A 133,747-nucleotide genomic window follows, 5' to 3' on the forward strand; every position below is an offset into this window, starting at 1 on the left:
TATTATGGACAATTTCATATATACATAAAAGTAGAGAATAGACTGATGAAACCTCAGGTACCCACACATCAATACTCCAGCTTCCATAATTATCAGCACAGGGCCAATCTTGTTTCTCTATCCTCCCCACCCCCCAGGTTAGACTGCCTCTTGAGGTTTGGGTGGCCATCTGTCCTACCTCTGTGATCTTAATTTGCTCATTCTTTGATTCAGCATGTCTTTATTAAACACTGCCTGAGTCAGGCATTAGTAAATTTACTGAGGACCTTGAATATATCAAGTGTTTCACATACCTAATTTTATTTTATCCTAACCTTCCTGTTATTATCTGTTTTACAGATGATAGAATTGAGCCTGAGAGATTATTGACTTGCACAAGCACTGTGTTTTTTCCTACTATCCCATGCTCTTGTCCTTGAGTTACTATATTTTACAATGCCTACCCAGACACAGAGGCCTTCATTCACTTGCATGTTACTGAACCTCTAGTGGGTGCCAGGCCCTGTGTTGAACAAGGCTGACATAATTCTTGCCTTTAAGGAGATTCAACATTTACAATTCAAAGTGTTAAATGTTACCATGAGTTTAAGCCAGGTAGCTAAAACAGGAGAGCCAAACTCAGTCTCAGGGGGTCAAGGAAGTCTTCATGGAGGAGGTGATTTAGACATGAAGGACAAAGCAAAAGTCAGTGAGAATGGGCATGGTCAGAATATTCTGGGGGAGAAGAAATGGTTGAGGAGGGTCTTTTGAGTTCTGGGAACTGCGTGTAGAGGATTTCCATATGGCTAGAACATGTGAGGTTGAATGGTGGAGTACTGAAAAACAGGGCAGGAGAAGCAGGCAGAATCTTGAAGGGTCATGGTTGCCACACTTGAGGCTCCAAAGACAGTGGGGAGCTAGTGAAGGATCTTAAACAGAAGATTGACATCAGATTTGAGATTTAGAAAAATCATGCACTCTGAGCATAGAGAATTGACCTAAGGCAGTCAGTCAAGAAGACCAAGTAGGAGGCTAATAAGAGTATTGGAGGTAGGTGATGATTATGGCTTGGACAAGGACAACAGCAAGGTAAACTGGGCATGACGGGGGAGGGGTGCGGGGAGAGGAGCAAGACTGGATATGCATCGGAATGTGCAAGAAGAAGGGTCCAGAAAGGAGGATGTCTGCCTCTTTCCAAGGACTTTTCATTCAAACTCTTCTAAGTGATGTTTACATTAAGGCTGACAGTGGGGTCTTTTGGAGATACCATCATTGCTGGAAGTGATCTCAAAGATCAAACGGCCTTCTCTTTCTTTCAAATTCACAATGAAAGAAAGGCCCAGAGAAGCAAAGCAACTTGTTCAAGGTCACACAGCATGTCAGTGGCAGAACATGACCCCTTGTTCTTTATATAGCATTACCCAGCCTCCAGTGAGGCTAATGGCTGGGGGTGCTATGCCAACATGACTAGACCTTAGGTGACCCAAGCAAGATTTGAAGGGGCTAGACATAGATCCCTCCTCCTCCCTTCCACCTCCCCTTGCCACCCCTCCCCCTCGCACAGCTCCAGGGATCAGTCAATGAATAATTGTTGAAACAGTTCCTATGTACAGAACTAGAGGTGCAGAGACAAAGGTCTGCGGTAGGATTCCCTATCCTGAGATCTGAGATCCCCTTCTCAACCCTCCCCGCTGCAGCCGGGGAAGGGGGTCAGGGGCATTCCTGAGGCAGCCAGCGCTCTTCTCCACTCCCCATCCCCCAGGTGGTTTCTCCAGCCAAGTTCTCACGAAGAGGCCCCTCCCTCAGCGGCTCCACTGTTGCCATGGCAATTAGGTGGGTGGACAGCCCATCCTATCTAGAGGCCACCCAGCCCTCGCGTGGGGAGTTACCATAACAACTCCCCTAGTAATAGAGGGTGTTGGGTCCCGCCCCCCTCCCCCCGCAAATAGAGAGGTGGGTGGCTTGATTGGCAGCTGGGCACACGAAAGAGGAGGGAAAGGGAAGGAAAGGCGTCGTCAAAGGAGAGCTCAGAAGGAAACGGGGGAGAGAAAGGGCAAAAAATACGGGGAGAGAAGGAAACGCGTGTGCGCACGCGCACCAGCTGGTGGGCGCGCTCCCCGGCAGCCCCGGCCACCGCCCACTTCTTTCACGCCAGGCTCGCGCGGTCGCTCAGTCCTCGCGCGCGCCTTTCGCTCTCTCTCCTGCGCCTGCGCGCAGGTGTCGGCGCCGAGGGGGAGGGGGAACCCGGCGCGCTCGCGTCACGTTCCCTCTTCCACCCTCCCCGGTGCTCGGCCATTCTGCGCCTGCGCGGGAGAGTCGGGAGGCTCGGGTTGCGGGCTCTGGGGCGATATCGCCTGTCAGTCGGTGGGTCGGTCTTCCCGCCGGCCTTCCCCCTCCCGGTTCTCCGCGGGAGGCGCGGTGGAGTCCGCCCCCGGGATCCCCCGATGGGGGAGAAGCGGCGACGGCGGCAGCGGAATAACCGAGCCGGAGCGTGAGCGGCCCCGGGGCCCCGTTCCCGGCGGAGGCCATGGGCGACCCAGCCCCCGCCCGCAGCCTGGACGACATCGACCTGTCCGCCCTGCGGGTGAGCGCGCTGCCCCCCAGCCTAGCCCCGCGGCGACCCCCGCCCCCTTCCGGGCGCCCGCTGCTGCCAGGCCTCCGCCCTCCGCTCCCCTCCGCTCTCCACGCGCTGCAGATTCTGGGAGCCAGTTTGGTCCCCGCCCTGGGGTGCCCCGCCCCCATTCTTCCCTCCTCCTCTACCTTTACTCAGGTTCCGTATCCCCTTCCTCCCAGGTGTTTGAGGGTCACCCTCTGGTTCTGAGCCTGCAGAATCTTTACCGTGATGCCCCTCCCTGGCCCCTGACATGCTTTGAGGCCTCTTTCCCCCCTTGCTCTTACTTAGATCTTCTTCCTCCCCCTCCTCTTTTTCGGCTCCTCGAATTTTGACTTTGCCCCTGCCTTGCCAGCCTCCCCCTCATCACCCTTTCTCCTCCTCGCCCAGCCCTGAATTGCATCTCTTCCCGGTCGGCAGGCACTTCAGCCTCCCCTCTCCGCCGCACACCTCCTACCGCCGCCCTCATCCCCTGCTCAGCTCTCCCCGTGCCTTGGCGTTTCAAGTGCAGCAGTCCAGAACCAGGCATTTCCGGTCTCAGGGTCCCCGCATATTACATTACCAACTCTGCAGCAGCGTGGGGCTGGGAGGAAAGACAAGTGCACTGGGGGAGGAGGGGACGCGTTTCTTGTCTTCAGAAACTCTGGCCTGGGCTGGGAAGAGGTTGTTTATATGTCTGTACACACACAAACACATGCAGCATGTGGTTTGGAAAAGCCTGGGTATTCATGGTTTCGCTGGAGGGAGGGGGAGGCGATGGAGATTTCTCCAGGGAGGGGTTCATTCGAAAAGGGATCAGAGGAAACAACTGCAGCAGGAATTTCTTCGAAATATTCGTTTTCCCTCCTGGGGCTCTTGCATGCCCTCATTTGGGGGCTTTCAGCAGCATTTATGTGTTTTTCTTCAGCAGGGAGCCCTGGCTTAAGGGGCAACTGAGTGATTTCAAGGTGAAGACTCCCGCCTGTCCCCCAGGGGGTGTTTTTGTCCTGTGTCCTTCCGGCTTTCTCAACAGGTCAGGGTGTTGGGGTGAGCAAGATTTCCCATCTCTGGGTTAGCTGCTCTGGAGGCCCCTGCTGAAATCGTCTTCTGGCTTTTGAGTTAGCCAGGGAACATGGCCAGTAGTGGGAAAAGGCGGTCAGCCACACAGGTGCCCCGGATATGACTGGAAGGGAGAGGGGAATTAAGAGAGCAGAGTCATGTCGTTAATTGGGTTTCTCTGGGTGACACAGTTTTTCTTGCCATTCAGGTCATAATTTGTTTGGTGCAGTGTTGGGCTAGGAGACCTGACTTGCTGGAGATAAGGTGATAAGTTGCTGAGGAGGGAGACGGAGCACTGATTTCTCTCTCTCTCTCTCACAGTGTTTGTGTGTGTGTGGGGGGTGGCAAGAGGGTCTGAAGGCTTTAGGAGGGAGATTCGCGGGCTTTCTCTAGTTGCGGCGAGCAGGGGCTACTCTTCGTTTTGGTGCGCGGGCTTCTCATTGTGGTCTTCTCATTCTCTTGTTGTGGAACACGGGCTCTAGGCGTGTGGGCTTCAGTAGTTGTGGCACGCGGGCTCAGTAGTTGTGGCTCACGGGCTCTAGAGCGCAGGCTCAGTAGTTGTGGTGCATGGGCTTAGTTGCTCTGCGGCATGTGGGATCTTCCTGGACCAGGGCTCGAACCCGTGTCCTCTGCATTGTCAGGTGGATTCTTAACCACTGCGTCACCAGGGAAGCCCAGGAGGGAGATTGTTAAGATTAGTTTAAACTGTGATTCTCAAGTTAAGCCAGCTGGGATACAAGATGGAAATCCAGGCTCCCCTTAATGAGCTTGTCTTTAGGATGAGCCCCCATCTTCCCTTCCCACCTTGGTTGTTGATTAACTCTGGCTACAGGTTCCTGTGCTGTGGTGACTTAAATATAATAAAAAAGAAGGTGGGTCCAAACCATGACCTTTGGTTTAAACCTTGTGGGACTCTCCTTGGGCTTCTCTTTCCCTTTAGCCTCTTCTGGTAGTTTGGCCTGGACCCTCAACCTGGGATTTCCAGCAATTCTGCAAACACCATCTGACCTTGGATTTGGTATTTCCCTTCTGGAATTCTCTACTTGAGGCAATGTTAGCCTCTTTCCTCAATCGCCTCCTGTTTTATTCTCCTCTCCCTTCATCAAGAGAGCCTGTGACCTGCGCCCAGTGCGTGTGTCTTTCCTGCCCCATGATGCTTAAGAAAGCATTGCCCTTCCCCCACTACCACCCCAGTACTCCAGGGCTGGAGGGAGTGCTTTCTTTGAAATGGGGCTGCAGAAGCCCTGCTTTCTCCTTGCTGCCGGCCTTTGCTCAGAGCCTGTCCCCTCCACCCCACCTCGGAGAGCCCCTGTGGCACTGTTGAGAAGCTCTCTCAGTCATCTGTTCTGTTTCTGTCTGTTTTCCAGTGAGAAATGGCAACCTGGAGAATTAGCAGAAAAGCGTGTTTCCCTGTACCTACATCGTCTCGTGTTGGGGGCCTGGGGAGGGGATGGGAGAGGAACATATTCAGCATTTATTAGGTGGCGTCAAAGAGCCCAAGTTGTCTTTCTCCTCTTATTTCAAGATAGGGCTTGTCTTCCAGCTGGTGATGAGAGTAATAGTCTGATATTAGGGAAGATTGAATTGCATTATCTCTTAGCCATGTGTGGAGGGGCAGGTGGACCTACCACACTGTGACCACAGGCACGCTTGACCTCTCTGAGGCTCTGTTTGTCCGCCAGCCCAGTAGCATGGGGTTGTGTTCCTGAGTTCAAGTCCCTGCTTTCTCACTTACTGTGTAACCTTGGCCTTTCTCCCCCTTCTTCCCTAGTTTGCTGCAGAGTCTGCAAAGAGCCTTACCTCTCTAAGGCTCCGTTTGCCCGTCTGTATATAGTGGTGACGGTACTGAACTCAGAGTTGCTGAGGATTAAGTGAAATACTGCATATTAAGTACTTAGTTCAGTTCCTGGCACGTCGTGACTGTATGATCACCCTTATTGTTTTTGTTGTTGTTGTTCTGTTTCTTTGGTTTTTTGGCTGCATGGGGTCTTTGTTGCTGCGCGCAGGCTTTCTCTAGTTGTGAGGAGCGGGGGCTGCTCTTTGCAGTGCGCGGGCTTCTCATTGTGGTGGCTTCTCTTTGTCGCGGAGCACAGGCTCTAGGCACATGGGCTTCAGTAGTTGTGGCACGCAGGCTCAGTGGTTGTGGCGCACGGGCTTAGTGGCTCCGCGGCATGTGGGATCTTCCCGGACCAGGGCTCGAACCCGTGTCCCCTGCATTGGCAGGCGGATTCTTAACCACTGCGCCACCAGGGAAGCCCTCCTCCTTACTGTTAATTGTTATCAGATGACAATCAGAGAAGGCTTCCAGCGCAAGTGTATCTAAAATAGCACTTCCTCCCCTGCTTCGTTTTCATATAAATTTTTATATAGCATCCCTTAGCCTGCTTTGTTTTATTTCATAGTATTTATTGCCAGCTGACATATGTTTATATACATCAACCCCGACTAAAATATAAGTTCAGGGCTTCCCTGGTGGAGCAGTGGTTGAGAGTCCGCCTGCCGATGCAGGGGACACGGGTTCGTGCCCCGGTCCGGGAGGATCCCACATGTCGCGGAGCGGCATGTGAGCCATGGCCGCTGAGCCTGCGTGTACGGAGCCTGTGCTCCGCAATGGGAGAGGCCACAACAGTGAGAGGCCCACATACCGCCAAAAAAAAAAAATCTATCTATCTATATATATAGATATAGATATAGATATACATATACATATAAGTTCAGTGTGAGTTAGGATTTTGACTGTTCTGTTCATTTTTGCATCCCCAGTACCTGTAACAGTGTTTTGAACATAGTGGGGGCTCAACTGTTTGTTGAATAAACGCGTATCATAACAAGTGAAAGCTCTTAGCACAGTCTTGCTTAGAGAAAGCATTCAGTAAGTGTCATGCTTGTTAGGCTTTCTCTTGCCGTCTGTATACACACAATTAAGAATATATCTTTTCTGGGTTGTTTTTGGAATCAGACCTTGTGGTAAACAAGAGTTCTGGAAGCCGCCTTCGGAGCAACGTCCTTGAAGTAAAGTTAGGACCTTCCAAGAGGAAAAGCGGGCCTCTTTTGTCAAACCTTCTGTGTGTCCAGGCTTGGTTATATTCCAGGAGAATCTTCTGACTTGGAACTCTTGGCTTCTCACAAAGGATAAGTATCAGTGGAAGAGGACGGGACAAGGAGGGACCAGACCCCGGGCTGACCTCTCTCCTTTTGCATTGCTCTTTTTGGTTGACCCACTTCATAAACCAAGCAGCCTCTCTTTACTGTCCAGCCAGCTGGAGGTTTTAGACTGCAGTGTCCTTGGAACCGTGGAGCTGTGCGCAGTGTGGCTGTATTGAAATAATACCATGACGTGCAGTCAGGAGGGACTTGTTGCCGGGTAGTAGTGCTGACAGAGATGTTCTTTCTCAAATGATCTTATGTTGTTGTGTCTGTTCTTTGGAGGAGTCGCTTCCCCTTCCTTTTTTCTTCACGAGGCTGTGGAGCCAGCACCACTCAGAAAGCTGGCAGTTCTGGGCATGTACTTCTAGGCTGCTGAGCAACTGCTGCACTCTGATGTGCTCGCTGTCCAAATGTTGGCGACAGATGCCTCAGGCAGGGGACGGGGAGACTGACCTCCTGCAGCAGAAGCAATGGCATTGACTGGGGACTTTTTTCCTAGAGAACCGCAGATGGGAGTGGGGCTGTTTGGGGAGCTAGGGGCACTTGGAGTGAAGTGAAAAGCTCCTTTGGCAAGAGGATGGAAGGAAGGTTGCGGAGAACTTTGCTGGAACTAGGTGTTCAGCCATCCCCCAAATGAGGGAAGAGGCGTCGCCACCCTTTATGCTGCGGGATAGGCCAGAGCCATGGCCCTTCATAACACACGGAGGGGAGGGTCTTTGAAGAAGTGAGGTTTTCACAGTAAAGAGAACAGTAAGAAGGTCAGCAAGAGAGCAGGCTGGCCTACCCCCTCACGCTTATCCCAGGAGCTCACTTAAGACTCTGCTGTGTAGAATCCTGATTTCAGATATGGCCTCCATTCCTTTCAACTCCAAACTGTGTGCCTAAAAGGGGGTAACTCACACAGTTTGGGTATGTTGAGTGTCCTTGCTTGTCATCCTGGGGACAAGATAGCAGGAAGTGTGCAACCACTCTTTACAAGCTTGTACTTTGGCATTGGTCTATGAATAAGGAATGCAGTGACCTCTCAATCCAGGAACATAAAACAGTTCTGGGGCTGCAGAGCATCTCCAGAAGCCATCTGAGAGTCTGCCAGACTAATCTTTCTGTCTCCAAAGTTGTACCAGAGAAAGTTATGACTAATATTCTTTCCTGCATCAGTCAGTCACCAAGCATTGCTGGTCTGTTTTATTGAGAATCAGGTTCTAGATACTACGGGAAGTATGTAATAGTGTGCTCATACTATTCTGAGCTTTTTAATCAGACCTCTGGAAGCATCCCTCTAAGCAATCCCTTTGCAAGCTGAGGCTCTCCCCCCACCCCCCCTTTTTTTTAACCTGTTATTGCCTTCCTCATTATCTTAGAACCCTCAGGGTCAGGAAGTTTTTGTTAAATCTGGTTGCTGTGAATTATACTCATTTTCTGTTGTCCCGTGGTCAGTCATCTTGAAATCTGATATGCAGTCTTTTCCCCTCCCCCAGCACTCACTTTGCACCCACAGCTCCCTCAGTTTTTTCTTTAGTAGGTTGAAGAAATTGAACAAAAAGTTATCAGGTTAACAAGTGAACTCTCAAAGCATTTCTTGAATGCCCACAGAATATAGGAAGATACAAGAACATGACGTGGTAGAAGCCCATATTCATTCTCTCCTCTCTCCTGTTCTTCCTGCTCTTCTCCTAACCAACCAGTTCTTGACTTGAGTCTGGGATTCTTCCATCTACGCGAAACTCCTCTAGAGGGTAGTTGAAAAGGTGTTTGAGGCTTTTTGTTCTTAATAAGGGTAGGGAATGGCAGAGGGAGGAGAGAAGAAAGGGATGGAATTGTGGTGATCCAAGGAGCCCCTAGAGATATTGCCCAGTGGCCAGACAGCCAGCCGAGGATGTACCTGCTAATGGTGGGTAGGATTTCCTGTTCTGCTTGAGGAAAGAGCTAGAACTAGGCACAGAGGATACAATGACACACAAGATAGACATGGTTTTCCTACAGTCTAGTAGTGGGGAGAGACATTAATAAAATAATTATATATGTATAATTACATATACATAAAATTGCAAGTCATGATAAGGACTGTAGCAGAAAACTTTGCCATGCCATGAGAGCCCATAAAAGAATTGTTTTTACTTTTCGCAAGACAAATATTTGGTTGGTAGATTGAGAGAGAAACAAATCACATGTTGAAAAACCAAGCTAGCGTTGCCACAGAAAGAGTAGTTAGAGGTGAACCAGCAGGTAGAGGCGATGGCCAGAATTGGGAGACCTTGGATCAGGGCCATTCTTAGGGTGGAGCATGTGGTCAGCAACCAAGGGCCAGGGGTCTGAGGATGCAGTAGAAACTCCAGGCTTAATTTCCAAAAGGATTTCTTCTGAACCTTCCTATGGGAGGGGGAAAAAAAAAAAGTTTGTTTCAAAGGGTAAGGGTATTATATGGAAAGGGCATATAACTGTCTTTTTTTTTTTTTTTTTTTTTTTGTGGTACGCGGGCCTCTCGCTGTCACGGCCTCTCCCGTTGCGGAGCACAGGCTCCGGAGGCGCAGGCTCAGCGGCCATGGCCCACGGGCCCAGCCGCTCTGCGGCATGTGGGATCTTCTCGGACCTGGGCACGAACCCGTGTCCCCTGCATCGGCAGGTGGACTCTCAACCACTGTGCCACCAGGGAAGCCCTGTCATTTTTATTTATTGGGAGGAGCGTCTCTGAGTACTGGGTCTGTGCGGACTCGCATGTCGCTCTGCAGAGGGTGCGTGAGTGTGACGATTGGCCAAAGCGGGTGTATAAGGGAGAAAGATATACCGCTAGATGTTTTATACTGTATTTTTAATAAAAATTGTGTGTATTTAAGGTGTACCACATGTTTTCATAGACACAGAGATAGTGAAATAACTACCATCAAGCTACTTAACATTTTCATCTCCTCACGTGTGTGTGTGTATGTGTGTTTGAATCGATGGTACTAGCCCAAGTGTCCAGGGTTGGAATGTCGGTAAGTCTCACAGGAATAATCACAAGTAGGCCCATTCTTGGCTTAGCTTTTGTGGTTGTGGGATGTGGGATTCTTCGTAACATTAGGTAGATACTGTATACACACACACACACACACACACACACACACACGTGTGTGTGTGTGTGTATGCAACTCTCAGTTTAACATTGTTGTACAAGTCAAGAATGAGTGAGCTGTGTAGGGGGAGTGTTGCTGATTTTGCACGTTTGAAATGAAACAGGGCTGGAGAACCACAGTCTTGGGCTTCTTGGAGGAGCCAGCCTCCAGGAGCAGCTGAAATGTCAGGAGGGCGGGGTGGGCTGTGGGAAGCGTTCGGTGGCACACCCCGTGGAGAGAGGGATGAGCGGAGGACATGGAGACTCTTTGTCTGAGAGGAAAGTTGAAGGTTGGTAAGGGAGCAGGCAAGAAGTCCTTGGATCGAGGAGGGAAGTGCGTGTCCCGGGGGCAGGAGAGTCTTACCGCTGCCGCAGGTGATAAGTGAAGCATCCCAACCACTCAGAGTCTGTTGACTCAGTCAGTGCATGTGGCAGTGAATGCACCTCTGCTCTGCCTTTAGGATGAGAAGGGCCTCCTGAAAGCAGGCCTGACAGTAGCGGGTCTTCTGAGAGAGAAGGGGAAACTTCTCACACCCTCTTCCACCAGAAATCATCCGAGGACAGGATCTGAAGGGCTGGGCTTGCTGAACCACAGGCTTGGAGGGGTTTTCTATGAACAGCGGTCCTTGCAGGGACAGATTGAGGATCAGCAGGGCTGTGTGAAAAAAATTCCACCTCCTTCAAGCCACCTCAACTTCCACTTCTCCCACGAAGCCTCCCCTGACCGAGCCAGCCCTCACTGGTCACCTTCTCCACCTTTTCATAGACCTTGTAATTTAGCATTTGAGCATATGTTACCCATATTGAATGTTTCATGGTCATGTTTTCCCTGTCACTTCCTTACGTATAGGAACCCTGATCCATCCTTCCTGTTGATGCTCACAGTGCCCACAAAAATGCTGAGCGCACAGTAGGGGTTCAGTAATTACTCGCTTGGTAGAGATAAGGAATTAAGTTTTTTTGTGTTTTTTTTTTTTCTTTTAATTTTTTGGCCACACTGTGTAGCATGCGGGATCTTAGTTCCCTGACCAGGGATCAAACCCTTCCCTGACCAGGGTTAAGATTCCTGCAGTGGAAGCATGGAGTCTTAACCACTGGACCTCCAGGGAAGTCCCTGGAGCTAAGTATTCTTGTGACTTTCCCACTGGAGTGCCTTGTCTGTGCTGGGCACCGTGTGACACAAAACAGTACAGGTCCTTACTCAGTGCTTCTCAGCTAGGGTGGCACTGCCCTCCGGGGGGTGTTTGGATACGTTAGGGAGGGAAGTTTCATTGTCACGGAAGCACTAACAGCATCTGGTATGTGGGGATCAGGGATGGTAACCACCCTGCCATGACTGAACAGCACAGTGAAGAATTGTTTTTCCACCCAAATTGCCAATATGCCTCTTGTGAACTTGTGTGGACGTGGGAAAGGTCAGGTGAAGGACTAGACATGTTTTCTTTCATGAAGTCGGAAGTAGGTCCTAAGTCCCCTCCTTTCCTTCTTGCTGGGTGGAGAGAGGAATGTAGGCTGTAAATTACTTGTGTGCATGGCACATGGCTCTTCTCACAGCTTTTATTTGCCCGAACACCTCTGGAGGTAAACTGGGCGGGCTCCAGAGCCAGACTGCAAGGAAGAAGATTTTCATGTTCTCTCTTCACCACCTACCCACTCTCTCTTTCAAGGCACATTTGTCAGAAAGTGGTTGAAAGCATGTCGTACTTGGTCTTCAGTTCTGCATGTTCACGGAAGAGTCTTCAAGAAAAGATTCAGACAGATTCAATATCTTGTAATAACCCATAACAGAAAATAATCTGAAAAATATATATGTATATAATTGAATCACTCTACCGAACACCAGAAATTGATAGAATGTTGTAAATCAACTGTACTTCAATTAAAACAAAACAAAACAATTGGGCAGGGGCACCCAAAAGCCTGAGCAGCGGGAGGGGAGGCGGAGGTAGGTGTGTGGTCACAGCGTGAGAGAGGAGGCTGGCGTATGTATCTCTTCTCTCGTGTCTTTGCATCCTACGGTTGGCCCCTTGAAGACAGGGGTGTGCTGAGTGAGTGTCGTTGCTCAAATTGCAGGGAATAACTAGAGGGAAGACCACTTGCCTAGTATCCTTTGGAGAAGAGCAGAGCTTTGGGGGTGGGTGAGTGGCTGGCGGGGATGCACCGATGCAGCCGTGCAGCAGAGCCACCATCGTTTCGCACGCTCTGAATCCAACTTAGGAGGGCACGACTGGAGGGGCTCTTGGTCTAGTCTAGCTAAGGTTTGGTGAAGTTGGAGAAGGTCCCTCTAACCTTCACAAGGTCCTTCTTCACTGTGGAAACTACCTTCAACCCCACAAAGCAGGGTTGGGGGGGCCAGGCAGCCTGTGGTTCAGAAGTTTGCCAGTTCCTTTATCCCTCCAGACCTCTAGGAAGCCCTCTTTTTCTCTCTTTCTTCAGTTCAGAACAAAAATTGCTCTGTAACAAGTCATTTGTATTTTAATGGGGATTCATTTCAGAAGGGGTTCTGGGGTGGAATAGGAATAATAATGAATACTTACTATGCAGTATGTTCTCTCCTTATATAATCTCATTATCCCTCACAATAACCCTTTGAAGTGGGATATTTTATTCATTTTCAAGATGACGAGACCAAGGCTTTCAGAACTTGGAAGTTAAATAACGTGCCTAAGGTTGGACAGCCAGTAAGCGGCAGATTTCAGATTCAGACTCGGGTTCAGGGACTTCCCTGGTGGTCCAGTGTTTAAGACTCCACGCTTCCAATGCAGGGGCATGGGTTCGATCCCTGGTCGGGGAACTAAGATCCCACATACAGAGTGGCATGCCCAAAAAAAGTAAAAAAAAAAAAAAGACTCGGGTTCAGACTCAACCCAGAACCTGAGCCTGTGCGCCCCTGTGCTGGTGGAGGCCTGCGCCCAGGTGGCAGGTGTCTTTGTCTGTGGGTGTGTGTTGAGGGGAGGGCACCCTGCAGCTGACATTCTGGACTATGTACCTGGAGCAGCATTGTTTTCAACTGGCTTTAATCATGAATGTGTGGCCTGTGGGAAACAGGCTTTGTGGGCTCACTTGGGATAATGTAACACTGTCCGTAAAGTTTCTATGGTGAAGTATCAGGAGACTTAGGAACATGGCCTGTTTCATGGATTGGAGGCCGCCTGTATGAGAAGTGGTCACCACCTGCAAGAGCACACGGTCTAGATCTGCGTCTTGGTAGAGGACAGGTTTTAATCACATGGGTGCATTTTTTGAGAAGAGGGAGTGACTTGATTGATGGATTAAGTGACTTTAAAAAAAAATTTTTTTTTTCTAAGTAAATGACTTTAGCCTGAGCCTTTGTGAACTGCTGGTGGGTTGGCGTTGGTGGGCACCTGCTGGGAACACAAAGCTCCATGGGGCCTGTGCCCAGAACTGGTAGAGATTTCTAGATGTCAGGCTGCCGGGCACAGTACTCTGATGATAGGAGGGGAAAGCGTGCACAAGAATTCAGATTTATTCTGGAGGAAAGAGTTAATGATTCCGAAGGCCTGTTCTTCAGAGAGAGGAGAGGAAGACTATCTCATCCCTCCCACCTTAAAAAAATTTTTTTAAATTGTAGTTAAATGTACATAACATAAAATTTAGCATTTTAGCCTTTTTTTTTGGGCTGCGTTGGGTCTTTGTTGCTGTGGGCGGGCTTTCTCTAGTTGCGGCGAGCAGGGGCTACTCTGTTGCGGTGCGCAGTCTTCTCATTGTGGTGGCTTCCCTTGTTGCGGAGCACGGGCTCTAGGCATGCGAGCTTCAGTAGTTGTGGCACCACGGGCTCAGTAGTTGTGGCGCATGGGCTTAGTTGCTCCGCGGTACGTAGGATCTTCCTGGACCAGGGCTCGAACTTGTGTCCCCTGCATTGGCAGGCGGATTCTTAACCACTGCGCCACCAGGGAAGCCCCCGTTTTAGCCATTTTTAAGTGTACAGTTGGGTGGCATTAAGCACATTCGCATTGTTGTGCAACCATCACCGCCATCCCTCGCCAGAACTTTTTCATCTTCCCCAACTGAAACTCTGTCCCCATTAAACATGGACTCCCCATTCCCCTCCCCCAGCCCCTGGCAACCACCATTCTGTGTCTCCTCCCTTTCTGTGTGTGCAGAGCTGAGCAGAGGGCTGACATAGCAGATGTTTACTGTTTGTTGAGTCAGGTGAGGTGGCCTGTTTCAGAAGTCCATGTGTCATCAGCCAACTCAGGACACCCCCCCCCTCCTGGCTCTAGTGCAAGACGGTCACCTCCGAGAGGGATTGTAAATGAAATGGCTACATGGAATCACAAAAGGATCAGGCAGCAGAAAGAGAAGTTGAGGGTTTCTCTTCCATATTCAGCTCCTTTTGCCATCTCCCAGCTATCATTTGCTTTCTGGTTCTCTTGTACTTATATTCATCATCTTGCTTGTTCTCAGCTCTTACTTCTCATGCTGGGGGTCTGGTGGGTAGCTGCTCTAGGAAGGTGGAAAGAAGATCATGTAGGGCATGAAGATAATAAAAGGTAACGACATTTATGTGTTTGTGTGTGAGGGGTTCATGTGTTAACTGGGCGTCTCCCTGGAAGTAGAAGAAAACCATCCTTAGATGAGTACCTTGGACCCAGTAGAGTATCTCTGTCCTTCCTGTGTTCCACCTTTCCCGAGGGGTGGCCAGTGGTGCAACTTTGGCTGGAAGCTTTATTCAACATCACGTATTCATGTATCATTAGGAACTGAAAGCTCATACGTGGGTGACATCAAGTAAAGGGAGGGTAGGTTTTTAATATCAGGCAGTATGAACTCAGGAGCTTCTTTCCCGTGGAATGATGGGCCACAGAAAAGGCCCTGATTCTTACAGGGGGAAGGGGTGGTTAGCTGCTAAAGATGTCTTGGGGAAATCATGGGCAGCCTTTGAGGCCCCTTTGATGTCACCCTCCTGGGCCTCCAGGCCTGCACAGTTTGGAGCTGGGTCAGGCTGTATCCCTCTGTGGTGTCCGCACCCCTGGACAGACCCAAAGCATGACCTAGAATTGAGTTGGATTTCTTAGAATAGAGGTGACCAATTCAGTGGCCTGCCCGGCCTCCTCACTTTGTCCACACGATTTATAGTTTCTCATCAAACTTCATGGGGAAAGAAGGGAAAAGGAAGGAGAGACACGCTTGGCCCTCAAGTCACCCAGGAAGAGAGGAGGGCAGGAGAGCCTTGTGTCATAGAGAGGCCTAACAGGTTAAGATCCAGGCCACAGGGGCCTCTAGCCAGTAGGTGGGGGGTGGCAACTTAGGGTCCCCTGTTCAGGGCTGTTTCCCTAGATCACCTGTCCTTGAGTCGGATCCCAGGTTCTGAGGACTCATAGTCTTTTCTCTGTTTTCTGTGTACAAGCTTACAGGAAGCTACATGTATTCAGCATCACCTTCCAGGGTCTGCCCAGTGGCCCTTCTCACCTCAGTCCCTCTCACTACAATCTAAAGCCTATTCCTTTCTTAGATTGAGCCAGGTATGAATTAGGGTTGATTGTTTTTCTTGGGCTGAGCCTGGTCCACCCACCCCTGGTACTCAAAGTGTGAATGGAGGAACGTTGCACTCCCTGACTCACGGCCTCCCTAGTTGTTACCCCGCAGCCTGGCATTGTGCCTGCCTCGATATGGTTATCTTCACCATCATAAATAAAAGCAAAAAGTGGTTTAAGTGCCTGTGTTTAAAGCAGAGCATCCATAGACCATCTTACATTTCTAAAGCTGCCAGCAGCAGGCCAGGGTCCCAGAGCTAGTTAGATCTGACTCCCGATACTCGTACTGCTCTGCGGCAGTGTCCAGGCCCCACCAGAAACGAAGGGCTTGTGTGTGTTTGGTCAGCCTGGAGTCCAAGGTGCATTCTGTGCAGAGGAGGTGTGTTTCACAAGTCAATGATTAATGCCCCTGCTGCTGCCCACATCCCCCGCCCTGGCCTTGTAACCTGCTCAGATAGGGTGATACTGATGTCTCCAGAGAGCTCCCTGACGGAGGCCTGCTGACACAGGGGCTGCTGGAGTTGAGGCAACGTGATGCATAGAGCCAGTGTGGAATTAGGAGCTGGGACACATGGTTCCCGTTTCAGTTCCCTCTAGTTTACAGGATGCGTGTCATCTCTCTGGGACTTGGTTTCCTTACTTGCAAAACAAGGGGATGAGAACAGTGGCTCTTAATCAGAGGCTCAGTCAGAATCACCTGGATAGCTTTTTTTTTAACCTACATGTCACCCGGGCCCTGCCTTCCGGAGGTGATTTAGTCCATCCAGGGTGGGGCCCTGGTATGTGTGTTTTCCCAGGTGATCTGATGCAGATTGCCTTTGAGAACTACTGGACCAGATAATCCTTAAGCTCCCCCAGGTCCAAGAGCCCCTTCCTCCTTTCTTTCCTCTCTTCCTTCCTAAATATCTTTGCGTGCCTACTGTGTGGGGTGGTCTGTTTGTTCTCAACACTGACTTAAACACATGAATGGATCAGATGTGTGCTTTGCAGTGTAGTATATGTAAGGAAAGGTGCACTTATGTGTGTGAAGTTGGGCAAAGGGGGAGTTGAGAGAAACGATACTGGGGGAGGGGTCGGTCAGGGTGGGATAACTGAGCGTGGTGTCTCCCAGCTGGTCTGGGAAACACAAGCAGCTACTGTGGAGAGAGTTTAGGGTGGGGTGAAGTTGGGGTGTGGACGTGGGGCTGGGCATCCGGGAAGAACACAAAATAAAGGGAAGGTTCAGAAAAAGGTCTGAAGGACCATTTGAAGTATGAACTTCAGTATATGTGCGTGCACTCCTTAGACTTTCCTGAGTCTGTTAGTGCCGAGGGAGGAGCAGGCAGACCAAGTGAGGACTGACCTGGGAAGAGGGCATTTTTACTTGGTCTTTGAAGATAGAGAGGGACCTGGTATAGTGAGGCCTTCCCCATCATCACTCACCCCCAAAAGCATAGACACTGGAGACAGATGTGAATCCTAATCCCAGATCTGTCACCTACTGTGTGACCCCTGGCAAGGTCATAACTACCCCCATGCCTCATTTTCGCCATTCGTCAAATGAGGGTAACAGGACCCACCTAACAGGGCTGTTTCAGGGTTAAATAAAAGTGTAAGTAAAGTGCTTAGCTTGGTAACTGCTCATTAGATAGGTGGTAGCCACATGATTTCTCTTGTGAAAGTGCCCAGAAAGGGTGTCTCTTATGAAAGTTACCAGAAAGGTTCTGGTAACATTCCTCTCCTCCTTCACATTTTATTTGGGAAAGAGAAAACCACCCAGTGTATTGAGTGCAATCTTAAAGGCTGTGGGTGGGTGAGTCACTAAGTCCCCAGGTGTGGGCCTGGCTTCCCCTTCCCTACCCTAGAGTTTTCTACCATCTTCCGGCTTCATTGGAAGAAAGAGCAACTTCAAAATCTAATATCTGAACTTGAAACTCCTGTTTGTCCTGCCCCCTGAGTCAGGAATTCCAGCAGTGGCTGAGCAGTGCCTCTGGCCCTGCATGCCCTTTTGTGTAAAAGCTCTGGGCCCACCCAGAGGAAGCAGTCAGCCAGAGTGGGGAAACCTGCACCCCACCCTTTGGGACATTCTGATGGGGATACATGGCTTTGTTCAGATGTGAGAGACAGGACTTTCGCACAAAAATGTGTAAAGTGCTTTATGGAAAGGCACAGATTCAGGCAGGGCGCCTAGCCACTAGGATCCTCACTGGCCTTGCCTGGAGACTAAAGGTTCTTTCTGCTTCAGGGCCTTGGGCCTTCCCCACCCCTGACCTTTGCTCAGTTAACTCCGACTTGTCTTTTTGGTCTCAGAATAACTATCACTTCCCCAGCAGCCCTTTACTGCCCGCCCCCTGCCCTAACCCCTATCATGACCTCCCTTTAATCTTTCTAATAGTGCCGTGTACTTTTTCTTATAGCCTATCACAGTTGAGTTTATGTAGTTGTGTAATTGCATCTTTAATGTCTGCTTCCTGTAAGCTCCACGAAGGAGGGGTCCATTTCTGTTTTGTTCATTGCCACATTCTAGTATCTGTCAGGCACTTGATGTTTGTTGAATGAATGCATGAACTGGTCACAGGGCCCTAAAGTTGGCATGAATGCATCCAGGGAAGGTTTCTTAGAAAAAAAGAGGCAGGAAATTCCTCCTTCTTTCTCACCTATATCCTTTGGGCTGTAATTTATTCTGAGTTGGTCCTTGGTGGGGCCGGAGAGTATCTGGCCTCCACCCTTTGGAGAATAACCGTTTCTAAGTCTGTGATGCGGGTGACTAGTCCTTCCTCCCCCGCCCCCTGGGCCCCACCCTGCACCTGCTCTTCTCCCCACTGACTCAGCTTTGCTCCCTCCACCCTTCCTTCCAAGGTGTCTTTTCATTGTCCCCTGTCAGAGCCTTCCTTCCTAAGTCCTCTCTCATGGGATCTGGTTGGTCTCCCATCTGGAATTAGATAGAAGCCACACAGGGGTTAGACAAGTCACAGGCTTTCTTGGTCATGAAGCCTCTCCAGCCTCTTGTCTCGCATTTGGGGACACCTGACTCCCACAGGAGGCTGTTGGCAATGAGGTATAATGGTTTGTTTGTGCTGCAGTGGAAAACCAGCAGTGAGAAGCCTTATTATTATCCAGCCCCTGATTATTGTTGTGTGAGCTTGGTGTCTGCCAGCCTGAATGGGCTTGACATCTCCCCCTTCCAGCCTCCTCCTGCTTCCGTGCTCTGCCCTTTCTCTCCCGAGCATCTGCTTCCCAGGGACCACCCCTCCCCCCACCCCTTTCAGCCCTACCTCCAAGGCCATCGGTCTTTTCTTTCTCCCTTCTCTCTCACCTGCCCTCCTCACAATTCTACCTTTTTATCTTGTTTCTTTTCTCCCGAGCTGCCACTTTTCACTCTAAATCCCAGTAACACCAACAGTCTTGGTAAATCACCTTTTGACGGTGTTTTTCTTGCTCTATGGGAGGCAAGTCTCTTCATAATGACTGTGCAAATTTGTAGCACTTTGTGGATATCAAAATGTTTTTACATCCATGAACTCTTGTGGGATGGGGTTGGGTAGGTAAGGAAAAGAGGCTCTGGGAGCTTAAGTGATTTGCTGATTTGCCTCCATTACATGGAAGAATCAGAACCAGCGCCCAGGCCTTCTGATTCTTAGTGAGGTATAAACACTAACCATTCCCTGTCATTCTATGTTACTAGACTCCTGGCTGCCTTTCTGCTTCATCTAAGAAAATATTTCCCCAAGTTATCCTCTTATACTTTGGAACCTTCTTTTAAGTTGTCTAAGATGCGTCTTTCTTCCGCCCTTCACCTAACCCAGCCTCTGCCCACTGCTTTCTCCTTTCCAAAATGCTTCCCCTTTACCTCTTCTTGTCCTGTTGCCTCCTGCGGTCGTTGGGTCCTTATTAATGTTTTCATTTGGGTTTAGCCAGCTATCTAGGAGTTTGTGCCTTAAGAAAGTCCACTTTCTAGTAATACATGTTTACCAAGCATATAAATTAGGGGCGCTGACTCACCTAACAAAAGAGGATTCACTTTTAGTAGCTGCCCTAGTACATTGCTTTTAAGTGAATATTTATGGATTATTTTGGAAAAATGGAGATAAACTCAAAACCTAGCGTTAGAAACCATTGCAGGAGGGAAAGGGGATGGTTCTTCTGGATAACACCAACTTGCTTTTGTTTCTATATTTATTCATTCAACAGAAGGGTATTGAATGTGGCCTTGACCTCTAAGGCTTAGTCTTGCAGAAGACGGACAATTAAAGAATCAATCACAAAAATGTAATTGGTGCCGTGAAAGGGGCCGTACAGAGTACTGTGGGAGCAGGATGGTCAGGGAAACTTCCTGGAGGAGGTGATGTCTGTGTTGAGGTCTGGAAGGATGGGCATGGAGCATGCAGGTAAAGGGGAGGGGAGAGATGCCCTTGGAAGGGTGGACAGCATGTGCAAAGACCCAGAGGTGAGAAGGGGCAAGGGGTATTAGAAGAACCGAGAGAAATCCAGTAGAGTGCATTCCTGCTTCTCTGCCTCCTCCCCACACCAGCAAGAAACAAATAACCTCAGGATGGGAACGGGCAGGGCTCCAGATTAACCATCCCTGGGATCATCAGCTGTAAGGCAGTCAGATCTGAGCTTAAGGAAGAACCTCTTTGGCCCACAGAAGGCAAATGGAATCCAGTGGACAAAGCACTGGGGTGTGTGTGCCATGCCTCCTTGGATTTGCCATCAGAAGACTCACCAGGTTCCACTTTGAAAACACTTAATGTCTTGGAGCCTTGGTTTTCTCATCTGTGAAATGGGGTAATAATTCCTGCCTGGCTTCCCTACAGGTCAGAGCCACAAATGAGATAATGACTGTGAAAGCACCTGTATATTGTGGAGAGCTAGGTGACTGGCTGATGGCAGCAGTGGCAGCAGCTGGGAGGCGGTGAACTTGATTCTCCTGGTTACAGAGGCTGATTCTTGTGGCAGAGCCAAGGTCCAACTCTGATAGCTTGTAGCATTTTAAACGCAAAGGCCTTAAAAAGTTGAGACTTGAGAAGTGAGTGTTAGAGAGGTAAAGGGAGGATGCCACCTCAGCTGCCTAGAAGACTTTGCAAGATCTTCCAGCTCTGGGCAGGGGGATGGCTAGAATGACCTCCAGCAGTCTTCAGACCTGAGGCTGGGGGTTGTCCCCCGCAGGCCTGCAGTTCTCTGTTTTCCCTTAGGTTCTGGAGGCAGGCGAAACCTCAGAAGCAGGCTGTTTATCTTTTAGGTTTTTTGGTTTATTTTTAAATTTCTGACTGCAATGGTAATTTTTTCCCTTTCCCTTTCCCCACTTCTCCAGCTCAGCATCAGAAAGAGACCATCTGTCCCCTGCCTTGCTTGCGGCCATTTTAGAACCAGCACAAGGCTGCTTGAATTCTGGGCCCCTCTCCTCCTCCCCTCTCTCCCCGACTGCCTGACTTTCCCTCCTGTGCTCCTTCATCCAGCTCCCTGCTACCCGCCTCCTGTGGGCCTCTCCATCCATGAAGACCTCTGGTCTGGATAAAGCCCCCAGCCCAGGGCCTGTGTCTGGGGCAGCCATGTCTGTGGGGAACCTAGGCATTGAGGTGTGGAGGGGAACTGCTCCCAGCCCGGCTCAGGCAGGCTCCTGTCTGCTCTGACTGGTTTCTGATCAGCATGGTATTTGTGTCTATGTGTGTGTCGGGTCTGGACTTGCTTCTGCCTTTGCGTGTATCTGTGTGTGTGTGCGTGTGTGCGCATGCACGTGTGTGTGTGTGTGTGTGTGCGCGCGTTCATGTTCGTGTGTATGTCCTTCTGGCGTAGAGGCCCAGGAGGAGTGACTTAACAACTACCCTTCTGCCAGCACATAAATCTCTCTCCTGGTTTCTTTCCCGCCCGTCTACTCCCAGGGCATACTTGATTTCCTCCCCTCCTGCACTCCTTTCCCGTAAAAATACTTCAAATCTGCCGATAAACAGAGGACTAGTACTTCACAGTGTGGAACCAGAATAAAAGGATGCAATTCAGTTCCGCAGTGTGAGGGGTAGGCTTATCCAGAGCAGAGTGGAGCGTCAGTTTTAGAGAGTGATGAAAGCTGGAAAAGGAGTTTTTTGAAGGCCGTCCAGTTTATTACTGGACGTTGCGGACAATGGGGAATTGAGGAGGTTTTTAACCTTCCTTTCGAGCTCTCTTCCGCCCAGTTTGTTGGCCCAGTGAGGAGGTGCCATGACGATCCTGCTGCCGACTTCCTTTTTCCCACGGGAGTATTTGTCCTTATGCTTTGGCCTTGGGCCCGCTTTCCATACTGAGCCCTTGGGGTAGGAATGGGGGTAACACGACACGCTCCCTGGGTTGGCAGAGGGTAGATGGAGGCTGACTCAGGCCTCGGAGGGCCACCTTCTGTTGACAGAGGCAGGCGTCTGGACCCCTTGGGTCCTTGGGGCTGTGTCTGCTTTCTCTGCTTGGGGATGAAGGAAGAGGTGACCTGATGAAACTTTTCCTGCCACTCCCCTACCCCCAGCCCACACATTCATTCCCATTTGCCTCCTCTTAACCCACGTTCTCTCTCCCAAACACACACCCTCCCATATTTCTTCTCCTGTGCATACATATACGCACATCCTCTATATAGCTGCTCACAGCTAACTGAAGGACATCCAGTGTCCACCCTCCACCAGAACACCTGCCCCCTGCCCCCCCCACCTCTGCCAGCACTGAGTGCGCTTGCATCTCTGGGATTCGAGCTGCTGGGGAAACCTGTCTGCCTCTTTCTGGTGGCGGCTCCGATAGAAGGGGTTTAGGGTTAGTGATCTGGTTGGTAGTGGGACTAAGGGATGGGGTTTAAAGCTGCATTTGTACGGCAGTCAGTGTTTTAGTGCTTAGATGGTTGGTGTTTGGGGGTCGGGTGGTTTTGAGGCCGCTGATGAGCTTCTAGCAGATTGAAGGGCCCCTCCCCCAGGCTGTGCCTTGGTACCAGCCCTGCCTTTGCCCCCCTCTTCCTCTTTGTGTGGGCCTGCTGGGTCACAGGAAGAGCTCAGGAAAACAGGCCTATTGTTTTCCTCAGGGAGGGAGTGCGGGAGGGCCTCTCCACCCAGCCTAGTCTCAGTACTAGATAAATAGAGGCTCCACAGGCTCTGGCAGCCCCGTTCTTCCAGGCAAGAGGGTGGTTTGGCTCCGGACTCCATCCTGCCGGCTTTCGTCGGTTCCCTCTGTGGACCGCAAGTTCCCATTCTCTTTCCCTAGTGGCCCCGCGGTTCTTTTTCCCGTCCCCCATCTGTATCACAGGTTTCTCTGAGTCTGTGGTCCTCTGTGGAGTCCTGGTGTGCTTGGTAATAGGAGGGGGTGGGGCTGTGGGCCCCCCCCAGCACTTGTCCTCCTGTCCCCCCCCGACCCTGGCACCGGCACCCGCCTCCTGGCAGTGCTCCCCCATTTGGGGTGGATGGCACCTGGCCCGGGTTAGGGAACCACGCTGGTTTCAGCAGAAGGACCTGCCAGGGCATATCCCAGTGAATAATCACCGCCGGGCCTGAAGCACAGGAGAGACCAGACCTTCCCTTGTCTCTTTCCCAAGGATTCACAGCCCTTCCCAAGCTTTAGAGTTCTAGGTCTTTCTAGTTCTTTCTACCATTCCAGCAGCCTCCTAGAATCTCCTGGGATTCTCAATGGATGGGCCCTTCCAGCTCAGAAATCCTGTAACTTTAAGACTCATGGGTCAGCAAAAAAAGTGGGGGACAGATTTTCCTATCCGGCCTGCTTCTCCTGCAGTTGCCTCACAAGCAGTCTTACCCCTGATGTTTTAGCATATGTAACTCTTCTCCACATGTTAATTCTCTGTGTTAGTGTCTGATTTATAAGCTCCTAGAAGGTAAACCCAAGGTTTAAGAAGGCAGTCTTTGGCAGGCAGTTTAAAAAGATGCTGCAGGGGCTTCTCTGGTGGCGCAGTGGTTGAGAGTCCGCCTGCCGATGCAGGGGACAAGGGTTCGTGCCCCGGTCCGGGAAGATCCCACGTGCCGCGGAGCGGCTGGGCCCGTGAGCCACAGCTGCTGAGCCTGCGCGTCCGGAGCCTGTGCTCCACAACGGGAGAGGCCACAACAGTGAGAGGCCCGCGTACCGCAAAAAAAAAAAAAAAAAAGATGCTGCAAATGTTGATAATAACAGTTTGCATTGTTAAATACTTCAAAAACCCCTGTACCCCTCAGGGTATTTCATCTATGTGCAGAGCAGACACAGCACACACGTCCCTCCCCACTTGGAGGTGGACGATCTGAAGCAGCACAGGTGGACGCATGTGTTAGAAGAGGTGTTATCGGTGGAACAGCCCTGGAGCTGAGGGTCTGATCTGCCAGCTCTGGGCCACTTCAAGAAATGTGACCCTGGGACTTCCCTGGTGGTGCAGTGGTTAAGAATCCATCTGCCAATGCAGGGGACACGGGTTCAAACCCTGGTCCGGGAAGATCCCACACGCCGTGGAGCAACTAAGCCCGTGCACCACAACTACTGAGCCTGCACTCTAGAGTCCGCGAGCCACAACTACTGAGCCTTCATGCCACAACTGCTGAGCCCACGCACCGTAACTACTGAAGCCCACGCACCTAGAGCCCGCATGCCTAGAGCCCGTGCTCCGCAGCAGGAGAAGCCACCGCAATGAGAAGCCCGCGCACTGCAACGAAGAGTAGCCCCTGCTCGCCGCAACTAGAGAAAGCCCGCACCCAGCAACGAAGACCCAATGAAGCCATAAATAAATAAATAGATAGATAGATAGATAGATAGATAGATAGAAATGTGACCCCAAACGAAGGCCCAATGCAGCCATAAATGAATGAATGAATGAATGAAAGAAATGACCCCAAACCTCAGGGGCTGGCCTCCTTTTGCCCCTTCTGTCACCCACCCCTTCATCCTGATTCCACTGTGACCCCAGGCTGCTCCTGTACATTTCTAGGTATCCACACACTAATTGTGAGGGAGCAGTTGGGGTTTCTTCCTTCTCTCCTTCCCGTGTCCTGCAGCCGTGGCTCATGGCTCCCCGTCCTTCAGCTTCAGCTATTATTATCCCCACTGCCACCCCATCCCAGCTAGTCCTCAAACATCGATGCATAAACTTTTTCACGTTTTTCTCTTGGGAAATAGTCACAGCGTTCATTTTTCACCTAATCTCAGTCAGTCCTACTCCTGCATTAAAATGATTCCTTGGTTTCCAGAGAAGGAAAAGGAGAATGCCAGTTGGTACTGGCCGGGGTCAGAGTAACTGCCTTGTTGTCTGTCAGAGCTCTGTTCGCCATTTTCCCCTCTCCAGATACGAGCTGGAGGGGGATCCAGGGAGCCCCTTGAGGGTCCACAGAGCAAGGAAGAAAGAGCCCAAGGCCAGTTTGTGCCCAGTTCTCTCCTGGCTCGTCCTGGTGAGCAGAGCCCACGACGAAGATGCAGGTCGGCGCCTTGGAAGGGATCAAGGCTCCGTGCCCAGTCCTCTTGTTTAGCTGGCTTTTATCAAGCACATAGCATGTCAGATGCTGGGGAGGTTCTGAAGCGCAAGGCAGTGCCTTTCAGGAAGTCTTCGGGCTACAGCTGGGGAGACTTAACTCACTCGAGATCATTAAAGGGGGACTTGGAGGAGAAGAGTCTGAAGGGACAACCCATTCCGTCTGCCCCCTTGCCCCGCCTCCCACTGCGTGTCTCCTCTTTACCCACCCAGCTCGGCACCTCTTCTCTCCCTCCAGCCCCTCCAGCTCTTTTCTTTATCCTCCACTTCTTGCAGAACGCTTTCCCTGACCAAACCCACCTCTACCTTGCTCTGCTGGCATTTAAAGGTTAAATCAACAAGCATCTGAGCACCTCACGGGTACTTAGAAATGCACCTGGTGCTGTAAGGAAACTAGGAATAGGCGCCAGGCGATTCGAGAGTCGTGTGAGGGCAGCATCCTGTATGAGCTGCATGTCACTGCATGTGTGCGCGTGCGTGTCGGGATGAAATGCGCGTGCAGAATGCGGTCCTTTGTATTGCACCTGGAGGCACATCTACCCGGAGAGTTATTGCAGGTTACATCACTGCTGTCTCTTCATACCTGAACACGTACAATTATAAATCGTAAATGACATCATATGACCTAAAGCCCGGTGCCATGTAACATCTCTCTGGCAGTTTTTGACCTGGATGAGGAGTCTGTCAGGTGGCTCAGAGCCCCACTCTTCAGTAATGGATTCCAACACTTTTATGCTGCCTTTCTCAACCTCTCCACCAACTGAAGGCTTTATAGAGTTCTAATGTATAAAATTTATGGAGGATAAGAAATGCTTAGTAACATAAACCCTAGTGAGTGAAAGAAAGTAGCCACAGACTGTCACTCCACATGCTCACAATGCAACAAAAGTGATTTTGCATATGATACAGATTCCAAGCTGCCCAGGTAATATACTAAAACATTTGGGCACCCATATAAGCGCAAGTCTGCAGAGCTCTCATACCAGATGGTACCCAGGTATCACCTGAGCATGGTTCCTGCCCTGAAAGAGCTTCTCTTCTACTTGGGGAGATGAGACATAATCATGAGAAAAGTTAAATGGTGATGTTGCGATCTGGCTTGTTCGGTTGCAGGGAACCTGCTCGAGTGAGGTTGAATAAAGGGATAGTTAGAGCAGAGACTCTGGAGCCAGGCTACACGCATTCAAATCCTGGCTCTGCCACTTAATTAGCTGTTGGGCACGTTACTTACGTTCACTGAGCCTCAGTTCACTCGTGTAAAATGAGAATCATAATAGTATCAATGTTGTGGAGTTTTGTGGGGTTAAATTCAGTGGTATGTGTAAAGCTCTTAGAACAACAGCACTGGCTGTCACTGCTGATTTTTATTTACTTCAAGGTCCAGAATCTCACTGCAGTCCGAGCACATGAACTGCATGCAGCATACATAGCCAGTTCCTTGGAGATGGAAATGTAGGGTGGAGCTGGGTCATGGTAGCACCAGGGCACAGGGAGAACCAGTCAGTCTCCCCGCCACTTCCCTCTCCCTCCATTCTGCTCACAAACAGCCTCTGCTTTCCTTTACTGAGATAAGAATGGCCTCTGCAGCCCTGGCTCTCCAGGTACCTATCTGGCATCTTCCCTCTGAGTTTCAGTTGGAATGGCTGAGAGGGAAATTTGCCCTCGTTCGTCTCTTCTCTTGGTCTTGGACTGGCTACCTTTGGACCAGGAGCCCATCTCTTGGACTCATGAGCTATGTCTAGGGCAAGAAAGGGATCAAATGATTGAAAACATGGTGCCTTAGGCAACAGGAGCTTTGATCAGGGCAAAGCAGGCCTGGGAGTCAAATTTTGAGGTCAGACCTTGGCTCCATCACTTCCTGGCTGTGTGTAATCCTGGACACGTCATTTAATTGCTCTAAACTTCCTTCCCTGTGAAATAAATATGCCAATAACACCTACCTTAGAGTTTGCTATGAGATTATACTTCTAAAGTGCTCAGCAGTACCAGGACCAAAGAAAATGCTCAAAAACTGTTAGCTGTTTAATTATTAGAGGGATATGGGGAGGGTGGGCAATGAAAGAGATCTGTGAGACAGACAATGTGGGAGATCTCATGAGGTATTCAAGATAGGGGCCACAGGGATAGGACAGATAATAGCATTCATTGCTCAGAGGGTCCTGGGAAGGCTTTTAGACCCCAGCTTAAATATGTTGTCCTTAGTAGAGCCTTTCCCTGATTCCCCAGACTTGGTCAGGTTTGTTCTCTTAGCACCCTGTGCTTCTCCGTGGCACATGAGCGGTACCACAGTTACAATTAAAGAATTGTAGAGTTGTTTAGTGTCTGCCTCCCCCATCAGAGCGGAAACACCCTTACGGCAGGGACTGCCCCATTTCACTCATTGCTATATTCCAGAGCCTAACACAACTCCTGGCACACAGTAAGGAAGTAATACATAGTCATCTGGTTGGCAGCTTCGTGGAGTGTGGACTTGAGCATTTAGAATCATAGAGTTAGAACTGGAAAGTTTTCTTGTTGAAAGGGAACCCAGAGAGGTTAAGTGACTTGCCCCCAGACACACAGCCTGGTAGCAGCAGAGCCAAGAATAGAAACTAGGTTGCCTAATTCTATATCATATACATGGTTATATTTTATCATTGTCTGTGTTTGTCTCAGGACTATTTCACATGTGTTATTAGACCAGAAGCACTCTGGGGGGCTCCCTTTCATGTTAGTAGGGTAGCTTTCTTAGAATGGAAATTGTCACTAATCAACAATAATTTATGGAGCATTATGATAGGGGCTTTGGGATTATTATTTTTAACACCAGCTCTATTGATATATAATTCACATAGCACAAAATTCACCCTTTTAAAGTATTTTAAAGTGGTTTTTAGTGTATTCACAGACTTGCTATCTCCACTATCTAATTTCAGAATATTTTCATTTCATTTCAGCCCCAAATAAAACCCAGTACCCATTAGCAGTCACTACAATTCCTCCCTCCTCCCAGCCCCTGGAAACCACTAATCAATCTACTTTCTGTCTCTATGGATTTGCCTGTTATAGACATTTCACATAAATGGAGCCTTACAATATGTGGGTTTTTTTTTTTTAACTGTCATCTTTCATTTAGCATAATGTTTTCAAGGTTCATCCATGCCATAGCATGTATCATTATTTCATACCTTTTTATTGCCTAATAATACTCCATTATTGGAATATCATATTACTGGAATATCCATAAATGGATATATCACATCCATTCATCAGTTGATGGACATTGGATTGTTTCTACTTTGGGGCTGTTATGAATAAAGCTGCTGTGAACATATTATGTGCAGATTTTTGTGTGTTCATATGTTTTCAATTATCTTGGGTATCTACCTAGGAGTAGAATTGCTGGGTCATGTGATAATGCTCTGTTTTACATCTTGAGGAACTGCTAAACTGTTTTACAAAGTAACTACACAATTTTACCTTCCCACCAGCAATGTACGAGGCTTCCAAGTTCTCCAGATCCTCGTCAGTGCTTGTTATTATCCGTCATTTTGATTATAGCTACTTTCGTGGGTGTGAAGTGGTGTCTTGTTGTGGTTTTGGTTCGCATTTCCTTAGTGACTCGTGTAGAATATCTTTTCGTGTGCTTATTGGCCACTGTATATCTTCTTTGGAGAAATGTCTATTCAGACCCTTTGCCCATTTTTAAGTTGGGTTATTTCCCTTTTTTATTGTTGAGTTATTTTATCCTTGAGTTTCTTTTAGTATTCTGGATACAAGTCCCTTATCAGATATGTCTTTTATCTAGACATAAGTCCCTTATCACTGATATATAATTTGCAAACGTTTTCTCCTATTCTGTGGGTTGTCTGTGTCTGAAACACACAGGTTTCAGATTTTAAGTCCAATTCACCTTTTTTGTTGTTACTTGTGCTTTCGGTGTCATTTGTAAGAAGCCATTCCCTGATCCAAGATTACGAAGATTTACTCCTGTGTTTTCTTTTGATTTTTCTTATTGTTTTAGCTCTTACCTTTTTAGGTGATCCCTTTGGGGTTAATTTTCTGTGTATGGTATGAGATACGGGTCCAAATTCATTCTTTTAAATATGGATATCCAGTTGTCCCAGCACCATTTGTTGAAAAGACTACTGAATGGTCTTGGTACTCTTTTTTTAAAAAATAAATTTATTTATTTTATTTTATTTATTTTTGGCTGCATTGGGTCTTCATTGCTGTGTGCGGGCTTTCTCTAGTTGCGGCAGGCATGGGCTACTCTTTGTTGCAGTGCAAAGGCTTCTCCTTGCGGTGGCTTCTCTTGTTGTGGAGCACGGGCTCTAGGCGCGCGGGCTTCAGTAGTTGTGGCACGCAGGCTCAGTAGTTGAGGCTCGCGGGCTCTAGAGCGCAGGCTCAGTAGTTGTGGCGCACGGGCTTAGCTGCTTTGCGGCATGTGGGATCTTCCTGGACCAGGGCTCGAACCTGTGTCCCCTGTACTGGCAGGTGGATTCTTAACCACTGCGCCACTAGGGAAGTCCTGGTCTTGGTACTCTTGTTGAAAGTCAATTGACCACAAATTTAAGAGTTTATTTTTGGATTCTCAATTCCAGTCCATTGATCTATATGTCTATCATTATGCCAATATCACGGTCTCTTTTTTTTTTTTCCACGCTGTCTTGATTTCTGTAGCTTTATAGGAAGTTTTTAAGTTGAGAAGTGTGAGTCCTTTAACTTCATTCTTCCTTTTCAAGATTTCTTGTCTCTTTTGGATCCCTTGCATTTCCATATGATTTTTAGGATAAGCTTGTCAATTTCTGGAAAAAAGAAAAAACAGCTGGGATTTTGATAGAAGTGCACTGAATGTGTAGGTCTTAACAATACTAAGTCTTCTGATCCATAAATACAGGCTAGCTTTCCATTTACTTAGGGCTTCTTTAATTTCTTTGAACAGTGTTTTATAGTTTTCAGTGTACATGTTTCATACTTCTTTGGTTCGATTTATTCTTTTTGATGCTATTGTAAATAAATGGAATTGTTTTCTTTTTTTTTTTTGGTACGCAGGCCTCTCACTGTTGTAGCCTCTCCCGTTGCGGAGCACAGGCTCCGGATGCGCAGCCCCAGCGGCCATGGCTCACGGGCCCAGCCGCTCCACGGCATGTGGGATCTTCCCGGACCGGGGCACGAACCCGTGTCCCCTGCATCGGCAGGCGAACTCTCAACCACTGCGCCACCAGGGAAGCCCTGGAATTGTTTTCTTAATTTCGTTTTTGGATCATTCATTGTAGTGTATAGAAATAGAGTTGGTTTTCATATATTGATCTCGCATCCTGCAACCTTGCTGAACTCGTTGATCAGTCTAATGGATGAGATTAATATGTGAAATTGAGGTTGAAATTCATGGGTTGGATAGCTTGTGGTGGGCTAGAGTGGCTAGAGAAGATTTCTTGAAAAAACTAACAAACAAAAACCTTGGGATTTGGCTTGGCTGACAAGAGAGGTCATTTTTAGGGAGGGTTGGCCACATGAACACAGAAAAAAAGGGGCATGAGTTGAGTCAGTGCAGACGGAGCTGCTGCAGAGCTGTTGTAGGAGAGAGCAGTAGCACTCCACCGCTGTGACTCCACTCAGATCTCTGCTGCTCACCGACAGTCCTGTACCTTCCATTCACCTGTTAGTAACTCCCTAAAGCAGCTCAGTCTCTCCGAATGGGTCCATTGACCCTCTGCATTGGAATCACCCAGGGGATCTGTTAAACATTTAAATTCCTGCTTCTCACCCCAGACCTATGGTGCTGAATCAGAATCTCTGGAGTAGGATCCTAGGATTCTTACATATCCTAAAGCACCCTGTGTAGCATCTGTTCCAAGCTTTTCCACCTCATTCCTCAAGCCCCACACTCCTACTTAGCAGATGATCTTCCCTCCGACATAATCATTTAAGTCAAGGTCATTGGGTATTCATGGAGCTCCCCCATCGTCCTTCCTCTTTAACCTCAATAGACCAGTGTCTCTTCACGTCTCATCTCTTCCTGTCCTTCTCTCTCCCTCCTTCATTAGTTACCCACACCCTTGTCCCCATCCCTTTCCACCTCCCAGCAGCTGGCTGGACAAGAACCAGGCTGCTGAGAACAAAGAGTCTGAGCACCAAGGGAAAGAGCTGGAGAAGGCCTACGGTAGCATCGCTACAGAGCTGTGCCTGTGTGCAGAGGCGACCAGGACCGCCCGGTGGCTTCCCAGGAGCAGAGCGTCTCCCTCTGGGAGCGCCTCTTCCAGATCATCATCGACGAGGGTGGCCAGGCACAGGGACAGGCAGATATTTGAAGGGCCCACGTTTAAAGCCAGATCAATGGCATGAATCGTGTTTGAACTGTGGTATTACTCATTTCTGGGCATTCTGAATCCTTGGGTATGTGTGTCAGGGAGAAATAGGCACTGTTGTCTTTCATCATTGCTGTAATGCAGTGGAAGATACAGTTTACATACTAATACATACATACATACGTATGCACACATGTATACCATTTAAAGAATCAATTGGTCAGGCATCATCAGCCTCCTCTCTCTTTGTCTTCTTCCCTTCCATAAGCATGAGAGAGCTTCCCTAGTTTGCAAACCCTTGTGTCTGACCCTGCTGCCTGCTCTGCTTTTCCCCCTTCCTCTCAGAGTCAGACTTCTCGAGAGAGGGTGCTGCACCCACAGCCTTCACTTCCTCATCACCCTGCCTCCCCCAGCCCCCGCTGTCTGCCTTCTGCTCTCACAGCTGCAGTTTCCACAGGGATGCCCAGTGGTTCCCCCAGTGCTAAGGCCAGTGGCATTTCTTTCAGTCCTCTTTGACCTCCTCCCCTCTGGTGTCTGTTCTGTTCGCCGGTGTGCAGCACGTGGCCCTTCCTCAGAGGCTGGCCTTGGCCCTTCTAGTCCTCTTTCCCTGTGCACTCACTCATCCTGGACACCGTGTCTCACACTCACAAACGTCCTCTAAATCTTTATCTCCAGGCCCTTGTTTCTAGCTGCCTGTTAGACATTTACTTCTGTGCATCCCCTAACATCTCACACTCAACATCCAAACCCAAACTACTGTCCCTCAGCAGGGCCTGGCCTTCCCCACTCTTCAGTTCTTGTCACCACTCAGATACCACCTCTTCCAGGGAGCCTGCCTGAGATTCCCACTCTGAATTTAATTCTGTCCCCTGAAACTGCAGAGCAGACTTTTTACCCAGTCCAGCTTCCTCTCAGTTGTGTGAGGAAGATGAGGCCCCAGACAGTTAAATACTTGCTCAGAGACACACAGCTCCGTTCCCTCTGGAAGGTCACTCTCCAGCGCTCCTGCCTCTACTCCAGACTTGAGTGCCTCCGATCGCTCTCATGGCGTGGAATCATAAACCGCCACGTGTCCACGTTGGGGTGCTTGGCCTGTCTGTAAAATCATAAGGCCCTTGAGGGACCGTCCATGGTTCTCATATGCCATTGAGATGTGCCTAATGGGGACTTGTGATGCAGTCAGTGCGCAAGAAATATTTAATGGGTTAATGAAAAAAGGTAAAGTCGCCTGACAGGTCTCCCCTGATTAGGGCCCAGCCTAGTGCAGGGCCGATGTAGACACTCATTCAGGCAATATTTATCAGTTGGTTAATGATAGGGCAACTTCAAATATCCGGCTTAGGTGCTGGGACTCCCTTCCGTGAGCAGCAGGGGGCCCTGCCCGTCCTGGGCAGAGTAAGATCAGGAAAGTGCTGTTTCTGGCAGCAGCAGCAGAAGGCAGGATGGCGAGGCAGGAGCTCTGGGAAGGAGGAGTGAAGGGATGGGTCTGGGGTGGCACCTTCAGGAATGGAGAGGAGGAGACAAATGGGCATCTTGAAGGGAGAAAGGACAGGGTGAGTGTGAGGTGGAGAAGGAAGGGAGGGAGAAGATGCTGCAGAGGTGGACTTCGGTGAAGATGGTGCTGCTATTAAGAAGCAGAGGGCTTCCCTGGTGGCGCAGTGGTTAAGAATCCGCCTGCCAATGCAGGGGACACGGGTTCGAGTCCTGGTCCGGGAAGATCCCACATGCCACGGAGCAACTAAGCCCGTGTGCCACATCTACTGAGCCTGCGCTCTAGAGCCCGCAAGCCACAACTACTGAGCCCGGGCGCCTAGAGCCCGTGCTCCGCAACAAGAGAAGCCACGACAATGAGAAGCCCGCGCACTGCAAGGAAGAGTAGCCCCTGCTCACCGCACTAGAGAAAGCCCGCGTGCAGCAAGGAAGACCCAATGCAGCCAAAACTAACTAACTAAATAATAAAAACTAAAATGAAATAACTTGTGCCAGGCACTGTCTTAAGCATTTTATGGGCATCGCCTTGTTTGAAGTTGACCCCAGCCCAAAGGGGTCAACTCAGGTATCCCCATGGTGCAGACAAGGCCACAGGCTCTCAGTTTGTCACCGAGTTTGGAAGCAGCAGCATGTCTGAATAGCCAGAGGGGCTCTGACTTCCGTTTTCTCTCCCCTCCTTCTGACTTTTCCCCTAGAACATGAACTCTGGCCCAGTCCAGGAAGAGGGCACCTGGCCGCCAGGCCCCCCTGCAGCCCCACGTAGTCGTGTTCACCCTCGTCTCCTGGTTGAATAGCTCTTCCGTGTTTCTCGCTACATGGCCCTGTTCTGAGGTGCTGGCGCCTTACTCTTCCTCCCTCCCCCCCCAGGACCCTGCTGGAATCTTTGAGCTGGTGGAGGTGGTCGGCAATGGAACCTACGGGCAGGTGTACAAGGTGAGGCTCTGTGTGCAGCAGCGGGGCCCACCCCCATGGGCCTCCTCGGGAGTGGGCCCCAGCCTGGAGATTTGAGGGGGGCGGGGGGCCCTGGCAAAGGGTGGGGGAGGGCCAGGGAGGGAGGGAGAGGAGAGGGATAAAAGTCATGAGGGAAGGAAGCAGCAAGAAGTGGGGTGTTTTGGCTGGCTTCTGCCTCTGAGTTTAGAACTAGCTCTGGGTGTGGCAGGAACAGTCTGGAGCTGGGTGAGGTATGGGACAGGGACACGGAGCAGGGGGAGGGGTCTGGGGACGTGTGTGTCAGAGCTCAGAGGTGCAGTTTTGGCTTCTCCTGAGACCACAGGACTCAGGGTTGGTGGGACCTAGTGGGTGACCTTCTGCAGAGGGGAAACAGCTTTCTGGAGCTCCCCTGAGTGGCCTGCTGCAGGGCTGGAGCCCGAGCTCAGGCCCTCTGCTTCTGAGGCCTCCTCTCCCCACACAGAAGTGGCATTTCCTTGACCACTAATTGTGGCTTTTAGCCTGGCCAGCCCAGCCCTTTCACGTGGTCTGACCACTGGTCACACTTGACTCGGGGTAGGCAGCTGCAGCAGAGAGATGTTCAAGGCAGGTGCTGCCCCAGAGCACATACCTGGCTGCTTTGTCTCCAGGTACGATGCTCGGTCTTGTCACGAGTCCCCTCTGTATCTCAGGGGCCTGCGTTTCCTGGGTCACTGGGACCACCTGCCTGTCTCGTACCCTTCTTCCCTGTGAGCTTTGGGAAGCAGGTGCCCCCCCCATCCCCCCATCTCTTGCCTAGTTGTTGCCATGGAAATAGCAGCTCTGTGTTCTACTGCTTCTCTGGGCTTGGGGTCGTGAAAGACTGCTGAGGATAAAAATAATCCATGGCTGGCAATACCCCCACCCCACTCTTTCCCAGGAAGCCTTGGACTTTCATACCCAAGCCTCAGATGGCTCCTGCTAGGAATTTCGGAAGGATGGGGTGTGGGGGGGGATGGCAGGGACACACTCTAGAAGAAGTCTCTTCCCATTAGCACTGGTGATGGCATTGACATGTCAGTCAGCCCTTCTGTGTTTCTCCGAGTTCCCTAAAATCTCAGCTCTATCTTTATTCTTTCCCGTGGACAATAATAAAAAGCTTTGGTGGGGGGGTGATTCTGGGAAAGGCCTCCTCACCGGAGGGGATGGATCAGGAAAGCACCCAGGCAGTTTGTCTTGCATAGAAGATGCTGGAGAGGCAAAGCCCCGCCAGCCTCGTCCCCCAGCTCCCTCCAGCTCTGTCTGAGGATGGAGAGGTATCTTTTACTCCCCATTCTAACGTTCAAACGGGGACGTCTAAGCCAGAGAGCCTGACGCAGAGCACGAGGGTCTCTCACTCACCCTCTTGAGCATTTCAGGGGAGGGGACCCTTCATCGTTATCCAGCGTAGCACTTGGGATCCAGCCTCGGTGGTTTTCCTGTAGCCCTCTGTCTATGACCAACCCATAAACTGAGGTGTCTAGCCACCATGAGGGGCACTTTGTAAGACAGAAAACAGCCAAAAGTTGTGGCCTCTCCCAAACTAAGCCCTTCCTGTTGCCTCCATGCCTGGCTCTCTGTCCTGCAGGGTCGGCATGTCAAGACCGGGCAGCTGGCTGCCATCAAGGTCATGGATGTCACGGAGGTAGGGAGCTGTGTGGGGCAGAGGGAGGGTCAGAGCGTTGAGAAGGGGGCTGGGGGGGACTCTCAGGGCTCACCTCCCCGGATTCACCTAGGATGAGGAGGAAGAGATCAAACAGGAGATCAACATGTTGAAAAAATACTCTCACCACCGCAACATCGCCACCTACTATGGGGCCTTCATCAAGAAGAGCCCCCCTGGGAACGACGACCAGCTCTGGGTGAGAAGCGCCCCTGGCCTGCCCACCTGCCCCTCCCCCAGTTAGTCCATCCATTCTCCCGCCTTTGTGCACAGCTCCTGGGAAAGCAACACATCAAAATATTTGTGGGTGTTGGCAAGACCCGAACCCCTCCCGGCAGCGCACAAGACTTTGTGGACGATTACTCAGCCACAGCTTGCTGTAGCTCTTTCGGGCCTCCCCCAAATTCCCTCCTGGCCAAGAACATTCCTAAGAGTCATTGCCCTCCCTAGCCTGGGCACTGGTGCCAGCTGATTCCCCAGCCTCACCCTTTCTGGTGCTCAACCCAGCACAGAGGAGAGGGCAGAAGGGAGCACAGCCATGGCTGGGGAGCTGGAGCACATGCCAGGTCCCCGCTCCCAGCAGTTGCCAGACAAGTACTTACTGAGCACCCTCTACGTACCCTGCACAGATAGTCATGAGTTGTGGTCCCTGCCTCCAAGGCACTTAGTCTTTTTTGGGGAGAGAGAGAGAGAGAGAGAGAGAGAGAGAGAGAGACACACACACACACACACACACACACACACGAGTAACACGTCAGGTAGTGTGTAGTGGGTGATCACTGAGGGCTAGAAGCTGAGCGCTAGTGACCAGGTGCCCCGCTGTGGACCTGATGGACACCATCCTCCCCTCCTCCCCCTGTGCTCTGCTGTGGGAGTTGGAGGCCCCAGATGCGGACCGTATGCAAATTACCTCTAGTGTGCACACGAATGTATGTATCCCAGCCAACGTTTTTTTTTTTGCGTTAGATGCGGCTTTTAGAAAATGTACAGTGAAAACATTTGGATAGGCATACTGATCCCCTGGCACTTTTTTGGCCGCTGCCTCTGGGTCCCTAGAGGAGACCAGCCGGGAGCTCTTCTCATCTCCCTGTTTCAGCCCTGCCTGTTTGCGGAGTTTCTGCCGAAGTCTCACAGGTTCCCTCCTGCGGTTCTTTGGTAGCCCCATGCACTGTTTTGTCTCCAGCAGACCTGGGGACTTCTGACTCTTAGCCCCTTTCTTCTCTCTCGGTCAGGGATTGGCCAACTTTTTCTGTGAAGGGCCAGCTAGTAAATATCTGGGGCTCTGTGGGTCACAAAGTTTCCAACAACTACTCAACTCAGCCATAGATAATGCACACATGGGACTAGGAGTGTCACTGGATTCCCAAAGATCTTTACGCAAGACAAGAAGGTTTGAATTTCATCTGATTCTTCCTTTGATTTTTCTAAAAATTCAAAAAAATTTTTTGGCCGTGGCATGTGGGATCTTAGTTCCCTGACCAGGGATCAAACTCGCGTCCCCTGCAGTAGAAGCACGGAGTGTTAACCACTGGACCACCAGGGAAGTCCCCTTTCTTTGATTTTTATTCCAACCATTTAAACATGTAAAAACCATGCTTAGCTTCCTGGCCATAGACTGCTGACCTCTGCCCCAGAGGAGTGGTTCTTAACCGTTTGGGGTTTATGGATCCCAGTGAGGATCTGATGAAAGCTTTGGACCCTTCCCCAAGGAAAGTGCACAAATCCACATCATGTTGTCTATAATTTTAGGGATTCCTTGGGCTCCTACTCAGGACCCAGACCACCTCCCTCAGCCCACCTGCCTTGTCTTTCCCAGCTGTGTCCCCTTCCTTCCCTAATCTCAGCAAGTTCTGTAGCCTTTATGAGAGGTCTCACGGCCCCTGCTCTCCAGCTCATACCAGTTCTGGCCCCAAGGACTCCAGTCCTCCTCCAGGGGCCCGGCAGGGGAAGGGGGCCTTGCCTGACAGATGCTTTTCCTTCCGGTGCCTCCCTGGGACCATAGCTGGTGATGGAGTTCTGTGGTGCTGGTTCTGTGACAGACCTGGTGAAGAACACGAAAGGGAACGCCCTGAAGGAGGACTGTATCGCCTACATCTGCAGGGAGATTCTCCGGGTGAGTGCCAGGGCCCTCCCCGCCGCCTCCTCCTGGGCCAGCCCCTGTGGAGCGTCTCCCTGGACGTGGGCCCTCCCCGCACACACGGGGAAGGAGATGGAACTGTGCCCTCTTGAAGGAGTAGAGAGGGCCTGATGCCGGTGGGGGTGGAGGCTGAGTGCCAACCTTGGAGAACACTCGGGAAATGGGCGCCTCTGTTCCCCGGCACTGCCCCTTCTCCACCTGCAACCCGGCAGCTGGATTCTCCAGAGCCACCACTCTGGGGAAGCTCCCCCCACAGTTCAGCCTGTACTTGGGCCCCTGGGTGGAGAGGGGCAGCTCCCTCAGCCCAGCCCAGCCCAGACTGATGCCTCCCCCTCCCCTCGGCTCACATCCTTGTCCTCTAACACAAAGGCTACCTCCCCCTCTCCTGCCCCAGGGTCTGGCCCACCTCCATGCCCACAAGGTGATCCACCGAGACATCAAGGGGCAGAATGTGCTGCTGACGGAGAATGCCGAGGTCAAGCTAGGTACGCCGACGCCTTCTGATCTCCAGCACAGGATGAGCCCCTTTATTCATTCCCTCCAGTGGCTCAAGTCCAACGACCCATGGGCTGGGAGGTTTGCTCCTCTCCTGCTGAAAGTCACCCGAGAACTTGTCTTGCCTGCTCCCTGTTAGGTCCCAGGTGCCGTGCAGGCCCCTCTGGGGAGATGGGATTGTTTGGTTCCTTCCGCCTGGAATGCTGTCCCTTGGTCCTTTCACCTTGGTTTTTCCCCCAGACGCAGGAAGACTAAGTCAGGGTCTTTGGGATGTTGATGGGGTGAAGAGATGGCCGGGAGTGGCCAGGTAGGACTCGTGGACGCCAGCACAGACGAGGGAGCAGACGTGGTGCTCCATCACAGCCTCTCCCTCTGTCCTCCCAGTGGATTTCGGGGTGAGCGCGCAGCTGGACCGCACCGTGGGCAGGCGGAACACTTTCATCGGGACCCCCTACTGGATGGCCCCCGAGGTCATCGCTTGCGATGAGAACCCTGATGCCACCTACGATTACAGGGTATGGAGCAGAGAGTAGGCGCGTGGAGGCAGCCAAGGGCAGGAAGGAGGTGGGGGTGGTGGGTGGATTGAAAATAGGGGGGGCTTGAGCAGGTTGGGGAGCAAAATGATGACCTAGGGTCGTGTTAGCAGTGAGAAGTTGAGGGACGTTTTGTGGTCAGGAAAGTACGGACGGGAAGGGTGGGAGAGTTGGAAGACAGCGCAGGTTGGAGCACAGGGGCCTCAGGAAGGGCGTGGACCAGGAAGAGTGGCCGGGAACGTTCACCTGTCCCTCTTCTCTTGCCTCCACAGAGTGACATTTGGTCTTTAGGAATCACAGCCATCGAGATGGCAGAGGGAGCCCCCCGTAAGTGCAGAGGCTGGGAGAGAAGGGAGGGCCCAGAAAGAGCTATAGGGAGGAGGTGGGTCGTGGGAGGCCTGTGGCGAGAAGGACTCCAGGCTCTTGGCCGGGCGGGAGGGGCTGATTGCGTCTCTTCCGTGCGCCAGCTCTGTGTGACATGCACCCCATGCGAGCCCTCTTCCTCATCCCCCGGAACCCGCCACCCAGGCTCAAGTCCAAGAAATGGTAGGTCTCTGGGGGGTTGGCGTCTAGGAAGGAGGCCCTCGGACAAGGCCTCCACTTCACCCCCTGCACCCAGGCTTGGGTGTGCACCAGAGAAGAGGGGGCGGGCGAGGGCAGCACTGCAGCTGGGGAGCCAGGAGCCTGGTGTTGGGATACGGGGGAGACAGGAGGGAAGTCAGGGTGGATCCCCCTTCCTCCTGGAATCACCCCCCTTCCGAGGGGGCCCTCCCAGTGTGAGCCACCATCATTTCCAGGTCTAAGAAGTTCATCGACTTCATTGACACGTGTCTCATCAAGACTTACCTGAGCCGCCCACCAACGGAGCAGCTGCTCAAGTTCCCCTTCATCCGCGACCAGCCCACCGAGCGGCAGGTCCGCATCCAGCTCAAGGACCACATTGACCGATCCCGGAAGAAACGAGGGGAGAAAGGTCAGTGGGCAGAGGGAGGTGGCGGGTCTGGGACACACACAGCCCCTGCTCCTCTTCACCAGCCCTGGCTCCTCCTGGCTCCCCTTCAGCCCCCCTTTCAGCCCCAGCTCTCCCTGTCCAAGGAGATCTCCTTTCCCAAACTTCCAACCCCAGAGGGGTTTTTCCTCTGTCACCACCTGATTTAAGTCCGCCTTCCACATGAGGGCTCATGCTGAGCATGTGCATGTGTGAGTGCATGTACACCTCCCACCACATCCCGCCCACGGTGGGGTCTAATTCCGCATCTGCGTCCAGGCCCAAACCTGCGACCCACCATCACCCCGTTGCTCCAAGGAGGCGGGTGGGGACCCAGGAGCATGGCCATCCAGACAGACCTTATTGGTTATCCCCATCTAAGGTTTCCCTAGCCCAGGGTGGGGTCTGGGGCACTGGGTGAAGAAACAGCAGTGATCTCCCCCCCTGCAGAGGAGACAGAATATGAGTACAGTGGCAGCGAAGAGGAAGACGACAGCCATGGAGAGGAAGGAGAGCCAAGGTGGGCTTGGCAGGTGGAGGTTGGGGACCATCGCTTACCGTCTGTGGGGACAACAGTGGTCCTTGGCTTGGGGACTCAGTCTGGGGGTGGTGGGCACAGACAGGTAGACCCATAAGACGGAATCCCTGGGTGCTGAGATGGAACGGAACGAACGAATGAGCAAGAGGTGTGCGAGGGGGATTCAGGGCTGCAGGCTGGGATGTTAGAGGAATCGGGGCCTGAAAGGGGGCAGAGGGAGGGCAGGTCTCCGGTCACCCGGGAGTGACCAGAGGCAGACCGTCTGGTCTGGTCGGGTGAAGCGCCCATTTAGGGCTCCCAGGGATGAGGGGGGCTTCTGACCCCGATCCTCCGTGTGCGGCCCTGACCCAGCTCCATCATGAATGTGCCGGGGGAGTCGACCCTCCGCAGGGAATTCCTCCGGCTCCAGCAGGAGAACAAGAGCAACTCGGAGGCTTTAAAGCAGCAGCAGCAGCTGCAGCAGCAGCAACAGCGAGACCCAGAGGCGCACATCAAGCACCTGCTGCACCAGCGGCAGCGGCGCATAGAGGAGCAGAAGGAAGAGCGGCGGCGGGTTGAGGAGGTGTGTGTGCTGGGGGGTGGGGGCGTTGAGGGGGCGGGGCACGGAGGGGGCGGAGGGCGTTGAGGGGGCGGGGTCCTCCCGGAAGGGCCTCCTGACCAGGTTACTGGTCCTACCCCTGGTCCCCCTAGGGCAGCAGGGAAAAGAGGGAGTGCGTGGGGCCTTCCCAGCCTCTTGCTCTCAGATTTGTATAGGAGGGCTCTGTCCTCTGTTAGGCGTACCCGCCAGCCCTATGTGGGTGGTTGTGCCATCAGCGTCCCTTCAGAGCAGAGATTTTTCTGAAAAGCCACACTGTCCCCCCTCCTTGTTTCTGCACGTAAACCTCCACTCCGGGTTTGTCTGCTCCTTTACCTTCAGTCCCGGGGAGCTGGGGGTCTGTGTACTAACACTTCGGTGCTCTGGGCATCGGTCTCTCCAGCAGCTGCTCCCTTTGAACATGAAGAAGATCCTTCTAAAGACCCTCCTTTTACTTTTGTTGTTTGGGCTTAGATTTGCTTTGTACAGGCTTGTCAATCGCACTAATTGGAGGTGGGTGGGAGAAATTCATTTTAATTTATAGAGAATCTTATTTATTTTTGAGAATCTCATTTTTAAATAGGGGCAGTTTTTTATTTTTTATTTTTCATAAATTTATTTATTTTATTTTATTTATTTTATTTTTGGCTGCGTTGGGTCTTCATTGCTGCACGTGGGCTTTTCTCTAGTTGCGGCGAGCGGGGGCTACTCTTCGTTGCGTTGCACGGACTCTAGGCACGTGGGCTTCAGTAGTTGTGGCACTCGGGCTCTAGAGCGCAGGCTCAGTAGTGACGCATGGGCTTAGTTGCTCCGCGGCAGGTGGGATCTTTCTGGACCAGGGATCGAACCCGTGTCCCCTGCATTGGCAGGCGGATTCTTAACCACTGCGCCACCAGGGAAGCCCAGGGGCAGTTTTTTAAATCACCAACTTAAGAAATACTTTGTATCTGTATGCATATACATTTAAATGTATTTATTTTGGAGGGTTCATGGTGGGGAAGAAGAGGTGTATAGATTGGTTAAAATTTTGCCTTAAATGATGGGTTTTTTGTTGAAACAATTACATGATTCCAAAGTTCATGGAGAGCTGAACTTAATTTAAAAGTTATCTAAGCAGTAGGAGATAGATGGAAGCATCCACACTGCCCATGTACTACTACTCCCCAAAGTAGACCCCTATCTTTGTTGAACAAAAGAATGATTTGCAGGAAAACCTAGTAAAAATTCTTCTTAATAAATACTGTATTCAGGTAGCAGAGTAACCAAAAATTGTGTCTACCAAGGTGTTTCCTGAAGCAGGCCTGCTGGATCCTTAGGGCTTGTGCTCTTTCTTTCTTTCTTTCCTTTCTTTCTTTCTTTCCCTTCCTTTCCCTTTCTTTCTTTCTTTTTTTTTTTTTTAAGCAGAAAGATTGTGAAAGTTATTAAGTGAATGTGACCTGGGCTAGTAGTGATGCAGCGCAGGTCACATTCACTTAAGGATGCCGGCCAGGTCCCGAAGTTGCTTCTCTGTGCATGGGCCCCTGGTGCCCTCTGGTGGCTGAGGGCTAGCACTACGGCCCACTCCCTTTGGGCTTTTGGGCCGAGATTCGAGAGGCCAGGAGTGGGGCTGGGGGGCAGGGAGGTTGTTGTTGACTTTAGGTTCTGTTTGTTTGGTGGAGGAGTGGATAGGAGACAGTTTTATGCAGTTCGGCCCGCCCAAGGGCAGAAGTCAACCTCTCAGAAACTGTAGGCTGAAGCCCACAGCCACCTTAGACAGAAGTTTCTCGCAAGCCAAGGCCCCCCCGCCCCCCGTGGGCTCTTACGTGAGGGTAGGTAGGTTTGTAGAAACAAGTTGAAGCCACCCTCTCTCACCTCCATCCCCAGTGAGATGGAGACCAGCCCGCACTGTCCAGTAGGGATCTGCTTTCCAGAAGTGGGCTGGGGTGGGTCCACCTTCTGGGGCTGTGCTGTCCCCGTGTCTGGTGCAGCCCTTAAGGCCACACGTCTCTACCCCCACAGCAACAGCGGCGGGAGCGGGAGCAGCGGAAGCTGCAGGAGAAGGAGCAGCAGCGGCGGCTGGAGGACATGCAGGCCCTGCGGCGGGAGGAGGAGAGGCGGCAGGCGGAGCGGGAGCAGGTACAGCGCCCCCAGCGCACACCGGACACACCCCCACCCCCGCCCCCGCCGGGCTGCCCCCCGCTCCCGCTGCCTGCCTCCCCTGCTCCCCAGCCCCCTTCCCCTTCTTCCCCTACCCCGAGATTCCTCCTATCTTTTCCAGCTTCACTCTTTCTCTCTGTTTTCTCCCACCCTTCAACCCCCCACCCTGGCTCCCTGCCCTCCTCCTGTCTCTGTGCCTTCATTCCCATCTCTTTGCCCCACCCCTGCCCCCTGCCCCCTGCACCTTCCCTCGTGGGGCCTGCACCCCGGCTTCCTCCTCATTCCCTGCCCTCTGCGGGGCTCATCCCACCCCCGCCCCGCCTCTCTATTACTCTACCGCCTCCTCATCCTCACCCCACTGACCCTGTCCGCCCACTCCTCCGCCGCCGCCGCCGCCCCCCTCTGCCTCTCCCTCTTTCCCTGCCCTTTGCCCCCCACCCCACCCCCCCAGGAGTATATCCGTCACAGGCTAGAGGAGGAGCAGCGACAGCTCGAGATCCTTCAGCAACAGCTGCTCCAGGAACAGGCCCTACTGCTGGTAACGGGGTCCCCAGCTTCCTCTGGGAAGATGCGTATTCAGAGTGTCTCTGCTGGAATGGGATGGGAACCCTTCAGGGGAAGGGATTCACCCCAGCATCGAGGGAAGACATCGCCTCTCTAGGCAGTTGGAGAAGAGGAAGGGCATGCGTGCTCTAGCTTCCAGGGCCACACCCTGCTGAGCCCTCTCTCCCTACCCTTGGGCCCAGGAATACAAGAGGAAGCAGCTGGAGGAGCAGCGGCAGTCGGAGCGCCTGCAGAGGCAGCTGCAGCAGGAGCACGCCTACCTCAAGTCCCTGCAGCAGCAGCAGCAGCAGATCCTGCCCGGGGACAGGAAGCCCCTGTATCATTACGGTCGGGGCATTAACCCTGCCGACAAACCGGCCTGGGCCCGAGAGGTACTCACTGCCTCCTTTGCCGCCTGAGACTCCATCCGCCTGGGGCCTGATAGCTGCAAGCATGGTCCTTCCGCACAGGCGGGCGCTGGGAAGGGGAAAGGGGCACGCGGTGCAAGCGGAGGGCTGGAGGGGTCTGGACCTCGATTCTGAGAACAGGACAAAAGTTGTCCTGTTTGGCATCCTCTTGCATCACAGGTAGAAGAGAGAACGAGGATGAACAAGCAGCAGAACTCTCCCTTGGCCAAGACCAAGCCAGGCAGCACAGGGCCTGAGCCCCCCGTCCCCCAGGCCTCCCCTGGGCCCCCAGGACCCCTTTCCCAAACTCCTCCTATGCAGAGGCCGGTGGAGCCCCAGGAGGGACCACACAAGGTGAGTCTCTCCCTGTTCCTGTCTTAACACGCAGACGCAGGGGGCCTCACGCAGCACAGCTACATCTCGAGTACATACATGCACACGCCCTTAGCCAGGGATCACAGACCTCAGGATACGTGGGCAGAGACAGGCGGCTGCACACATCTGTTTCTGTGTCTTACCTGTTCTTGGGCTCTAGGAGCCCCTTTCAATGGATAATTGGAAGCCAGAGGCTTGACTTGCCCCTTCCTCCCAGCCCAAGCCCCAGCTCCCAGGTGGGGACGTGCCACAGAGCAGGCAGCCCACCCTCCCTGGTCTCTCCCCGCAGAGCCTGGTGGCACACCGGGTCCCACTGAAGCCATATGCAGCGCCTGTACCCCGATCCCAGTCCCTGCAGGACCAGCCCACCCGAAACCTGGCTGCCTTCCCAGCCTCACACGACCCCGACCCCGCCGTGCCCGCACCCACTGCCACGCCTAGTGCCCGAGGAGCCGTCATCCGCCAGAACTCAGACCCCACTTCCGAAGGGCCTGGCCCCAGCCCGAACCCCCCAGCCTGGGTCCGGCCTGATAATGAGGCCCCTCCCAAGGTAAGGACAGCCCTGCTGAGCCGGAAAAGGGCAGAGAAATAGTAAGGGAGGGGAATGGAGGTCGAGTGGGCAGCAGGCGAGGTGGACATGGGTTCGGGGTTGGAAGGGAACAGAAGGGCGAGGCGTCTAGCACGGCGCGTCCCACAGGTGTTACCCTAATGTCGGGTGGGCGGGCCGCCACCCGAGTGTGTCCCGGTGATTCCATGGCGCATATGGGAGTGGAAGAGTGCCCAGGGTGTTTGGGGAGCACCAGGGGCCAGACTTTCTGGGTCAGATCCCAGCTCTGCTGTTTCCCAGCTTCGTGACCTTAGACAAATTCATTAGCTTCCCCGACCTCAGTCTGCTTCTCCATAAAGGTGGGGAGAGCCCCCTTCCAGCATCTCCATGAGGACAAGTGTCCGCCAGGCGCCCAGCACAGAGCACTGACTCCTTTCTCCTCTCCTCAGGTGCCTCAGAGGACCTCATCTATCGCCACTGCCCTTAACACCAGTGGGGCTGGAGGGTCCCGGCCAGCCCAGGCTGTCCGTGCCAGGTAACCCCTGGGTGCGGGCGGGCGGCAGCCCAGGGAGCGGCGTGGGGGGCAGAGGGGAGTTTGCCAGGTTACCCGCCTAGGGGTGGGCAAGCCCCGACCCAGTCACCTCAGCCCCCTCCCTGCCCCCGCCCCCGGCACCCCTGTGCTCCCTCCACAGACCTCGCAGCAACTCCGCCTGGCAAATCTATCTGCAAAGGCGGGCAGAGCGGGGCAACCCCAAGCCTCCAGGGCCCCCTGCTCAGCCCCCTGGCCCGCCCAACGCTTGTAGGTAATGGAGTTGTCCCCACACTACTCACTCCCACCCTCACTTCTGCCACCTGCTTCCCCCTGGTGATGGCTCCCTCTGCGGTGCAGCTCAGCCTCCCCAGGCCGAGACACCCCGTGTCCCTGACCCTGCCTCTGCCCCTCCCACAGCAACCCTGACCTCAGGAGGAGCGACCCTGGCTGGGAGCGCTCGGACAGCGCCCTCCCCGCCTCTCACGGGCACCTCCCCCAGGCTGGCTCACTGGAGCGGAACCGGGTGGGAGGTACGTGAGCCCGGCCTCACGGGCAGCCTCCATCAGGGTGGACCCTGCCTTTGGCTGCTCTCTACTGGGTGGGGGCAGGGTGGGGAGCGGGCTGGGCTTGAGGCCACCCCCTGTGCAGGTGTCAGTGACCTCCCTTACCCCACCCCGCCACCTCTAGCCTCCAAACTGGACAGCTCCCCCGTGCTCTCCCCTGGGAACAAAGCCAAGCCCGATGACCACCGCTCGCGGCCAGGCCGGCCCGCAGTAAGTCATCGGGTGGCACCTCCGGCCCTGCCTTCTCCCGGTTTGGGGCTTTGGGGCTGATGTGGAGCCTCTTGAGCCCCAGGGAGCTGGGTTCCAGGGTCAGGGGCTTCATTAATCTGTGACTGGAGGGTCTGTGGGCTAACAGGGGGGCGCTTCTCAGTTACTAACCTTTCTTAACCTCTCTCCTGCCTCTTCCTGGCTGCGCTCCTTCCCCCACGGCCCCTCCCAGAGCTATAAGCGAGCCATTGGTGAGGTTAGTGAGCAGGGCCTGCTGGCGGAGCCCCTCCTCTGGCCTCCTTCGTACCACCGCCTCTCCCCTCACGCAGCTCCTCCCCTGCAGGATTTTGTGTTGCTGAAAGAGCGGACCCTGGACGAGGCCCCCCGGCCTCCCAAGAAGGCCATGGACTACTCGTCATCCAGCGAGGAGGTGGAGAGCAGCGAGGACGAGGAGGAGGAGAGCAACGGCGAGCCGTCAGAGGGCAGCAGAGATACCCCCGGGGGCCGGTACGGGGCGTCCTGGGGGCGGGGGAGCTGCAGCCAGCTTGAGGGAAAGTGGTTCCCTTTTCCCAGAGGAGGGCCCCCGGCTATCACTGCTGGTCAGTTCTTCCTCCCCTTCCCTGGAGAATGGGGTACGGGGCTGGGGGCTGGTGTCTCCAGCTCTCTCTCACTGTCCTGTCAGTTGGGGGGGCCTCTTCAGGTGCCTCTGTGCGGCCAGCCCTCCCCGCGTGCTGGGCAGGGGGCAGGGGCTGCCGGGTGAGGGCTGAGTGCGTCGTGTTCCAACAGGCACTGAAGGCGCCAGTCCTCCGGCTCTTGTCTGCTCCCTGTGGCACTCGGGTGGCACTTGGGTGGCAGGCAGGGCCTGGAGGGCCTCCTGACCTTCCTCTCTCCCATAGCAGCGATGGAGACACAGACAGCGTCAGCACCATGGTGGTCCATGACGTGGAGGAGATAGCCGGGACCCAGACCCCCTATGGGGGTGGCACCATGGTGGTCCAGCGCGTGAGTGGGCCCCCCCGTTCTTCCCCAGCCTGCCGTGCACCTCCTTGGCCCCAGCACTGGCCCCCTTCTCTCTGTTCCTTTAGACCCCTGAAGAGGAGCGAAGCCTGCTGCATGCTGATAGCAACGGTTACACGAACCTGCCAGATGTGGTCCAGCCCAGCCACTCGCCCACCGAGAGCAGCAAAGGTCAAAGCCCCCCCTTGAAGGATGGAGGCAGTGATGTAAGTCAGTGAAGGTGGCTCCACAGGGCGAGAAGAGATCACTGGCCGTGGGCAGGAGGCCCAGGGGTGCCGGGGGCGCTGTGGTCAGCAGGGTGGAGCCCCGGGGAGCTGGTTGGCCAGGGTACAACAGGAGCGGGGAGGGCAAGGGCTGGGGTCTGGTGTGTCTGCCTCACTGCCGCCCCCACCCCACAGTACCAGTCTCGTGGGCTGGTAAAGGCCCCTGGCAAGAGCTCGTTCACGATGTTTGTGGACCTGGGGATCTACCAGCCTGGAGGCAGTGGGGACACCATCCCCATCACAGGTGAGACGAGAGATCTGGAGATGGGCACGGGTGGGCCTCTGATGACTGGGCTTCACAAAGCAGTCATGGCCTCCCCTGTGGCCTGAACCTGCCCTGGCACCAAGGGGCCCCCTTGACCCAAGAGAAAAAATGCTCAGTGGTGGCCCAGGGACTCGCATGACAGAACGAGGACTTTGCCAGTCCTTCTGGCCCTGTTTAAACTCCTCCAGGTGCCTCCTCCGTTCTCCAGTCTTTCCCTTTCGTTCGGAGTATCCTGGGGTGTGGAGTAAAGAGAGACGGGGTGAGAGGGCTGCAGCCCACTGCCCGTTCCTCTCATCCTTCTGGCAGCCCTGGTGGGTGGAGAGGGCAGTCGGCTCGATCAGCTGCAGTATGACGTGAGGAAAGGCTCTGTGGTCAACGTGAACCCCACCAACACCCGGGCCCACAGCGAAACCCCCGAGATTCGGAAGTACAAGAAGCGGTTCAATTCTGAGATCCTCTGTGCGGCCCTTTGGGGTAAGCCAGGACCGGGAAGGAAAGGTGGGGCCTGGTGTGCCCCTGTGCTCCTGGTCAGGCGAGGGCCTGGCTCTGCCTCTGATCTGCCCAAGGGCTCCTATTGCAGGGGTCAACCTGCTGGTGGGCACGGAGAACGGGCTGATGTTGCTGGACCGAAGTGGGCAGGGCAAGGTGTATGGACTCATCGGGCGGCGACGCTTCCAGCAGATGGATGTGCTGGAGGGACTCAACTTGCTCATCACCATCTCAGGTGTGTGTGGAGCGCAGGGCAGGGCCGGGAAGGGGGCTCAGCCCCTGGGCCCTCCGTCACCACCTTCAGTCTGGGAGGAGGGCAGCCTTGGTCCAGGAGCTGGAAGGTGGGGCTGCACTTTCTCACCCCTCGTGGTTTGCACACGAAGGACGGTGGGGAGGCAGAAGCTGGACCTCCGATGAGGGGTGTGTGTGTGTCTGTCCCTCAGGGAAAAGGAACAAACTGCGGGTATATTATTTGTCCTGGCTCCGGAACAAGATCCTGCACAATGACCCAGAAGTGGAGAAGAAGCAGGGCTGGACCACTGTGGGGGACATGGAGGGCTGCGGGCACTACCGTGTTGGTGAGGAGGTCACGACACAGTGGCCGGGGCACATTTGTTTATGAGAAGAGAAAGAAACGGGCCTGGGCTAAGAAAGCCTTGTAGCCAGAGATGGGGGGCACACAGCTGGGGGTACAGACAGACCTGTGGGAGGGGCTGCAGCCCAAGAAGGGAAGTTCCTGCATCCCTCTTCTTTCCTGCCCCCAGTGAAATATGAACGCATCAAATTCCTGGTCATTGCCCTGAAGAACTCTGTGGAGGTGTATGCTTGGGCCCCCAAACCTTACCACAAATTCATGGCTTTCAAGGTAACCCCAGCCTCAGCCCCCAACACTGTTCCGAGGTCTGGCTCCTCCACCCACGTCCCCTGAGCTCTTCTGTCCTCCATAGTCCTTTGCTGACCTCCCACACCGCCCTCTGCTGGTGGACCTGACGGTCGAGGAGGGACAGAGGCTCAAGGTCATCTATGGCTCCAGCGCCGGCTTCCATGCTGTGGATGTCGACTCGGGGAACAGCTATGACATCTACATCCCTGTGCACGTAAGCTTGGCAGGGCTGCAGACAGACTGGGGCCACCAGTCTGTGCCCCAGACTTGGGGCCTCCAGCCCACCTTCTCCTCCCAGATCCAGAGCCAGATCACGCCCCACGCCATCATCTTCCTCCCCAACACGGATGGCATGGAGATGCTGCTGTGCTACGAGGATGAGGGCGTCTATGTCAACACGTATGGGCGGATCATTAAGGACGTGGTGCTGCAGTGGGGAGAGATGCCCACCTCTGTGGGTGAGTGAGGTGCCCGCCCTCCAAGCCTGCGTCCCCGACCGACCTGGGCTGCAGCCCACTCACTGCCCCTCCACTCCCTTCCCCCCCAGCCTATATCTGCTCCAACCAGATCATGGGCTGGGGTGAGAAAGCCATTGAGATCCGCTCCGTGGAGACGGGCCACCTAGACGGGGTCTTCATGCACAAACGAGCCCAGAGGCTCAAGTTCCTGTGTGAGCGCAACGACAAGGTGGGAATGACAAGGGGCCCGGGCTCCTGCACTGGGTGGGCCCCCAGGACCTGGGCCCCTGGGCAGAGCTGGGGGAGGGGTGGTTCTGGCTCTTCCTGGAAGGAGGTCTCCAGGGAGCGCACTGTGTGGTCACAGCTTGCCCTTCCCTCGTCTTCCCTCTCTGAGAACTCTCCAGATTCCTTCACTCGGGAGGTCGGCCTGCTGCCCACTTGCCCAAGTGTCCCCACCTTTCGGAGGGGCTGGGGGGCACTCTGAGGGACTCCGCTTTGCAGTCTCTCTCTCTCCCCTTCTCCCACTTAACTGAGACGCACCCCCCCTCCACACACACATCCCTGGTGACTTCTGCTCCTACTCTACCCAGGTGTTTTTTGCCTCAGTCCGCTCCGGGGGCAGCAGCCAAGTTTACTTCATGACCCTGAACCGTAACTGCATCATGAACTGGTGACGGGGCCCTGGACGGGGCTGTCCCACGTGGACCAGCTCTCCCCCCAACACCCAGACTTCCCAGGCCGCCCTTCTTTTCCCTTCCTGGGCTTTGCTTTTACTGGTTTGATTCACTGGAGCCTGCTGGGAACGTGACCTCTGACCCCTGATGCTTTTGTGATCACGTGACCATCCTCTTCCCCAACATGTTCTCTCCCCAAAACTGTGCCTGTCCCAACTTCTGGAGAGAGGCACAGCTTCCCCTTACCAGGAATTGAGTGGGCCTAGCCCCACCCCCCCTTCTCCACTTAAGAGGAGAGTGCTTGGGGCTTGGACCCCATACCCCACTGCTGCTGACTCGGCAGGGCCCTGGGCCCCTTTATTTGCACGTCAGGGGAGCCGGCTCCCCCCTTGAATGTACCAGACCCTGGGGGGGGCCACTGGGCCCTAGGTTTTAGGGGGGTCACCAGCCACTCCAGGGGCAGGGACCATTTCCTCATTTTCTGAAAGCACTTTAATGATTCCCCTCCCCCCAAACCCCAGGGAATGGAGGGGGGACCCCGCCAGCCAAAACATTTACCCCTTTCCAACCCCTGTCTCTTCTAGCCTCTGCCCTTCCCTGGTGGAGGGAGGGAGCAGGGAGCTCTCACCCTCCATACCCCCTTTGCTTGCATCTGTATATAGTGTGAGCAGCAAGTAGCCCCGGCCCCTCCCTGCCCCCACCACTTCTCAATGTAGTGGCCTTGGAGATCTCCGTTTGTTAATAAAGACCATTCAACCAGCTCCCACCATTTCAGGACTTATGTCATTCTGTTTTCTCTCAGCATCCCAGGTACTAGCCAGGGCCCGCCAGCACTGCTGGGATGAACCTGGGCAGGGTGGTGTGGAATCTGCAGTGAGTGAGCCTTGGTGGAGAGGGGGTGGATGGGTACTGCTGGGCCAAGAAAACCTAGAGGAAGCAACTGAGGGAGGGCGAGGGCATCCTCAGCCTTAAACCTGTGGGGCCCTGTACAGGGGCCATTTGGTTTCCACCCACTCCAGCCTGGCCAGGCCACAAAGGTGCCTGGCTCGAACCTCTCTATATTCAAGTCCTGCATGGGGCGGGGGAGGGGGGGGTCTCTCCTGTTTGGCAACAACTGGATAAAGATCTCTTAGAGGGTCACATGGAGCTGGGACCCAAGAAAAACGGGGAGGTCAGGAAGAATGAATTGAGGACGGTTCTTGCCTTCTGGAGGGTTGACATGCAAGAGCCTGCCTGAACCATCTGCTGTCTCCTTCTGATGTCTGCCCGGTGGACACACGTGTGCACATACGACTCTTGCGAAGCTGAATACAGATTTATCATTGGCAGTACGAAAGGATCGTAATAAAGCAATGGGAGCAACTTGTTTTTCATATTTCCTCCTGGAGATGGGTGGGAACGTTTGTCACCGTGGCCGCAGGCTCAGGCCTACATACAGGGCGGGTAGGGCAGTTCAGGCACTTGGTTGAAGTAGGCCCCGAGGAAGATGAGGCTGGAGCCGACAAGGAAGAGCACCAGAGCGGCCCAGAAGCAGATGTTGTCAAGAGCCTTCCCCATGCGCACCCAGTCGGACACCTCCTGGGGAAGGGGCGGGCAAAGCTGAGTCCCTAAAAGCTGCAGGAGCCTGGTGCACGAGTCAGGGAGAGCGGAGGCCCCCAGCAGCTCCCCACCCAGCCTCTCCGGCTCCTGCCCCACCTCGCCGGTGGCCTCCTGGTCTCGTGTGCTCTCGGCCACGAAGTTCACGGCATCCACACAGCAGCGGATCTCGGGGGCGGCGGCACCCAGGCTCTGGCAGAGGGTAGCTGGTGGGAGCGACCCCGGGGGGTGGGGGGTGATTAGGAGCCTCTCCCGCTGCAGGTGCCCCCGTTGGCCCGCTCGGGCCACTGCTCACCAGTCCAGGTCCCGTGCCGGTGCCTCTGCCCCTCAAACATTAGCTCGCTCCGCGGCTTTTTCAGTATCAGCTCCTCCGCGCGGAGCAGTAGGCCTAAGGACGATGCCCGCCTTGGGGTCGAGGCGGCCCTGGGTACCTCGAGGGGTGCGCCCGAGCCAAAGAGTTGGGGCAGCAGCTCCAGTAAGACCTGGGGGTGGGTGGGTGGGTGGGCGGCCGGGAGGTTAGCTCGAAGCCCTGCCTCCCGCCCGGAGCCCCCCCCAACCCTGTGCTTACGTGGCGCAGCCGCGGGGACATGGCGTGAGTGGTGGGCGTCCGACAAGACACGTTGAGCACGATGACGCAATTCATGACAATGAGCGTGGCAACCACCATGACGAAAATGAGGTACCTGAGGAGCCCGGAGTTGGTGACGTCGCAGCCTCCCCACTTCCCCTGAGCCACAGAGGGGGCCACTGGTCCTCTGCCCTCACAAACGCACCTCTCCGCAAGGGGTGGAGTTATGCCCCTTAGCTGCTGCTCCTCTGCGGGGCCAGACGCGTCCCCCCCCGCCCTTCTCCCCCATCGCACGGCCGGTGGCAACCATGAAGGGGACCCCCAGCTCCCTGGAAACCCTGCTGTGGGTCTGCCACTTCCACAGCTCCACGGAGGTGTGCCGATACCCACCCTCCACCCTCAAGGGTGGCACCTCGAAACGCTCTGGGAAGGTTTCCAGCGTCCCCCCATTACCTCTGCCCTATGACCTGATGACCCCACAGTCCCTGTGCTTTTCCAGGTAGCCCTCCAGCCCCCGCTTCTATCTTCCCTGGAACTTGTGGCCGCAGCCCATGAATATCTGGAGCAGCGGTTCAGAGAGCCGAAGTCCCTGGAGCCGCGAGCCAGAGAAGCCGCCCGCCCCGAAGCCCACCCTGGGGCTGGTGCTAAGAGAAGCCGCAGCCAGCGTAGTGAACTTCGGGGCCACCTTGTTAGAGGTGGGGTGCCGGGGGTGCTGAGAGGCGGAGAAGGGAGATCGAGCGGCAGGAGCAGGGACCTCTGGACCCCCGCCAACTCCTGTACCCCCACTGCAGATCTCAGCCCCGTGCGTGCAGCAGGAGGTGCGGCGACTAGACGCCGGGGATCCGGGTGGAGCCCTGGCCCGGGTAGCCCAGGCCGCGGGGCAGGGGGCTCGGCAAGCGGGGTCTGCGGCAGGCGCGAGCGCCCGGCTTCTGCTCCAGGGGGCGCGGCTATGCTCGTGTGGACGAGGTCTGCAGGGATCCGCCTCATTCCTGCAACAGTGGCGACGCCAGCTGGGCCTCGGCACCCCCGGGGAACCGGTGAGTTCAAGATGAGGGGAGAGGTGGGGGCCAGAGGCCGCGGGGCTGGGTGGGCACTAAGCCGGCCCGCCCCCAACAGAGATACTCCGGAGACCTCCAGGTGGCGTCCAGCAGCAGTACGGAGGACGGGGTACCGGAAAAGCCACCACATCCCAGCCCCACCCCGCATCCAAATAAAGCCCAGGCGGGGATGAGACAGCTGAGGCTTCTCCCAGAGTCATTAGGTTTGGGCCCTGCCCTCCCCAACGAGCCCCTTGGCTCCACCCCATGCTCGTCTGGCTCCGCCCTTCACACTGGCCATGCCCCACGTAGGCACCACCGGGATCCACTCTGCCCCCACCTGCCCAGCAGCGGCACGCTCAGAGATGTCTCCGGGATTTTCTGGGCAATTAGGAACAAGAAGACGGTCTGGGCGAGCAGGACGTTGATGGAGACGGTGCATTTCTGGCCGCCGGCTGGAGGGAGTGCCTGGTGAGAGCAGGCCCCGCCCCCCAGGAGGGAGCCCGGGTTTGGGGTCTGGGCGACTCCATACCCTGTGCCGGCAGGAAATAGGCGAGCAGCACTAGGCCCGAGATGAGCACGCAAGGCACGATGATGTTAATAACGTAGAAGAGCGGCTTCCGGCGAATGATGAGCGTGTACATGATTTCAGTGACCCCTGGGCCATCATTAGAGCCACCGTCGTGGCGGCGGATCACCCCGGGGCAGAAGTCGATGGCCCACTCACCGTTCTCTGCAGGACGGGAGGCAAGGTCAGCTGGCTCTCGGGGGTGGGGCGCGCTGCTCTGCTCTCTGTCCCCTCATCTGACCGCGGGGGGCCTGCAACTCCAGGCGAGGAGAGGATGCAAACTGTCTGGACAAGGGTGGGTGGGGCAGGTGGTCTGGATTGCTTGGGCTGGTCAGAAAGGGGCATTCCCAGAGAGGTTAGGGAATCACCACAATCGAGAAAGCTGGACTAGTCCGACGATCAAGAATGATTTCAGGGGCTTCCCTGGTGGCGCAGTGGTTGAGAATCTGCCTGCCAATGCAGGAGACACGGGTTCGAGCCCTGGTTCAGGAAGATCCCACATGCCGCGGAGTAACTAAGCCCGTGCGCCACAACTACTGAGGCTGCGCGTCTGGAGCCTGTGCTCCTCAACAAGAGGGGCCGCGATAGTGACAGGCCCGTGCACCACGATGAAGAGTGGCCCCCGCTCACCACAACTAGAGAAAGCCCTCACACAGAAACGAAGACCCATTACAGCAATAAATAAATAAAAATAAATAAAAACAAAAAAAAAAGATTAACATACAAAAAATTGTTGCAAAAAAAGAAATGATTACAGGAAAGGGTCAAGTTAAAGCAAGGTTGCCAAGTCAATCCCAGCATCGATGGCTTGGGGTAGCCCCACTCTGCAAGTCTCTCTCTGGACCCGTCTAGAAGGCCTCACCAGTATAGGCCTCAGTGTCGATATCTATGTTGCTGATGGTGTCGCCATCGTCGTCCACAGCAAAGACGAGCTCCACCTCTTCTGCATTGTACGTCTGCGAGCTGCGGAGCCGGGGCCGGACCCCCACCGCAGAGGCTGGGACTCGGGCCTCAGCCTCAGGCCCCGCCCTGGAAGCAGGGATCTGGCCGGGGAATTAAGCTCCACCCTGCAACCCAGGCCTCGCCTCCACCCCTGGGTTTCTACACCTACTTCTAACCCGCTAGGGCGACCTTACCCCATTCGAATGTCTAGCTCCACCTCCAGCGCAAAGCCCCGCCCCGAACTTCCCCCCCCCCGCCCACACCTGGCCCCCCCCCCTGCCCCCGTAATTCCACAAAGGTCCGCGGGCCGCTTCCCACCGGAAAACAAGTGAGCAGTTCTGCCAGTCGAAAGGGAAGTAGGTGACCTCCACGGCGCAGATACTGCGGTAGATGGCTGGGGGCAGCCAGCTCACGTAGCCGCCCTCCGAGACCAGCACGTTGGCTTCATAGGCCACACCGAACTGGCCGTCGATGCTGTGGGCTCCGGGAAACCGAGGGTTTGAGCAGATCTGTGGCCCCCTCTCCCTCCAAGCAACCTGCCCCAACCAGGTCCAACCCAGCCCCCCGGGCCCCGGCTTCCCTCCAGTCTGGCCCCGTCCTCACTTGTTTTCCAGCACAATCTCTGGCAGCCATACGAGTTCTGAAGGGACCCGCAGGGTTTCTATACCCCCAAAATCGCCCTTGCTGTAGTTGAGTCGGTAATCATGCCAGTCCTAAGGGTGGGGGAAGGGGAGGGGGACGGAAGGACGTGTGCCTTGGTGCCCAAGAGGAGTTTGGGAGAAAAGGGTCCCCTGGACAAGACCTCACACTGTTCCCCAGACTCCACTCACAATTCCAATCCAGACGCTGGTGGTGAGGGTCTCCTCTTTCTCATTCTGCGGATGGGAGATTAGGATGATGGAAGCCAGCTTTAGGAGAGAGCTCAGCGCTTGGGACCAGAAGTGGGAGTTGAGGCTCAGAGATGGCGCTTGGGGTGACGGTGGGGGTATCTTACCAGTGAGATGAGGTTGGTCAGGGTGACTTTGAGGGTGATGGTGACAGTGTCCTCAGGCTTCTGCACTGGCCGGCGTCCTGGGTCATAGTTGTGGAAGAGGTGGTGGTAAAGACGCAGCTCCTCGTTCTTCCCTTCACCTCTGCCTGGGGGTGGGGCCAAGCAGTGGGGTCACTGGAAACGGAGAGGCTACGGAGCCTCTCCTCTCTGCCTCTGGACCTGAATGGCTCTGCTTCCCTGTCTGCCTCTGTCTAAGGCTGTGTATTTTTACGTGTCTGTCTCCCGAACCAGTGATGTGCCTGGGGACCAAATATCGCGTCTCCGTCTACATCTCAGTCTCTGTCTTCGTCCTGTCCCTTTATGTCAGTATCCTGTGTGTGTGTCCGACCACTTCCCCCGACCCTGGTCCATACCGAGCAGCTGCAAGAGGAGCAGAGAGCCGAGCAGAGCCCCTGCCATCCCACCGTCTGGTCCCCGGGGTTATTCTGAGTTTGGCAGCCTCCGACGGGGGCAGGCCAGGGTGCTGTGAGTGTGGGGGAGGGGGCTGTTAGTGGAGGAGGGTGTTAGTTCCGGGCTGGGTTAGGGACTGACACCTAATCCTCTTACTACCCCTACCGCAGCCAGGGACATCTTGGCTTCTTCCAGAGGCAGCTGCCCCATCCTGAGTTCCCTGCCCTCACCCCATCCCAGCAGCCTTTGCCTGGGCTTCGGCCAGCTCCCCAGCCACAGACCCGATCCCCTCATGACTGGAACAGGCCTGATGCAGGTGGACAGGTCTTTTAAGAAACACCTGGAACCACAAGCCTGGCAGTGGGGGTATGGAGGGCCCTGCTTTCCAATAATGCACTGGTGTCCTTTGAGTCAGCTGCCCTGTGCAGGTGACATCGCTTGCCGCCCATACTCACCACCACCCACAGCCCAGCCAAGGTCACATTAATGCAGTTTCTGCCTGCAGAGTTTGGCAAAAGCAGAGCGTCCATAAAATCTGGTAATGAGACAGGCGGTCACAGGGGGTTAGTCTGCAGTAACAAACTCCACCTGGCAAAGGAGAGGGTGCCACAGTACAGGGCCCACCTCCTCCTGCAACCCAACCCCATGCCTGCCCACTCTCAGCCGGTCGGGGGCGGGGTGGGGGGGACGGGGGGGCGGAGCACTCACCGGAGACACCAGTTTCTCATCTCTCTGCTGCCACCTTGTGGCCACATATGAAAGTACTGTCTTCCCCACCCCAAACACACACACACACCTTTCAGTCTTTCCTAAGTCTCCTTGGACCACCCTAATCAATCACTGGAGATGCTTATTTAAAATTCAGTTTCCTAGGCTCCATCCCTAAAGAATCCCAACTTAGTAAGATGGCAGAGATGGGGTGCCAGGAATCTGCTTTATTTAAGAAACTCCCCATATGTTTCCTTATGGGATAGGAAGCACTTTTTCTGCCTTACACACTGCTTCCTCACACCAATCCAGCAAAGCAGTTACCCTCGTCCAGAATGTATGAAAGAGGACTCCAGGTCAGGTCCAAGGTCACGTTACAGAGTCCAAGCGCCTCCTGCCCACCTCATGACAGGCCTGAACTATCTTCCCTGAGTCAAAATTCAGGCTTCTTTTATGCTAAAAGGTGAGGAGGTAGTACTGGTTCCTGCCAGACTCTGGAGGGGATATGTTAATTTCCTCCTCCCTGGGCTTCCCTGGTGGCGCAGTCATTGGGAGTCCACCTGCCAATGCAGGGCACACGGGTTCAAGCTCTGGTCCAGGAAGATCCAACATGCCGCGGAGCAGCTAAGCCTGTGCATCACAACTGCTGAAGCCCGTGCACCTGGAGCCCGTGCTCCGCAACAAGAGAAGCCACCGCAGTGAGAGGCCCGTGCAGCGCAACGAAGAGGAGCCCCCACTCGCTGCGACTGGAGAAAGCCCGTGTGCAGCAACGAAGACCCAACACACAGCCAAGAAAACAAAAAATTTCTTCCTTCCTGCAGCCACTTATAGGTGGACCCTGTCAGGATGTTTCCCGTGAGCTAAACAAAGGTGTTTTAGCTTAATGCTCATTACCTAGGAGGCAGGGTTCCCAGAGATGGGCCATTATGTATGATTTAAGCTTATAGGCAACATTCCTTTAGTAATTAATGTAATAGGACACACAGGTTCTTCCCTATGACAACTCCCCACTGTCAATGATCCATTCCACAATCCTGTGGGAAAAAGGACAAAGACTGCTCTACTACCTGCTGAACAGGGGTGACAAAGAGGTGGTTATGGAATGGAATTGATCAGCCTTGGACAGGGACTATTCCTTAAAATCTTTAGTCAATTGTACAATCCCCTTTCCTTTTTTATCTACAACTGTTTGAACCTGATGAAACCCCTTAGCCCTTTGTTGTCTAATTTGCAATTTAATTTGGGGTATTGGTTCCAGTTCCCAATACTTATCTATTAATTAACTTTGTACCAGAATTACACTAAATTCCTGTGCTATTTGGACAAAATTAAACAAATAGGTTGACCCTTCTTCAGCTACAATGAAAATTTTTTGAAGTATTGAGATTATAAAGAGCAACCTTAAGTCATCTAAGGGTTCACAAACCCATTACTCTCTAGGCGTCTCAGAAATTGGGTCATGGGCTTCCCTGGTGGTGCAGTGGTTGAGAATCTGCCTGCCAATGCAGGGGACACGGGTTCGAGCCCTGGTCTGGGAAGATCCCACATGCCACGGAGCAACTAGGCCCGTGAACCACAGCTACTGAGCCTGCGCATCTGGAGCCTGTGCTCCACAACAAGAGAGGGTGCGATAGTGAGAGGCCCGCGCACCGCGATGAAGAGTGGCCCCCGCTCGCCGCAACTAGAGAAAGCCCTCGCGCAGAAACGAAGACCCAACACAGCCCAAAATAAATAAATAAATTAATAAAGGAGTTCCTTTAAATAAAAATTAAAAAAAGAAATTGGGTCATTTTTTGATGACAGTGGCGCTGCTTTAATCCGAGTGTGATGATGAATCCATGGCTTTACCCCAGCTAACTTTACAGACAAGTGTGTGGTAAGTAATACCATGTGTGGTCCTATTCACCTTGCATTCAGCTGAAGTTCAGGCCCTGGTTCTCTCCAGGTTTTAAGGAAGACTCGGTCCCAGGTCAGAATGGATGTAAGGCTACGTTAGTTGGGTAGGCAGAACTGCTGGAGGCAAACTCATGAACAGAGGTTAGTATAGTGACCAAAGTTTTAATATAATTGGCAATTGCTGGGTCTTTTAGAGCATTTGCAGATTCTCCTGCCTGGGCAGACACCTTGAATGGCCTACTGTACAGCATTTCAAAGGGGCTTAATTTAAGCCTGCTTCTGGGAGCCACTCTGATCCCAGAGTTGCCGGGCAACCGGCAAGCCCTTATCCCGCGTTAAATTAGTCTCTCGACATATTTTAGCAATGCTCCTTTCAAATGTATCGTTCATTTCCTTGGTTTTTCCTATCAGTTGTGGTCTCCAGGATAAATATATTTTCCAATTAATTTGCAATGCTTTAATCCAAATTGGGGGATTATTTCCTTGAGGAGGGCTTTAAACACTCCTGAGGCTTTTTCTGTCCAGGTGGGCTATGCTTCCACCCATTGTGACAAAGTGTCCACGCACACTAGCAGGTTATCTGAAATTTCCTGCAGCTCGAGGATTTGAGTAAAGTCTATTTGCCAGGTTCCTCTGTGCTGAGTCCCCATCTGGGGAGGTCTGAAACCCAACTCTTTGGCCCTTCTTTGTCCTTTTCTACACAGGGGATCTTGCCCCAAAAGACGGACTGGATACTCTGGCATCTATAAGAAACTATTTCAGGGTAAGGTTCCCTAGTTGGCATTCTAAAGGTTGTAAGAATGAGCAATTTTGTACCCCTCCAAGGACTCCTGTGACTGGGATGGATTGAGATGTTTTTTCTGTGCCACCTTGGTGTTTACCAGAGTATGTTGCACCTGTAACAAAGTTAATCAGCTCATTCCCCACTGTCAATTTTACCTGGGACTCCTGTGGGGAAATTGGAATTGGGCACAAGTGCAAGGGAGCCCCCCGGGGTCTCTTTGTTTATCAGGGTGTTCCTCTCTTTCTACCATCTGAGAGGCTCCTGACTTTTATTGGTTTCCTTCCTATTTAGCCTATGGCAACCTTTTTTTTCCTGTACCTTTCCTCCTTACAATAAGTGCATTTGTTCCTTTCCCAATGGTGGCTGACCTCTCTTTGGGTCACTCACCTTCTGGCGAGTGCCACTGACAGAAAAATGGCGTTGTCTTTTGCATCTTCTTTCTTCTGTTGTTGTTCTCTGTTGTTGAACCCTTTAAAAGCAAGATCTACCAATGGAGAAGGGTTCGTTCCAAATTTACCATCTAACTTTCGTAATTTTCTTCTTATGTCTGGGGCGCTTTGCCCAATGAAGATCAAATTTACCATTCCAGTATTTTCAGGGGCCTCAGGATCTGCATCAGTGTAACATCTGTAGGCCTGATAAATCTTCATTTGGTTTTTGGTGAATTTCGTTCAAAATCTTGCTTGGATTCCCCTTTTCAAAGCCTTGCCAAGATGCACTCATGGTAGTGCTCTGATAAGGGCATTCCTCTCTCATCAGGGTCCAGTGGGCTTCAGGTGTACCATGTGGGTCTGTTAGGTGGAGTTGCTTCCCTGGCCTGATCAATGACCAGTCTCCTTTCATATAGAGGATCCTCCCTATGAACAAGTCTGAGGGGGAGAAAGGACTCTGCATCTGTACAAGCCCAGTCTGCTGGCCGTTTGCATTCAGGCCCCTATGGGATAACAGCATAAGGGAAATTGCCCTGCCCCAGGAGTGCCTCCTGGCCCAAATTGGGTCGCATCTTAGATGGTGATACCAGACTAGGTCCCTGTGCCCCAGGAACTAACACAGGATTTTTTAAAAATATAAATTTATTTATTTTTGGCTGCGTTGGGTCTTCATTGCTGCGCACGGGCTTTGTCTAGTTGCAGAGAGCGGGGGCAACTCTTTGTTGTGGTGCGCGGGCTTGTCATTGCAGTGGCTTCTCTTGTTGTGGAGCATGGGCTTCAGTAGTTGTGGTGCTTGGGCTTAGTTGCTCTGCGGCAGGTGGGATCTTCCCGGACCAGGGCTCGAACCCGTGTCCCCTGCATTGGCAGGTGGATTCTTAACCACTGCACTACCAGGGAAGCCCCATTCCCCATTTTTTTTTTTTTTTTTTTTTTTTTTTTTTTTTTGCGGCACGCGGGCCTCTCACTGCCGTGGCCTCTCCCGTTGTGGAGCACAGGCTCCAGACGTGCAGGCTTAGCCGCCATGGCTCACGGGCCCGGCCGCTCCACGGCATGTGGGATCTTCCCGGACCGGAGCACGAACCCGTGTCCCCTGCATCGGCAGGCGGACTCTCAACCACTGCGCCACCAGGGAAGCCCCCCATTTTTTAAAGACATAAATACAAGACAAAACAAACAGCACAGGGACTTCCCTGGTGGTCCAGTGGTTAAGGCTCTGCGCTCCCAGTGCAGGGGGCCCGGGTTCAATCCCTGGTCGGGGAACTAGATCCCGCATGCCGCACCTAAAAGAGCCTGCATGTGGCAACTAACATCCAGCGCGGCCAAAAACAAAACAACAACAACAACAGAAACCCCAAAAAACAAAAACACCCAGCACACACAAACCAGCACATCCAAAGAAATGAACCAGTTCACAAATCGGGTAAAAGCCCACCAACTATTTCCTCTTATCCTCTTTCCAACATGGTACCCCACTCAAAACAAATTGGCTTATTCTAGAGAAAAAAAGCCCCAAACAGAGAGGAAATAAAGTTTCCAGCTTTACACACTGGAGTGACTTACCCTACAGTATGGAGCCCGTCGGCTCCCAGATGTTGATTCCTTTGTTCCAACTGCCAAGAGCTGGGGCAGCCAGTGCACCTTCAGGGAACTTTAAAAGGAATATCCTCAGGACAAGCGGTCCCAGCAGCTGCTAGGGCCTTACCCCAAAATTCCCCAAGCAGAGCTGGCTGGCCACGAGCAGCAAGAGCCCTGGCTGGCTTATACTGCTTGCCGTACGACAGGCCAACAGATGGAGTAACAAGTTGCTGGGGCAGGGAATCGTGACTTTTTTCAGAAAACCGGCAGACTGAGAAGATGGTGGACCAGCGTCCCACTAAACCATCTTCCCTGAGTTAGAACTCAGGCTTCTTTTATGCTAAAAGAGGAGGGGTTAAAGTCCTGGTTCTGGCCAGACTCCAGAAGGGATTTCTCCCTTGCTGCAGCTATTCACAGGTGGGCCTGGTCAGGAAGTTTCCTTGTTAGCTAAACAAAGGTATTTTAGCTTCATGCTCATTAGGTGGGAGGCAGGGTTCACAGAGGTAGGCCATTATGTCTAATTTAAATTTATAGGCAACATTCCTTTAGTGATTAACTTGTAAGAGAATACAAAGTTTCTTCTCCCTATTACAGTCACACAAGTAGATTGGCAACAATGCATGAGACTTACTAATAAGCACCTACTGTATAGCGCAGGGAACTCTACTCAGTACTCTGTAATGACCTATATGGGAAAAGAATCTTAAAAAGAGCGGATATATGTATATGTATAACTGATTCGCTTTGCTGTACACCTGAAACTAACACAACATTGTAAATCAACTATACTCTGATAAAAATTTTAAAAAAAAGAAAGCACGGGCTTCCCTGGTGGCGCAATGGTTGAGAGTCCGCCTGCCGATGCAGGGGACACGGGTTCGTGCCCCGGTCTGGGAAGATCCCACATGCCGCAGAGCGGCTGGTCACGTGAGCCATGGCCGCTGAGCCTGCGCGTCCGGAGCCTGTGCTCCGCAACGGGAGAGGCCACAACGGTGAGAGGCCCGCGTACTGAAAAAAAAAAAAAAAAAAAAGTAATAAAAAAAAGAAAGCATAGAGATTATACCTGATGATATTTACACTGAAAAAATAAAAACAAGAAACAAAAACAAAAAATGCATGAGAATTATAATCAGCTTTTTTTTCTTTCTTTCTTTCTTTTTTCTTTTTCTGGCCATGCCTCGCGGCTTGTGAGATCTCAGTTCGCCAACGGCAGTGAAAGCCTGGAATCCTAACCACTAGACCACCGGAGAACTCCCTATAATCAGCTTTACTGATCATGGATACCTGTGTTCATTTCACAGGTTGCAAAACGCTTTCATGTCCACCATTTTGGGATCTCCTTCTTCTACTTCTGAGCTCCTTCATAACCACCCCCCTGTTACAAGCAAGAACACTGAATGTCCACACAGCTTGTCCATTTCGCCACATGTCCTTGAAGCCTTGGCTCCCACTGTTAACTGTCTTTTCATTGCTTGTTTTCCACTTCAGACGCCCAGAAAGAATCTCCTTGGCCCAGCTCACCTCCTTGCACATGGCTGATACGGGTACTGAATCTAAAATCTGTGCTGCTGCTTATTCCACAGCCTCTCGGTGAGGGCTGGGCCAAGGCTTATTGTGATAAGTACAGTTATTTATTTAAACATTAATAGGCACCTACAAGTTCCCTGCACAGGGCCAGATGCTCTGATTAAACAGATGAATAAGCCATGGTCCCAAGGAGGAGGGAGAGACCTCACAGGGTGAAAAGCAGAAACCATGGAGGCTGTAGGTAGGGTCCTTAGCTTCTTTGCATTGCAAGAGTCAGATCCACCAGCTAGGTTTCCTGTAGGTTTCCACATGGACTGGGACAACATGGACCAATGTCAGAGGCCAAGGCAGCCCTGGGGACCCGCCAGTCCTGCCTCTGCTCTGTCTGCTCTGGGCTCCTCTCACACCTGCCTTTCCTCTCTCCTTTGTATATCCTCTTTCTACCGTGTGGTCTATGCTTTCTCGTGGCTTCTGCATCATTTCATCTAAGGTCTTGGCCACAAATTGACCTCGGCTTTTCTCTTCAGGTGCAGCCAATTCAGCCTTTGCTGCCCAACACCGTGAGGCTTCGGGTGCAGGCATGGAAGGGTGCTGGGGTGGGCCTAAGACACCCTGTTTACTGAGGGTGGTGTGTGTGGCCACTTGACCAGTGCCTTCCATTCCTTACCAACCCAGCCCGCCTCCTACACATTTAGCTCCCAAAACACCCTGTCATGATTCCATTCTCGCTGCCACAACTGAAGATGCACTGCATCCTTCCTGGCAGGATTGATACGTGATATCTTGCTGCCAAAAGTGATGGTGGCAGGGGCCCTTCCAAAAAGCTCTCAACCTCAGAGTCCAGTGTCCTCAGATTTACATACAGTCTCCTCCAGGTGTGATTTCTGTCCATTCCCCAAACTATGGGCTAAATCCTCAGTTTATTCACCATCACTACATCATGTGTAAATGATACACCACACACACACACACACACATCACATCATATAAGATACGATAGTGGGACAAAACCACGCTTGGACCAACAACCTGCATGTCAGAGTAGTCTGGGGTGGAGGGACAGTGAGTAGAAATCCTAGCCCCTGATGCCCAAACCCAGGTACTGCAGCCTGGGTCGCTGGCCCCAGGCATCTATCACGTTCTACAGGAGAGTGCTTTGCTGCAGTCCTTGGCCAGGTCTGTAACTCGTGGGTGGAGGTCTTGCTCAGACCAGTGAATCCTATGGGCATTTCTTGCAGAGTCAGCACATCAGAAAATCTGGGGAGTCTCCAGGAGGGGCTCTGACCTACCGTGCCCCTCCCCTCCCCCACCCCACAGTGGTCCCTTCCTGCCAGTGCTGGGCCCAGAGCTGAGCCAGCATCTTTCCCGTGTTTGCTCAGGATGACCATTGCCTGAGGGCCTGAGACGCCGACACTGGTGGAATCAAGCACCTGATCTAGGCCTGGGTTCTGTGCGTTATAATGAAAATTCCACAGAACCTCAGTGGGCTGCCTGGCACTTTTGTTTCTGGGGACGCCTTGACTTCCAAGCTGGAGCCAAAGATCTCAGCTCAACAGGAAGCCACTCCCTTCACCTCCCGGCTCTTGGCTGGCAACTCGGAACAGCTGCGCTGCCCCCGGCTGCCAGCTGGGTTCCTTAGCCATCAGCACCTCACAGGGGAAACATCCCCAAGCTGGCCTGCCGAGGCCCCACCACAGGCAACAGAGGGGCTCCTCTTTCTTTCATGAACAGGGAGAGTGGGTCTGGCTGAGCCAGGACAGGGCAGTGATTTCTAGGCCGTCTCCCTCACTGGGACCTAAGCTCTTGGATCGCTGAGACTTTGCTAGGTTCCTGTGTTCACGGCACATAGCACAGAGCCTAGGACATAACAGGCTCCATAAACGTTTACTGGATAAAAGAGTAAGAATAAATGAATGTGTAATCTTCCCAGCACCCTCCCTTCTACTGAGAAGTGTTCTTCTCAAACCATGTGACCCCAGAGGAACTGCCAGGTACTTAGAGACACCGCCCGGCCCGAGTCACGGGTCCAGGGCAGGACACCTGACCCCAGCCAGACTAAAGAAAGTCCTTCCTGGGAATTTTGTTAAACAGGAACTCAGGAAGTCAGTCTCTCCCTGCTGTAGGAGATGCAAGATGTGAAATTCAGATGCATGAGGCAGCCACGTTCATTCCTTGCAGTTTACGTGGAGTAAGAGAGAATGTGGCCGATACTCAAAGACGAGTAGAGACAAGAAAGCGCCTCCAGCATCCCAGCCCCTGGTTCCAGAAATTCCTGAGGCCCAGCTGTGCTTGTCTCCTCCTGCAGGCTGGTTGCCCAACGATTCCTTTGATTGAATGAGGTACCTCAGTATCTTTCCAGTAAATCCCCCTTTTCTTGGCTTAAAAATATTAAGATTTAAGAAAAATAAACTGAGGGACTTCCCCGGTGGTGCAGCGGTAAAGACTCCACGCTCCCAATGCAGGGGGCCCGGGTTCAATCCCTGGTCAGGGAACTAGGTCCCACATGCCTACAGATTCTGCATGCCACAACTAAAAAAGACCCTGCATTCCACAACGAAGATCCCGCACGCAGAAACAAAGATCCCGTGTGCCACAACTAAGACCCAGCGCAGCCAATTAAATAAATAAATAAATATTTTTTAAAAATTTATTTAAAAAAGAAAGCGAAACAGGTATAAAAGAAAACAAAAATGCCCAGGAAAAACCTCTCTGACAATAAAAAAGCAATACATGCCAACGCTAGAAAAATGGAAGAGTCCAGAAAGAAGCAGTGAAAATCAAAAACTTTCCTCTTCCCAAAGGTTAATAGCTTCCTGTAAATCAAATTCTCCTAGGGCTTCCCTGGTGGCGCAGTAATTGAGAGTCCGCCTGCTGATGCAGGGGACACGGGTTCGTGCCCCGGTCTGGGAAGATCCCACATGCCGCGGAGCGGCTGGGCCCGTGAGCCGTGGCCGCTGAGCCTGCGCGTCCGGAGCCTGTGCTCCGCAACGGGAGAGGCCACAACAGTGAGAGGCCCGCGTACCACAAAAAAAAAAAAAAAATTCTCCTAGACCAAAGTCCAGCATATGTGTGTGAATATATGTATGTATATATACATACATACATGTTTACTTATTTATTTCACGTATACAAGAAGCATCAGAGTATGTTTACTATTTTGTAGCTTTTTCTCACTCAGCGTATTGTAGAGATTGGCTTGTATCATCACACACAAGTCTTCCCCATTCTCCTTAACCGCTGCAGTGTTCTACTGCATGCATGTACCATAGATAATTTATGCAGTTCCCAATGGATAGACATTTAAGAAGCTAACCATTTTGGGTTTTGCAATCACATACTATGCAACCATATGCATGAATTTATCTTTGGCAGACCTTTATCCATAGCGTAAATTTCTAGCAGTGAAATTACTAGGGCAAAGAGTTCACGCATTAGAAAAAAGCAACTATTGATGCCTTTTCCCATGTTGTTCTCCAAAAAGCATGCACATACTTACATTCACACCGACATAACATGAGGATACCTGTTTCCTCATACCCTCCCCAGGACAGCCTATTGCCAAACTCAAAATTTTTTGCCAAACCAACAGGTGAACATTGCTGTCTCATTATTTTGATTTACATGTCTTGATTAAGAAAACAGAGGGTTTTTTCAGCAGTTATCTTGGTCATCTATATGTATATATTTTTTAAAAACTGCTCATTCATATCAATGAACAAAATAATATTTATTCTAATATATGAGAATCTGAAATATAATGAAGATAAAATATTACACCAATGTTGAAAACTAGGGGACTTCCCTGGAGGTCCAGTGGTTAAGACTCCATGCGTCCACTGCAGCGGGAGCAGGTTCGATCCCTGGTTGGGGAACTAAGATCCCACATGCCATGGTGTGGCCAAAAAAAAAATTTTTTTTTTTGAAAACTAGGTTAATCAAATAAATGCTTTGGGACAACTGGAGAACCAGTCATCAAAATAGCCACCAGACCCTCATCTCTTCCACCAGGTGGATCAGATATTTGAATGTAAATTGAAGCCAAGAAAGTCCTAGAATGAAACAAGGATTAATGTATTCGTCATCCTGGAGAGAAGGTGTTTCTTCCCTTCCCTGGAGCCCAAAATCAGAGGCCATAAAGAAGAAGAAAAAAAATGCAGAAAGCTTCTGTAGGGTCAAAAAATCAAAGGCAAGCAAATAACAAAGTGGAAGAAAATACCTGCAACCAGTGACATCTCCTTTATTAATAAAGTGCTCATAGAAGCCCTAAAAAGCTGACAAGGTGGTGAACTCACTTGGGCTGTTGGCTCTGTCCTCAAATGTAGACGCTCTGCTATAAAACTGTGAGAAACCCCTGGGGAGAGAGGAGGTGGTGGGTCTTGGTGTCGGAGGGAACTGGCAGCCAGAGTGGAAGGGTGGCTGGCTCCATTGGAAAGAGATGAAAAGGGTAAAGAGTCATAATAAATACCTTCAAAAAGGGAGGGCGGGGGCCTCCCTGGTGGCGCAGTGGTTGAGAGTCCGCCTGCCGATGCAGGGGATACGGGTTCGTGCCCCGGTCTGGGAGGATCCCATATGCCGCGGAGCGGCTGGGCCCGTGAGCCATGGCCGCTGGGCCTGCGCATCCGGAGCCTGTGCTCCGCAACGGGAGAGGCCACAACAGTGAGAGGCCCGCATACCGCAAAAAGAAAAAAAAAAAAAAAAAAAAAAAAAAAAAAGGGAGGGCGGATATGAAGGGGTAGGGGAAAGAGAGGGAGAGAGAGAGCAAGAGGAGGGAGGCAGCACAGCTGTCCCCTTGGGGGACCCTTGAGAAGCCGGGGACACTGAGCGCACCCAGGGCGCCCGGAGGCCCGGGGTGAAGGGTTCGCTCTCCCAGGGCAGCGCTCTCTGTACCGACTTGGGTAAAGAAGAAAAAAGTCCTTGGGACTTGGTACAGGAAAGAAAGTTCATACTCGTCATCTTGTTAAATGAGATCTCCAATCAACTTTTTAAAAATTAATTAATTAATTAATTAATTAATGTTTGGCTGCATTGGGTCTTCGTTGCTGTGCGCGGGCTTTCTCTAGTTGCATTGAGCCGGGGACTCTTCATTGCGGTGCGCGGGCTTCTCATTGCGGTGGCTTCTCTTGTTGCAGAGCATGGGCTCTAGGCGCGCAGGCTTCAGTATTTGTGGCACATGGGCTTCAGTAGTTGTGGCTCATGGGCTCTAGAGCGCAGGCTCAGTAGTTGTGGCGCACAGGCTTAGTTGCTCCGCGGCAAGTGGGATCTTCCCAGACCAGGGCTCGAACCCGTGTCCCCTGCATTGGCAGGCGGATTCCTAACCACTGCGCCACCAGGGAAGTCCCTCCAATCAACTTTTCACTTCAGGACAGAAGACAAGAAAATGAATCAGGAAGGAAAGTCTCAGTATCAGCCAAGAACCGAGAGCACCTTCACGGGAAGTTTCTACACCTTGTGGGCCTGGCTTCAGAGGTGATGCCACTGTAGATGCGTAGATGCACCACCAGGATTCCGCCAATTTTGAAGGCCCAGGAGAAAATGATTCAAAGTCAGAGAAAAAGCACTAAGAACTCCCAGTTCCTGACAGCCTGATGAAATGGGACTCCTCAAGCCAAGAGGATGCAAAAGGCAATTATAAATGAAGTGTGTTAGATCCAGTGGTTCATACTCCTAAACTTTCACTATTAACACTCTTAGTATTTATACTATTAATATTAAAAGTAGTGGCGGGACTTCCCTGGTGGCGCAGTGGTTAAGAATCCTCCTGCCAATGCAGGGGACATGGGTTCGAGCCTTGGTCGGGGAAGATCCCACGTGCCAAGGAGCAACTAAGCCCATGCGCCACAACTACTGAGCCTGTGTGCCTAGAGCCGGTGCTCCACAGCAAGAGACGCCACTGCAATGAGAAGCCTGTGCACCACAACAGAGTAGCCTCAAATCGCGGCAACTAGAGAAAGCCTGTGCGCAGCAACAAGACCCAACGCTGCCAAAAATAAATAAATTTATAAAAGCATGCATTTCCTACCTGACCCAGGAATTCCATTCCTAGGACTTTATCTGAGAGAGAGAAAAGCTTATGTCTGCCAAAGATTTGCACACAAACCAGATCAAGCGTTGCTTGGCTGCAAGGACCGATAGGAAGGGGCACAAGGGAATAGATGAAAATGTTGTCTATCTTGATGAGGTGGTGATTACACGGATGGACACATTTGTCAAAACTCATGGAACTGTACACCTCAGATCTGTGTATTTCTCTGCATATATAAATTACTTCTCAATTTTAAAAGGTTATTAGGGAATTCCCTAGCAGTCCAGTGGTTAGGACTCCGCGCCTTCACCACCAAGGGCCTGGGGAACTAAGATTCCACAAGCCACGTGGTGTAGCCAAAAAAAATTTAAAAGGTTATTAGTTTAAAAAATTAAAGTAAGACATTGTTTAAATGCACAACAGAGGACTACTTACAGAGCATTTATAGAGCACAGACCTTGGTATTATAATTCTAAAAGGCCATTTTAAATACAGTCAGCCCTCTGTATACATGGACACAGAACCTGTGGATACAGAGGGCTGACTGTATATACCCAAAAAAAGGGGGAAATATCAGTAAACTGAAGCAGAACGAAGAAGTGATAAAAATAGTTAGTGATGAAATGGTGAAAGATCGCTTCTCCCAGCGAACCCACACCCAGGTAGCTTTATGGATGAATTCTACCAAACTTTCAAGGAACAGATCATCTGTATTTTATATAATTTGTTCCAGAAAATAGAAAAATAAGGCAAGCCAACCAGTTTTATGAGATTTTTACTCCAGCTAAGGACAGACAAGAAAATAAAAATATAGGCTTCACTCACTTAGGAACATAAATGTGAAAATCCTATATAAAATATGGGCCAACCAAATCCAAAGTTTATTGGAAAAGAAATTATCCAATCCGATTAAGTCAAGTTTGCCCTGGGAATGCCAGGATGATGTGCCACCCCACATTCTTCCTCCCTGACAGAACCCCATCTTTCTGGGAACAGCGTGTGTGCCCCAGACCCAAGGGCTGAGTCACCATTAGTCACAGCCATTCCCTGCTCCCCTGCCAGACACTCAGAATGCAAACCTCTCTTGCAGCCAGAGGCACCGTGATCCGTTTCTGACTAATGACACCAGGACAAGTCAGCTGGGGGAGGAGGCGTCTGGGAAACTTTAACCTTTCTGGTGAAAGGAGAGTCACTTATGGTTAAGCAGTTTTGTGCTTCTTTTCCTGCTCTTTCCCTTTCACCACCAGATTTATGCCTTTGAATGTGGTAGCCAGCTTGCACTCATGAGGTGACTAGCATGAGGACAAAAAGCCAGTGTGCTGAGGATGGCAAAATAGAAAGATGGACCCCTTCTACTGGATGACACCATCAAGCTGCTGGACCAACCTGAGATGGTCCATCTCCAGGCTGCTTGTTAAGAAGTTACTGCCCTTTGGGAATTCCCTGGCAGTCCAGTGGTTACGACTCCACACTTTCACTGCCAAGGGCCCGGGTTCAATCCCTGGTTGGGAACTAAGAACCCTCAAGCCACAATGAGCGGCCAAAATAAAGAAATAAAATTTAAAAAAAAATTAGAAGAAGTTACTGCCCTTAGGTTTTAAGATACAATTGCTGGTATTCTGTTACATGCAGCTGAGACCATTTCTACCAATTCAAATGGTTTATCCTCAGAAAATCTACTACTATTATTAATTACATTAGTGGAATAAAGGAGAAAGAGCACGATTGCATAATTTGAAATAGGAAAAGCTCAGAGTGCAATGCCTAATTTTTTTTTTTTTTTTTTTTTTTTTTTGCAGTACCCAGGCCTCTCACTGTTGTGGCCTCTCCCGCTGCTGAGCACAGGCTCCTGTGTGGTATTGCTCAGTAACTGACAAGAGGAGGAAACTGACCAGAGTGCAGAAACAGCCCATGTGCCTATAGAAGCTTGATATAGGATAAAGGTTGGATGATGTCAGTGGGATCAGGTAGATTAGCAGATAGGGTACATAGCCACCTCATGCTATGGAGGAAAAAAGAAAAAAAAAAAAGCTGTATCCCTACCTCATACCATATACAAAAGTAAAATCCAGAGAGATTAAGGACTTTAAAACATACAGTAAAACTACAGAGCTAACAGAAGAAAATGTAGGAGAGTATTTTTGTGACCTTGAGGTGGAATCTTCTTAAACAAGATACCAAACCCACAAACCATAAAGGGAAACATTGATGGACTTGAATACATTAAAATTAAGAATCTCTGTTCAGGAGCTTGGGGTTTCTTTGGGCCTGAGCCACTCATCTCCTTGCATGGTCCTGCAATAAACCTTTCTCTGCTCCAAAAAATAATAATTTCTGTTCAGACACACAGACATAGAGAACAGACTTGTGGTTGCAGGTGGTGGGGGGAATGGATGGATTGGGAGTTTGGGATTAGCAGACGCAAACTGTTGTATAGAGAATGGATGAACAACAAGGTCCTACTGGGGACTTTCCTGGAGGTCCAGTTCTTAAGAATCCACATTCTACTGCAGGGGACATAGGTTCGATCCCTGGTGGAAGAACTAAGATCCCACATGCCTCGGGACAACTAAGCCCATGTGCCGCAACTACTGAGCCTGTGCAATCTGGAGCCCAGGCGCCACAACTAGAGAGAAGTCCACACGCCACAACAAAGAGCCCACTAGCCGCAACAAAAGATCCTGCATGATGCAACTAAGACCCAACACAGCCAAACAAACAAACAAACAAACAAACAAATAAATAAAAGAGGTCCTACTGTATAGCACAGGGAACTATATTTAATATCCTGTGATAAACCACAATGGAAAAGAATATGAAAAAGAATGCATATATATAGATACAAAACTGAATTACTTTGCTGTACAGAAATTAACACAACATCCTATATCAACTATACTTGAATAAAATAAATTTTTAAAATAAATAAATAAGAAAAGAGTTTCTGTTCAACAAAGGACATCACAGACCTTACCCACTGTTGTCTGCCTCCTCTGCTTACATTCATTCACTATTCGATAAATATTTATTAAACACTATGCCAGGCACTGGAGCTACAACAGTGAACAAAATACACAACAGTGAACATGATCCCTGCGGAAATGTGGCTGGACTGGCGTTGTTGAGTGACAGAGCAGGGCGAGTACATTCTCCAAAAATGGCCTCTTTTTGCTGAAATGTGTAGGTAGTATTTTGGCAGGATTGTTGTTAAGACTATAATAAAAAGACACTAGAGGAAGCATATAAAAGTGAGGTATGAGACACAGAGAGACAAGCCAAGGAGGTGTCTTATTTGATGTGGTCATTCCCTTCAATTCATGCAGCAGTTTCTACCCCTTAGAGCACAGGCCATGTTTCTGAGTGCCTGCTGTCCCAAAGCTTGCCGTCTAGAGGGGTAGACAGACATTAAAACAAAGTATCATCATAGCTTTGGCAGAGTTGTAGGGAACTTACATGCAGTAACAAATCCAGTCTAGGGAGCTCAAAGAACAATTACCCACCCCTCCCAGAAATGATCCAGAGCTAGAGCCACCAAACCATCATAGCCCCCCCTGACGGAGCACTCACGCTTAGAGTCCGAGAGGCCGCAGGGGCTGGCCCAGCTAGTGGCTTTACCGTACAAACACTGGATAGAAATATTCCATTCCACCTGCTGACACTCAGGTTCAGTTCCATGAAACCCCACTTCTTTCTTCCTTCCTTCCCTCCTTCCTTCCTTCCTTCTCTCCCTCCCTCCTTCCTTCTTTTCTTTTGGCTGAGCCAGGTCTTAGTTGCAGCACACGGGATCTTCGTTGAGGCATGTGGACTACTTAGTTGCAGCATGTGGACTCCTTAGTTGTAACATGCAAACTCTTAACTTGCAGCATGCATGTGGGATCTAGTTCCCCAACCAGGGATCGAACTGGGCCCTGTGCATTGGGAGTGCAGAGTCTTACCCACTGGACCACCAGGAAAGTCCCGAAACCACACTTCTGATTCTAATTTTTGTTTTAGTTGGGTTCTTTTTTTTTTTTTTTTTTTGCGGTACGCGGGCCTCTCACTGTTGTGGCCTCTCCCGTTGCGGAGCACAGGCTCCGGACACACAGGCTCAGCGGCCATGGCTCACGGGCCTAGCCGCTCTGCGGCATGTGGGATCTTCTCGGACCAGGGCACGAACCCGTGTCCCCTGCATCGGCAGGCAGACTCTCAACCACTGCACCACCAGGGAAGCCCTTAGTTGGGTTCTTTTGGTTACAAGGAAAAGGAATGAAGTTAAATCACCTAAAAAAAGTTTCTCAACCTTCACAGCCATAATTGATTCGTGCAATGGGTGATCCTGGCTAAAGTTTGATTAGGAACCCAATATTTACATGCTATCAAAGTGTCTCCCCCAAAAAGAGCTTCTTAGTTACAAAAGGAAAAATAGTATCTTGATAATGGAGACTGGGTGGATTCCCCTTAACCAAGCTCTCAAGGTTTTAACATCACCAGTAATGGGTCAAATTGATATAACATATCTCCTGAAATAATGCAATGAGAAAGACACACCACTCTTGTAATATTCCTGACAGAAAAACAACCCAAATCCAATCGTGAGAAGCATCAGATAGATTGAGGGCAACTCTACATAACTGAGGGATATTCTGTGTAAGTACTGGATGATAGTTTTCAAAAATGCCAAAGTCATGAAAAATAAAAACAGGTTAAGGAACTAAAGGAAACTAAGAGATATGGTCCTGGACTGGGGAAAAAAGCTATAAAGGACGTATTTCAGACAATTGGCAAGATGGGAAAATGAACTATGTATTGGATAATAGTATTGTATCAATATTAAATTTCTTGAAATTAATAACTATACTGCAGTTATGTAAGGAAATGTCCTTGTTTTTAGGAAGTATGTTAAAATATTAGTCGTAAAGGACATGATGTCTCCAACTTACTCTCAAATGGTTCAGGAAAAAACACGTAAGAGAGAAAAAGTGATAAAGTGAACGAGACAAAATGTTAACAAATGGTGAGTCCCAGCCAAGTTGATGCATAAAATTAACCACCACAATGTACATGTGATGTTTATTGTCAACTACAATAAATTTACAAGTTTGCAATAAAAAGTTAGCTAAATCCACCTGAGAGCTTTCTGCTCCTGGGATGAGGGAATAGATTTACTTTTTCCTATTCCACCTGCTAAGTACAACTAGACATTATATATAAAGCAAACATCAAGAGATGAAGATGGAGAGAAGAAGGCAGAAAGGCTAGGGACCTCAGGATCCAAGGAATAGCATGAAGATGGTGAGTTCCCTGGGTTTTCTTTTTCCCTTGAATGTCCCAGACTTGGAGGTAAAGAAATCAGCAACCTGGAAACACCACAGACACAGCCCCAACAAAAGTCTGCTCTCTCTAGCCAAAGGGGCAGGAAAGGGGCAGCCTGATAAGACAGAAAACTTTGAAAATAACTACTCGATTCCAGCCAAATATTACAGAAAAACTTCGGCCTCACCCACACCCATACCAGCAAAGACCAAGTGATGAGCATAGATTTCCACCCTCCCCAGGCTTGCCATGAGGCACCCCAAGATCTCTGCCAGGGTGGTTTCTAAGAAGGCCAAGGAGGGTGAGGGGACTTTCACCCCAGCCCGCTGGTAATGAGGCCTCTCACACTTAGGGTCCATGGAGACTACGTGGGAGCCTGGACTTCATCCAGACTGGCAGTCGCGAGGCATCCCTGCTGGGGTGGTGTCTGAGGAGCCCTCCTGGAGAGAAAACTTTCACTCATTTCTGCAGTACTGAGGCCATTCTCACCCAAGGGGCAATGGAGACCACATGGGGAACTAGAACTCCCACCTTCATCCATGAGATGTCAAGAGGCTGAATGGGAAACTTGAACTTCTGCCTCCACCTGGCAGTAAAAGTAAAAAGGCAGCAACACGCTTTTCCCTGCTAGAGCAGTGGCAGAAAAAGCCAGCTGAAACAGAAGGGTTAAATAAGATCCAGAGTCTCATAAAATAACTTTAAGATGTCCATGTTTCATTAAAAATTAGTCATCATGGGGCTTCCCTGGTGGTGCAGTGGTTAGGAGTCCGCCTGCCAATGCAGAGGACGCGGGTTTGAGCCCTGGTCCGGGAAGATCCCACATGCCGCGGAGCAACTAAGCCCGTGCACCACAACTACTGAGCCTGCGCTCTAGAGCCCGTGAGCCACAACTACTGAAGCCCGAGTACCTAGAGCCCGTGCTCCGCAGCAAGAGAAGCCACCGCATTGAGAAGCCCGCGCACTGCAACGAAGAGTAGTCCCCACTCGCTGCAACTAGAGAAGGCCTGCATGCAGCAACGAAGACCCAACACAGCCAAAAATAAATAAATAAAATTTTATTTTAAAAAAATTTAGTCATCATACCAAAAACTGGGAAAAGCTCAAACTGAATGAAAAAACCCAATTCGTAGCTGCCACCACACAAAGGACAGAGATGTTAGGACTATCTGAAAAATATTTTAAAGCAGCTATGATAAAATGCTTTAACAAGAAATTATGCACATGCTTGAAACAAATGAAAAAATAGAAAGCTTCAGCAAAGAAATAGAAGATCTAGAGAAGAACCGAATAGAAATTTTAGAGCTGAAAAATATAATAACTGAAATGAAAGGTCAGGGAACAGGCTCAACAATAGAATGGAGGGGACAGAGAAAAGAATCAGTGAGCTGAAAGATTTAATAATAGAAATCACCCATTCTGAATAACAGAGAGAAACAAGACTAAAAAAACATAGTCTCCCATGGGAGCTGTGGGACTATAACAAAAGATCTACTATTGTGTCAACAGAGCCCCAGAAACAGAGGAGAAAGAGGATGAGGCTGAAACAGTTGTCAAAGAAATAATAGCTGAAAACTACCCAAATTTGGCAAGAGACATAAACTTACACATGTAAGAAGCTGAGCAACCTCAAACAGGATAAAGTCAAAGAATAACCCAAAGATAAAGTCCCCCCAAATAAACATGCAACTACCATATGACCCAGAAATTGCATTCCTGAGCAATTTTTCCCAGGGAAATGAAGACTTCTGTTCACACCCAAATCTGCACATTAATGTTTACAGCAGATATATTTGTAATAAGCCAACAGCTGGAATCGGCCCACATGTCCTTCCATTGGTAAACAGATAAACTGTAGAACATACATACTAGGGAAGACTACTCAGAAATAAAAAGAAATGAACTCCTGACGCACACAACAACCTGTACGAATCTCCAGAGAATTATGCTGAGTGGAAAAAAAAAGTTCCAAAAGGTTATATACTGTATGATCCCATTTATATAACATTCTTGAAACGACAAGATTATAGCAATGAAGAACAGATTAGTAGCTGTCAGGGGGTAAGGAGGGGTGGGGAGGTAGGAAGGAAGAGGGTGAGGCTATCAAAGGGCAAAAGGAGGGAGCCTTATGGTGACGGAAATGTTCTGACAGAACAATGTCAGTATCATGGTTGTGATATTGTATGTACTACAGTTTAAAAAAAATACTTATTTATTTGGCTGTGCCAGGTCTTAGTCGCGGCATGCAGAATCTTTAGTTGCGGCATGTGGGATCTAGTTCCCTGAAGGGGGATCGAACCGGGGTCCCCTGCCTTGGGAGCACAGAGTATTAGCCACTGGACCACCAGGGAAGTCCCTGTACTACAGTTTTGCAAGATACTACCATTGGGGAAAATTGGGTAACGAGTACATGGAATCTCTGTCTTATTTCTTACAACTGCATGTGAATCAATAATTATCTCAAAATAAAAAGTTTAATTTTTAAAAGTCTACCTGAAATTTAAAAAAATATCTTTGCAAGTAATTCTACTTTTAAAAAAAGAAAAGAAAAAATAGAAAATACAATCTTTAAGCCCATTATGTTGCAAGTAACAATTCCAATACCAATCAGTTTAAGAAATAAATAAGAGGATTTTTGGCTCACTGAACTTCAAAATTGGTTTGATACAGCATTTCAATGATGCCAAGGAGATTTTTTTTCATTATACCTCTCCTGACATTAGCTTCATCCTAAGGCCAGATCCCCTTGTGATAACAAGATGGGTGCCAACAGCTCACCTGGGGTTACATATTTCCTTGTCTACAGCCAAAGAAAGTATGTATACCTCAAGCATCCAACAGAAGTCTTGGGCTTCGTTATGAAAGGACCAACTTACTTCCTGTGACTGTGCTTGGACCAATCACTCTGACCATGGAATACCCTGACCAGCTGTATCAGGGTACTTGTCAAAGGGGAGGAAGTCTAGTGGCTGACTTAGGTTCACTCATGCAGCTGGGATAGAGTCATTCGCACGAAAAATTCTAAGGATGGGGTAGGAGTAATTTCTCAAAAGAAAAAAAAAGAGGAAAAGCTGAATAGGTCTTGAGTAGACCTCCAACTAACGACTTCTGCTCAAACTCTTTAAAAATGAACCACAACCAGAGCCCTGAATTGGATTTCTTTGGATGCATGCAACAGAAATCAACTCTACCTACCTTAATCCAAAACAGACTTCTTGGAAAGATGCAGAAGCTCATGGGGTACAAGTGAACACTGGAAATCCAGGACTGCTCAGGGATTAGGTAGGCTGAGGAGTTAGTAGCAGGAACTATTCTACAGCTTTTCCTGAGCACTTTGTTGAAATGAATCAAGTCCAGTTCTATTTTCTCTTCTTTTGTCCCCTCATTCACCATTTGAAATTCTAGGAGAGGGAGTATGGTTGTCCATGATTAGGTCACATCTCTGGGCTGAACTCAGGTGGTAACAGGAAGGATCTAGTGGAAGGAACTTCCAAAGACATTTTGGTTTCCAAAGCAAGAGGCCAGAGTACCTACTGCCATCAAGTTTGCACTAATCTGGGGAGGTGTAATCTCTTAAAAGGAAATGGGGGTCCTCTTATTTTAGAGGAACAGATGCTGGATATATAAATTGCAAATATTCATCTTAGGTATTAGATGATAAAAAATGTGAGATGGCACAAAGCAGCATTCAAATGAAAAGTATAAAGTGAATTTCCCTGAAAAGCAAGAAAGATTGAAAATAAGTAAAAGAAGATTTCAACTCAAGAAGGTAGAAAGGGAACATGAAAATAAGCTCATCAGAAAATAAAAAATGTTGTAAATCAACTATACTTCAATAAAATAAATTTTAGGGACTTCCCTGGTAGTCCAGTGGTTAGGACTCTGTGCTCCCAATGCAGGGGGCCCGGGTTCCATCCCTGGTCGGGGAACTATATCCCACACGCCGCAACTAAGAGCCCGCATGCTGCAACTAAAAAAACAGGTCCCACATTCCCGCATGCCACAACGAAGATCCCGTGTGCCGCAGCTAAGACCCGGTGCAGCCAAGTAAATAAAGAAATAAACAAAAAAAAATTTTTAAAGACAATGCTTTAAAAATAAATTAGTTAAAAAAAGAAAATAAGCTCAAAGTATGAGAAATTATTAAAGATAAAGGTAGACATCTGTCATCAAATAAAAAACCCCAACAATTGACTAGTAAAAATAATAAATCTGGTTCTTTAGTCCAATAAAATAGACCAATCTTTGGCAAGTCTGCTGAATAAAGAAAGAAGGGCAGGGAGGAAGACAGAAAAGAGAAAGAGCAAAAATACAAATAAACAACATTAGGGGTCATAACTACAGATATGGAGATTTTAACAAATGATAAAAGTATAAAATGCTCAAACTTGCAATAATAAATTGAACTGCCACATGAAATAGATATTTTATTAGAAAAATATCAGTTACCAAAATTGACTCAAGATGTAGAAACTTCAATAGACAAACAATTAGAGTAGGAATTGGAAAGGTATTCAAGGAGCTTTCCCCCAAATGTCATCAGGTCCAGACGGTTTCATAGGTGAATTCCACCAAAACTGCATGGAAAATCCCTATGATCTCTAACTTTTCCAGAGGCTCTAAAAATTTCCAACTTATTTTACAAGGCCAGTATAACTCTGACAACAAAACAAAAGAACAGAATAAGACAAAGTCCCCTCAGAATAAATCTATGGGCCACTCCTATCTTCTAACTTCGATGTAAAAGTTCTAAATAAAATGTGAGCAAACCAACCTATAATTATATTTATTTATTTATTTATTTATTTTTGCGGTACGCGGGCCTCTCACTGTTGTGGCCTCTACCGTTGCGGAGGAGCACAGGCTCCAGACGCCCAGGCTCAGCGGCCATGGCTCACGGGCCCAGCCGCTCCGCGGCATGTGGGATCTTCCCGGACCGGGGCACGAACCCGTGTCCCCTGCATCGGCAGGCGGACTCTCAACCACTGCACCACCAGGGAAGCCCTATAATTATATTTAAAGAATAATTCATAATGGCCAAGTAGGATTAATCCCAAACATTTAAAGATGCAAAATTAGAAAGAATTCAGGACGTCGACATGTGAAGAAAATAAAACATTAGGACCATTTCAGTAGGTGCCAAAGTATATGAATCTCTTCTCTATGTCTGCAAAATCCTTCAACTTAGAAATCTTTGGAGAAGCAGAACCTGCTTCCTATTACAGAAGCTGAAAATGCCAGATACTTGCTTTCCCAGACTCCCTTGCAGCTGGGTCACAGGTACAAGACCAATCAGACTCACACCCAGACTCTGAATCAGGAGCGAGTATCACAAAGGGGTAGGGATGATGCAGGATTCTCTCTCTGAAGCTGGGAGGTTGTGGTAACACTGAGTTCCTGGCTCAGCAGCTGCAGTGGAGCAAGCTTCAGCGAACTGGTCTTGCAGCAGGAGCAGAGATTTGCTCACCAGACTGGTTCTGCAGCCTGGTTCTGGGCACTGCTCCTAGCTACATAGTCCCACGTCTGGTTCTGTAGCCCTCACTGAGAAGTCTGTGAAGTAGCCAACATATTTTTATTTTTATTTTGGCCGCACCATGCGGCATGCAGGATCTTAGCTCCCTGAACACTGTCCCCCACAGTGGAAGCGTGGAGTCTTAACCACTGGACTGCCAGGGAAGTCCAAAATGTATTTTTAATAAATTCCTTTTCAACCTAAATTAGGCAGAACATTTCCTGTTACTTACAACTAAAAATCCTAATTGGTGCCAGAGTGGCAAAAAACCCAACTGCCTTAGGGGCCTTACTCCAGGTCAGGGCTTCTGTCTACGCAGCTCTCCCCCTCACTTCTTGCTGCTCAGTGCCTCATTTCCTCCATGTTTTCAAGTACTTTTTGCAGCCGGCAAATTATATAAATGGCAAGTCTATGGATTAACTGCATCTGGCTCAAGTGTCCACCCCTTGTCCAGTCACCAGTCAGCAGATAGGGGCAGGCTCATGCGCCTGCATGGTTCCCCTCCTAGGGACAGTTGATAGGACATTTTCATCATTGGAAGGGGCCATGGACCAACAGATATGATGCCTGACTTTCTGAAACAGGCACCTAACCTGGTCTTGGGAAATCCTAAAAGGCTTTCCAGAGGAAGAAATTCTGGGCTGGAACTTTCCAGATAAGTAAGAGTTAGGCAGAAGGGGATAAGGGGTGAGAAGAAGGGTCCAGGCACAAGAAAGAGAATAACCTAGAGTGAAAGGTGGAGTGTTAAGAGATGGGGCTGGACAGGTGAGCAAGGGTCAGATCACGTAGGACCCTGTAGGCCATGTTAGGGACGTTAGACTCCCTCCTGAGGGCTACAAGGAGCCATTGGTGACTTTCAGGCAGTGGAAGGATATAAGCTAATCTGCATTTCTGAACGACCACTTGGGTGGGGAGAAGGAGGGGAGTTAGAAAGTTGGGAGAGTATTGGGAAGGCTGCTGCAGTGAAGCAGTGGAGAGAACATGGCACCCTGGACAAGGAATGGTGGCAGGGGGGATGGGAAGGGGTGGGTTTGAGGGGCATTAGGAGGTAAAATCAGAGACTTCCCTGGTGGTCCAGTGGTTAAGACTCCACGCTCCCAATGCAGGGGGCCTGGGTTCAATCCCTGGACAGAACTAGATCCCGCATGCCACCGTGAAGATCCCACATGAGGCAACGAAGATCCCGTGTGCTGCAACTAAGACCCAGCGTAGCCAAATAAATAAACTAATTAGTTAATTTAAAAAAAAAGAATTCTTAAAAAAAAAAGGAGGTAAAATCAGCTGGACTTGGTAGCAGGTTGCATGTGGGAATGGAGGGGTGGAGTTAAAGATGACTATCAGGGAGTTTGTTTGTACTGGCTGAAAGGCTAGATAAATGAGTGGATGACAGAACCACTCACCAGGTTGGACAACTGCAGGAGGATTAGCTGTTTGGAGACACATGATGAGCTCAGTTTTGAACATATTGCTTCAGGGCCTTTGGGAGAGCCAAGAAATCCAAAAGGCAGTGGGACATATGTGTTCGGGTCTCAGGAGAGGGGTCTGGGCTAGAGACAAAGATTTGAGAGTCACTGGGGGACAGGTGGTGGTCGAAGGCAAGGGAATGGATGAGGAGACTCTCAGGTGTTTGTGTAGCATAAGAGAAGAGGAGGGCCAAAGACCGAATAATTTTAACTTATTAATTTTTCATGAAGGGCAGGGGAAGAAGAATCCACAAAGGACACTGAGAAGGGTCAGCCAGAGAGGCAAGACGAAAACCAAGAAAAAATTACTCTCAGATAAACAACAGGGTCTTACTGTGTAGCACAAGGAACTGTATTCAACACCCTGGGATAAACCATAATGGAAAAGAATATGAAAAAGAATGTGTATAAGTGTATAACTGAGTCACTTTGCTGTAACAGCAGAAATTAACACAACATTGTAAATCAATTATACTTCAATAAAAATAAGCTTAAAAATAAATTTAAAAAGAAAAATCTAAAAAAGGAAAAATTACTGTCATGAGTCCCAAAGTGGGAGTGGCCACAGGTGTTCAGGCTTCGGAAAACAAGATCATGTGGAGGAGTGCCCAGTGGACGGAGAGGCTTGGGGGTCAATGGTGACCATGGTAAGAACTGAGTCCGTGGATTGGGGGTGGGGGAGAAACAGCCTAGAGTGGGATGAGGAGGGAGAGGGAGGTGAGGGTAAAAGTTAGGCAGTTTGAAGAATGCCGCTGTGGGACTTCCCTGGCGGTCCAGTGGTTAAGACTGCACTCCCAATGCAGAGGGCATGGGTTCGGGGAAGATCCCGCATGCCCTGTGGTGTGGCCAAAACAAAGAAAAAAAAGAAGAAAAAAGAACGCGGCTGTGAAGCGAAAATGAGAGGGGCAGCTGGAGAGGTTTTTTTTAAAGCTGGAAGAGAGTGGTGGTTGGAGTCCACTCCCAATCTCCTGGTGTAGAAGGACAGTAGGCAAAAGCAGGACCAAAGGAGGGCTTGGGGAAAGCTGTGGAAGGAGGTGATAAAGGCCTATGTCCGGGAGCGAGACCGTTCCCTGGGTCCCAGGAGCCCCTATCAGGCTGGCATTTCCTCCCCATCTCCACCCCCTTCCTGCCACTGACCAGGCCCTCCCTGGAGCTGGAAGAGAGAAGGACCAAGTCACACCCTGGAAGAAGCTCTGTGGCTCCGGAGGTCTTTCTGCTGGCCTGTAAGCTGGGGCCGGGGGAGGAGGGAGCCTGAGGGATGGATACCAGCCAAAGACCTGGAGCTAGCAGTTTAGGCTTTGGGGGGCAAGGGGAGGAGAGGGGAGTGGATGGGGGGAGGTGTGGGAGCTGAGTTTCTGGAAGGGATCCTGGAGGAGTACTGCTGGGGGGCGGAGGGGTGCCCACTCAAGCCCCCCTTGCCCACAGGTCCCCATGCCTCTCTTCCTCTTGCTGCTCCTGCTGCCAAGCCCTTCACACTCCCACCCCATCTGTGGCATCAGCAAAGTGGCCAGCGAGGTGGAAATGAACTGTGAAAATAAGGGGCTGAAGGCACCGCCTCCAGATCTGCAAGCAGAAACCAACATCCTCCGCCTGGGTGGGAACCCCCTGGGCACCTTCTCCATGGTGTCCATGGTGAATCTGACTCACCTCACTCAGCTGCACCTGGAGAAGAGCCAGCTGACCAGCCTGCTGACTGACGCGACGCTGCCCCGGCTGGAGACCCTGATTATATCCCACAATACGCTGAGAAGCCTGCCCTTGTTGGGACGGGCGCTGCCAGCACTCTATACCCTGGATGTCTCCTTCAACGAGCTGGCCTCATTGTCTCCTGATGCCCTGAATGGCCTGAGCCACCTCCATGAGCTCTACTTGCGTGGCAACGAGCTGAAGACTCTGCCCCCTGGACTCCTGCAGCCCACACCCAAGCTGAAGAAGCTCAACCTGGCTGAAAACGGGTTGAGTGAGCTGCCCCCTGGGTTCCTGGATGGGTTGGAGGAACTTGACACCCTCTACCTCCAGCGGAACTTGCTGCGCACGATACCAAAGGGCTTCTTTGGGGACCTCCTCCTGCCTTTTGCTTTTTTCCACGACAACACCTGGTTCTGTGACTGTGGGATCCTCTATTTCAGCCACTGGCTGCAGGACAATGCCAACAATGTGTACATATGGAAGGAGGGTGTGGACGCCAAGGCCATGACCCCCAACGTGACGAGCGTGGGGTGTGTCAATTTGCCCAACACGTTTGTCTACACCTACTCAGGAGAGGGCTGCCACACCCCTGGCGACAGGGACAGCATAGACTACGATGTCTACGAAGAGGATGACAAGGTGCCTACCACAAGGGCTGCGGGCAGCTCCTCTACCCACACCAGTGCCCACACCACCCACTGGGGCCTGCTTTACTCAGTGCCACCTGCTCTGCTAGGCCCCCAAGTGTCCTCCTTGCCTCCAACTAAGGAACAGACCACGTTCCGAATTTCTACAGGACCCATCACATTCTCCAAAACTCTCAAACCCACCCCAGAGCCCACAGTCCCGAGCACCCCAGAGCCCACAAGCCCGAGCACCCCAGAGCCCACAAGCCCAAGCACCCCAGAGCCCACAGCCCCGAGCACCCCAGAGCCCACAAGCCCGAGCACCCCAGAGCCCACAGCCCCGAGCATCCCAGAGCCCACAAGCCCGAGCACCCCAGAGCCCACAAGCCTGAGCACCCCAGAGCCCACAGCCCCCAGCACCTCAGAGCTCACAAGCCCGAGCACCCCAGAGCCCACAGCCCCGAGCACCCCAGAGCCCATAAGCGAGACCTCAGAACCCACCATAGCCTTAACCTCCACAAAACCCACTTCACTTCCCACTATCTTAGAGTCCGCCACAGCCACCATCTCTGAATTTGGTAACCTCCTGAAGGCCCAGGGGGTGGCTCAGTGGAATGCGGAGAGTTCCAGAAACGACCCTTTTCTCAACTCTGACTTTTGCTGCCTCTTCCTGGGCTTCTATATCTTGGGTCTCCTCTGGCTCCTGTTTGCCTCTGTGGTCCTCATCCTGCTGCTGTTCTGGGTCCAGCACGTGAAACCACAGGCCCTGGCCACAGTCACGCACACCTCACATCTAGAGCTGCAGAGGGGAAGGCAAGTGACAGTGGCCCGGGCCTGGCTGCTTTTCCTCCAAGGCTCGCTCCCCACTTTCCGCTCTAGCCTCTTCCTGTGGGTGCGGCCTAATGGCCGTGTGGGGCCCCTGCTGGCAGGACGGCGGCCCTCAGCCCTGAGCATGGGTCGTGGTCAGGACCTGCTGGGGACAGTGGCTGTTAGGTACTCCGGCCACAGCCTCTGAGGGGGGGTGGTTTGGGGACCTCGAGAGAGACTCTGATGGGCTTTCCTATTGGGATCTAGCTGGGGGCGGGTGGGTACAGAGTACAGGGTCGGGGGAGGGCTTCGTTACTGCTTCTTTGTCAGGAGCCTCCTCTGCACACCCCGGGCACACAATCCCAGACCCAGCATATCTGGAGAGGTAGTGAGATGGAGAAGTTGGGTGGGTCACAGAACAAAGAGAGCTCCTGATGCTGCATGGACGGCGGGGTTCCCAGACCACTAGGTTGTTACCATCACTTTGGGGAAGTTTTAGGAAAAAGCAAACAACAAACCATATAGCACGGTTCCCACATGTATCCATGTATTGAAGGAAACTTGGGAAGAGATGTCAAGACATGAGCCCTGATCGTCTCTGGGTGGTATAAATATGGGTGGTTTTATTTTCTATTCCTCTGCTTAGCATTTTCTGGTTTTCCACCATCATATATTATTTGTATCATAAAAATAATTTTAAAATAGAATGTTCGTTGTTTTGAAGAGGGAATCGAGGCTAGGGCACCGTCACCAGCATTCCCAAGGCCCCAGGTGCCCCACCCTAGTTCCACTGCTCACCCCCAAAAGCTCTAGTCTTGGCCTGCACTTCCCCTGCCTGGGCTGCCTTTTCCCTCCTCCAGGGGTAACCACCCACCAGGCCAACCACAAGCAAGTTCCAGCTCAAGATCCAGGTTTCCTGGGAGCTCAGTGGTACTACTGAGGCTATCTGCCTGCCACCTGCAGTACTAGGAGGACGGGTGGGTGCCTCCCGGCACCTGTGGCCTCAGAAACACAGCTCTCCTGCTTTGCCCAGGGCAGCAGGACAGGGGAGGGGAGGGCCTGGCAGTGAGTGCCATCTTGGTGGGTTTTACTGAACTACTCTCGGTTTCCTGCTGTCAAGCTTGCAGGTAGGCAGATGGAGCCCAGTTCTCTCCCCTGGTGCCATGGATTCTGCCATTCACCTGACCACCTTGGGTAGGGCTTTCTCTCCTGCCTCCAGCCCAAGCCAACACTTAGGGCCCAGAGAATGGGAGTGAGGGCTGAGCCTTTCTGGCTCCATGGAGACCCCTTCCTCCAGATGGTGCAGGAAGAATCCTCCTAATCTGAAACCCTGACCGCATCTTTCTCCTGCTCTGAACTCTTCCCGATATAGAGGACAACTCCCGAGCTTGGCGATCGAGGACTTCCGTGCACCAACCCATCTAACAGTGTAGCTTCCCCTCCCACAGCAGACACTTCACAGCCTGTGCTCCAGCTATTACAAACTTTGCAGAGATCACCTGCTCCCCCGCGTTTCTCCTCTAAGCCTTTGCTCTCAGTGGGCCAGTAGTGCTGCCCCGCCCCACTTCCCTGGCCAGTCGGGTACTGTGCACCGTCTCCCCTCGCCCAGGCTGGCCCGGGTGCCCCACATCACCCTGCAGCGGTCTGTTGCTGACTCCCAGTTTCCCTGTGTCATCCTCCCCTCTGGACTTGGCACTCCTTAAGGACAAGGTCCAGGCTTCAGGTGGCTCAAAGCGGGCCCTGTGGCCCAGGCCAGCATGTGCACGGAGAGGGTAAGAAAAGAGGCAGAGGTGGGAAGGCCCGGCTGCACCGCCAGGCTGCTGAGCTCAACTTCTTCTACTGACGAGGTTCTGCCAAGGCGACAGTTCCCACCTGCCGTCTGCCTGTCCCCTGGCCTACCTGTCCCCTGGCCTGGCTCGGGAGAAGCCTTCGGGCCTCGTGCTGCCCAGCCCTCCTTCCCATTGACCTTCCTATGCCCTTTTATGCCCCAAGAGGTTCCTAAGCTCCTTGAGGGCAGGGCCTGGGAGTCACACATCTCCTAAAGAAATGGAGAAGGCAGTCACTCTCCCCAGTTTACAGCCCACATCAAGCCTCCAGGCTCTGGGGGCCCGGCTCCGTGCCCACTCTGCCCCTGACAAGTCAGCCTTCCCCTCTCAGACTCTATTCCCTCCCTCTTCAGGCCGCAGAAACAGTCACCAGACCCCAGAGGTTTTTCCTGGGGATTACATGAGATGACCTGGGCGTCTGTTGCATTCTTGAGCGAGGGGCTGGGAAGCAACACACAGGGCCTGGAGTTTGGGTTTTTCTCACCCTTCAGCTGCTGCAACATGACTTATTTACATAACATTTGCATAAAAACAGCGGGAACTTTTTCTTTAATAATTTTTCTTTAAAACTCCAGTTCCTGTTCTCCAGGGGCATCCGCTTCTTTGTCCAGTCTCCTCCCCCTCCTGCGCCCACAGCTCTCCAGATTTGGGGGTGGTGTCATCAATCCAATTTATTGATTACGTCCTCAGTGAGGTGGAGGAAGGAAGGGCCATGTCCTCCCACTGCAGACCTTTGATCATCTTGACAGCTTCGGCTCTCTCCTGTCCCCTCAGCTCTGCCTTGGTTTCCCCACTGAGAAGGGGGACCTTCTGCTGTACTATGTGCCCTGAAACTAATACCCAAGAGGAGGCCAGAAATCTGCAGGGAGCTTCCCACCTCCGTGCAGGGCACAGGCAGGGACAGAGAGATCATGATGATTAGGACAAGGAGGGCAAGCTGGAGCAGGGGCAGGACAGACCAAAAGTCCTTTATCACAGAGGAGGGAACCATACTGTGGAGGGAAAATAAATAGAGGGGCCCAGGGCAGCAGAGTCTAGGTCCCCTGGGGGGCACACTGACTGTAGGAGCAGCGGGCGAGTGGGAGCCCCGGCACAGCGGCTCCAGGCCCCTCACTCGCCTCAGCCACTGAGGAAGAGACGCTTGTAGGCCTTGTTCATCTGCTCCAAGAAGATGAAAGTGAGGACAGTGTGGGGACCCAGGCGGGCATAGTATGGTGTAAAGCCCTTCCACAGACTGAAGAAGCCCTCGTAGCGGACGACCTTCACCAGCACATCCTAGACAGCCAGGCAGGCACGGCACTGAGGCTGGGACCTGGCCTCTGGGACCCTCTTCCTCTTACCCAGCTATCCCCCACCCCCACTCCCAGGACATCCAATCCGGCAGCCCAAGACCCTAGCCCTGCTTCCTCACCAGCCCGTTCTTGTATTCTGGCTTCCCGTCAATCATTCGCATGTTCTGGATCCTGAAGGAGAGGAGGCAGGGGCGTGAGAGACATAAGGAGGGCTCTCCCGTCCTTCTCCAGGCCCAGGTCTGCATACTCACCGGGTCTTGGCAATGTCCACAGGCATAGAGGCAGCAGTGGTGACCAGGCCGCTGATCATGCTGGCACAGAAGTGGCACAGGATGTTGTCAGAGAAGTAGCCTGGAGGAGGCGGAGCAGGGGGTGGCAGTCAGCTCAGAGCTGGCCCAGGCTAGGCTGGGAGCTGAGGGCCCAGCTCTGGGTCTCACCTGAGTCCAGTAAAAACTGCTTGGACTGGGAGTAGGAGGCGAGCTGGGCGGCATTGACGACGACGGCCCGAGCCATGGTAGGGATGCAGCCCTGGGGTGGGGGGGATGGAGAAGTCAGAAATGCCCAAGACCTGACCCCACATCCCCAGTCTCCAGCCCCTTCACTAACCCTCCATAGTGTAGGAACGCCCTCTTCCCGGGTAATTCGAATCAGGGCATTAAACACGTTTTTGTAGCCACGGCGCTGGTCAGCTGGAAGCCTGGTGGGAAGGTAGGGAGAGACCAAGTTTGGGATAGACCCCCCTGCCCCCACAGGAGCAAAGGAACGGAGGCCAGAATGCTGTGAACAGGTGAATGCTGTGCTCTAAATCTAGAATAAGAAATCAGTTCTTTCATTCTAGATTCCAGGGCATGGGGCTGGGGCAGGCCCGGACCTGGAACTCACCGGCCATCAGCTGTCATGCGGATAAGAGCCACCTCAGCTGGTGTTCCCACAAAGGCACCAGTTGCACCTGCAGTCATGCCAATCAGGGCCTTCAGCAGAAAGCCAGGGGGTGTACCATCAGCCCCAGTCAGGCGCTCAAACAGCACGGTATAGATACCAAGGCGAGTAGTGGTATAGGTGGCCTGGCGCAGCAGGCCAGCTGACAGCCTGGGAAGTGAAGGAGTCAGTGCATCAGGCCGAAGTCTAGAGCTGTCAACCCACACCCTACCCCCATCCTTTGGCCCCAGTACCCGGTGTAAATGCCCCTCAGCCCTTCTGCCCTCAGAATGCTGGTGAGGGCATGGAAGCTGGTTTTGTACTCTCGTGTCTTGGCTCCTTCCCCACTCAGCTGCATCCGGTTCTTCACCAGGTCCAGGGGCTGCACAAAAACTGTAGCTCCCATCCTGGGGGAAGACAGGGGTGGAGTCAAGAGCTAGGTGTCCCAGATCTACCAAAGCCCCCTGGAGCCCAGCAACAAGAGATCACAAAGGGCAGGGCCTGCCATGCGATTGACTACATGTTCAGGAGGCTGCTGGGCATGTGTACAAAAAGAGTCTCTGCGTGTACCAAGAGCAATGGGTCTGAAAAGTCCAGCGGTCCAGTAGAGGCCATGCAATGAAAGTGTTCCATACGGCTCCAAGGGTGTCAAGCAGTGACCCAGAGATTGCATGCAGTCCGACCCAAGGAGGAGAGGTGGGCATTCATGACCTGGGACTCCACGTAGTCCAGCAGGAGCCATGCAATGACCTGAAACCTCAAAACAGCCCCGCAGAGCCAAGCAATGGGTTGGGAAACTCTGGTGGCCCGGTGGGGGCCGTGTATGCAGCCCAAAAGGGGCCCTGCGCTGCGTGAAAAGATCCTAGCAGCCTATCAAGGACCTCGTAATACGATGGGGACAGCAATGACCCCGTGTCACCTCGGTTCACTGCAACACACCCAAAGAACAGGGCCCGGTTCCTGGCACCCGTCCCTGAATCCTCCTGTCCCATCCCTGGGGCCTGAGCTTACCCGGCCAGGCCCCCAAACAGGAACTTGACGGACTTAGGGGAGGTACGGGGCTTCCCGTTCACCCCACTAGCCCCGGGACTCGCCGTCGCCGCCATCGCCACTCAATGGCCCTCAGCTCCCGGACCCGTGCGCGCGCGGCCCCGCTCGCGCCCAAGGTGACACCGCGCGCGCAACAGAGGAGAGGGCGCGCGCGCACGCCCCGGCGCTCAGGTCCAGGGCCAGCTGGAAGTTGGCGCAGGCGCAGGCGCAGGCGCGAGCGCAAAGGCGTCCGGGAGTAAGGCGGAGCTGAAGGAGGAGCTTCAAGAATGGGTGAGGGGATGGGGTGCAGCATAGGCGCAATTTTTATCGAATTGGAGTCGCGGGAAAATAGAGAGGAGGGTATTTGAAGATCTCGCGAGATCGAGTGAGTTCGACTGGCCAGAGTTAGGCGGTCTCTCGCGATAGATACAGGAAGCTGTCAGCAGGTGGGAGGGAGTGTGGTGAGGACTCTCGCGAGAGTTGAAGGTACGGCGGCGGCGGCCAGAGGGAGCAGGAGAGGTTTGTAAACCGGGCAGCTGAGGGATCCCGGGTACTAGCGGAGAGGCGACTGAGTCGTCTTCTGGGGCCTCGGTGCTCCTTTCATCTCCACAGGCACTCCCTCCACCTCTAACCCTTCTTTTAATCGGCCTTTTAGGACCGGAAGTCCTTCGTCTTGAGCGTCCATTGCTGGAAGCGGCCTGACTTTCTTTGCCGGAAATCCTCTTCCAGGGGATGGAAAGACGGCCCACCTGGCCGGAAGTCCCACCTTCTTGAGCTCCCCCACCCTTCCAGAAGTTTTTCTGTCACCTGTGCTTGCCTCCGTTCCCCTTCCCCGTATTATTCCTGTACCAGAAAGGGGTATTTTTGGTGTCTCCCTCCCAGCTCCATTAAACGGGTTGGCTGTCTCACTCCCCGAGTCGGGGGTCCTTCCCCGCGCCCCCATGTAGCTGGGAAGTGGGACCTGGGGGTGGTTGGACCCCTGGGATCCTGAAGGAGGGCAAGAGAGGGCGCAGAACTCCGTTTCTGCTCCTGTTATCGGGACGCGGCCTCCTCCGCCTCTCCCCTCCCGCTGCCATGCACCCTGCGGCCTTCCCGCTTCCTGTGGTTGTGGCCACTGTGCTGTGGGGAGCAGCCCCCACCCGGGGGCTCATTCGAGCGGTGAGTCTGAGGGGACGTTAGGGGAAGGGCGCTGAGGGGAGAGCTTGCAGGCTGAAGGGCAAACATGGACTATTTTTGTCCGCAGATCTCGGACCACAATGCCAGCATGGACTTTGCAGACCTCCCAGCTCTCTTTGGGGCTGCCTTGAGCCAGGAGGGACTTCAGGTGATTTTCTTCCCTCTTTCCTGTTTCCCTGAATTCTCTCTGCTGGGTAGGGGTTGAGGAGCCTTTCTTGGGGGAAGCCGGAGGTAGGAAGAGAGTCAAGTTAGGAACTAAGTGCAAGAACACATCTAGTGTGGTGGAATCCAGAATCTGGAGGGAGAATACAAAGTCTCCTCTTAGAACTCTGAGCCTTAGAAGGGAGACTGAAAGTGGACTAAGATAAAAGGCAGGACGAGTGGTGCATATCAATAGGGTCTCTAGAGCCAGTTACTGGTTTTATGACCTTGGACAAATTATCTCTCAACCTTAGTTTGTTTTACTGTAAAATGGGATAATAATAGAAATTATCACATGTATTATTGTGAGAATTAGATAAGCAATTTTGTAGTTTTTCACAAAGACTGCCACATAGCAAGAACTCAGTTGGGCCATAGATATCAGTATAGTTGTTTGTGAAATGGGTAATTGGAAAATTAAAGGGAGGTGTTAAAAAAATTCAACTGAGTAAATTTTGAAGCTCTTACTGGCTTTTATTTAATGACCCATGAATCAGGCAGCATTCCACCTAGCAGATAGAAAGGATCTCTGAAGAACTATACAAAATGAAAGACTTATAGCCAGAAGGGGGTGGGGCAAGGAAGTTATACTAGCAAAGATTTGATTGTCTTTGCTAGTGGCAAAGATTTCCTTTCTTTAGGGGACTGCAGGGGTCTACCAGGCAGATTACCTCACTAGTGCTGACCAAGTAATTCCAGATAGAGTGGTTTAAGATTCCATTCCTGGGGGAGGCTAAAATTATAATGAAGTATTGAGTTTGGTGACATGGGGGTCACAAACAACTCCATTTGGGTTTGGTCTTGTGTTTTTTTTAAACAGGGGAATATGTTCCCTAAGACTATGTATTAGAGCAGGGAATGTGAAACAACTTGAGAAAGTGACATGGATGAATGGAGAATTGAATTACAATCAGTGGGAAACTGGAAGGCACAATAATTAGCTAGGAGTGTGGAGTATATATCAGCTCATCTGGGAAAGGGAGAGGGATGATGGAGGGTCTGGTAAAGGGATGTTGTTTGATGTGATTGCATCTTCAGGAGGCTAAGAGAAGAGGTAGATGTCTGACTTTGGTGGGATGCTCAGACCCCAGGAATGAGCTCAGACCCCAGTGGGCTCAGACCCCACTGACCTGTGGGGGCCATTGTGCTTGGTGGGACCTGTGGGGAGCAGCACCTAGGGAGATGAAATCCAGCTGTTGTTTGCTTCTCTTCTTCAGGGCTTCCTTGTGGAGGCTCACCCAGACAATGCCTGCAGCCCCATTGCCCCACCACCCCCAGCCCCGGTCAACGGGTCAGTCTTTATTGCACTGCTTCGAAGATTCGACTGCAACTTTGACCTCAAGGTTGCTGAATGTGGAGTGGGAGCTGGGAGGCTGAGGGTAAAAAAGGCACCAGGAATGAAAGGTGGCAAGGCCCATGATGGCTCCTTATCTGCCTTGTCTCCCTAGGTCCTAAATGCTCAGAAGGCTGGGTATGGTGCAGCTGTGGTACACAATGTGAATTCCAATGAACTTCTGAATATGGTGTGGAATAGTGGTAAGGTTGGAGGATCTGGACAGCTGGGTTTTCAGTAGAGCTTAGACTGAGAGATGGCGGGAGGGCTGAAGCCTTAGGGAAAAGAAATCGGTCCTTTAGGTGGAATGGGGCAAGAAAGCCAAATGCCAGGGTTACCAAGGATTCGTATGGAAGGTTGGGTCCCCAGTGTAATGCCCTAATCCCTGCAGAGGAAATCCAGCAGCAGATCTGGATCCCGTCTGTGTTTATTGGGGAGAGAAGCTCCGAGTACCTGCGTGCCCTCTTTGTCTACGAGAAGGGGTAGGACGTGTCCCTCCTTCCCACTCTTCCCTCAGCACTTCCATGCCACCCTGGAGTCCGAGCCCATGCCCCAACCATTCAGCCTCAGGCCCATCACGCTCTGCCTCTTGGTACTTGCTTCCCATCCCCTTCCCCCTCTGTGGGCCCTGTCCAGAGCCAGTTACTTTGTCCCTCTTCCTCTGTCCCTTTGCCTTTCCTGCCCCTCTGATACTCATCTTCCTTTTCCCAGGGCTCGGGTGCTTCTGGTCCCAGACAATAGCTTCCCCTTGGGCTATTACCTCATCCCTTTCACAGGGATTGTGGGACTGCTGGTTTTGGCCATGGGAGCAGTGATGGTGAGTAGCTCAGGGACCAAGATGGGAAGAGCTGAGGCCTTTAAAGCCACACTGGCTCTGGGGTTGCAAGATAGGGCTGGTTTGTACGGGATTGTCCAGATTTGTTCTCTAAGACTGATCCATCCACTCCCCCTTTCACCAGATAGTTCGTTGTATCCAGCACAGGAAACGGCTCCAGAGGAATCGACTGACCAAAGAGCAACTGAAACAGATTCCTACACATGATTATCAGAAGGGTGAGGAGGGTGGAGGAGAGAAGGCCTTTCCCACTATTTCCCTGGTTCTGAAGGAGTTGGAGCCCAGGAGAAGAGGCAGAGATGGCAGGGAGGTGTCAGCTTGAGATGCCACCTTTGCTCCTCTTTTTACGCATACATACAATGAGGACAGGACAGGATTGGAGCAGGAAACAGAAAGCAAAAATGATTAAATGTAGTAGTTGCGGGGGTGGGGGGGAGATGGAGGACCTTGCTCGTAAGAGAGAAGGCGGAGAAAGCAGAAAAATGGAAGGCGTGGGGAAGATTCCTCCAGAGAAGGCAGACACAGGTAAGGAGGGGCTGGGTCTTAGGCACTGGAACCTCCAGTGCCCATATAAGGCTATGGCAGAAGCCCTGCCCCGTTTCTGCTCCTCCCACCCTCTCTCTCTCCAGCCGCACACCTCCCCCCAAAAAACCCACTTCCCTTCTTACCTGTTTCTCTTTACTTGTTCTAACCCCGGATTCCTCATGTTCTACCCTGCTCCAGTCTCAGCTCTTCCACTGGCTCTGTAGAACCAGAGAAAATAACTTTTGCAGGGCTTAGCTCCACCACAGGCCTCCCAGAGTGAGTTCTTGTGGGCCCTGGTCCAGGATGGCTCAGTAAAAGAACTCCTTTCTTCTTTCACCAGGAGACCAGTATGATGTGTGTGCCATCTGTCTGGATGAATATGAGGATGGGGACAAGCTGAGGGTGCTCCCCTGCGCTCACGGTGAGGCCCTCACTTCCTGTGCCCGTGCCCCCCCCCACCCCGGCAGGCAGCACGCGCTTCACCTCATTCCTCTTGGCAGCTTATCACATCCGCTGTGTGGACCCCTGGCTCACTCAGACCCGGAAGACCTGCCCCATCTGCAAGCAGCCTGTTCATCGGGGTCCTGGGGATGAGGAGCAGGAGGAAGAAACCCAGGGGCAAGAGGGTGATGAGGAAGGGGAGCCGAGGGACCAGCCTGCTTCCGAACGTACCCCACTTCTGGGCTCCACCCCCACCCCTCCCACCTCCTTTGGCTCTCTAGCCCCAGCTCCCCTCGTCCTTCCTGGGTCTTCCACAGATCCCTCACCCTCTACCTCTGCAGCTGCCATCCTGGTCTAGTAGTCCCCTTTCCCCTCTCCCCTCCACCTCTGATGACCTGTTTGCACAGCTCCTCCTCCTCTCTATGGTCTTCTACATTGAGGGATCGGAGACGAGGAATAGGAGTCTTTCCACCCCAGGTTTCTCCCTTACCCAACTCTATCCTCTTGAAAGGGTTGGGGGTACAAAGGGATGGGGTTTTCATTTATTGGGTTAATAAAATTGTTTTTGTGGACTAAGGGTGAGATCATTCTCCCACAGGTAAACTTCTTATCCTTTTGGGGCATTGTCCCTTTCTGCCATACATGGGCAAGGGAGTGCTGGGAGGCTAACCTGTAGTCTACAGGGCAGCCCCAATAGGCATCTGTTGTGACTCCGAGGGGGAGCCCCACCCACATGTGAGGATGACTCAACTGGCCTCTGCCTTGCCCGCAGGCCTGGACCCATTCTCTTGGTCTGGATGACTCTATTCCATTATCCACCAATTCAGTTAGCACATTGAGGACCTAGGTAGGGCTGGCCCACCTGGCCAGGTAGGAGGGAGCAGGTGTTTAATCCTGGACATGAAAGCAAGCTCAAAATCCTAGACTTTGTAGTGCCTCAACCCTTCTGCTGCTTCTGACCCCAAGCCAGGATGAAGGAGGCAGATCACAGTGGCTGTCCTCCATCCTGACACCCAGGCTAAAACCACACAGCACCTTGTCAGTATAATCTTTTTTATTCAGGAAAAAAAACCAAAAAAAAAAGTTTTCCAACCACACACAGGAGGGGTATGGGTTGGGGGAAGGGTGTCTGTCCATCCAGCCCAGGCCCCCAGCCCATGTGGTTTTGGCAGCAATAAGGGGTGTGGGGTAATGGCCCAAAAAATAAAAATGGTGTATGTGTGTGTGGGAAGGAGAGGGGTGCAAAAGCAGTGGGGAGTGACAGACGAGGTCAGTACTGGGAACGCCGCAGGTGGCAGGCCATTTCATGACATTTCTTGTTGATCGTACCACCGTGGATACCTTCTTTGCCCATCAGCAGGACTAGCGCTGGAGGAAAGAGAAAGGAGGCTAGGACCCAGGTGTCACAATCCCACCCCCGGCCAGCTGTTCAGCAGCTGTCCAGGCCTGGGGGCTGTAACCCAACCTCATCTCTCCCACCCCCCCCCACACACAGGCAGGCTGTCAGTCACCCTGAAACAATAGGGCTTTTCAAAAGAGGAAAATCAAGCTTAAAGGCTGGAAAGGAACACAGTAAAATTTAGGGGTCAAAGGCTTGTGGACAGTTGACTCGTGTTCAGGCTAGAAATGGCTGTGGATGAGTGCGCCACCTCCGTTTTAAGAAAAGAGCTCAAAACACAAGAGCTAAGTTCTGGCTTATGACTAACAGTCTACCTCCTCCAAGAAAATAAGTTTCTCATCTGAAAAGGCTCAAGACAAAAAGGAACTTAAGAGGTAATACAGTTCAACTTCTTTACATTGTAAAATGAGGAACTGAGAACTGAAGGGACAATCCAATGTCCCAGCTTCCAGCAGGCTGGGAGTAGAAACTGGTCTGGTCCCTTCATACTGGGTGATCCACACAGAAGAACCCAAAAAATTAATAGAAGGAAGTACATTAGAGATTTTGGAACTAGAGAAAGGGTAAGACTCAAACTCACTCTTGGTAGTCAGGGTGACAGTGATATTGAAGGTGGGGGCTCCGGAGGTGCTCTTGGTACGAAGATCCATGGTAAATTCCCCTTCCTGCATCAGTGAGTCCCGGATCACAGAACATTTCTGGCCCCCAAGCGTTAGCCCATTCACGAAAAAACTTGACCGGTCTTTGCCAACCAGGGTACCAACCTCAGCTGGCTGGAAGGGGAATCAAGCACCCATCAAGTTAGTCAGTACACCAAGGTTCCCACCTTCTTCTCCAAGGACCCACCTGCCTTCCATTTCTCCGGGAAGCTAAACCCCCTGGGGGGGAGATGTGTATGTTATCTGCTTTGTACACATCCGTGAAATTTGAAAGACTCAGGACTGTTGGAAGTTAGTACACAAAAAGATCATGATCTTCAAACCTAGAGAACGGTAATAAGAAGGGACAACATATTCCTCTGGAAACTTAATATGTCGTTTAATAGGGAAAGCAAACCCAGGAAATAAAGGGGGCCAAAAAGCAGTTAAGAGAATGGAGTGGAATGGAGTGGGGAGCCTTTGGATGCTCAGAACTCCTTCAGGAAAAGCAGAAGCGAAGAGGGAAAGGGAGGGGGCGGGCAAAGCAGGCGAACCAACTTTGCCCTTATTTGGTCAAAGGTTCTGCAGGAGTTGTTAGGGGCCCGGACGCCTGGGTCTCCAAGTAACCTAGAGTTTAGGTCCAGGTATTTATGCTCTAAGATGAGCAAGCAGATGCCTGGGGGCTTTCCGGGAAAGTTGAAAACTTTTGGAGGGGACCTGGGACTAGACCCGGCAAGCCAGCTCTCGGGTCCAGATACCCCAGGGAACGTCTCTCTCCCTCCCCCTTAACACCCCAAATCCCCACATCCGGTCCCCTCCCGCCCGGAAATCCCCTTCCCCCCCATTTCGAACTTCCGCTCCCCCTCCCCACTTCCGGGCAGTGTGGACAGAGGAGGTGGTGATGGGGACAGCAGTAGTCGTCCCATATTCCTTCACTTATATACTGTCCTAGAACTTCTCACAAAGTTCCCCTGCTCCAGGCCCCGCCGGATGGCGGGAAGGGAGGGCGAGGGGACTTCCGGGGCTGGCCTCACAGGAATGTTGAGTCCAACGTGCCGACTTGGGGTTGGGGGAGGTCGTGTGGCGGCCTAGCCCTCTCTTACGGAGTTGGGAGGGGCAGGGAGCCCACGGAGGACGGGCATGGGACCCAGGCCATGCGACTGGGGCTACCTCCCCCATAAGGAGGAACAATGGTGGAGGGGGCGCGAGCTGGCGGCCGGAAGTAGAGCTAGGGGTCCAGGGGTCCCCAAGTCCCTTCTCAATCACAATCCCGAGCGGAAATTGCGGTGCGTGCCCGACCCACCCTGGAGGAGGCGGAAGTGGGCCGCCGCACCGGGCGGTGCGCCCCTCCCCGCCCTGTGTCCCGGATGTAACGCCCCGTCGCGGAAAGCGGAGCGGCGGGCTGGCTGGGCGCCGCCGCCCGGGGCGTAGGACTCAGGGGGCCACGGAGGGACCCGCTCACGTGCAGCCGCCATTCGCGCCACTTCCAGGGCAAGGACCGGGTCACGGCCTTTCGCTGCCCTCCCCAGACCGCGCCCGCCACCACCCAAGTCCCTCCCTCAGGGTGCAAGCCCGGCCAGTCTCCGCGCAGGCCTCGCAGTACCGTGATGTTGACGAAGGTCTTCCCGGGGACGGCGGCCCAGACGGAGGGCGAGTCCTTATAGCCCACGATGGCCGCGTCCTGACACACCCCGTCCGCCATGAGGTTTTCGATGTAGGCGTTCCAGCCGGCCATGGCGCTGCTACTGGGGTGCTCTCGGGGCTGCTGCTGGGGCCACGGGCTGGGCTCGGGCTGCCTCGGGCTGGCGGGCGGGGGAAGGCGGAGAGCTTGGGGCACGCGCTGCTGTCCGGACCGCGGCTCTGCTAGCAGTGCAGCAGCCCTCGCACCGCCACTTCCTGCTCCTCCCCACCCCCCTAGATTTTTATTTGCAAAGGGCGGTGGGGGCGGGGCCTGCTCCCCATTCCCTCCCTCCCTCTCTTCGCCTGCCCAGATAGCGAACTTTGCAAGTGCAATTTAAAAAATCCCTCCCCCTACTGCAAAATTTGCAGAGTTCGATGGAAAGCGACGCAAAAAGGATGGGGGGCGGGGTGGGTTAGGGTTAGGGCTCCCTCCACTTCGCATAGAATATCAGTCAGACTTTGGTGTACGGAAAGGGAGTGAGCCAGAGGGAGGAAGGAAAGTGAAAAGAGAATTAGCAAACTGCAAATTTAGCAAATTAAAGAGGATTCGGGTAACTCAGGGTTAAACGGAATGACTCCCCCTTCCCCCACCTCTGCCGGGGGGGGGATGTTGGGGGAAAGGAACGGCGGGCGGCGGCGGCGCCTGCGCCCGCGCCTGCGCCTGCGCCCGGGCCGGGAGGGAAAGCGCGTGGCGCGGTTGGGGTTGGTGGCTGGCTTCGCGGGCGCACGCCCGGGCGCACCGGATTTGGACCCCCTGCGAAGGAAGGCCGGCCGGGGACGTGTCTCCCGCCGGGCGGAAGGGGCGGGGGGGAGGCGTGCGCATTGCCGCTTCTGCCCCCCCCCCCTTGATTTTATTTATTCAAGAAATAAGGGAGTAAAGGGAAATTTGACAAAATACCCCGGCCGTTTTCAGAGTTGAAGGCATCCACCAGGGACACTTCTGTCCCCAGCATCTACCCGGGCGGCACAAGTGGCACTGGCTGGAGCCCACCTCGACTCCAGGGGATTATCCCTCGCGCTGGATCAACTCCAGCCTCAGGCCTCACCCCCACGTCCCAGCTCCGCCCGTCCCCCGGTCAGCAGTTTGGGTCACCGGCCGTGCCCCTTGGCCCGTCTCTGCAGAGGTCACTGAGGGACCGTGGGGCGAGACGGGCGGGCTTATTTTTCAAGGCGGAAGAATACTAAGCGGTTTCAAGATTGCAACTTTTTCAAGAGGGGAAAGTCCCTTCTACGTTGGCCCGTTAAGGTTTTTCTTCTTTTTCAGTTAAACTTATGGTAAGAACTTGTGTGCGATTAGTTCACTCACCGCCCACCGGGAAGAGGGTGGGGTAGGACCCGGCGGCCTGCTTAGGTGAACTAGCCCTTGCTGGCCGCCCGGGCAGCTGAGGGGCTTGGCTACTTCCGGTCCCTCGGGGGAGGGGCACCTCCCGGGCGGGAAGGGGCTCCTCTCCTCTCCGGTCCTCGCCAGCGTACGCGGTGCCCTCGCGGCTACTCCGAACCCCAGGGGCATCCACGGTCCCCGAACCCGTGTTCCTCGACAGCCGCGGTGGCTGAGTCACTGGCCGGCTCGGGCGGGGCCGCATGCGGGCACGTGGCGGCGCTCCCCGCTCGCCGTCTCCTGACCCTTGGCCTGCTGCACCCCCTTCCCCAGGGTGCAAATCTCCGGAGAGGGAGCGGCCAGAGATAAGGGGGGGGAGGGCGAGATGGAAGACCGGGGGTAGAGATCCTGAGGTGGGGGCTGGGAGACACACCGCGGGGCAGGCAGGGCAGGGAGGGGAGCTCGGGAGAGAGCCCGGGGCTGAGTCACTGGGCGCCGGCTGCTGCGGCGCCGGCGGGAAGGTCTTCCGAGTCGGGGGCGACGAGCAGGGAAGCCGATGATCTTCGTTCGCCGGCCGGCCGACCGGAGCCCGGGCGTGCCCTCAGCTCCCGGCAGGGGCTGCAGCCAAAGTCGGGGCAGACCTCACTCCCGCCAGGCCCGCCGAGGCGGAGAGAGTCACCGAGTGCAGAGACCCACTTCCCTGCAATGCTGCTAGCCGACCACCCGACTGGCCCCCGGCGGTCAGACGCTCGGAAAGGGCCACCCCCTCCTCTCGTCCATTCATTTTCTTCACTTTTGATTCAGCATCATTCACTGATGGGCTGGGATCACGACCTGAAGCGCCCGCGGTTGGTGGGGAAAGGGCTCCTGACTGTCTCCACGCAGGGCAATAAGTGCTGTCCTAGCGCTATCAGTAGGGCGCCGCGCCAACTCTGAGGGCCTGTCTAAATTCGTCAGCCTGTCCCCTCCCCCACTGCCTTTGCGGGCCCAGAGAGGGTAGGATGGGGTGGAGCCGAGGGAGGCCGCAATGGGGACCCTGAGAGGTGAGACTCTCTCACCTTCTGAGTGGGGAGTTCAATTTTAGAGCTCAGAGCTTGCCCAGAACCCCCTGCCCCTGCCCCCATTGAGGACAGAGGCAGTCCCCCGCCCTCCAAGTGAGCTGAGCACGTGTGGATGTCGTTCCTGCAGCCCCTCTTCCAGGCCCCCTCCCCAGCCCTGCAGGACTCAGGTTACCCCTGGCCTTTCCTAAAGGGCAATAGTTCCTCTTTAACCTTTGCAAAAGAGGAATATAATCCTGGGGAGAGGAGAAACACCCCCGCCCCATTCTGAAGCCCCTCCCCTGTTTCTCCCCAGGAGTGGAATTAAAAATAAGGACTTTTATTGGGGAACAGAGAGAAAGGAGGGGGTAGTCATTGATCTTTTGGGAAGGAGGCAGGTGTCTAGGGCCAAAGGCTTCTGTTTTAGGCTATAGTGGGCACTTGGCTGCCAGCCGGGCTGGAGGGGGAAGCTGGAGAGGGTGAGAGGCGGGGCTGGCTGGGGTACAGGGTGGCTGGAGGATAAATGCCCAGCCTGAGAGGGGGTGAGCTGACACTGTCCCAGCTGCCACCTAGACTCGCGGAGCCCAGCGAAGAAATCCCAGGTCTGGTGAATCTTTCAGCCCCGGGGGATAGGGGTGGTAAAAGGTGAGGGTGGTGCCTCTTGGAGAAGGGGGGGGGAATAGCATTCTTTTCCTTCTGGGACTGGGGGTGCTTGAGAAGCCTGGAGGGGTTGGAGCAAGCAGGATGGGGGTGCCCAAGGACAGGGAAACAAATGAGACTGTGAAGAGAGGCAGGCAGAGACGATGGAGAAGCGTGGTTAGAGTTGGAGCCAGGTGGGGGAATCTGGGGCCCCTGAGGATTTGGAGAAGGCTGAGGAGCAGGAAAATGAGGTAGACTAACAGGAGAGCATCCGAGGGCTAGGAATCCGTGGAGAATAGAGTACTTGGCCAGAGGGTGGAGGGAGAAGGCAGAAGTGCATCTTTGCAGGAGGTGGGGTTGAGAAAGTAGTGGTTTTAAGAGAGGCCTCCAGATTCTTAAGACGGGAGAGTGGAATAGGAGCTGTTCTGAGTGGGGGAGGGGCTACGCCTGCCACTTTGGTCTGTGACCTTTTTGTGGGATATTTTTAGCTCCAGCACCTGCCTTCTTGGGGTGGGAAGACTCTTAAAAGGGCAAGGGATTTCGGGTTCCTTAAGGGGTCACCGTCCGCACTCACTCACACCTCTCGCCCTGCAGCCATGGCCATGCAGAAAATCTTTGCCCGAGAAATCCTGGACTCCAGGGGCAACCCCACAGTGGAGGTGGACCTGCACACGGCCAAGGGTAACACAGGCCCATTGAATGGGTTTACCTGGGAAGACCCCAGCTCCATCTGCCTTTGCCCTCCAACTCTATGCCACATCCACTCCTTTCTCTGGGATCCCCTCTCCCAGCCTGCTCCCCAGCAGGGAGCAGCGCAACTCCCTCTACACTGCCTCCTGCCCCTGGGCTCAGAGAGGAGACAATCAGTCCTTTGGGGGTGAATGGGACTGACTCTCTGTGATCTTCCAACCTCCCACCTCAGGCCGATTCCGAGCAGCTGTGCCCAGTGGAGCTTCCACAGGTATCTATGAAGCTCTGGAACTAAGAGATGGAGACAAATCTCGCTACCTGGGGAAAGGTGAGGAAAGACCAAGGGGGTGGTTTCAGGATGTGGTATGCGATGTTTGCACAGGGTAGAGGACGGGAACCCAAAGCTCTTGAGGAGCTGGGGGCCACGGGAAGAGACCTAATTGAGTAGAAGATCTGAACCCCCTGCTTCGGCCTCTAGGGGTCCTGAAGGCCGTGGAACACATCAATAAGACTCTAGGCCCCGCACTGCTGGAAAAGGCAAGTGGAGGACCCTCTCTCCCCGTCACCTGCTACCTGGTCCCAGGCAGCTCAGGCTTGGCCAACCATCCCATCTGCTCCAAATACCTGCACTTCTCTTTCCTCCAGCACATACCCTGACTCCTGAGAAATCTAACCTCTGTTCTCCCCTCCTCAAACCTGCCCTTCCAGAAACTAAGCGTGGTGGATCAAGAAAAAGTTGACAAATTTATGATTGAGCTGGACGGGACAGAGAATAAGTGTGAGTGAAGGGCTAGGGACAGGGGACGGGATGGGCTGTGGGAGGGGCAGGGGAGAGACCGCGGACCAGGGTCTGGTTAGGATTATTTCTGTGTCTCGCATTTTGGGGCACACCGTAACTGGCTGGATTTGTATTCATCGCACAGGCATTTCCTGATGCCTGCCCTGTGCCAGGCTTGGGCCAGGCTGTGGACACAACCGTGAAGCCAACACATTCCCCTGGGCTGGGTGTTCCCAGAGCACCTCAGGCTGTTGGGGAGAGATCTGTTAACAAACTCAGTGCCCAGTGGTTTGGAGTTCTGGATTCTTTCTGGGGTGACCAGAAGGGACGTTCTAGGAGCTGACCCTAAACCCTGTGCGAGGGGCTTTCACTCTTTGTATTTGCTTCCTCCAGCCAAGTTTGGGGCCAATGCCATCCTGGGTGTGTCCCTGGCCGTGTGCAAGGCCGGAGCAGCTGAGAAGGGGGTCCCGCTCTACCGACACATTGCAGATCTCGCCGGGAACCCAGACCTGATCCTACCGGTCCCTGTGAGTGCAGCTGCCCCGGCGCATCCCACAGTGACCCCACCCAGCAGGGAGAGCATAAGCAGCCCCTGGAAAGTCCACCTTTCAGACCCAGCTCCAAAGAAATGGTTTCCTGAAATGGAACCCCTCCTGCTGCAGTCCAGCCCTCCCCCTTTCTCACAATCCAAACCTTCCCTTTAACCTCTCTCTGCCTCTTTCCCTTGCTGTAACCGGCTTCCTTCACATTCCAATCCCAGGCTCAGTAACTCCAATTCCTCATTCTGCCCTGTGCCCCAACCCCAAATCAGATCGAGAGCTTCTTCATGGCAAAGATCTTGGCATTTTATTTTCGTATCTTCTTTAATACTTATCAAACCAAATTTGCTCTTTATGGAAATCCTTTGAATTTCATTGCAATAATAATGTTACCATTTATTGTTACTTACTAACTAGATTGTATAAGAGCCTGAGCTCTGGAGACAAGCTGCTGGGTTCGAATGCTAGTCTTGTCCCTTTACTAGTTGTGTGATTTTAGGCAAGTTTATTTAATCTCTCTATGCCTCAGTTTCCTTATCTGTAAAGTGAGGGATAATAAATTGTACCTAGTTACAGGGTAGTTTTGAGAATGAAATTAGCCAATAAAATATATGTAAAGCACTTAGAGCAGTGCCTGGCCTGTAGTAAGTGCCATATCAGTGTTAGCTGCTACACCAGGCACAGGCTAAGAACTTTACATCCAGTTGCTCTAATTTAACACATAAGATTCTGCAGGCAAGCAGGTGGTGTCCCCATGTTATGGAAATGAGGAAAGAGTCTCTGAGGAGTAAAATTATTCATCCTAGACCATTCAGTAAGTAGGGGATACAGGATTCCACATCGATGCCCAGGTCTAAGCACCCTCTCCCCATCTCAGGCCTTCAATGTGATCAACGGGGGCTCCCATGCTGGAAACAAGCTGGCCATGCAGGAGTTCATGATCCTGCCCGTGGGAGCCAGATCCTTCAGGGAAGCCATGCGCATCGGAGCCGAGGTCTACCACCACCTCAAGGGGGTCATCAAGGCCAAGTATGGGAAGGACGCCACCAATGTGGGTGATGAGGGCGGCTTTGCACCCAACATCCTGGAGAACAATGAAGGTCAGTGTGAGCACTCAGAGGGGCAGAACTCCTGGGTCCCCATGGAAACGGGGTGCACCAGAGCCTCAGGTCCTCTCTTTCCCTCCCCCAGCCCTGGAGCTGCTGAAGACCGCCATCCAGGCGGCTGGTTACCCCGACAAGGTGGTGATTGGCATGGACGTGGCAGCGTCTGAGTTCTATCGCCATGGGAAGTATGATCTCGACTTCAAGTCAGCTGATGACCCCGCACGGCACATCACTGGGGAGAAGCTGGGGGAGCTGTATAAGAGCTTCATCAAGAACTATCCTGGTGAGACCCTGGGTGTTCCATCACTCCTGCTTGAGTCTCCAGCAGCTGCCCTACACGCTGGCTTCGGCATCTCCACTGCCACCAACTCAGTCCTTCCAATCCTTAGCGCCATTGCAATCTCCACCCAAACTCTTCTGACCTGTCACTCCTCTGTGAGGCCCTTCTGACCTTTAACCCGAATCTGTTCCCCTTTCCCACCAGTGGTCTCCATCGAGGACCCTTTTGACCAGGATGACTGGGCTACCTGGACCTCATTCCTCACGGGGGTCAGCATCCAGATCGTGGGGGATGACCTCACAGTCACCAACCCCAAGAGGATTGCCCAGGCCATTGAGAAGAAGGCCTGCAACTGCCTGCTGCTGAAGGTCAACCAGATCGGCTCAGTGACCGAATCCATCCAGGCGTGAGTGCCTCTGGCCCTGGGGCGTCACGGCCTCCCTCCACCCATACCCAGTCCAGCTACAGTATTGCCCACTAACTCCCAAGTCTGACTTTCCCTTGGCTCCTGACCCACCCCACCCTTTTGACCTCAAAGCTTTGATTAACTCTTGACCTCACCCCAAGAGCTTTGCCATTGTTGCCTTGCCATGCCTCATCCCCACCCCGACCCTATGACATCCCTGTCTCCCAGATTCTGCTTCTTCCCACCAGCATTCAGGAGCCCAAATTCAAGATCAAGAATCTCCCCTTCTCTCCTGCTTCCCAAAGAACTTAGTCACCACCCTCCCCTCAAATCTCCCACTCCCCAAAACAGAAGGGAAAAGCCCCACCTAGCCCCTGGCTTTCCCACTGAGGAGGTCCCACCGGACCTTATTGAGTGTCCTCTCCACCTAGCTGCAAACTGGCTCAGTCTAACGGCTGGGGGGTGATGGTGAGCCACCGCTCCGGGGAAACCGAGGACACATTCATCGCTGACCTCGTGGTTGGGCTCTGCACGGGACAGGTACTCGTGGTCCCCCCTCTGCCGACTGTCTGAGTTTTCTTGGGATCCCTGGCCTCCTGCCCTGGAGTTGAATGCCACCACAGGGTGCTCCCTCACGGCCAGGCCCAATCCCTCGTCCCTAGTCTCATGCAACTCCTGGAATTCCTCTTCCCTCTTCAGATCAAGACTGGTGCCCCCTGCCGCTCAGAGCGTCTGGCCAAATACAATCAGCTCATGAGGTACAGTGGGTGCAGTAGGCCTGGGTGTAAAGAGCTGAGGGCTCTTGGGTTGGAATATCACAGCCCTGACTTTGTCTGCCTTCCAGGATTGAGGAGGCTCTCGGGGACAAGGCTGTTTTTGCTGGACACAAGTTCCGTAACCCAAAGGCCAAGTGAGAAGCTGGAGGCCCCAGGATCCCACAGGACAGATCTAGGCCTTCAAGCCCTTCCCCCTGAAATAAACACTGGTGCCAACCAAGGCAGTGGCCTGCTCATTTGTGGGAGGGAGGGAGGAGACGCTGGTCTCTGGGCTGCATGAGACAGGAGGTGGAGAAATAGGGGCAGGAAGGGAAAACGGACATGGAACCTGCTGGGACAAGGAGGAAGTGAGGGACTGGCCAGAAAGTTGGGCTGGATCTAGAACCACACAGCTCACATTATGGAAGGAGGCTGGGGGAAGCAGGTGTATTATGTGAAATGAAGCTGAAGAGGAACTGGCAGAACACTGAACCAGCTCCGGAGAAGGGGAGCAGGGTGGGGGGCCAAGGCCTGACATCACCCTGAGGGGGCAGCGGGATCAGACCTGCCCATGAGTTGAAGTGCACGGTCTGCAGAGGGCACCGCAGTGTGAAGTCTGAGTGCTCATCCTTATGAAATCGAAGTGCTTGGTGAGGATGAGAGTGTAACCAGAGCAGCTACCATTTCCATGGAGCTTGTAGAATGTGAAACCATTCTAAATATTTGACATATACCAGCCTGTGTAATCTTTGAAACAGTCCTATCAGTTACATTATCCCCATTTTACTGGTGAGGAAACCGAGGCACAAAAAGGTAAAATACTTTAACCAAGGTAACAGTAACTGGCAGAGCCAGGATCCAAACCTAGGCCATTTGGCTGTGGTGACTGTGCTCTTAAAATACTATCTCTTATAAATTTCTACAAAAGTGCCAATATTTCGCCATCTTTGGCCCACAAAAACAATCTTATACTGTTCAATCTATAATTGTTTCTCTTCCTCTCCAGGACCCACCTTTCTCTGTTCAAACAAACCAAGACACTGGGTCAAACAGTGTTTACTGAATGTAAAGTAACCCCAGCCCCATGGGGAAGAAAATTCCAGGGAGAACAGAGAATAATACAGATTAAATACCCACCTGTATATTCACGCACGCGCGCGCGCGCACACACACACACACACACACATCCAAGCTCCAACAGTGACAAATCAAACACCTGCTTCCCCCAGCCTGAGTGACAGCTGTTAGGAGGTGCTTCAGAGGTGGGGCTCCAGGATGGGTTCTAATAGCAGCAGCCTCGTCCCTCCCTGCCCTCTGCCCTGCCCCAGGGAGCTGGGGTGTCTAGGAGGTAGGTGGCAACTCTTCCCCGCTCTGCCGCAGACGCTTCTTGGCCCGGATCTCATTCATGGCCTCTTCAATAGAGCGTGTGTCCCTCTTGTTGGCCACAGGCACTGGGGGCAGAGGGGAGGGTGGGAGGGCCTAGGAGCCCTGTGCTTCGGCTTCCCTCCCCTCCCCCCATCCTGTGCTCCTCTCCCCTGCCCTCCCAGCCCCCACTGTGGCCTCACCACAGCCGTAGGTCTTGTTGGCCTGTAGCATGTGGGCCGCATCCTTGGCTGCCCCCTTCCCAATGAGGTGGCTGTACTTGTCCTTGTAGTCGCTGGCAGGGCTCACCACCACAGGTCCCTGCCGGGCTGCCTCCTCCTCCTGCCGCTGGGCCAGCTCCTAGGGGTGCCAAGGTGGGGCACCAGAGCTCAGGGCCTGACCCCAACCCCTCCCAGGTGGGGGGCTGCAGGACCCCAGGGACTGCCAGGCATAACTCACCTTCAGCCTCCGTTTCTCCTCAGCCTTCTGGGGGTCCCACTCCTCGCCACGACGGTAGGAGTCCAGCTCTTCATCTGAGGGTGCAAACTCCTGGGAAAGAAGGAGATGATGGGGTCAAGGTTCCACATACATGTTTCATCTCATTCCTCTCCCCCAGCGTGGGGCACAGGCTGAAAAGGAGAGAGGAGACAGCGGGGAGCTCAGGCCTTTTACCTTTCTTTTGGGGCAGTGTGGCGTGGCACACAGGATCTTAGCTCCCCGACCAGGGTCGAACCCGTGCCCCCTGCAGTGGAAGCTCAGAGTCCTAACCACTGGACCACCAGGGAGGTCCCCCTTTTACCTTTTTGAAGATCATGACATAGCGACATTCGTCATCTTCCCCAAAGGAGAAGGATGTCAGGCCAGCCACTTCCACCACATCGTGTCTGGGAAGGGGGAGTGAAGGGGAAAAACTATGTAGAGCCACGAAGGGGCCCAGCGCCCTCCTCTGGAGGGTTCTCCCGTCTGGCCCTTTCATGCCTCCTTGGCCACCCAGAGACACTCACAGTATGCTCCTCTCTATCTTGTTCATAGGCTGAAACTTTTTCTTGATCTGCCCACTGTCTTGGATGAAATCTGACACCTCTTTCTCCATCTTGGTAAAGGAAAAAGGGAAGAAGGTATGAGATGATGGCCCCACCCCAATATCCCTCTCCCCTGCCGGGCCAACAGGCCTTGGCCTCCCACGCCTTTCCCAGCCACCGTGCCACTGGCTTCCGGGTTTCACCTCTCTCAAGACAGTTTCCAAACAAACTGACTCTTCAACCTTCCAATTCTAACTTATTGGAAGTCCTTTCTGAGGCTGTCCTTGATCTCTCCAGTTGTTCTCACCCTTTTACGAAACTCCACTTTCTGCTGTTTCTCTTGCTCCTGTAGTTTCTTCAGGCGGGCTGCCTGCTCTGGGGGTGAGAAATGGCAGCATGAGGCCGAGGTGGAAGCATGGGTGGGGAGAGTTTGTAAGGCTTCAAAAGGGATCTCATGTCCACTGGGAGGGTATCAGGCTAGGAAGGTAGGATTACTGTTTATTTGCCAAGCATTTATTGATAGTTCCTCTATACCTGGCACTGTGCTAGGACCTGGAGTACAAAGAGGATTAAGACATAGGTTTGCCCTTTAGGAGCTCACAGTTTAGTGGGAGTACCAAAGATTAGAATCATGCTCAACCCCGTTTCCCAACCTACCGGGGAAACCAACTAACAAACATTTATTTAATGCCTGCGACATACCAAGAACTATAAAGCACTTGGGGAGGTAACGAGAACAAACCAAGCCCTGGTCTCAAGGAGCTTATCATCTCAGTGTCTGCATAGGGAAGGGGAAATTATTTAACTTCCTATATTGTGTAACACCCCCACTTTTTACTTCTACAGCCAAGATGAAGCTGAAATGGCCAGTCTGACACTCTTCTCCTTTGGGGGTGTAGCTGTCTGAGGTGAGCTGTAAAGGGAACTACCTACCCTTGGGTCTCACTGTCCCCTCTTCTCTCTTCCGCCATTTCAAATTCTTTATATCCTTAAGGCCCACTTCTTCCACAGGATTGGAATTCCTTCAGCTGCACTGAACCTCTTCCCATTTTCTTAATCACTTCACGTCTTTGCACATGTTGTTCCTACTGCTTGAAATGCTCTTCCTCCTCTTGCAAACTTTGAGATCCACCATGAGTCAGAGTTACTCACTTCTTCCTCTGGGGCCCAAGCACATTCGGTTCAGACACCCACTACGGCATGTGCTGAGAGCTAACCGAGTGTGACTTTTGTCCTCCCTACCCCACTATGGGCTCCTAGAAGCTACAGACCCTGTTCATCTCCTATCCAGTTACTCTCTGTGGCCCCAGGGCCCCGACAGCTCAGGAGCTCTCCTCTCTCCCACCTCAAGGGCTCTGACCATCAGCACACCCCATATTGGCCACTGAGTGTTCTCGAACTGGCTTATGAGTCATCTCTCTGCATCTGAGGAGGTGGCATAAGACTATGGTTAAGAACGTAGCCTTAAAAGTCACACATGGGTTTGAAACCCCACCACTTAGTAACAGTGTAACGGCAGGCAACTGACTAAACTCTGAACTTCAGCTTCCTAGTCTGTCAACGGTCGCTGGTGAACCCACCTAGTCAGTCATGGTGTTAAATAATTCCCGTTCCCAGGTCCCATTATGCTCCCTCCTTCCTCAGAGCTTTCAAATCTCTGTCTGGAGCACTGTGCTCCCCTCTCACTTACTGACTTACCTATTCTTCACATCTCAGCCCACTGCAGACTAGGTTAGGACCCCTAGGTAGCCCCTCTCATAACAGTTATTTTTCTTTCAGAGCACTTATAAAGTTGGTTATTAAACTCCTGTGTGATCGTTTCATCAATGTGCATTTCATCGATGCTCCAGACTGTGGGCTCCTTGAGGGTACCCTGGCCCCTAGCAACCATTCAGTAAATATGGATGTTAGTACGATATTAAGCAGCTTGAGCCCTTTGAGCCCTTTGAAGGCACCCAGGCAGCCCTGGCCTCCCTCGGACGGGTGGGGAGCCGGTGTCCTCCCCAAGGTAGTCAGTCATTCTGTCAGACTCATTCACACTCCGCAAAGCGAGCAAGAGAGGCCTGTACCACCCGGCGGGCCGCGCCCTAAGCTTGCAGCCCAACTTGAGCCGCCTGCTGGGAAGTTACTCGGAGAACACAGGCGGGGAGACCATGGCCAATCGGACCGGGTAAGGGCATTCTCATCCCTCCAATCAACATTCACGACCCGCCCGGGGAGCTCGGAAATTTAAGGGGACAGATGAGAGAAAGGTTGGAGGGCGGCCCCAAGTAGGAGGGGCATAAGAGCGCCGAAAGGACCCAGTTAGAGGTGCTGAGGGTAGGGTGGGCTAGAGGAAGGTCGAACAAAACTTAATAGGTAGACCTTTAAGTTGAGGTGGCCAATAGGGGAGAAAGGACTGCGGATGGGCGTGTCCTGAATCCAATCGGAAGGGGACGAGGCTCAGGGACTCGAGCGCCAGGAGGTGGGCGGGGCCGAGCGGTCGAACTCAACCCCCCCTCCGATCCGAAGGCGGGCCGAGGAAAACCAAGGGGTTGGGTGGGGTTGAAGGCAGCCTACCAATCAGAGCACGCCACCGGCGGACAGGCGGGCCCGTCGGCGAATTGAAAACAAGGACTGCGGAAGGCCAAGGTAGAGCGAGCCAAGGGCCTGGCGCTGGGCTTCAGGTAGCCAATCATCGTCCGCTAACAACAGCGGGCGGTTTGGCACCCCTTTTAGGGACTCGGGGGGTCTCTGAAGGGGCCCGTGAGGGGTCTTTCAAGGTTGAGAAGGCGGGGTCGTCCAAAAGGGTAGGAGTGCGGTCCTGAGAACCGGGCTAAGAAAGCCGGTTGTGAATTTGGGATCCTCACCTCGGGCCTTGCGCCGAGTCTCCTGGTCACCGAGGCTGGGTGGCTTCTCCATGGAGCTCAGGATGGAGCCCAGTAGGTCCGCCATCTTGGGAGTGACTGAGAGGGGGGCGGCGCGTCTTAAAGGGAAGGGCAAAATGCCTTTAAGGCCGGAAACACGTCGGAGGCGGAAAACCACGCACCCGCCCCGGCGCGGCTTAGATCCCTGCCCAGCGCGCCCGCAGCCTCCCGCCGGCCGAGGCCCCGCCCCCCGCAGACAGAGGCCGGAGGCTGGCTGGTGCAGCGATGTTTAATGGCAATTCGTAGAAACCAAGCCCATGCACAAGTAGAAAGTGCTCGTGGAGCCGGCAGGAGGCCCCCGCCGCGCCTGGAGCCACAAGCCCGGCCGTGCAGCCCTCCCTGCGGCGCCTTAAATAGATTCTTCACTATACTCTGTATGTTACATTATGTACAAGCCCCCTCCCCTCGGGGACGGGGCGGGACTCCGCAACGCGTTCCTATATACACCCCCCTTTGGCCTGGAGGTTGGTGGCCAGAGTCGGTCGGGGTGACTGGGGAAGACAGGGCCAGAAAGGGAGGAGACAGACGCAGACATGCGGAGTCGGGGTGGGGGCACGGTCAGCCCTGAAACACAAGGGGCGTGCGCGTAGCGAAGGCAGAGGTGGGACCGAGGCGGATACATTCAGAGACGCATCGAACAAATAAATAAGGCAAGTCAGGAAGGGGCCGAGGTGGGTACAGGCAGGGAGGGAGTTGTGGAGAAGGGGCAGGCAGGGCTCCGGAGGTCACAGCTGAAGATGCAGGTATGTGGGGCGTGGGTCTTCTGGAGCCAGGGACTAAAAGAGGGGCGGCACGACCCGGAGGGAAGAGGAGAAGGAGCCGGGGGTGGGAAAGGGAGTTCAGCACTTCGGAGGGGGAGGGGGTGGAGACCGAGGACGGGCTCCAAGAGAAGTGACGGGAAAGCTGCCGACAGGGGGCTCCCCCTCCCCCAGAGAGCCCTGTCCCTGTTAAGACTGCAAGAAGCGGCCCCCAGGGTGATGAGAAAGGCAGTGGAGAGGTCAGGTGGCCAGTCCGGGCTGGGGAAGCCCTTCCAGCTCCTGGTTCTGCTTCAATTCCCTCATCCTGCGGAGAAACAAGGAAGGAGTCAGAGGAGACCCGCAGATCGGGGAGATGGGGTGGGGGAGGGGGCAGGCCCAAATCCAGTGAGGGAAAGGGCAGCACCTGTGCCGGCAGCGCCGCAGGAATCTCATGATCTTCCGGGCTGCCTGGTCCTGCTTCTTGGTGAGAAAGGAGCCTCTGGTGGAAGAAAGAAAAGATGAGACCTCACACGACACTCAGGCATCCCCTGCCGTCCGCCCCTTAGGGACCCTGGCAAGTAAAGGCAGGGGGGCAGGCTGATGAGTCGGGAGTCCACGGACAGTGGGCATGGACACAGTGGGTGGGCAGAGAGGGCCGAAGGGCCGGAGGGCTAGCGCCGTACTTGTTGCGGGCAGGCAGGGTGCCCGTGGGCCGGTGGGGAGGCCCTGGCCGGCGGCGGTAGGAACGGTAGTGCTGCTGGATGAGCACCGCCGCCCTGCGGCTCTGCTGAAACCGCTTCTGTTCATAGTAGCTTCGGAACTTGCTCTGGATCAGGATGGCCGCCTGGGTCATCTTCTTATAGAGTGCAAACTGCAGGAGTGGGGAGGAGGGGCAGGGGCTGAAGTGGACAGAGACCCAAACCCCTGAGGGTCACCCCCAAGTTCAGTTGATGCAAGTCTATTTCTCTAATCCACACGCTCATGGAAAGGCTGAATCATCACAGACAACCTCACACCCAGGTCTCACGCCTAATACCTTAAGTGCAATCCAGGTCAGCTTGTGGAGAGAGAAGGGGAGTTAGGGCTCCGGCAGCATTCTGGATGCTCTGGGCTGGAATGGGTGTGTGTGGGTGTGGGTTGGTGGGTATGCTTTCAAGAGAGGACCGTCTCACCTGCTTGTACTTCCGGTAACAGCGCTGGATCACAGCTGCTGCTACCTCCTGCTGCTCCTTCAGCCGCCGGCCCTGAGGGGAGAGAAGGAGGTCTCAGCACTTAACTGCCCACCTAACGGACATCTGACCTAACCTTCCGACTTGCCTGGGGTCCCCGACCCTTCACCCCATCCCAGGCCTGTGTGGATGACTGTTGTCCCTCCCAAAGTCCTGGGAACCCGTAATCTCCCTGTTCAAGATTGTGTAATTCATCCCCTGAAACACCCAGCCCCCTGACCTTGTACTTTCGGAAGGCCGTCTGGATGACTCGGGCTGCCTCGTACAGTTCCCGCTGCTCGTGATCCGATAGGGTCAGCAGGGCAAAATCACTCTCCATCTTGCCACTGGCAGACGCAGAGAGAAACTCTGCCCAGGAAGGTGCCGGAGGGATAGCCAGGCGACCCCGCTCAAAGGGCAGTTCGCTGCAGGGACAGGGAGAAGAGAGGCCATGGGGCATCTGCAGTCCCTCTTCTCCCACCTGGAGACTGCTGTGAAGGCACAGCCCCAGCAGCAGAGCCTGCAGAGTGACTTCAGAACTCAGCAGCCAGTGCCAATCCCCTTTTCAAAGGCTCTGGGGCCTGAGCCAGGATGGAGCCCTGGCCATGAGGAAGCTTCCTCCCTCCCTCCCATGTTCCTCTGAAGAAGGATCTGGAGGCTTTGTCCTGAGCTGGTCACCTGGGAGGGGCTGAGCTGGGGAAATGGTCCACATTCTCCAGGTAGCTGGCCAACCAGGACATGGTCTCGCTGAGCCCTGCAGCCCCCGTCCGCTCCCGCATTGGGGCTCCGGCCTCAGGCAGCCCGACAAAGTCCTCCCGTTTAATCCGCTCTGGTGTGGCTTCAATGATCTGCTTGGCCAGTGAGATCATGTCCACCTGGATGGAGGAGAAGCTGGGTGAGCCTCGAGGAGCCCCGACTGCCAGCTGTTCCGGCTTGTTCCGGCCAAGGCCGTAGCGTCAGTCCACTTCCTATCTTGTTCCTCCTCTCAGCACCAGACGATGAGGCCTCAGGGACGGCTGTCCCTGCTAACCCTGTCTTTCTCCGCCAGTGTTCCAGACTCATTTATACTTCCTGAGGTCCCACTCAGGAGTACAGCCCTCTGTGTTGAGGCATGGAAAACATAGGCTAGGAAGGACATATACCACATGGGGATTCAGGAGCTGGGCAAATGAAGGGCTTACCCTTCCAGGCTGACTGCCCCATGCCAGCTCCCACAGACCTGGCCATGCCCGCCACCCCATCCCACTCTCCAAGAATCAGCTCAGAGCCTGCCAATCACATGACACCTTACTGAATGGCTCCAGCCTTGCCTTTGCTCCAGGCCTGAAGCCTGCAGCACTTCCTGCTGGCCACACATAAAGCAGCCTACCTTGTGGAGCTGTCTACATTTTTTGTACTCCAGTGCTACCCAGTTAATCCATTAGCCTCTCTAAAGCAGATATGTCCCCAGTCCTAGTGGAGGAGTATGCTGCTGCACTTGAAGATTCACTCTCTCATGTGTTCATTCATTCCACAAGACTCTCTTAGCTCTTACCCTGTGCAAGCATCCCCCCCCGCCCCCTTGCCCCAGGTCATTGCCAGATGCTTCCATCTTGCCAACCTCTCTGCTCCTCACTCCTCCCCACTCCCTGCCATTGCTCTCGTTCCCAAAGAACCTTGTCCCTTCGTGGATCAACAAGTAACCCCTACAACCCGGCTCTAACTGAAGATATTCCCCAGAATTTTTAACCCCTGATGCCTCATGACTCCTGAGTCACAAGCTCTGACAGGAGCTAAGCAGAGGATAAACTTGCCTGTCCCTAAATGAGAGTAAATGGCCCCTTCTTCCCAAACTGCAGCCAGACTCTGATTCTGTTTCATGGAATGGTCGGCATCACCCCACCCCGCGCCCCACTCTACTTCTAGCCCTCATAATTCCATCAGCGTAAGTGGTACCGGGATCACATCCACAGCTGGTGGGCTGTCAGTTTCCGCTGGAGCAGCCCCACCATCTGGGGCCGGTGGGAGAGGAGGCGGTGAGGGTGGGGCCCCTTTGGGGTTGGTGGCTTCATAGTCCATGAGGAGTAGGGGGGCCTCTGGGGCACCAGAGGACAGCTGGCCTGGGACCATCTCCATAGTAATCTCAGAGGTTGGCAGAGGAGCAGGGGGAGGACTCCCATCCGGGGCACTAGAATAGGCTGATGTGACGGAGAAAGTGCCATCCGATAGCTCCGAAGGCGAGGAGACACTGCTCAGACCTGCGAGGTGAGGGAAGGGGGTGAGGGCAGAAGGCGCCACCTGCCCCCTTGCTGCTCTCAAACTCCCTGGCCTTGCTGCTCTTACCTTCCCATCCCCGCTGCCTCTTCTCGCACTCTGTCTCCCACCCTCTGGCTTTCCCCTGGCCTGTCCTCCCACCCACGGTCCCCTCTTAAACCCTCACCAGTGTCTGGGCTGGAGGAGGGCGGCGACAGGGCAAGCGGGGGCTCAGCTGAAGCTTCCTGTCTCTGCAGTTCCTCAAGGCAGCGGGCGAGGCGCACGTGACCCCTGGAATGAGCCACGGACAGGGGCAGGCGGCCCAGAGAGTCGGGAATGCTCAGTGCCTGTCTGTTCCAACGGAAAAGGAGCACGGCAGCCTCCAGGTGGCCCAGGGCACAAGCCCACATCTGAGGAGAAGAGGGTGGAGGTGGAGGTGAGGCCTGGGGCCCGTCCTCACTCCTTCCCTGTATCCCTCAGAGGATCTTCCCTTTGAAGAACCGTTCCCGTTTCCTGTTGCCCACGTGCACTCAGGAACCCAGCATCCTCACCAGAGGAGTGCAAGAGAAATGGTCCACGTTGAGTGGGTCAACCTCTTGCTCTAAGTCCAAGCTTCCGGTCTCCACACTCCTGGAGGGTTTGGGAAAGGGACAACAGGGTCCAGTCAGGGAGAAAGGGCGCCCGGTAGGAACTTCAGAATCGAAGGGACTGGGAAGCACTAAGGTCAGTGGGATAAGCAGTCAAAGAGATTAATGAATGTAAGGAGGTCAAGAGGTCAGCGTTGTAAGTCAGGGGACATTAAAACTCCCCCAAGTGCAAACCCTCTTCCAGCCCCTCTTCCTTTCCACAGTGACCCCAGCTCCCATGGCAGGGCTCCAGTTCCTCCTCAGTCCCTGGGCACCCCCGCCCTGCACCCACGGCCCCGGCTCACCGCCACTGGCTCAGGGTCTCGATGAGGCGGGCGTAGCCCTGGGCAGCAGCCAGGTGCAGCAGGCTCATGCCCCGGAAGGGGCTTCCATGGGCCAGACGTTCAGGACCCCTCCAGGTGGAGCGTGGGATCATGCTCTCTACCAAGACTACCACCCGTGCCTCGAACCCGGGCCCCTGGCCTTCATCCTGTGGTGCACACAACCTTAGGTAGAGACCTGAGCATCCCCAGCCTGGGATGGCCTTAGCCACCCCACGCTTGTCCTCTCAGCTTCCAGTTCTGCCCTCTCCCCACACGTCCCAGTCTAGGTTCCCACCACTTGGATCTCTGATGGCCCATCAGTCCTCCCAGTTCAAGTTCCTGGGTGTCCCCCACCCCCACCCACAGGCAGCTTCCTTCAGGTGCCAGACCTCACACCCACTTGCCCATGTTGTGCCTTCACTTTGGCTCAGATCAGTGCCATATCCACAGATGACTTCTCCCCCTCAGAACTCAGAGTCCTCTCCCAGCCTTCTTCCCTCCGAGACCTGGGACCCCCAGAGCACTGAGCCCCAACTCCCTGGATCCCCTCCCCCACCCTCTCCCTCACCTCCACCCTCCTTCAGGCCAGAAATAGTCTGAAGCCTGTCATGCCAAGAGGGTGCCCAGAATAGCCAGTCTTGCCATGGGGCGGGGGTGGGAGCAGGATGGCGTCAGGGACAGGGAGGAGGGCTGGCTGGGGCTGGAGAGCGAGGGGAGTCACACACTAGAGCCTATTTCTAAGGAAGACCCTCCCCCTGCTCCCTACCGTCGAGTGCCCTCCTCGTGGAGGTACCTGAATCGGAGGGGCATCAGGACCCCGGTAGGGGGCCTGCCCAGCTGCTGCAATCTCTGCCATCCGCTTCTCCATCTGCTCCAGTCGCTCCAGGATGGACATCCGGAACTGGTTGTCTGAGAGGGAGTGGACATGGGGGGCTTAGTGGGCAGAGTCTAGGGGATGCCCTGGACACCAAAACTGGACCCTGTTCCAGAGTCTGGGTGGTGAAGACACAAGCATATCCTTTCCTCCTCTCCAAACAACGGCCCTTTACCCACCCACCTTCTGAATACAGCCCCCCAGGACCAGTCCTCAAACTAGGGGTCTTCATACTATCCATCGACCTAGGACCTGAATCCAGAACCAAGACTGTGTCCTTCAAGACACATGGACAGTAGGACTCCCCACAGAGAATCCAGCCCTAGCTGCCCCAGATCTCTCACACACACACACACACACACACACACACACACACACGCTCCCAGCCTTCTCCCAGGTGACGGTTCTGTCCCTTCTTGCCCCAGACACTACCTCTGTAGTGGGCTGGGGCTCAAGGCCTCCAGGGTCCCTCCTCTCTGTTAACCACTGCCCCAAAGAGCTCAGAGACTGTGATTTGAGAAGCACCACCCCCTCCTCCTGGCCCCCTGCAGCTGTCCACAAAGAGAATGGCGGGGAGGGGAGGTGACAGAGAGGGATGGCCACGTCCATTCCTCCTCCTCCCCCCACCACCCCATGCACAAACGCACACGCACACATGCACACGTCCCAAGCTATATCTGTTCCCTCCTGAGATCACACAAGGACAAGGAGGGGAGGCAGGAGGGGGTCAGAGCCATGGGGAAACAGAGAAACCGGTGCAGGCTGGGGATGTTCTGAGATGCCAGGACAGAAGGGCATGAAGGTAGAGAGGGGACAGTGGGGAGGAGGTGGAGAGGGATGAGCAGAGACTCAGGTGTGACAGGAGAGTGTGGAAGAGATAAACAAGGAGAGGAGAGAAAGCGCAAAGGAGATCTGGGGGACATACCGAACAGGCGATAAGGAAGACGGGAAGTGAAGACAAGGGTCCAAGGAGAAATGGAAAGAAGAGGGAGGCAGGAGACCCACAGGAGAGACGGTAAAGCACAGATTAGATAGGGACAGGAGGAGACGGAGACAAGCAAACCTTGAGAAAGAAGCAGATGCGTAGAGAAACAATTCTGAAAGCCACAGGAGGGATAACCAGTAAAAGGGACAAACACAGTTCTGGATTTAAACAAATACACACACATACACACATACGTGTGTATGTATGTGCACCTCTGTATAAGAAAATATATCAAAGGTGCTGTATGTTACTGAGCAATGTTATAGTCAATGTTCATTTTCTACTTTGTGCTTTTCTGTAATTTCAAAATTTCCTATAATAAATGCCTATCTTTATAATTAGAGGAAAAAATGATAAGAAAGTTCAAATACGTGTTTAGGTACATATATACACTCATGTTTATCCCACATATGTTGCTCTACACCCTGTCGCTGCCTCCCCCCATCCTTTGAGATGCAGAGGACAGGACAAGCACTGGGACAAAGCTGGCTCCAAGATTTACAGGGAAGAGGAGATGAAGGAAGTTTGCTGCCTCATTCAGAAATGACTAATGAAGCAGGAGCTGGGAAGAGTAGTAAAATAGGGGCAAGGCAGTGGCTGCCTGAGTCCTGAGGGGTCTAAGAGCATGACATGCTCAAAGGTTGTGGGGTCAGAGGGCTAGGTACTCACCGTCCAGTGACAACCAGTCAAGCTGAGTACTAGGCAGTGACAGGAATCGGCGGGCTCGATACTCAAAGAGAACAGAAGCAGAAAGGGGTCCCTCCCGCCCTGCCACCTGCAAAGACACCAGCCCAACCTCATGGGCTGGGGAGGGCAAGGATCAGGGAGGGGGCTCTCTTTCCTGGGCTCTTTCTCTGACCGCCTGTGTCAGGGTCACAGGTGATCATTTCACATCTACCTCCCCTACTCCCCCTGCTGTGGGCCCCAGAGGCTCCTGGCTTCAGTGGCCTTGGCACTAACTGGGGAGGGGTTCCCTTCATTTGAGAACTTAATACCTACTATAGGCCAGAGACCCCTTGGACTCTAGACCCTGTACTTAAGGATGCTGTTGTTCAGCACCAAGGTAGAGAAGCAGAGGATCAAGAAACACCTATACTTAGAAACAACTTGATGATGGTGAAATCTCTTGATTCCCCAAGATCAAGGTCCAGAGGTCATAACCCTGTTACTAAGATGCAGGAAAGGAATTAGCTGCTCACCAACAGGGTCTAATAAGAGCTCTTTCCCAGGGTCTCAATGTCTATAGCCTGGAGAATGAAACCACCAGGCCCTGGCCCCAAGACCAGAAGCTGAGACTCCCAATTCCTAGCTTCTCTGGTCTCAGCCCCTCTCCTGAAATCCACCATTGAACAGGGCTGTTGAGACTGGGGGAGGACACACTCATAGACAGCAAAGCTGTCAACCTGTCACTCTAGTGGTCCTTAGGGTCCCACAGCAACATTGCTGAGTGCCGGGTAAGGGGCAAAGTTGGTGGCAAAAGGGCAGAGATGAGCCTTGGCAATGACATCTAGACCGGGGCTGTCCAAAAGAACTTTTCCTCAGTGACAGAAACATTCTGCATCTGCACTGTCCAATAGGGTAGCACTAGCACATGTGGCCACTGAGCACCCAAAATGTGGTTAGTGTGATGGAAGAAGTGAATTTTAGGGCTTCCCTGGTGGCACAGTGGTTAAAAATCTACCTACCAGTGCAAGGGACAGAGGTTCGAGCCCTGGCCCAGGAAGGGCATCCTACATGCCACGGAGCAACTAAGCCCGTGCGCCACAACTACTGAGCCTGAGCTCTAGAGCCCGCAAGCCACAACTACCGAGCCCGTGCGCCACAACTACTGAAGCCTGAGCACCTAGAACCCATGCTCCGCAACAAGGGAAAGCCATGACAATGAGAAGCCTGTGCACCACAACGAAGAGTAGCCCCCTCTCACCGCAACTAGAGAAAGCCCGCGCACAGCAACGCAGACCCAACACAGCCAAAGGAAAAAAGAATTAATTAATTAAAAAAAAAAGAGAAGTGAATTTTAAATTTTATTTAATTTTAATTCATTTCAATAGGCACTTGTGGCTAATGGCCACCATATTGGACAGCACAGGTCTAGAAGCCAATGTCCTTCAGTCCCAAGACTGGTTGGAGGAGACCAACATCTCTCCCTTCTCATTCTCCCAATAACTCCCTGGATTGGGGCCAGAGGGCCTGGACAGACATTAGAGACTTGGGTCAAATGCCTGACCTTACAGGAGGGGAGGCCAAGGACCTAAAAAGGGAACAGACTTACCCAAGGTCACCAGTCAGCTAAGAATTAGATTTCTTAGGCCAGAACTAGACCTTCTGACCCCTAAGCCCAGAGTCATCTGCCTGCTGGCGGACCACAGGGCTCAGCCCCCGGACTGGATGAGGTCCTTCCACTCTCAGGAACAACCCAACACATTTGTTCCCAGTGCTTCCTGGAAGTCCTAACTGTCCTATCTTAGTCCCTTCCCCTACCATTCCCAGTCCCCATACCGGGACAGTAGCAGCGTAAGACACCAGGCTGGACAAGTGAGGCTGGCACTGCGATGTGATCGAAGACGCAGGAGTAATGCTCGGCGGCCTCTGTCCAAGGTCCTGTGATGAGCACCTTGACCCCACCCTGCAGACGGAAGTCAGAGAGCAGTGTGACTGGAGCTCTCTCTGTTGAATATCCCTTCACTCACTCACTCATTCATTCATTCATTCAGACCCTGAGAGAGTATCTACTGTCCTCTGTACACTCCTGGGTCTGGGGTGCAGGGATTGGACAGGACCCAGTGGAGGGAACTCAACCCACTGTCCCTTCTTCCCACACTCCTGTCCTCTACCTGAATCTGCCAGAAATGGGGAACCCGTTGCCTCCCCCAAGGCTACCAACCCATTTGCAGATAGCTGTCACTGGAAGGAAGTCCTTTTCTCAGGCCCCCTCTGGACCCCCACTGTAGTTCCTGCTTTCCCTCTCTGGAGCAGCAAAAAGCAGAACTTCTCCACTGCTGAACACAGGCTTTCAGCTTCCCAAAGTTTGCGATCACATCCCAGTTGTATTTTCTCTTCTCCAGGCTGAGTCGTCCCAGTCCCTCCCCGGCCCCACCCCACCCCATGAAACAGTCACCAAGGAATGAACTCCCCTGGGGCACTTGAGGGACTCACACAATCACAATTCACAGGTAGAAGGAGGAGGGAGGGAGAAAGGGGTTAGTCAGAGGGCCTATGAAAACAGAAAAGGAGCTACACTCTACGAAAAACAGAGGTTGGGAAGAGAACTAAGCAGCCGTGGGAACTGAGGGAAACTAGGTCACCGACCACAGGGTAAGAGGGATGCAGGAGGGAGGAGAGAAGCCTGAGACTCACCTCAGGGTAGGACCACTCTGGGGAGAAGTCTGTGATGGTGCTAAGAGCAGGAGAGAGCTGGGGGGCTGGGGCAGGGCCACTCGGAGCTTCGTCACTGATGAGTTCTCCCATGAGGTCAGGGAATGATGAAAGACTGAAGGGCTCCAGTTCACTGGCCCCGCCAGCTCCTCCAAACAAGGCCTCCCCTCTTCCTACTCTGCCTGATGGCTCCAAGGGGGCAGGCGAGGGTGCGGGTGAAGGAGGGGGTGAAGGTACAGGTGGGGCAGCCCCCTGGGCCTTGAGCTCCTCCCCACTGTTGTCATCTTGAATGAAGAAGCAGTTTCCTCTTCTCCCGCCTGCTCTGGGCTGTGGAGGGGGACCCCGAGCAGCTGCCTGGGGCTCCAGGGCAGCAGCGGGCTCTAGGGCAGGACAGGGGGTATGGGCGGCCTCTGTCTCAGGGAAGTCTGGGCTTACCCCCTGCCCTCCTCCATATGTCTGGCCCCTCTGTGGGCTGTTGAGAAAACGATCCGGGTCAAAGGCAGGGCTGGGAGGAGCTGGCGGGGCAGAGGGCTCAGAGCCTACGACTACAGCCAAGCTCACGGAAGGCCTAGGATCGGCCTGGGAAGCCAAGTGCCTGGTGGGCGTCAAGCCCCCAGTTCGCTGCTCCAGTCCCGTCAGGAGGAGGATAGCGGTGCCTCCTGTCGAAGAACCCCCTCGGGAAGTGGGAGGGCTAGGTCTGATCTCTAGGGGTTCCGCAAAGCCGGAGGAAGAGGAGGAAGAGGAAGAAGAAGATGGGGAGGTATGTGCCTTGGGGAGCTCTGGGGGAAGTGGGGCTATCAGTGGAGGGGGTTCAGGGGGATGGGGATGGGGGACAGAGGTCAGGGTTAAAGCTCGGGGCTCCACTTTGGGAGAGATGATGCGGTGTTTCGTGCTGCTGCATTTGTGGGTAAGGCTCCCGGAACCTGCAGTGGAAGGGGTGGTGGGGAGAGAAGGGATACGACACATCTTTCTCCAGCCTTCCCTTACTGGAAAGCTTTCATGCATTTCCTGAGATGTCACTAAATACCAGAGGTGTCATACTGATTATGGCCACTGGGAGGCGGCAGAAATATTTCTCCTCCCCCTCCCTCCCCCTGGAGGAGCACCGCAGGAGAGGACTGAGGGCTTGGGGGAATAGCTCAGAGAAATAGGTAAAGGCACAGAGAAAGGACAAGAGAACAGAACCAGCGGGTACCAGCTAAGAATAACGCTAAGCCTGTGTGTCAGTGGTGGTGCCAGGGTGGCCAGGAGCCGCCATATGAAGAAAGCAAATGGAGAGCCTGGGCTTCCAGGAATCAAGTAAAAGGAACTGGGCAGTGTGCAGATGGGAAGGCCTCTGCTCATCTGGCCCATCTTTCTGGAACATGCAAAAGACATGCAAATAAGCATGCAAATCCCAGCCATCCCCCTGGTGTGAGAAAGGGCAGCACACCAGGAGGGAGGAGGGTTCCAAGGTCAGGGGTCACTAACCAAGGCCTCCACTGCAGAGACAGGCGTGAGTTCGGGGTGCAGGCTTGGTCGGGTGGGTGTCCAGGATCTGCTGCACCAGCTGCTCTACAGAGAACTCCTCTGTCCCGTTCCCACAGCTCCACTTGATGCCATGAACTAGAGGAGAGTTGGGGGGAAGTGCTGTGGGACCCCCACAAAATAGTCACCAGGGAACCTGGATGGCTCTTCCAAGCACCTGAGATGCTCTAAGACTTCTGGCCAGGTGAACAGAGGCCAGCAGCCTCAAGACGGCTCCGACCTGTAGCTCACAGCTGCCCTCCATATTCCAACACCTTAGATCACACCAGGGACCCTGGTACCCACCCACCCACCCAGGAAAGACCCCTCCTGGCTTGGGGGGAAATGGTCACCCCACAGACTCCTGAGTATAGAACCCTGGCCCCTTTGGGAGCTCCCTATGTCCACTCTCCCCATTGACAGCTGTCCTAGCCCTGCTGCCTTACACATGGGCTTCAGCTGTCCCAACAGCTCCTCCCGGGACCACTTGAGCCACTCTCGACGGTCGCTGCTGATGGAACAAAAGATGGGGCTGCAGCCCTTTCCACAATCCTCCAGGGCTGGGACGTTCAGGTAGTGCACAAGGACGATGTCAGGGTTCTGAGAGCACAAAGGTACACGCAGAGTGCTATGGGGTCCTGCCGCCCAGGGGTTCAGCCTCCTAGTCCTCACTTTCTTCCCAGGCACCCCCAACCTCACCCCCCAAGTTCTGGCTCTCTCCATCCCCGAACCCCTTTCTCTTCTTCCCAGTCTCCTTTTCCCACTCAGTACCTAGCCATCCTTCCACTTCATTCTTGCAGGCCCCCACCTCCCTCCAAGAGCCAGGTAGACTCTGTCTCCCTGAGCTCTTCCATCCTCACCTGGAGCAGCCAGTAGCAGCGCCGATGGAATGTGGGGACGATGGAAGAGTGAACGTAGCAGCCATAGAGACACTGCCAGGAGACAGGCTGGGGTGGGGGGAGGGCTAGTCTGCTCCCCAACTCTTCCTCTGTTCAGTCCCTTTGCAGGAATCCCAATCTTTCCACCAGTTCCTCTTTCACCCTCACCCACCCCCACCTATTCCCCACACCTTTCAAATCCCAGCACCCCAAGTCACCCTGGGACGGAGAGGAGGGAACAGTGGGGCCAGGGCCTTACAACAAGGACCAGATTTGCCATATGGAACTATCCAAAAATCAGAGGGCATGGCAACAACGCATCCAAGATGAGGAGCAATGATTTGAGGGAAGAGAAACCTGTGCTTAGAGGGTCAGTACTCGGACCCCTGCAGGAAATGCAAGAGAAGTAAGGGGGTTGGGCATCTGTGTCCTCCAGAGGGAGGTGTGGCCTAAGTCCTGGAGAATTGGGTCATGGAGGGAAAAGGGAAGCAGAGAGTAGGCTAAGCAACCACCTAGCGGATCCAAAGTGAGTGAGAAGGGAAGAGTGACTGGGAGCGTGGTAGACAAAGAATGTCACCAAGCCCTGGCAGGGCTGGAACCCAGCTAGTGGGGAGAAGGAGGACCAGGGCAGGTGAGCTGGAGGCCTCGCTTACCTCCATGCCCTGGACCTTCAGCTTCATGTGGTCCTCTCGGGTGGTCTTCCCGTCCTTCCGCTTCTTCCAGAGGTAACCATCCTTCCGGTATTTCACCTTCTTGCGGTTGTAGAGGATAATAGAGCCATTCTGAGGCCTGAGGAGGGAAGGATTGGCCTCAAGTTCTGTGTACAGAACCCAGGACCCCTGCCACACCTCACCTTCACAAAATTTCTCACCTTGTCTTGGGTGCACAGGATAGCCACTCATCATGCTTCTCGAAGGTGATCAAGTAGGATGCAATCTCCTGCAGGAGAAGAGGCACTCAGGTGGGTGTCCCCTTTCCAAAGTCTCAGGCTGGCCTCTTGGTCTTTCCCATCTATACCTCGGGGATAACAACAGCGTCTGTTCTACAGCGTCCTTGGAGGACTGAATGAGATAATGCAGGACAAGTACTGAGCACAGTGCTTGGTTTGTAGGAAATACTTTGTAAGTGGTAGATAGTATCTTCACACAGGTGGATATGCCAAGGAGAAGCGAGCTACTACAAGATGCAGGGCTTTATACCTCTCCTATGATCCTCAAAGAGCCTAGAGAATGTCGACAGGCACAGCAGGACTCCCATTCACACTCCTCCAGCCCACCAGGCCCTGCTACGCCCTAATCCCCCAGGCGCCCTAGAAAACCTCGTTTGTATTCCACCGGAGCCGCTCTGGAGGCAGCAGCGCACAGCGAGGAAGACACTCCAGCAGCTTCTTGGGTAGAAAGATCTTCAGGTGGTGGCTGTTCTCTAGAGGGGATGAGAAGGGAGGACTTAGGCTGCTGCTCCTGATATCCCTGTGATAATCCAGGGGAAAAGGGCCAAATCCAGAGCATGGGGCGGGGCGGGAGGGTGGGATGAAATGATGACAAGGAGAGCAGGGATCCAAGAATTAGAAGGTCACCACCACTTGGGGAGAAAAAAAGGCTGTGCCCAAACTGGGAACCTGGATTGTGAACTCACCAGCAACCTCGGTGGTGTCCTTGGTATTCATGGTGAGGGCTCCAGGGGGCAAGGTCACCCCCGGCCTGAGGGGCCGGGGGGAGGGGGAGTCTGTGCTGGGATGGGAGAGAACAAGGTCATGGCAGAAGCCTCCACACTATCCAGGATGAGGAGGATGAGGTGGGAGACCAGGTACAGAACTGGGTCGTGATATCTAAGAAAGATGAGGAAGCGAGAAGAAGGGGCTGGACTATGATGTCAGAGTACAGCCAGGGAATGGAGGATTGGGAGAACCCAGACATGGTGCCAGGAACCAACACGAGTGGGAGACACAACAGAACAGAGTAATCAGGAAGAGACCGGCAGGGTGGGGGAGGGGAGAAGGCCGGCTGGGCTGGCGTTGGGCTCTTGCGGGTCTGGGGCTACGGTGAGGTCAGGTCCTGGGGCTGGGACTCAGAGCATCCGGTTCTTGGAGGATGCTTTGGCGAATGAGAGCCTGGATGCTGGGGGGAGGGCAGGAGATCTAAGTCCGGGTGGAGAGCTAGGCCTTAGAAGACACACCCTGAGTTACTTCTCTATTTGATTTTTTCGAAGGTGAAGGGCAGATCTGACAACTGATCTTAACCTACACCCTTCCCTCCAGATTGGTCAGGGCCTGGTTGAATCTGGGCTAGACGCCAGGACCCAGCAACCCACCCTCAGGACAACCCATCCTCCACCCTGAGGCTGACCGCCCTGTGCACCCCGCCGCACCTCTCTCCCCAAAGCCTCTGCCTCCCTCGGCCTCCAGGCCTATTCTAGCCCATCTACCACTCTGGCTCCAGCCTGAGCCCCCACCCTCCTGGGGGAACAGATGGAGGCTGGAGGATGCTCTCAGCGCGGGCTCCACCAGGTGTCCGGGGATGGGGAGGGGAAAGAAGCCCGTCCGAGCTCGGCTGTGAGCACTGGAGCCTGGGTTGGGGTAAGAACTCCGCCCTAGGGCGCAGGTGCGCAGTCCGGGATGGGGAGCCGGCCAGGGTGCGAAGCGGGCCCGGGGGCGGCCCCCCCACGGCGGGGCGGTGGTCCCCGGAGACGCTCCGAGGTGGGAGGGTCCCGCCTCCCTCCCGCACGGAGGGATGTCCTGCAGGAGATGCGGAGCAAAGTCCGCGGACGCGTGGCGGGCAAAGAGCAGTGCGGGTGCCGGGGTGCGGGGGTCCCCGGGACGGTACTGCCCGGCAGGTCCGCCGTGGGGCCCTGCGCCGAGCTGCGCCCCCTGGCGCGGGGAAGGAGGACGGAAGCGGGGAGTGGGGGCGAACCGGGAGAGGGCCGGTGGTCCCCGGCGCGGCGCGCAACGTCCGGGCCGGTGGAGCTGCGCCCCCTGGCGCGGGGGCGGAGAGGCAGGCGAGAGGCCCCGGCTCTTACCTCCCGGGGTCCCGCGGGTGACGGCGGCAGCGGCCATTCTACCCCACACCGACCCCCCCCCAGCGCCGGCTGACAGCGGCGTCCGACGTCACTGCGCACGGGGCGGGGCCTCCCAATTAAGGGGATGGGGGTCGGGACGGGAACCTGGGGTCAGCACACGTGGGGCGCTGGGTGGGGCGCTGGCTGGAGGGACTTGGCTTCCAGGGCCCCGAGCCAGGCGGAGGGACGGACTGCCGGGAAGTCCCGGAAGGGGCAGCAGCGCTGAGGGGCAGGATGCGGGGTCCCGGAGGCGGAAGCTGGGCCGGTTGACGTGACCTCGGCCGGGGGAGTGGGGCGCGGGCGGCGGGCAGCGGTGGGCGGGGGGACGCTGGAGCCGGCAGGACTTTTTTTCGGGCACAACTCCTTGAATTTGGGGGACACAGCCCGACTTCATTTTAGAGGGGTCCTCACGAAGGTGAAAGGAGCCCTCCCGCCCCACGAGCCTCTCCATCACTACTTCGCGGAGAGAAAGACGACTCCGGACTCAACTTGCTTGCTTTTTAATAACAGAACAAGAAGAGAACACAGTGGCAGGGAGCCGGCCTGCGGGACGACAGGCCTTGGGGAACTCCTGTGAGACGGGCGGGTAGAGATGGGAGGCCAAGGGAGCCCCGTTCGTGCCTAGTTCAGAGGATGGGAGAGGAAAGTGAGAAAGGTCAGGGAAAGGGGGAATGCCTTGATGTCAGAAATGCTGGAGATTCCAGCGCCCAGAGCTAGTCGTGGGCCCTGGAGCACGTTAGCACCTTGGGCGTGGGCGGTTTCTCCTTACTCCTCAGACTGCCACTCCACCCCCCAGGGATTGTAAAGGGGGTCCCTACTGACTGTGACAGTGCTGAAGGAGGCCAGAGAGCTCGGCCGCCCGGAGAGACAAGACCCCTCCTGGCCCAGGGGACTCCAGGGAGACCAAAGCAGCTGTAAGGATGAGAAATTGAAGGGAAAAAAAGGAAGAATCAAAAAATAGGTCTCTCTCCAGATTTCCTAGTCCCCAAACCCAGGCACTCCCAAGTCTCTGGCTCTCGTCTACTTTGTTTTTGTTCCTCTCAAATCCAGCTATCCAACGTGCCTCTTGGCTCCCGCTGTCTCTCCATGCAAGACCACGCATCCACATCACCCTCCACCGCCCCACCGAGTTCCTGTTCAACCATACCTGGGCCCTGCCAGGAGCGAGGAAGTGTTCCTCTTCGCGTGGAGAGTTTGCCCTCTCCTCTTCCAGACCAGGGTGTTCGGTGGTGTTGGGGAGTCCACAGCCGTCGTCGTCAAGCACCAGGGGCGCAGGCGCAGCCCTAGAGCTGCCCCACTGGGCCTTCTTCAGTCTGTGGAGACTTCAGACTTAGGAAAGAGGTGCCTGGAGGCCAGGCTTCCTTTCTCTCCATTCTTCACCTTTCTGCCCTGAAATACTTCCTGCTGGGACCCAGGAGTGTTGTCATCTGACTTCCAACTCTCCACCCCCAATTTTCTGCTTCCCTCAGACTGAAGTATTTTCAGTTCAGGGGCTCAAGAGGTGACCTCTAGCTCTGCCCTATCCTCCAGTTGTATGGAGTGCTTTCTTGTCTTCAGTGACCTGGTTTCCACTCCTTTCGGTTCATGTGGCTCATCCCCCATCCCTTAGTTCCCTCCTTCCCATATTATAGAAATTTTGCTTCAATCTCACCAAGACCATGCCACATTCCCAAACAACCTCCAATTCCTTCAAAGCTCTCCACTTCTTCTTTAGTTCAAACCGTCCTGTCCCCATACCCTGTTTGGCTCCCAGAGCCCAAATGTCTCTCCTTACTCATTGATGATTCTCTGTCGCCTCCTTAGATCCTCCAGGTGATAAGTGACAGCCCTTACCCGGGCTGGGATGTCCCCAGATCCCTGCTGCATTCCCGCCAAATGTGGCCTCCTTCTCTTTCTTCTGCAGAGCACCTCAGGGGGTGGGAGCCCCCCAGGGGGGTACAGGCCAGGCTGGGAGCAACCAGCGGCTCTCTGTGCCAGAGAATGGGGAAAAGGAGCTAGAAGGCAGAACTGAGTCTCTCAGGGGAGCTGGGACTGAAATAGGGAGTCAGGGGTCTTGGGAAGCCCAGATCACAAAAACAGCTGTGATCTGGAAAACATGATGACTGGACTAGGAAGGAGGGCCTTGTCAGTGCACTGGCTGGGGGACACCAGAGGGAAAGGGTAATAAGGAGAGCTGGGGCTAGGATAGCAGTGGGTGCAACTTTAACCAAGAGGTGTCAAAGGGCAGAAAGTTTGTCATACCAGCAGGGGTGGGATGTACTGCTCCTCCATCCAGGTGGGGCTGTGAAGCACAAAAAGGGGGCTAAGTACAGAGAGAACACCCCCATCCATACTGTTTCTCTAACAACCTCTCCCAACCACCTATTTGGCATTAGGAGCTAAAATGTCCATCAGCTGGTGGGGCAATTATCCCCAGGCTAAAGCTTATTGCTACCATAAGGCTTTATGGTAGTTTAAAATTGTAGAGCTTCCCCTCCCTCCCTCCAGTTAATCCCCATTTTCTCCATTTCTACCCACCTGGGCCTTTGACTAAGGTTCTCCCAGAAGGTGTCTCCATAGCACTGGGTCGTCAGTCTGAGGCTCCGGGAAGGCAAGCTGGGTGGTGGAGATCGGCTGACCACACTGGAACACCTGAGGTGAGGACAAGGTAGGCTCAGGTCTGGCTCTTCCCTTACAGCATCTACTCACTCCAGGAATTTAGGAGTCTTATCTTACTACGGGACCATACAGCTGCCCAGGCTCCCTCAGACCTTGTCCTCCCTTATCCATTTTAGCTGAGGAAGGTGGTAAGGCCTTTGATTTGAAAGGAGATTGGAGCTGGAGTGAGCATGGTGATTAGCAACTGTTTGAGCTTCAGATCTCACTGAATCTCAAACGAGTACACCTCACAACCAGGGAACATCATATTGAGCAAGCAGGGCTGTCAAAGACGAAGGCCCCCACTACTCAAGTGATGCGACAGGTTCCTTTTAGTCAATGCAAGTATCCAGGAGAGCAGGGCCTCTGTTCACCCCTGCTTTACCTCCCCGTCTCAGAAATACTAATATCCTTTAGGTAGGGAGGGGTGTGCAAAGCTGTTTGAGAACAGTTCTCATCACTCCTAAGGCCCCCAGACTGACTGATGTCTGCTCTCCTGCTCTCTAGAAAGAGTGTCCTAGGGCTTCGTCCATCACTTTATCTTCTTTATCTCCATTCCTCCTTAGGTGATCTCACCCAGGCCATGACTTTATTTATTATCATCTTTTTTAATTGAAGTATAATTGATTTACAATGCTGTGCCAATCTCTGCTGCACAGCAAAGTGACTCAGTTATACACATTCTCTTTTTTAAATATTCTTTTCCATTATGGTTTATCACAGGATATTGAATATAATTCTCTGTGCTACACAGTAGGACCTTGTTGTTTCAGGCCATGATTTTAAACCACCAATGTGCTTACGACTCCCAAATCTGCATTTCTTGCTCTGGATCCTCCCCTGGACTCCAGACTTGCAGGTTCAACTGCCCACTCAACATCTCCTCCCTAGCCTTCCCCCATCTCGCTGAAAGGCACCCCAAATGCCCAGTTGCTAGAGCCAAAAATCTGGTATGCCTTACCTCCCTCACCTCCCATATCCAATCTATCAGCAAGTTCTGTGAGTTCTACATCTAAAATACACTAAAAAAAAAAAGAAAAAAAATCATTTTTTCTTTTGGCTGCCCCACACGGCTTGTGGGATCTCAGTTCCCCAACCAGGGATCAAACCCAGGCCCTTGGCAGTGAAAGCACGGAGTCCTAACCACTGGACTGCCCAGGAATTCCCCCATAAAATACACTCAAATTTGACTACTCACTATTTCCATTCCCATCATATTCCAGCTCATCTTCCCCTCTCTGGACTACAGAGATAGCCTCCTCCTCCATTCCCTGCTTCCATCTGAATCCCTCAATAATCTATTCTGCACAGAATAATCTTTTTTTAAATTTATTTATATTGGCTGCACCAGATCTTAGTTGCAGCATGTGGGATCTTTAGTTGCGGCATGCATGCAGGATCTAGTTCCCCCACCAGGGATCAAAATCGGGCCCCCTGCATTGGGAGCACGGAGTCTTACCCACTGGACCACCAGGGAAGTCCCAAGAATAATCTTTTTAAAATGCCTATGTGAAATGATATATGGTTTAAGATTTGCTTCAATATAGTCTGAGTAGCAGGAGGCTGAATGGGTGTATCAATAAAAAGATTATGTAATGATAATTACTGAAGCTGACTAAAAGGGATACTCCAGGTTCATGATTACTATTTTCTCTACTTCTGCAGTTGTTTGAAGTTTTCCATAATAAAAAAGTTGAAGAAAAAAAAAGGTCTGCTTATGTCATTACCTTACTAAGAACCTTTCTACTGTCCTTAGAATAAAATTCAAACTCTTTTCAATGGCCTATAAGATCCTATAGATCCTATATGATCTGGCCTCTGCCTGTCTGACTTTACTCCACTTTTCCCTTAATCACTAAGTTTCAGTTACGCTAACCTGCTTCCTGGTCCTAGAAGGCAGCAAGCTAGTTTCTTTCTTGGGCTTTTTTTTTTTTTTTTTTTTTAAACCTACTATTCCTTCTTTTGCTCCCTGGTTCTTATCAGACTGGCTCCTTCTTATTTTTCAGATCTCAATTCAAACTCACTTCCTCCTCCTCTTCCACAATCACCCTATATAAACTTGTGTCTCCAAGACAGTCTGTTTTACATTATGTTGTACGTCTATTTTATTTTTCTCGTGTACTTATTACTATTTGAAATTATATTTATTTGTATGCACATTCTATCTCCTCCCCCTAGAATGTAAGCTCTATGAGCAGGACCCCTATGTTCTAAATGCTGAATTCCCAATGCCTAATATACAGTGCCTAGAACATTGTAGTGTTCAAAAGCAATTTGCTGAATAAATTAATAAATCACCAATCCCCTGAGACCAGGCACTGAGCTTCTTGTTCCTCATTTCCTACTCCTCTTAGGGAAGAACCCAGGCATGCAATCTTCCCTCCTCCCCACTGGGTGGGGAGGACTCACGTGACAAAAGGGATAAGGTTGTCTCCATCTTTCTGCGCTTGCATGACTGGACTGGGCTGGGTGGCTGGACTGAGTCTCCTCATTGGTGCTGGTGGGATAATGGAAAATGAATCATTCACTCATGTAATGGCTGTAGGAATGAACCTGTAGCAGGTCTAGAGATTGGAAAGAAGATGTATGGGGCCAGAAAAAAAGAAAGAGAGCTGAAAAGGTATTTCAAGTACTGAACATTTCTATTAGTTGAACATACAAGTTCAAGATGGCAGACACAGGAAATGTGGATGTGGTAAAAGAGAAAAGAGAAAATAAATGTTCTGAAGCCAAATATACAGAGTAAGTGAAATTTACAGATGGCAGTGGAGTGGATTAACTGGCAACATGGGATAATGAAATGAAAAAGGGTGACAGGTGGACTAGATAGGGCAGAGGCATTTGGGGATAGTTGGTACAGAACTGGTGGCTGGGGTCAGTTAGAGAATTCAGGGTTGGTAAATAAACCAGGTATGAGGGGTTAATAAAAGGTAAGTGTGGACACAGTGGTCAGTTGGTGACAAGGAAGGAGGAGGCAGTTGGGAATGTCTATAGGTGAAGGTGAGCAGAGAGGTCAGTTACACAGAGCCAGAATTCAGGACAGCCAAAGGTGACCTGACAGCCAGTGGGGGGTTGGCAGAAAAGGCAGATAAGAATGTTAGATGAGTTAGGAGAGTGCCTGCAGGCAGCATAAATGTCAGAAAATTGGAAACTGTTGCAGGTGAATAAGTATTTATCCAAAGGCAACTGAGGATGGGCTGAGAAAGGAGTTAGGCAAAGTGAAGAATGGAGAGAGGAGTATTTAGAGCTGAGGTGGCAAATGCCATAGTTAAAATCTGGCTGAAAGGGCAGATGGGGTCTAAATTGGATGTCTTGGGCCAGAGCACGGGAAGCTGGACTAGAGGGCAGGTGGAAGATGAGGGGCATTCAGACCTCAGGTAATTGGGTCTATGTGGGTGACCCAGATCTATGAGGAGAATGGGCCTAAGGAAGCTAGAAAGAGGACTGGACAGTTGGCCCGGGGCAGCCAAGGCTGTGAGGGCAGCCTGAGCCTGACGAGGCAGCTGAGGGGTCCGGCTGGTCTGAGGAGCTGGTCAGAGCCTGGGGTTCTTGGGGGGGTAGGTCCCTGCCTGGAGGGAAGGCCAGGCCTTAGTGGGCTCAGGGGACCCTTGGTAGGTGGACTGGGGCGTGGGGAACAGTTAAGCCTGAAGGCACAATTGGGGGCCTGAGGAGTCGATGTGGCCCCCAGGTGGTGGGCCCGCGCCTGAAGGACTGCCTGAGGCCCGCGGGGGTCAGGCTGGGTAGGCAGGGGTGGCCTGGGCCTGAGAAGGCACCCAAGCCTGAGGGGACGACCCGGGCCTGCGGGGCCTGTCGAACGTGAGGGCCAGACAGGGACCCAGCGCCTGGGTGGCCGTGCCGCCGCCGACTGCATTTGGCCAGGGTACCTGCGGCAGCTGCGCGGCGAGTTCTAGAACTATACGCCGGGCGCTGAGGAGGAGCGAGGCAGCGTCGGGAGCCGAGGGCGGAGCCGGCCGGCGCCGCGCGCCTGGGGGCGGGGCCTGCGCCGAGCCACCTCCTGGGCGGGGCCCTGCGGGCGGGTCCGCCCCCTAAGCGCGCCTCGGACGGTGGCGACGTGCGCGGGTCCGGGTCCTGGGTCTCCTACCGAGGCCGGCCTCCACTTTTCCCGGCTCTCTGGGCGCTGACCACCCTTCTGAGTGCCTGCGTCCTGCTCGCCCTCCCGTGTCCGCAGCTCGGTTACCCCGTCTCCGCCCAGTGGGCCCCGCAGTCCTGGGGACATTGCCCCTTTAACAGTTGTCCGGGTCACTGCCTAGCCCTTCTCGGGACGGCGCGCGCCCGCCCGCCCAACCGCGCGCGCGCGCCCGCCGGTCCCCCGCCCCTCGCTCCCGCCCCAGCTCGTGCTGCCCGGGCGGGCGCCGGCCGCTGGCGCCGCTACTGCTGCCGCCCCCGGGGCGCGAGTCCGCCGCCCGCCGCCCGGGGACCCGGCGAGGGGCGGGGGCAGCCCCGAACCGGCCCCGGATTGCCCCCGCTCCCGTCTCACGCTTCCCGGAAAGTTTGTCCCTTTGCACTCTGCCCAGCCGCTCCGGGAGCCCCGCCGCGACGAGGTGAGAGCTGTGGGAGAGGGGGGGTGAGGGAGGGGACGCCCGCGGAGGAATGTGCCGGGCTGGGGGGCGGGGAGCCGGGGTCCCGGTTTGCACCACCCGGCGGGGGCCGGCTGGCCGCGGGAGCCGGGATCATGTGCTATTTGTCCCGCGGAGGCGCAGAGAGGTGCCAGGCCCGGGGCGGCCGTCGGTTGGCTGGACCGGAGGACACTGTCCGCATGGCCGCCCAGAAAGGCCGGGACGGGGGCCTGTGTGAAAACTGCTGGGTGAGCAAGGTGCAGGTGGCCCTAGGCCCCCTTTCGGGTCGCTCGGCCTCACCCCAGACGCGGCTACT

The 133,747-nt window shown here is 53.1% G+C and overlaps 12 protein-coding genes across 24 annotated transcripts in view; 6 read left to right on the forward strand and 6 right to left on the reverse strand.

The window, feature by feature from the left end:
• The first annotated feature begins 2,251 nt into the window (after nt 1-2,251).
• MINK1 (misshapen like kinase 1) lies at nt 2,252-50,569 on the forward strand. 5 transcript variants are annotated; one of them, XM_082602846.1, is made up of 33 exons: nt 2,252-2,563; nt 33,443-33,508; nt 35,109-35,165; nt 35,257-35,382; nt 37,186-37,296; nt 37,715-37,805; nt 38,200-38,330; nt 38,621-38,675; nt 38,816-38,894; nt 39,146-39,321; nt 39,787-39,856; nt 40,226-40,436; nt 42,447-42,563; nt 43,036-43,122; nt 43,331-43,519; nt 43,715-43,888; nt 44,199-44,459; nt 44,906-44,991; nt 45,149-45,259; nt 45,406-45,518; nt 45,676-45,761; nt 46,102-46,265; nt 46,655-46,760; nt 46,844-46,981; nt 47,174-47,282; nt 47,610-47,777; nt 47,884-48,027; nt 48,236-48,370; nt 48,557-48,657; nt 48,740-48,889; nt 48,974-49,133; nt 49,223-49,362; nt 49,724-50,569. In XM_082602846.1, the coding sequence occupies exons 1-33, from the start codon at nt 2,507-2,509 to the stop codon at nt 49,805-49,807; spliced, it is 4,053 nt and encodes a 1,350-aa protein (XP_082458972.1). In that variant the 5' UTR covers nt 2,252-2,506; the 3' UTR covers nt 49,808-50,569. The 5 variants fall into 5 exon arrangements, with proteins under 5 accessions (XP_082458972.1, XP_082458968.1, XP_082458969.1 ...); XM_082602842.1 differs by lacking the exon at nt 43,036-43,122; XM_082602843.1 differs by lacking the exon at nt 43,036-43,122 and having other exon boundaries at nt 46,658-46,760.
• Nucleotides 50,570-51,168: 599 nt separating this feature from the next.
• On the reverse strand, nt 51,169-56,169 carry CHRNE (cholinergic receptor nicotinic epsilon subunit; the record flags this gene model as incomplete). The annotated part of the gene is made up of 13 exons (XM_082603908.1): nt 51,169-51,385; nt 51,503-51,609; nt 51,699-51,885; nt 51,972-52,086; nt 53,349-53,463; nt 53,541-53,741; nt 54,439-54,605; nt 54,837-54,992; nt 55,122-55,231; nt 55,349-55,393; nt 55,513-55,675; nt 55,974-56,032; nt 56,125-56,169. 13 exons carry the CDS (start codon nt 56,167-56,169, stop codon nt 51,236-51,238), a joined length of 1,620 nt encoding a protein of 539 aa, XP_082460034.1. The 3' UTR covers nt 51,169-51,235.
• Nucleotides 52,082-53,219, forward strand: LOC309793523 (uncharacterized protein C17orf107). The gene is given in 4 exon segments (XM_082604046.1): nt 52,082-52,345; nt 52,471-52,568; nt 52,570-52,666; nt 52,763-53,219. Coding segments are annotated over 4 exon segments (522 nt in total). The 5' UTR covers nt 52,082-52,279; the 3' UTR covers nt 53,024-53,219.
• Nucleotides 56,170-82,597: 26,428 nt separating the features above from the next.
• Nucleotides 82,598-84,496, forward strand: GP1BA (glycoprotein Ib platelet subunit alpha; the record flags this gene model as incomplete). The annotated part of the gene is made up of 1 exon (XM_082604045.1): nt 82,598-84,496. The coding sequence occupies one exon, from the start codon at nt 82,598-82,600 to the stop codon at nt 84,494-84,496; it is 1,899 nt and encodes a 632-aa protein (XP_082460171.1).
• A 2,138-nt stretch (nt 84,497-86,634) lies between these two features.
• On the reverse strand, nt 86,635-89,570 carry SLC25A11 (solute carrier family 25 member 11). The gene is made up of 8 exons (XM_082604059.1): nt 89,336-89,570; nt 88,579-88,731; nt 88,289-88,495; nt 88,013-88,103; nt 87,844-87,934; nt 87,658-87,757; nt 87,526-87,577; nt 86,635-87,389 (listed from the first exon to the last, which is right to left on the reverse strand). The coding sequence occupies exons 1-8, from the start codon at nt 89,428-89,430 to the stop codon at nt 87,234-87,236; spliced, it is 945 nt and encodes a 314-aa protein (XP_082460185.1). The 5' UTR covers nt 89,431-89,570; the 3' UTR covers nt 86,635-87,233.
• A 53-nt stretch (nt 89,571-89,623) lies between these two features.
• RNF167 (ring finger protein 167) lies at nt 89,624-94,436 on the forward strand. 2 transcript variants are annotated; one of them, XM_082604058.1, is made up of 10 exons: nt 89,624-89,644; nt 90,009-90,511; nt 90,597-90,677; nt 91,948-92,073; nt 92,179-92,266; nt 92,455-92,545; nt 92,775-92,880; nt 93,023-93,116; nt 93,764-93,844; nt 93,924-94,436. In XM_082604058.1, the coding sequence occupies exons 2-10, from the start codon at nt 90,428-90,430 to the stop codon at nt 94,220-94,222; spliced, it is 1,050 nt and encodes a 349-aa protein (XP_082460184.1). In that variant the 5' UTR covers nt 89,624-89,644; nt 90,009-90,427; the 3' UTR covers nt 94,223-94,436. The 2 variants fall into 2 exon arrangements, with proteins under 2 accessions (XP_082460184.1, XP_082460183.1); XM_082604057.1 differs by lacking the exon at nt 89,624-89,644 and adding an exon at nt 89,779-89,872.
• A 464-nt stretch (nt 94,437-94,900) lies between these two features.
• PFN1 (profilin 1) lies at nt 94,901-97,781 on the reverse strand. The gene is made up of 3 exons (XM_082604065.1): nt 97,505-97,781; nt 95,844-96,036; nt 94,901-95,232 (listed from the first exon to the last, which is right to left on the reverse strand). The coding sequence occupies exons 1-3, from the start codon at nt 97,634-97,636 to the stop codon at nt 95,135-95,137; spliced, it is 423 nt and encodes a 140-aa protein (XP_082460191.1). The 5' UTR covers nt 97,637-97,781; the 3' UTR covers nt 94,901-95,134.
• A 138-nt stretch (nt 97,782-97,919) lies between these two features.
• On the forward strand, nt 97,920-105,370 carry ENO3 (enolase 3). 2 transcript variants are annotated; one of them, XM_082604056.1, is made up of 12 exons: nt 97,920-98,856; nt 101,170-101,256; nt 101,498-101,593; nt 101,744-101,802; nt 101,974-102,043; nt 102,437-102,570; nt 103,460-103,682; nt 103,774-103,971; nt 104,173-104,374; nt 104,806-104,914; nt 105,074-105,132; nt 105,219-105,370. In XM_082604056.1, the coding sequence occupies exons 2-12, from the start codon at nt 101,172-101,174 to the stop codon at nt 105,286-105,288; spliced, it is 1,305 nt and encodes a 434-aa protein (XP_082460182.1). In that variant the 5' UTR covers nt 97,920-98,856; nt 101,170-101,171; the 3' UTR covers nt 105,289-105,370. The 2 variants fall into 2 exon arrangements, with proteins under 2 accessions (XP_082460182.1, XP_082460181.1); XM_082604055.1 differs by lacking the exon at nt 97,920-98,856 and adding an exon at nt 98,960-100,538.
• A 799-nt stretch (nt 105,371-106,169) lies between these two features.
• SPAG7 (sperm associated antigen 7) lies at nt 106,170-110,978 on the reverse strand. Its single transcript, XM_082604064.1, has 7 exons — nt 110,363-110,978; nt 107,821-107,888; nt 107,496-107,584; nt 107,291-107,375; nt 106,951-107,040; nt 106,695-106,851; nt 106,170-106,580 (listed from the first exon to the last, which is right to left on the reverse strand). The coding sequence occupies exons 1-7, from the start codon at nt 110,445-110,447 to the stop codon at nt 106,471-106,473; spliced, it is 684 nt and encodes a 227-aa protein (XP_082460190.1). The 5' UTR covers nt 110,448-110,978; the 3' UTR covers nt 106,170-106,470.
• A 299-nt stretch (nt 110,979-111,277) lies between these two features.
• Nucleotides 111,278-126,312, reverse strand: CAMTA2 (calmodulin binding transcription activator 2). 3 transcript variants are annotated; one of them, XM_082604048.1, is made up of 22 exons: nt 126,179-126,312; nt 124,799-124,893; nt 124,482-124,585; nt 124,035-124,102; nt 123,817-123,952; nt 123,146-123,217; nt 122,732-122,885; nt 122,250-122,384; nt 120,762-121,702; nt 119,904-120,030; nt 118,074-118,208; nt 116,339-116,454; nt 115,528-115,712; nt 115,148-115,226; nt 114,784-115,006; nt 114,300-114,601; nt 113,043-113,239; nt 112,606-112,789; nt 112,329-112,400; nt 111,840-112,027; nt 111,581-111,655; nt 111,278-111,481 (listed from the first exon to the last, which is right to left on the reverse strand). In XM_082604048.1, the coding sequence occupies exons 2-22, from the start codon at nt 124,827-124,829 to the stop codon at nt 111,418-111,420; spliced, it is 3,588 nt and encodes a 1,195-aa protein (XP_082460174.1). In that variant the 5' UTR covers nt 124,830-124,893; nt 126,179-126,312; the 3' UTR covers nt 111,278-111,417. The 3 variants fall into 3 exon arrangements, with proteins under 3 accessions (XP_082460174.1, XP_082460173.1, XP_082460175.1); XM_082604047.1 differs by having other exon boundaries at nt 123,146-123,232; XM_082604049.1 differs by lacking the exon at nt 123,146-123,217.
• A 182-nt stretch (nt 126,313-126,494) lies between these two features.
• Nucleotides 126,495-133,747, reverse strand: part of INCA1 (inhibitor of CDK, cyclin A1 interacting protein 1) — a 7,448-nt gene continuing 195 nt past the window's right edge. The window contains exons 1-8 of one of the 4 annotated variants that reach the window (XM_082604060.1): nt 132,957-133,176; nt 132,739-132,781; nt 131,264-131,351; nt 128,735-128,848; nt 128,459-128,498; nt 127,992-128,185; nt 127,365-127,530; nt 126,495-127,129 (exon numbers count right to left, since the gene is read on the reverse strand). In XM_082604060.1, coding sequence (XP_082460186.1) covers nt 126,983-127,129; nt 127,365-127,530; nt 127,992-128,185; nt 128,459-128,498; nt 128,735-128,848; nt 131,264-131,351; nt 132,739-132,781; nt 132,957-133,091 — 927 coding nt within the window. In that variant the 5' untranslated portion in view covers nt 133,092-133,176 and the 3' untranslated portion in view covers nt 126,495-126,982. Of the gene's footprint in view, nt 127,130-127,364; nt 127,531-127,991; nt 128,186-128,458; nt 128,499-128,734; nt 128,849-131,263; nt 131,352-132,738; nt 132,782-132,956; nt 133,177-133,747 lie in introns of those variants that run through there. The other 3 variants (XM_082604063.1, XM_082604062.1, XM_082604061.1) reach the window with 3 other exon arrangements.
• KIF1C (kinesin family member 1C) overlaps nt 133,220-133,747 on the forward strand; it is a 22,199-nt gene continuing 21,671 nt past the window's right edge. For both annotated transcript variants that reach the window (XM_082604050.1, XM_082604051.1), the window contains exon 1: nt 133,220-133,416. The gene's annotated coding sequence lies outside the window, so the exon portion shown is untranslated. The remainder of the gene's footprint in view (nt 133,417-133,747) is intronic.

Source organism: Mesoplodon mirus (assembly GCF_964341445.2).
Source record: "Mesoplodon mirus genome assembly, chromosome: 18".
NCBI classification, from domain to species: domain Eukaryota; kingdom Metazoa; phylum Chordata; class Mammalia; order Artiodactyla; family Ziphiidae; genus Mesoplodon; species Mesoplodon mirus.

What these genes read in the sequence shown, in the direction of transcription:
- SLC25A11 (XM_082604059.1), bottom strand. Translation starts at nt 89,430, where the DNA reads ATGGCGGCGACGGCGAGTCCCGGGGCTAGTGGGGTGAACGGGAAGCCC. An exon ending in CTGAGGGGCATTTACACCGG is followed by an intron (nt 88,496 to 88,578) that starts GTACTGGGGCCA and finishes TTCACTTCCCAG; the next exon opens with GCTGTCAGCTGGCCTGCTGC. An exon ending in CAGAATACAAGAACGGGCTG is followed by an intron (nt 87,390 to 87,525) that starts GTGAGGAAGCAG and finishes CTGGCTGTCTAG; the next exon opens with GATGTGCTGGTGAAGGTCGT.
- RNF167 (XM_082604058.1), top strand. Translation starts at nt 90,428, where the DNA reads ATGCACCCTGCGGCCTTCCCGCTTCCTGTGGTTGTGGCCACTGTGCTG. An exon ending in TGAGCCAGGAGGGACTTCAG is followed by an intron (nt 90,678 to 91,947) that starts GTGATTTTCTTC and finishes TCTCTTCTTCAG; the next exon opens with GGCTTCCTTGTGGAGGCTCA. An exon ending in TACACATGATTATCAGAAGG is followed by an intron (nt 93,117 to 93,763) that starts GTGAGGAGGGTG and finishes TTCTTTCACCAG; the next exon opens with GAGACCAGTATGATGTGTGT.
- MINK1 (XM_082602846.1), top strand. Translation starts at nt 2,507, where the DNA reads ATGGGCGACCCAGCCCCCGCCCGCAGCCTGGACGACATCGACCTGTCC. An exon ending in TCGACCTGTCCGCCCTGCGG is followed by an intron (nt 2,564 to 33,442) that starts GTGAGCGCGCTG and finishes CTCCCCCCCCAG; the next exon opens with GACCCTGCTGGAATCTTTGA. An exon ending in AGGTCATGGATGTCACGGAG is followed by an intron (nt 35,166 to 35,256) that starts GTAGGGAGCTGT and finishes GGATTCACCTAG; the next exon opens with GATGAGGAGGAAGAGATCAA.
- ENO3 (XM_082604055.1), top strand. Translation starts at nt 100,460, where the DNA reads ATGCCCAGCCTGAGAGGGGGTGAGCTGACACTGTCCCAGCTGCCACCT. An exon ending in ATCTCGCTACCTGGGGAAAG is followed by an intron (nt 101,594 to 101,743) that starts GTGAGGAAAGAC and finishes TTCGGCCTCTAG; the next exon opens with GGGTCCTGAAGGCCGTGGAA. An exon ending in CTTCATCAAGAACTATCCTG is followed by an intron (nt 103,972 to 104,172) that starts GTGAGACCCTGG and finishes CTTTCCCACCAG; the next exon opens with TGGTCTCCATCGAGGACCCT.
- PFN1 (XM_082604065.1), bottom strand. Translation starts at nt 97,636, where the DNA reads ATGGCCGGCTGGAACGCCTACATCGAAAACCTCATGGCGGACGGGGTG. An exon ending in AGACCTTCGTCAACATCACG is followed by an intron (nt 96,037 to 97,504) that starts GTACTGCGAGGC and finishes TTCCCCTTCCAG; the next exon opens with CCAGCTGAGGTTGGTACCCT. An exon ending in TGTCACCCTGACTACCAAGA is followed by an intron (nt 95,233 to 95,843) that starts GTGAGTTTGAGT and finishes TCTTTCCTCCAG; the next exon opens with CGCTAGTCCTGCTGATGGGC.
- SPAG7 (XM_082604064.1), bottom strand. Translation starts at nt 110,447, where the DNA reads ATGGCGGACCTACTGGGCTCCATCCTGAGCTCCATGGAGAAGCCACCC. An exon ending in AAGTGGAGTTTCGTAAAAGG is followed by an intron (nt 107,585 to 107,820) that starts GTGAGAACAACT and finishes TCCTTTACCAAG; the next exon opens with ATGGAGAAAGAGGTGTCAGA. An exon ending in AGGAGAAACGGAGGCTGAAG is followed by an intron (nt 106,852 to 106,950) that starts GTGAGTTATGCC and finishes TGGCACCCCTAG; the next exon opens with GAGCTGGCCCAGCGGCAGGA.
- CAMTA2 (XM_082604047.1), bottom strand. Translation starts at nt 124,829, where the DNA reads ATGAATACCAAGGACACCACCGAGGTTGCTG. An exon ending in ATTTCTCTTGCACTCCTCTG is followed by an intron (nt 115,007 to 115,147) that starts GTGAGGATGCTG and finishes TCTTCTCCTCAG; the next exon opens with ATGTGGGCTTGTGCCCTGGG. An exon ending in CGGCCTTCCGAAAGTACAAG is followed by an intron (nt 112,401 to 112,605) that starts GTCAGGGGGCTG and finishes CTCTCCCCTCAG; the next exon opens with GGCCGGCGGCTGAAGGAGCA.